Source organism: Ictalurus punctatus, unplaced genomic scaffold (genome assembly GCF_001660625.3).
Source record: "Ictalurus punctatus breed USDA103 unplaced genomic scaffold, Coco_2.0 Super-Scaffold_100056, whole genome shotgun sequence".
Classification (NCBI taxonomy): domain Eukaryota; kingdom Metazoa; phylum Chordata; class Actinopteri; order Siluriformes; family Ictaluridae; genus Ictalurus; species Ictalurus punctatus.
The window spans coordinates 1,229,086-1,373,264 of NW_026521088.1; the positions used below are offsets into that span (position 1 = coordinate 1,229,086).

At 42.5% G+C, this 144,179-nt stretch overlaps 1 protein-coding gene, 1 long non-coding RNA gene, 4 other non-coding genes and 2 pseudogenes across 16 annotated transcripts; 2 read left to right on the top strand and 6 right to left on the bottom strand.

Annotated features, from left to right (window-relative positions):
* Positions 1-41,523: 41,523 nt before the first annotated feature.
* On the bottom strand, positions 41,524-43,641 carry LOC128630368 (fumarylacetoacetate hydrolase domain-containing protein 2-like; annotated as a pseudogene).
* A 100-nt stretch (positions 43,642-43,741) lies between these two features.
* On the bottom strand, positions 43,742-43,813 carry trnag-ucc (transfer RNA glycine (anticodon UCC)). Its single transcript has one exon. It is a non-coding gene; the product is annotated as a tRNA-Gly (tRNA).
* A 1,521-nt stretch (positions 43,814-45,334) lies between these two features.
* On the bottom strand, positions 45,335-45,453 carry LOC128630483 (uncharacterized; annotated as a pseudogene).
* A 13,198-nt stretch (positions 45,454-58,651) lies between these two features.
* LOC128630433 (uncharacterized) lies at positions 58,652-60,564 on the top strand. The gene is made up of 4 exons (XR_008394751.1): positions 58,652-58,723; positions 58,818-58,935; positions 60,098-60,151; positions 60,239-60,564. It is a non-coding gene; the product is annotated as an uncharacterized LOC128630433 (long non-coding RNA).
* Positions 60,565-62,783: 2,219 nt separating this feature from the next.
* LOC108262330 (protein IWS1 homolog) lies at positions 62,784-83,794 on the top strand. Of its 11 annotated transcripts, none has more exons than XR_008394621.1 (11): positions 62,785-63,081; positions 63,176-63,314; positions 63,455-63,557; positions 64,487-64,567; positions 64,708-64,880; positions 65,292-65,495; positions 65,588-65,681; positions 66,514-66,558; positions 72,810-72,909; positions 73,017-73,160; positions 82,070-83,794. XR_008394621.1 is itself a non-coding variant. In XM_053678899.1 (9 exons), the coding sequence occupies exons 8-9, from the start codon at positions 66,528-66,530 to the stop codon at positions 68,720-68,722; spliced, it is 912 nt and encodes a 303-aa protein (XP_053534874.1). In that variant the 5' UTR covers positions 62,804-63,081; positions 63,176-63,314; positions 63,455-63,557; positions 64,487-64,567; positions 64,708-64,880; positions 65,292-65,495; positions 65,588-65,681; positions 66,514-66,527; the 3' UTR covers positions 68,723-69,044. The 11 variants fall into 11 exon arrangements, 1 of the variants encoding a protein (XP_053534874.1); XR_008394618.1 differs by having other exon boundaries at positions 72,810-72,904; positions 73,014-73,160; XR_008394620.1 differs by having other exon boundaries at positions 62,786-63,081; positions 72,810-72,904.
* Positions 83,795-88,821: 5,027 nt separating this feature from the next.
* On the bottom strand, positions 88,822-88,903 carry trnas-gcu (transfer RNA serine (anticodon GCU)). The gene has a single exon. It is a non-coding gene; the product is annotated as a tRNA-Ser (tRNA).
* A 2,745-nt stretch (positions 88,904-91,648) lies between these two features.
* trnas-gcu (transfer RNA serine (anticodon GCU)) lies at positions 91,649-91,730 on the bottom strand. Its single transcript has one exon. It is a non-coding gene; the product is annotated as a tRNA-Ser (tRNA).
* A 508-nt stretch (positions 91,731-92,238) lies between these two features.
* On the bottom strand, positions 92,239-92,320 carry trnal-uag (transfer RNA leucine (anticodon UAG)). The gene has a single exon. It is a non-coding gene; the product is annotated as a tRNA-Leu (tRNA).
* Positions 92,321-144,179: the final 51,859 nt, after the last annotated feature.

The window sequence follows — 144,179 nt, forward strand, 5'->3', positions numbered from 1 at the left end:
ACCATTTCGTGTAAAAAGCAAACTCCTCTTTCCTCTATGTAGAACGTGTGCCGAACATCAGTTAAAACAATGCGATCAAACAATTCAGGAGAGAGCTCTTACCGGAACATGGGCATCTATCGAAATTGAGAAAGCCGTCGAAAAAGGTTACAAAATTCTAAAAGTGTTTGAAGTGTGGCACTTTCCTAAAAGGTCTGATAAGCTTTTTACGAGATATATTAAAATGTTCCTCAAGACCAAACAGGAAAGTTCAGGTTATCCGTCCTGGGTCGTTGATGAATCATCTAAACGTGAGTATATTCGCAAATATAAGGAGAACGAAGGGATTACATTGGATCCGAAATTTATCACTGTTAATCCTGCCAAAAGATCCGTGGCTAAACTCGCACTAAATTCGTTGTGGGGTAAGATGTGTCAAAGACCAGACAGATCGAACACGACCTTAATTCGCGATCCTGCCGAGTTTTTACAGTTCATGTTCTCCGATATTTATAATGTGAGTCAGTTCTCTTTTTTGAATGAGGAGGTGGCGATGGTACAGTGGCGTTACGCAGACGAGAGATTGAATTAAACCGCTAAACGCTAATGTATTCATCGGCATTTTCACTACAGCGTACGCTAGGCTTGAGCTGTACAATTTGATGGATCGATTGGATCAGCGTTGTTTGTACACAGACACAGACTAGCGTCATTTTTAAAAGTAAGGAAGGTGACTGGATGCCGCCCTTAAGCGATTACTTGGGTGGTCTTACCAGCGAACTAGATGATGGCGATCAAATCGTGGAATTTGTAAGCGCAGGTCCTAAAACCTACGGTTACAAAACCATGAAAGGAAAAACAACCATGAAAGCTAAAGGCATTACTTTAAATTGTATCAATTCTGAAATTGTCAATTTGAAATCACTAACAGAACTGGTGGACGAGCGAGTGAAAAATCCGGATCATACAGGTCATCTCGTAACCACGCATAACCAAATCGTGAGAGATAAAAAGGGGTTTCATTTGAGAAACAAATCACAGTTGAAAAGGTTCAGGGTTGTGTACGATAAGCGTGTTTTATTATCTGATTTTACAACTCTCCCTTACGGCTATTAAGACTATTCTTGTATATATGTGTATATAGTTTCTGTTGATGTGTTTTGTAAAGGAAAATATGAACGTGACTGCTTTTGACGCTAGGATGCAACTTCCCTTTTCATGTATCGTATGTGTACCGAGTAATAGTGGAAAATCTTTTTTTATCAAAATGTTGTTGGAAAACTGTAAAGAGGCAATGTCGGTTGTTCCGGAAAACAGTGTCTGGTGTTATACGTGTTGGCAGCCTCTGTACGATGAATTATTGACCAGAATAAAAATAATTTTTCTTCAAGGAATCCCTGATTCTTTGTGTGATGACGAACTATTTCCTCCAAATAAAAAAAACTTGTTGGTAATCGATGACTTGATGGAATCCGCCAGTAAAAATGACGAAGTAGAAAAGGCTTTTACAAAATACACACACCACAGAAATCTGAGCATCATCTAACCTCGTTCAAAACTTGTTTTTTCAAGGAAAGACCAGTAGAACAATCAACCTGAACACCAACTACATGGTTCTTTTTAAAAACCCTAGAGATAAATTACAGATCAGCATACTGGCTCGTCAAATGTATCCGGGTAACAGCAAGTATTTTTTAGAATGCTTTCTCGATGCTGTCTCTAGACCTTACGGGTATTTATTTGTTGACCTGAAAGCACAAACGCCAGAAGAACTTAGTTCAGGGTTGTTTCCGGGGGAGAAACCGGTTGTGTATGTTCCGAAGAAGAAGAAAAAACTTTAAAGTATCGACACCAAATGTCTGAGCGATTGAAAAAAACCCTCCCGTTGCTGAATTCATTACACAGGTCTCCATCCCGAAGGAGAAAGGATATATTACGCGATGCACCCACAGATCTCATCCTGAGCATATGTGAACTAGCTTTAAACGTGCTCAGGGGAAACATACCACTGACGACAAAACAGTATCGGGTTTTAAAAAAACAAAAAAAATGGATCAAACTATTTGCTGATAAAAGAGCATCCGTTGAAAGAAAAAGGAAAGTTATTAATCAATCCGGAGGATTTCTTCTGCCTTTGCTCAGTGTAGCCATTCCTTTTATAAGCAGCTTAATCGCGTCCCGCAACAATTAACATGGAGACTGCTGAGAAAATGTATTTAGTCCCTCAACATCAGATCGATAAACTTAGAAACATCACCGCCGGAGAAGGAAACCATAAGAAAGACTGTTGAAAACAACTTGGACGATGCAATACGTGTTATTTTATCAAGGACTGATCTGAACGAATACGATAAGGCGAAACTCTACGCGTCTGTGCTGCAAAATTTTTTAAACTTGGTTAAAGTATGAGAGCAGGAAACCGCCCAATTGACCCTGTCTCTACCTAAAATATCGGAAAGCAAAACGGAAGCAGCTGTGACCGAACCCCCCAAAGACGAGATCGTGCAAGAGGTCCTCGCTAACATTTCTGCTAGAAACAAAAGAAACGCTTTGTACGTTATGGAAAAACTTTTAAAAGCCGGGGCTACTGTGGAACGATAGCGGTGAATTTATTTTTAAAGGAGACACTATCAAAGGATCTCACATGGTGGATTTGCTAAAAAATCTCACGGCCCCTCATCGAGTATCCGACGAACGGAGGCCTTTAGGTTGGAAAGAGTTCTTACAGACAGTAGCCAACCTAAATATACCCTTTTCAGCAATACCTAATGGCGGTGTTCGACACAAAATATCTGACATTAAAAGATCTAAAGATATCTCTCATCTTGTTTCCCCACCTAAAAGCAAAGACTACGATTCTGAGCCAGTTTTCAAATCCCCCGTTTTTAACCGTACTGACTGGTTTGGTTTTTGAAAATGACGAGGGACAAAGAATGTTATGATATGTTAACCCTTTATTTCAATAAAATAACTTTTGTTTAACATTTTTCTTGTGAAGCATCGTCATTTAACATTTGCAAATATGCAAATGAAACATATCTAGAGAGTTAACACATTGTACACATGTAATTGGATGCTTTTTATTTACTCTAGGGTGCATTTTTTTAACGAATGACACAACAGTGTTATCATTTCTAATTAAATCTTTGCTATACATAGACATAATACGGTTAAATGAATAACCTTTAGCTTTGTGACACAGAAAAAACACACAGTGTTGCCCGCAGCAAACCGACGTAAAGTTCTGAACTTGTACAGGGTTATATTTTATTTTGCAACAGTTCTTTGTCAAAAAATAATGAATCGATCGAGGAAAGAGTTCGTAGTCTGGAGGGTTTCCGTACGAGTCAAAAAATTCTCCTGTGTTTTCGTCATTAAGGCATAACGCTAGCCAGTGCTCACCCGGCATGTGTCTCGGATGTGTGTTTACGATGAATAAAGCTGGAAACTTTCTCAGAGTACTTGTAGGTAGCTCGTCACAGGCCATCACGCCATGAAATATTTTATCTATTTCAGGACAACTTCTCATAACCTCCGTTAGTTCTCTGGTATCCATGAGTTACTGGTAATCGATGAGCACGTTTCTTCGATTGTTTATTTCTAGAATGCTGTCAAAACTGGCATACACTATTAGATTCACCGTGATCGGAAGTGGTTGACGAAATCTGAGTTCCAATCGCATATTGCCTGATTTTATTAATGACAAATGTTGCCCACAATCGTCATCGGGATTCAGGTTGAAAGCGAATAAAGTATATCCGTTCAGGTACTCTTCTCTGTTTATCGACAGTGCCTGATCTTTCAGCTGTTTTCCTGATACTAAAATTAGAGAATGGAATTCACGGACCACGTTACCGGACTGAAAAACAGGCTGAAACGGCTTTGCAGGATATTGCGTACCATCTACGTACAGCGCGATAAACTCTGCATCGTAATGTTTAAAATTAAAAGGGTTTTTATTGTACTGACCCGCTGAAGGCGTCGTTGTCAACCATCCCAAAGATAATGGTTTTAGGTAAGGGACCGAGGAAGAGGTTCTCTTGTGAACAAATGCGGCTCCCTGCAGCTAAACTGAAGGTCTTCAAACAGACTCTTTCGATCGGATACTTGGCTGTGGCGGTGAGAAGTGCTTGTCCGTGACCGATTTTTACGGACGGTGAGACGGTTACTTTCTTCACAAAAAGAGAAGCTTTGAGTATTTTCAGATTGAAATTTGCATTTCCTTCCTTCATCAAACAGAATTCAGCTTTGCTGCGAACCATTTTAATCCTCAAATTGATCCCGTTCAGTAAAAGTTTATCCTGAAAAAATATATCCGAGTGAATGTGCCCAATCAGGTCGAAGGCGTTGCTTTCAGCACTGAAACTGGCCCTTTTTTTGAGGCCTTCGTTTCATCCGTCCGGGTCTGTGGCGTCCATATGCCCCGCTGTGTCTTTGTAGAATAGCCCGGTGCAAAATTGTGTTTCCAGTGTATCTTTTCCATAGTTGATAAGACTTTCAAAGGTGGCACGGTATGGGTATGTACTGCTAGATTGAGAAATAAGACGATCCCCGAGCATGACATCCACTTGTGAAAAAAGTGAGGCTACGGGGTAGTTAACGACCCCAACCTTTGCATCGTTAGCTATATTGGAACCGTCGGGGTTCACGATTTTACAGGTCAGATGTAAAAAAGTGTTGTTCAAGTCGAGGTAATCCTCCCCGTTTCCAGCCACGTAGAACTCCAGGGGCCCATTGTCCGTAAGAGCGGAAAGTGGAGGTATTTCGACATAAGTGTACTTTTCGATACTCGTTTGGGTAAAAGGTAATGTGAAAATATCCAATTCTGTCTTGGTACACTCTGAGGATAGACTGTGTAAGAACGCCATGATGTTAGAAAATGTTCAGCCGATTTCTCTTGTGAGAGATGTAAGGGTGGCCTGTTGCCTCTCTGCTCGGTCTTTTTCACACTGTTCTTGATTTTAGTAACCTTACGTCTTTTATTAGGAACCACATGTCGACGCCCTGGGAGCCTTTTAGATTTTTTACGCGCAGTCAACGCAAGCCCCGATCGGTCTTGATTCTGAGCTTGTGTCTTGCTCATAATGTTGTTGAATACGTCACTTACGAACCCTTTAGCAGCTGTTTTTAAATGAGGCTTTGCAATAGCAAAACCCCTTTTGAGGAACGGAACCGCCATTCTAAGACCCTTGAACAGTCCTCCTAGCCCCGACCCATACATGGTGGGGGCGCCTTGAAACCCAGGAAGACCATTTCCAGCCTGGTGGACATAATAATCCACGTAGGTCTGCGGATGAACGTAGCCCCTATCCATCATTTTACATACGGAACGAATGTTTAGCAGGGTCTAAAGTGTAGTTTAGCAATAAATTTCCCGTAACTAAAAGGTATAGGCTTGTTCTGATCCGTTTTGACTTTGATTACTATATCGGTAATGTGGTTCTTGGTGAGAGGTACGTAATGCAACTTATCATAAGTAATTGTGACGACTTTGTTGTTTTCACCCGTTATATGTACGCATCTCAGTAACGGAGAAAAACTGTCACCAACTCGTTGATACTCGATAACGTCTGTATATACATACATCGTATAAAAGCCTGCGTGAATATCAGAGGGGTTAGGCGCTTCTGGTTCTTGGGTCGTTATCGGAACACCGGGGTTCATACCGAGCATATATGCTAATTTTCCATTAGCTTTGAACGCAAAATGTTTTTGGGATACGATGCGTATTTTATTTTTCATAGGGTTATAGAATAGCTCTATTCCGAGCTCCATTTTCTTTATGTTGTTGTTGATTTCACTAACCACTTCATCGATATTTTTATAATATCCTGGAGTGATAATTAAAGTTACTGTTTAGTGTTCTCTTTCCATCCCTCTGAATAATATGACACATACTGTCTTCCTCCGTTAACGAGTACCAACTCTGGATATATTGAACCTCTGCGAGCGATACTTCCCATATTCCGTTCAAATCGATTGGTTTGGCGAATTTAGTAGTGTAATGCGAGATCTTATTATTAGGGTAAATATCCAAAGACGCGTTGCTTGGAAGGGTCACAAAGAAACCACACTCTTCCATGGTTTAATGAGTATAGTTTTCAGTTTTGTTCACGGTGATCCTTTTGTTATGTTAACTACGTCTTCGACCGGAACCCACGAATTAAATTTATCGGGCCAACCCACCCATTTCACCAGGCAGATTTTTTTCTGGTTTCGGGTCTTTTCAGACAAGATTTTCTCAATTTTAAACGTCTTGTCCTTACCGATAATGATCTTTTGTAGCTCGGGTTCATAAAATGTTCCGTCAATTTTTTCACCATCATAGTCTCGTAATTTATACACTGGGGGATCTCTCGGTATCCGTTCGGAGATTGTAAAATATTCATCCGTAAAGTTTTGCTCGTATCCTTTCTCAAACTGTCTTTTTAAACGAGAAATTCTAACGATATCACCGACTTTAAACTTGAAATATTAGTTTCTTTAATTTAGGTGTGAACAATCCGTAGAGGGTTTTAAATACTCTGAAGGAATTGGATTCGTTGACCTCGGCAGGTTTCATTTTGATGCTGGAATGGTAATTGTGATTGTACGCTTGAATCAAATCCTGAACTATGTCGATGTATTTTCTCGTGTTAAAAGCGGTAAAATATCTCCACATCCTGGTCTTTAGCGTTCTGTTGAACCTTTCACACACCGATGCTTTTTGCCCCGTACCCGTAGCAAAGTGAATAATGTCATGTTTTTTCATTAATGTTTGAAAATTTTTGTTAAAAAACTCCTTCCCTTGATCAGTTTGTAGTTTTCTGGGGACCCTACCTTCATTTAGAATGGAATCAAAAGCATTAGTTACTTCGATTCCGGTCTTGTTTCGTAACACACGTACCCAGGCATATTTGGATAAAATATCTATACACGTGATCATAAATTTCGCATTGTCGTTACTCTCTGACAAGTTGCTCATATCGACTAAATCAGCTTGCCATTGTTCATCGATGTTCTTCACAAAAACCTTGTTTCTTTTATACTTTGTAGATACTGGTTTATGTAGACTGTATGCATCCTGCTCTGCTAACCAGTTTTTTATTTCAGTATCATTAGCTCTTTTACCTATTTTCTCAACAATAGCTCTTTGCAAACTCTCAACACCACCGTACGAACCAGGATTCTGACGGTGTAGAATATATATTCTTCATCAATTCGTTCAGTCATTTCGAGTGTCAAGGCAAGAATGATCAAATACCAGTGTAGAATAAGCATTTATCTCAGAATACGTGAGTAAGGTATTACATATTCAATCAAAGTAACATTTTCCATTCTAAACACACGCAGGTTTCAGATACATGTTTAGTTTACATTCAATTGATTCAGCAATACATATTAAAAAAAAAACTTGTTACACACCTATGTGATAAGGACACACGCTATTTACGAATGTCTTCAGCATTTTTGTTTTAATCGGCTTCAGCCTTTTCTCGCAGTTAGAATAGACGTGGCTTGTTTTGAGGTTTCCCATGTATGCAATGGTTCAGCAGGTTCCAGAGATGAGTGAAAGTTCCAGTAATCTACGACGTCTTCGCACACTTGCTCGTTGAAAACGTCTTTGGTTTTCTCCTTGACCTCGTTCAGCACGGTTTTGATGTGAGGCTCGTCTCGCCATTCACACACGGTGGCTTCAGCGATGCCTTGAATTCTTTCCAGGGAAGGAGTGTGTTTGATTCCACACAGTTTCAGTCCTCTTGCCAATGTGTATTTGAACCATGGTTTAAACAGTTTTTTCAGCAATCGGTAGGTGTTTAGGTGTAGATAGTACTCTTCAGGATCGAACAAACACGCGTGTTGGAGTTGACTCGGGTGATCGATCGCGCAGCCGTGACAGTTGTCCTTCAGATCTTGTTGGATAACTCTGTCCAGCAGTTCCCCCGTAACAGCACGTATGATGGTTAGAACAGTGTTGGTTATACACCCGTCGGCTTCATCGTTCGTTGTCAGATAGGTCAGATTTCTTTTTCCTAGGCTTTCACCGTCTTCAAAACCCGAACTGGTCACATCATCATCATCATCAGCAGCAGCAGCAGCAGCATACAGGGTTGCATCAGAGGTGTAGAAAACGGGGTTGATTTCACAAGACATATTGCTGGTTGACGTTCAGAATACTTTGGCTCGATATGTAATCAGACTCATTTATATAGCGTGTGGGAGGAGTCTTGGGGAGGTGGAGTTTCTGATCAAGAATAGTATATTGACGATCTCAGAATAAGACTTCTTCTAGCCTTTTTTTTATTTGCATCATTTCTTTGTCTCTTCCAGTTTTTTGGAATAATTCATCGATTTGCCGGAAGTAGCGTTGCAGATCGTGCCAGCTAGTTCGGTCATACCTCACTTCACAATTCTCTTTGTTATCAGGGGCGTTGTCACCGGTTAATACAGCAGCACAGTGCAGTGAAACTTGGTTCTTGGAGAAATTTGTTGCTCTGATACAGTATTTGCATTGAAGAGACGTACTGTTCCTATTTACGTCTGTACGCATCCTGGGGAAAAGAAATCCATTCTAACAATGTAGTCAAAATCCTTGCACCATTTTCTGAACTTGTTCCAGTCACCTTTGTTAAAAGTTACGTTCTCTGTAGCACAGCTCCAGTGGATGTGTCCCGGGACCGAGAACTTGAAAAGCAAAACGGTTCCTTTTTCTGCATCGAAAAAAAAACCCGGCTGTACATCCAGTTTGACATTACCCAATATTGAATCTTTTCATGTTCTAACATTTTTTCTATTCTTCCCAAAAAAGGGTGAGCTTTTTTCGGCGCGTTAGGACAAACATCAGCCATGTTGTAAGATCGCACACGTTGTTCTAAGTACAGAGTATTATAAAGCCTAGAGGGATGCTCGACTTTTATAAGCAGGTTCGTATGCATGCGTTTGTCTGTACATGCACGTGTGTGTTTGTGTGTGTGTGTGTGTGTGTGTGTGTGTGTGTGTGTGTGTGTGTGTGTGTGTGTGTGTGTGTGGTGTGTGTGTGATATTTTTGTTTGGATGTGGGATACACATGGCCGTACCAGGTATGGTCACGATTTGGATGTGAACCAGATTTAACAAAACTATATATATTCTTATGACCTACCACAGAGAGCTTCATATTCTATGTGAAGAGGAAAAACATGAGTATGCAACTTGTGTCTGTGTGGTGTGGGGGGGGGGGGGACGACGACACATGGTCGATGACCTACCACAGAGTGTTAGAAAAACATGAGTATGCAACTTGTATCTCTGTGTGGGGTGGGGTGTGTGTGGGGTGGGGTGTGTGTGTGTGGGGGGGGGGGGGGGGGGGGGACAAATGGTCGTACCAGGTATGGTCACGATTTGGATGTGAACCAGATTTAACAAAACTATATATATTCTTATGTCCTACCACAGAGAGTTTCATATTCTATGTGAAAAGATGTACCAGGTGTGCGCAACGTGTGGGGCGGAAAAACACACATGGCAGCACCATATATGGTCACGAATGGATGTGATCCAGATTTAACATAACTATTCATATTTTTATGATCATGACCTTTGATCTAGATATAGAGAGTTAGAATGTGTATCTTTTTGACCTTTGACCTATACCTGTCAAAACTACGGTTACAATCTATACCAACTATTTCTCTCTCACACACTCTCTCTCTCACACACACACCCCCTCTCGCACACACATACTCTCTCACTCTCTCTCTCACACACACCCCCTCTCACACACACATACTCTCTCACTCTCTCTCACACACACACTCTCTCTCTCTCACTCACACACACACACACACACTCACACACACTCTCTCTCACACACACACACACACATACACACACTCTCTCTCTCACACACACACAGACACACTCTCTGTCTCACAGACACACTCTGTCTCTCACACAGACAGACTCTCTCTCGCACAGACACTCTCTCTCACACAGACAGACACACTCTCACACAGACACACTATCTCTCTAACACACAGACATTCTCTCACACAGACACTCTCTCTGTATCTCACACACAGACAGACTCTCTCTCTCTTGCACGGACACTCTGTCTCACAGACACATTCTCTCTCTCTCACTCGCACAGACACTCTCTCACACACACAGACACACACTCTCTCACACAGACACAGACACACTGTCTCTCACACAGACACACTCCCTCTCACACACAGACACACTCTCTCTCTCACACAAAGACACATTCTCTCGCTCTATCACTCACAGATACACTCACTCTCTCTCTCACACACACACAGACACACTCACTCTCTCACACACACAGACACACTCTCTCTTTCTCACACAGACACACTCTCTCTCACACACACAGACAGTCACACACTCTCTCTCTCACAGACACACTCTGTCTCTCACACAGACAGACTCTCTCTCGCACAGACACACTCTCTCCCTCTCGCACAGACACTCTCTCCCTCACACACAGACGGACACACTCTCACACAGACACTCTCTCTCTCTCACACACAGACACTCTCTCTCTCTCACACACAGACACACTCTCACACAGACACTCTCTCTAACAAACAGACATTCTCTCACACAGACACTCTCTCTGTCTCTCACACTCAGACACTCTCTCTCTCTCTCTCTCTCTCTCTCGTGTGCGCATGGACTGAGTGAGTGGGCGGAGTGGGAAGTGGTAGTGAGTGAGTGGGCAGAACGTGGCCGAGGCCGCTGCAAAGTTCACTTGTTAATTTTTCTATCTGTCTTTTCTTCAGAAATACGATTTCCTTTTAGGTCTTTGGTTTCTGAGGGAGTCTTAATTTACTCTTGTTTGTTGTGTGTGTGTGTGTGTGTGCGTGCGCAGGTGTGTGTGTGTGTGTGTGTGTGATTTTTCCCGCTGGCCTGGGCGGCTGTTTCCGTGGTCGGGAGCATGGCTGCCCCAGGTTCCCGGGAAATATGAGTCTCTCACGCGGCGGCATGCTATTACAGTAGCCACTAGCGCCAGCGTTGAGGAGGTGTGTCTGGCAGTGGGGGAGAGTGTTGGACACGACAACATTCTGTCTGCGACCCAGGATGAATAGTGCCGTCATGTTGTTTCTGAAAACGGTGGAGTTGGCAAACGACATGGTGGACAGTGGAGTTGTGATTGATGATGTGTTCCACTTAGTGCTTCCTTTATCAACCGCGTCTAAAAAAGTCATCCTGTCTAATAGTTCCTCCTTTTATTAAGGACGAGCTTCTGTCACAAATTCTATCCCGCTATGGTAAACTGGTCTCCCAGATCAAGAAGATCGCGACTACAAGTAAATCCCCTCGTGTAAAGCATGTTGTGTCTTTCAGACGGTTTGTGTACATGGTTCTGAAGGACAATAATGATCTGGATCTGACACTGAAGGTGGAAGATTTTAATTATGTTATTTACGCTACTACTACTACTACAATGAAGTGTTGTGGGTGCGGTTTATCTGGTCATCTGCTGCGGGCCTGTCCGGAAAAACAGGTAAATCCCGAAAATAATGATAATGCTAACGCGGCCGCTGGTAACGAGGTTACTGCTGGATAGGGTGTTGGGGTGGATGGGGCCCACACACCGGGAGAGGGAACAGCAGTACCTTCTCAGGTGGAGACACCTGAAGCTGTTCCCTCTCACCAGGGTGTCGGTGCTAAACCAGGTGAAGAAGAGAAGGCTGAGACTGAGCAGGATTTAGGTGATAAGGATACACAGGACAGTACGGTGTCACTAGATAGTGTGGATTTGTCCCTTGCTGATGAAGTTGCGGATGATAGCTCTCATATGGATACAGAAGAGAATGTGTTCAAGGTGCCCCAGAGAAAGAGACGGAGAAATCGTCCTCATGCACAGGCTAAGAGGAAATATGTTGCAGAGGAGCTGAATTCTGTGGAGGTAGAGAGCGAGAGCGAAGCATCTGACTGTAGTATTACATGTAGTGTAAATCTAAGTGGCTTTTCGAGCCATGAATATAGTGTGGACGACATCAAGGTTTTTCTGAGAAAGACTAAACATGCTAGGAATGTGAGGATAGATGAGTTTTTCCCGGATGTGGAACAGTTCATTAGAAAAACACGTGGGTTTATGTCAGAAGGAGGTTTCACTGATCAGGAGGGATACCGTCTAAAGAACATTCTTACAAAAGTCAATGTACTGTTAGACAATAACGATAGTGACAGTCAATCCTAGACATCATGTACGTAAATCTAATTATTTTTCCTCTTATTTATGAGTGAGTTTTCGAATCGCTTCGTTGAATTTAAATGGAGCAAGGGAAATAAATAAAAGATTTTTGTTGTTTGAAACGGTGAAGCAAAAGAAAATTGATGTAATCTTTGCTCAGGAAATCCACAAAGACGCCAGTAATGCTGCTGACTGGGCCAGGGAGTTTAAAGGGTTATCCTTTTTAAGTCATAAGACATCTACCAGTGGGGGAGTAGCTATTTTATTTTCCTATAATTTTATCCCCTGTTCTTATCAAGTTGATGAAATCATAAAGGGTCGACTGTTAAAGGTTAGAGCTCAATATGAGAATAGGTGGGTTGTTTTTGTTTGTGTTTATGCCCCTGACCGCAGCCATTGAAAGAATGTTATTTTTATGAACCTTAGATGATGTCCTGAAGAATTGTGACTCTGATGATTTTTTTATTCTAGGGGGGATTTTAACTGTACAGAGCTGGGTATAGACAGGAATCATGTAGAGCCCCATATGCCATCACGTAGAAGGTTAGTCGAGTTAATGAATTCCTGTGACCTTGTGGACATTTGGAGAAATTTCCACCACATGCAAAAGCAGTATACCTGGGTGCACTCCTATAATAATATGCTCTCTATGGCCAGATTGGATCAATTTTATGGCTTTAAACACCAGTTAAGTGCTTTTAGAAGTTGTGTAATTATACCAGTAGGATTTACGGACCACTGTATGGTTCTCTCTACTGTGTATTTAAGTAAACTCAAGCATAAGAGTGCGTATTGGCATTTTAACACCAGTTTATTGCAAGACGGTCATTTTAGGGATGTGTTTAAATATTTTTGGAGTGATTTTAGAACCACAAAGGTTTCTTTTAAATCCATGCAGCAGTGGTGGGACTTTGCCAAAACGCAAATTAAACAGCCGTGTCAACAGTATACCTCCAATGTCACGAGAGACACAACTCTACGCATGAAATCCTTGGAGGACGAAATAATGGAGCTTCAAGAGTTAATGAAAAACACAGGACGGCAGGTATGCATAGAAAATTTAAGAATAAAAAAGAGTTTATTGACTAAATTGCTAGATGTTACCGCACAAGGAGCTCTGGTCAGGTCACGGTTTCAGACTGTAGAGTGTATGGATGCACCGTAGAAATTCTTTTTTAATGTGGAAAAAAAGAATGGTCAGAATAAGATGATACATGGCCTGTTTTCTGATGATGGGACACTTTTAGTGGACCATAGAGAAATTCGAAAGAGAGCAGTCGGTTTCTACAAAGAACTGTACATGTGTGAAATCTCCGATGAACAGGCCCATGATAACGTCTTCTTGAAGGATCTCCCTCAGGTGTCAGGAAACGCATGCAGACCTCGGAGGGGCGTTGTCCCGAGAGGAACTGCTACAAGCCCTCCAGGGTATGGAGAGTGGCAAGGCACGAGGGATCGATGGTCTCCCGGCTGACTTTTATAAGTCCTTTTGGCCTGAAATGGGTGCAGACCTACTGGAGGTACTGGGTGACAGTTTAGTCACGGGGCGGCTGCCGCTCAGTTGTCGCAGAGCAGTATTGACTCTGTTGCCCAAGAAAGGAGATCCACACGACATAAAATCATGGAGACCTGTCTCAGTTCTCTGTGTGGAATACCGACTGCTCTCTCAGGTATTGGCAAACTGACTTAGTATAGTCGTGGAAGAGGTGATCCATCCGGACCAGACCTACTGTGTGCCGGGTAGATTTATTCATGATAACATTTCGTTCATTAGGGATGTTGTAGAGGTCGGAAGGATCTTTAATTTGGAATGTGGTTTGGTTTTAATTGATCAGGAAAAGGCTTTCGACAGAGTTGAGCATACTTACCTGTGGAACGTCTTGACTGCTTTTGGTTTTAGTTGAAGGATCGTGTATCGTTTGAAAATATATGGTGTCTGGAAGGGGCATTATGTGTGGTTGCAGAAGAAAAGGTGAAATTTAATCAACTTCTACTGTTGTGGTTTTTTTGCTTTTTATTTTTTTTTATACTCCCTGTGGTTTTTCAGATGCATTTGGAAGTGGTGTTTATTTTTATCACCTATGTACCTATCTGCCTCCCTGCCCTGCCCTGCCCTGCCCTGCCCTGCCCTGCCCTGCCTATTTAGTTAGTGTTATTTGAAATGACTCTGTGGGACCGAAATAGGTCATTGTAGTTTTAAAATCATGTAAATAAAAAGGCTTTTGAAATTCAAATTCAATTCAAATCCCTCTCTCTCTCTCTCTCTCTCCCCACTCTCCCCCACTCTCTCTCCCTCTCTCCCCCACTCTCTCTCTCCCTCTCCCCCCTCTTTCTCTCTCTATTTGTTAATGATGCAAACGCATTGCAGTGTTATAAACTACCTCTTAATGGACCACCATGCATCTCCATTCAGCCCGTGTCCTGTCAGCTAAATGTAGCCTCATGTCGCTAATAATTATTCACATGTTCATGCTTTTAATAAATCTTTTTATCCTGACACCGTATCAGTGAATTTAAACTAATGCTTGCTTTCAGAGTATAAGGGGTGTGTGTGTGTGTGCACATTTAGGATAACTAAAATCTCTCTCTCTCTCTCTCTCTCTCTCTCTCTCTCTCTCTCTCTCTCTCTCTCTCTCTCTCTCTCTTTGCCAGTATCAGTGTCCTCCAGGAGTGTTTTTAATTAAATTCTTTTATTTTATTTTTATACCACACTGTGGTATCGACTTATATATATTTTCTGTTTATATTACACTAATTATATATATATATATATATATATATATATATATATATATATATATATATATATATATATATATATACACACACACACACACAGTATAACGCTGTATTTCCAAACAGCATGAATAATTTATTTTTCTCGAAACTCTACAACAGCACAATTTTCTATTTATTTTTTAACTTCATAAAGAAAAGTCCGGTTTCATAGAAATCCACGGACACTTAATTAGTGTCAGCAGGCAGAACAGTTCCATATCTGAACTGATACTCGACATACCTGCTTCTAGTGGCGATCGCTTTCAGCCTACAAAGTTACTTGAAAGTGCCAGCATGAAGCACAGAGCTGAAACCTGAAAATGACTGGATGATTTTAATAACGGACAAGAAAGCACTTCCAAGCATTATTCCTGTTTTACCTCAGAAATGACATGACTTTGCATATGATCAAATAAGGTTCTTAAGTTTCATTGATATGTTCGCTTGTGCTCAGTGGCAGTTAGAACATTTAATTTTATTATTATTTTTTTTTAAACTTAAGAACACTTTTTTTTGCTTCAGCACAGTACAGGCTGAAGTATAGATCATGTACTTTTTCGATTATGAATATTATAATCCGTAGCATTTCAAGCCAGGAACAGCATGTGTGGTGCGTGCCGCACACGTATACCAATCTACCGAGGCTATAAAAAGTCTACACACTCCTGTTAAAATAGTGGCTTTTTGCGATGCAAGTGCAATCAAGATAACTTGTCAGATCTTTTTGTAGCCTTTTTCTTATACCCCTACTCCTTTACGAGAAGTGTCCTGGGATATTTAATGACCACAGCGAGTCAGGACCTCGGTTTAACATCTCATCCAAAAGACTGTGCTGTTTTTACAGTATAGTATCCCTCCTCACTATACCGGGGCATTAGGCCCCACACAGACCACAGGGTGAGCGCCCCCTGCTGGCCTCACTAATACCACTTCCAGCAGCAACCTTAGTTTTGCCCAGTAGGTCTCCCATCCAGGTACTGGCCAGGCTCAACCTTGCTTAACTTCAGTGGGAAACAAGGCCAGAACTACAGGGAGAACTGCAAGGCAGCCAATATATTACAACTGAGGGAATTAAAAGCCACTAGGTGGTGGAGGTAGTATGTTTTGGAGGATTTATATAGAATCGTGACTGTACACAGAAGATGAACTGATATTAGATTTTAGAGTTGATCCAAACAAGATCAAATGTCAGAAATAGTTTTTCTTCAATAGCTGTCTTGCTTTTTGAGGCATGTATTTTAAGGGTATTTGAGTTTGAGACATACAGATTAGTAATGAGACTAAAGGAATGGACTAGACTTGGTGGTGGTGGAGGCAACCCTGAGTTCTTCTTATTCATTCTTAAAATAGTTCATTTGATCATTTCTTTTTTTTGATAATAAAGAAAAACAACTAACAAAATGTTTCCCCGCCATATCATTTATATTTCTTTGTTTTCGCTATTTTGTCCTATGCGTATGCAAACATTAGCACTCCGTATGTATGAATTCCTGTGTTTGAGAAGGTCTCTGCTCAACGTGAGCCCTAAATGGCATGGCTTGTAGGATTTTAATTTGCTCTGTGCCTGTCTAGCACATATTCTTATAGAAGAAGAATAAATTTTTTTGGAATGTTTGATAAGTAGACAGAGCCTAAAATCTCTGATCTTGTCTGGCACTTTCTCTCTCTGCACCTGAGCTGTTTTATGTACACCCGCTGGATTTCATGGCTTAAAGAAGCTCATCTCTGCCTAACCACACTCGTGGCTATTAAGCACTAACCACAGTGGCAAGTGGCATCACATCCACTGCTGTGCACTGAGAGTGCACCAGAATTAATTTCGTATATCTATATATATTTTTGCCTACGAATGTAAACGTAGTGTCGATAAAGATGAATAGAAAGTTTGTCATTCTTAACCTCTTCTGAGTAGCAGCTGTGTTTTCTTGTTTAGGCCGAGGGATTATGATCATTTGTGGTGACACGGACCGATGAGGGTGGAAAACCCATGGAAGCTAGGTCACTGAGGGGAGGAGGGAGGGAGAGACGGAGACCGAGCTGGAGCACAGACACTCATGCACAAAGCCTCTAAATAAGTCCGGGTTTATACAAGTCGAGTATAATCGGAGCCTTAATCATTTAATCATGACATTTTTTACTTGCTGGGTATCGTAGGTGAACTCTTCAGTTGAGGTTACTTTATTTTGGCTTAACCTTCAGCTTTGGGAAAATATTTTGGGAATGGTGAGGTGAGACGTGATAGTGGAATGTGTCTGTGTGTGTATATGTAGGTTCTGATAACCTGGCACGCTATGGCACTCTGGAGAGTCTCGTGAACGATGTGGCTGATGACACGTGGGACAACAGAGCCACGAATAGAATGAGCACCATCCGATTCCTCGATGACGACGATGAACAGGTGAGAGAATTGTGAAATGCTGGACTCTATCACCTGATTGAGCTTCCGTGTGTGTGTGCGCGTGTGTGTGCGCGCACGTGTGTGTTAAACTGAAATAACAGCTCGGACTATTATTACCATTACTATTATCTTACTACTGCTACCATCCAATTTATAAGATTGGTTTTGATGCACGTGTTTACTGTATCATTAATTAAAATGCAAATGTGCAAACGCTTATGTCAGAGTGTCAGAATCCCGAGTTTGAGTGAGGAAACTTTCACGCCTGTGGATTTTGGACATTACTCTGTAGGTTGCCAAGTCAGGATTGTCAGAATTTTTGGAAACCCGACTAAATGAATGAAGTGCATTCAGTAAATAGCAAAATAACGAAGTATATAAACACAAAATCCAATGGCAAGAAATTCCTGACAGTTCACCTTTGTTAATACAGGGAGTGACCCTGGTGGTATGAACCACACTTGGAAACTAATAAAATTAGAACATAAAGCATGCGGTAGCCTTTGAGTACGATAGTTGTCACACGGGTCATGTTTGCTGCGGTCCAAATCAGAGTGCGATTGTTCCCCCCGTTGGTCTGGGTTCAGACTCACTCGAACGCAGGTGCAACAGATATTATGCGCAGCAGTGGACCTCTTCTGTGTCTCACAAATTCCCCTGCCGCTCATGGTACACGTGCGTTGTGGAGACTACGTCTTAATGATGCTGTCCTCAGCTAAAATGCATGCGCAGGTTACATTACTTCTGTTGTGGATAAAAAATGTCATAAAATAAACATAAGGGAGAAGAAGGAAAAACGGGCACCTGGACACGTAGAAGCGGGATTAGGCGGACATTGACAGATTGGAATTACGAGCAATTTAAGAGCAGTAATAGTCAAAAAAGTCAAAAAGAAGTGTACGAGCTGAGGAGTGCTAAAAACACACACACACACACACACACACACACACACGCTCGTACAGTCAAGGGAGGGCAGGTAGACACAACATACATACACACACACTCTCTCTTCCTCATACACACACATGAATAACTTTAATAATATCTTATAGTAATAGAGAAACTCTATAAAAAAACAGAATAGTAGGATATGCAGGACAGTAGAACTGTAATGATATTAAGAAGTTGGAAGTACAGTAAACCGCTTTTCAAGTAGTATAAATATATATAAAATAAGAAATATAGTGCAAATATGAAAATAAATTATAAATGAGAAGTACAGGAAAAAAAGGAAAATATAACTTACTCATGATTCAGATGGTGAAGATTCTCGTCTCGCAAGGAAAGCCTTAATTTTTAGAGAACCATGAAGAAAGCCAGTTATAAGGGTGGCTGCCCCCCCTCGAGATAACGATAAGACCAAGGTCCCTCCCGGTTGTTTAGTCGTCTTGCTTACATCATTTTTTTGAACCTAGGGAAATGGGAATCTTGGTTTTTGAAAACCTAGGTAAAAGAGAACCCTGGTTTTTGAAAACCTAGGTAAAAGAGAACCCTGGTTTTTGAAAACCTAGGTAAATAGAAACACTGGGTTTTTGTTTCCTGGGTTGTTGGAAATGCCTGGGTTCTGATTTTATGTGTAAAGTAAAACCCCTGGTTTCAATTCTATGGGTAAGTGAAATAGGCCTTTTCTGGAAACCTATGGGTTATCTAGTGTGTAAATACAGTATAAATACTGGAGCTTAAGCTCAGGGTATGGGGGATCACTTCTGAGAATTCTCATCGGTGTGGATCTCAGTGTGGTGGAATGAAACAATAAAGCTGGACCCTTGCTTCTTCTCACTCACGGCTGGTGTATTTTTTCTATCTCCAACTGGTCTCAGAGGTAGATGTGAGTATTGGCTTCTAAGTTGAATTTTAAATGTTTTTGGGTAATAGGCTAAATTCGAGCCAACATTTGGCACCCCAGATGGGACTGGGCTAAGATCTATATGTCTGGAATCTCTCCCGTGGGACTTCAGCTCTCTAAGCAACAGACAGGCCGTATAGGAAAAGGCATTGCAGACGCCTGTTATTTCAAAGCTCTGTTTTAGTGGTCTGTTGTTACGATTGAGAAGCCCCGGGGTGGGAAGAAAGACTAAGTGGGTCTCCAAAAGAACCTGGAGTGAGTGAGAAGAGGTAAGAGAGAAGTGTAGATTGTAGAATGTACTTTTTATAATTGTAATAAAGAAATGGTATATGTGTTGTGTGAGTGAAAGTCCTGCAATACCGCTGGAGGAAGGGAAAAAAGGTAGAAAAAAGAGAAATAGAGAAATACTCCAGGGCGGGGATAGAAAGCAGGTGGAAAATGAGGCCTCAGACCCCAGATACCGGCTACTAGACTAGACTAGCAGTCTAGTGGCGGCTGCATTGGTGGGGACCCCTAATACCGCTGGAAAAGGATTAGATAAAAGATAGATAGATTAGATTCCAGGGCTGGATAGAGAGGGGAATAAATCCTGGGCCCAGGTCCGGGTCGTGCAATACAGCATGCCCGGTGTACGAATGGAATATGTACTAACAAATGTGTGTGCTTAAAATATATGTGCTTATAATATGTATAATATGAGTGTGGTGTGAGAGCGTGTAAGTTTTGGAGACAGGGGAAATGTATTTATTAGTGCTCTGAACAAGAGAGCTCCATACATTTGACGCTTGATAAAATTTAGGGAAAAAGAAAAAAGGGGAAAAAAAAAAGGGAGAATAATAATAATAATTTTTTTTTTGAAAAAGTTGTATTTAATTTATGTGACTGTAAGCTTCATACATGCGAGCTGGTGTGAAGGCGTTTTATATTCTGAGACCACAATGGTGTGTATGTAATAACTAAATATGTGTAAGAGAGTGTGTGACACAATGTGTATATGAGTGTGCCGACGTTGTTGATAGAAAGGGGTGTATGTGTGTGTTCCTATCTGTTCTTATCTGCACAAGCAGGCCTGTCTTCTGTGTGGAAAGGAAAAAAGGAAAAGAAGAAAATGTGTGTGTGTGCGCACTTCAGATTGAGCTGACTAATATAGAACAGTGTGAGATTTTTGTTTTAAATTTGTTTTAATGTTTTGAATCTGATATGGACTTTCTGTGAGTCGAGTGTGACTGTGTGTATTATAACTTTATTGGTATCAATAACTGCTGTTTTAAAACAAACAAACAAAAAAAACATTTATTTTTTTTGTTTTTAATATTTTAGGCATCTGTCAGACTGCCCATTGGGTGAATAAGAACTTCCAGACCAGTAATATATAACAAAATTGTTGAGAAATCAGGGAGTCAGTCCATTGGGACCTTTTCATTTATATTCCATAAATTATGAAGGTGTTGTTCAGTTAAATGACAAATAATAATACAATTTAATTTTTGTTTAATTACCCAAAATTGGGTAATGTTGAATAGGTAAATATTATGTCTAAGAATATTGTAAACATGTAAGAATTGTCTGTTGTGTGAGGCTGTGTGAATTACCTAAAGTTAAACTTAAAACTTATAAGAGTAATTGAATCATTTAACTTAATTAATTAATCATCATAAGTAAATTGAGTGTATGTGAGTCCCTAGGGAGGCTGGCTGGGCCAAGTACCGACGGAAGGGAAAAGCGGGCATAAATCGGTACGAGATAGGCTAAGCAGGCGGGAACAACGGACAAGGTAGGAGGAAAACATTTGGCTGTGAGGCATAACTTAGTGGATTTAGGGGGTGTGTGCGACCAACTTTAAGAGCTGAGAGGTGTGAGACACGACCAGAGTTATGGCTGAATGTAAGAAAAAGATGAGCCCGATAGAGAGGGTGATAAGCAAACACTGTACAGATGAGAAGGACATTAGACATTATTGTAAAAAATGGAGTGAGAAGACTAGTGGTGAGTGGAAATGGCCCGAGGAAGGTACTTTTGATGAACAGCTATGCCAGATAATGAAAGAGAGATAAGCTGTATGGAATGAACAGAAAAAAGGCTTGAGAGTGAGAGACGAAAAGAGGCGGTGATACGGAAGAAAGAAGAAAGGGAAGCAAGCCTAGGAAAAAAGATAAAAGAAGCCATTCAGGAGGAATTGGCCGAGGCCCCGCCCTCATATAATCCTCAGTACCGCCCTCCAGTGAGACCTGTCGGAAGTGCCCCACCCGCCGGGCTCTACATGATGCAAGACCTGGAAGACAGAGAAGATGAATGGAAGGAAACTAAGGTGGACATAGAGGGAACATTCACCGGATACCAAAGAATGAGGCATCGCATGCGGGAGGATGAAGAACGTATCAAAATGGAAGGAGCTGCCGGATACGAGGATAGAACCCCGGTCGAGAACGAAAGCCCACGGCTGGACCTCCCACAGGTAGGCAACAAGGAGAGGGACAGGGAACTACAGGAGTATATGAAAAACTGGACCCGCACTCCGGGGTGGCCGGAGCACAGGGAGATTCCCCCCAGCACTAGCACCCCGAGGCCAGGGTCACGGCCGATGGTGCACAAGCAAAAAGACAAGGAACTGGAGGAAATACAGGAGCAGGAGGGGCATGGGACCAGGGGCAATCAAGAAAGTTGTCGGAGCGAGAGAGGGCACGAGGGTGGAAACGGAGCACGAGGGGCTCCACATACCAAAGGAGGAGGAAAAAGTGAGCCGAGAGACAATGTGGGGCGGATGGTCCGTATAGAGGGGGATGTGGTGCTCTCCCCATATGCTGTCGAGGAGGATAAGGAATTGGAGGGCAGGATTCGACGGCTAGAGGACGGGATATCATACGGCGTGGGTAAAATGGATGAATTGAAAAATCTCGCAGGTCAAGCGTTCCAAATGGCGACTGCTGTGAAAAATAAGTATGCGCACAAGCCGCGTTTGGGAGAGTCAAAATCACAAAGGTCGGGAAGAGCACTGAACCAGTCAGCAGGAAAACATGTGAAAAGCCTGAGTAAGGCCTCAAAAGTCCTAATATATCACCAGCAGAAGAAGAAGCAAGTAAGTTCAGACATGGAACTGGACGACCAAGTGGGGACTGAGAGCGAGGGGGCTGAAACAGACAACGAAGGAAAAGTTGAACAAGACGTCAATGAGGAGGAGGACTTGGACGATTTGAAGCTTAGAGGAGCTAGAACACTACGGAACAGGGAAAGCCTGAGGCCCCCAGTGAGATTCGAACCTGGTGTCACAGCGTGCTTGGCGCATGCCCGCTCCCAGTCGGAGCCCAGCCTTACTCAGATGCCCCTCATGGTTAAAGGAAAAGCCCTACATTATGCACCCTGGAGTTTCATGGACCTAACGGGCCTGATCCAACGATTACCCAACATGTGTGAAGGGGGGCAGAAATGGATTACACAGTTTGAGGAAAAAACATCAGGACAGCACCTGGCGATAGGCGATATCAAAGCCATTCTCTGCCAAACAGTGGGCAAGGGACGGGCTGAAGAAATTTTCGATGGGGCAGAACACAGGGATTTGATAGACGACCCCAAGGCTGATGCCATCCCGTTTGGCCTATACCGACAAGAAATATGGGATGCTGTGAGGAGTATGTATCCGGCTAAGATGGACCCTGGGAAGCTTGAAAATATAAAACTGAAAGACGAAGAAAACGTGATAACCTTCATACAAAAGTTTCAAGATAAATGGAGGGATGAAACGGGTGCCAAATGGGACGATTCAGTGGCAAGTGTGGGACTGTTCAAACTGCTATTGAAGAAGGCTCTCCCTGGGGAGGTACAGAAGAAGTTAGAGGAAGTGGTGGGGCTCAACGCAATGGAATGGGCTTCATTTCTGGCACATGTGACCCATCACGTGGAGCAACACAGGAAGCTGAAAAAAGAAGCTAAAGATGCCACTGAAACCCTAATGAGCCAACTCTATAAAGCACAGCTCGGCGAACTGACCAGGACTAAACAGGAAGAGAAGGAACGGAGGAGGGAGCACATTAAACAAGCGGCAGTGATGGTGCCCCATACACAAGCGTCAGCCCCAGCACAGGCTGACCCTATGCTGTTGGCCAATGGATACCAGGCCCACCCACAACAGCAAGTCCCACACATAACTACTATGCTGCACCCCGACCAGATGGATTACATATATCATATGAGGGCCCCCATGCACCCGGGAATGCCACCTGCCTGGGGGAGGGGACGAGGATACGGACGGGGTCGAGTTTTGCCAAGGCCAAATATGGCAACTGAAGGGTGTTGGGGATGCGGTGATCCTAGCCACTTCAGGAGAAATTGTCCACGTGTCCCACGACCAACTTGGGGAGACCGCGTGGATAGGGCTGAAAGAAGAGGTCAGGTGCTTGGACCGAGAGCACCGGAGAGCTATGGAATGCCACCTCGGTGCCAACCGCTACCCCCAGTACCCCAAGGTGGCCCCATGTATGGCCCCTATGGGGAGCCGGGACCCAGCCAGAGTTGAGGAGGCCGAGAGAAGCCCGGGGGGGAGCTCATGCAGTCTGTCACCACACTGCATCCAGAACAAGAGCCAACTGTTACAGTGACGATCGGAAACACCTTGCAAGCACCTTTTATGATCGACACTGGAGCTACATATTCAAGTATAGGGAAAGAAGGTTCACAGCTCCCCCTCACCTGTAAGGCTATTCAAACTATGGGCTTCTCAGGAAAAATACAGACCTTACGATTCACCGAGCCTCAAGAACTATCTCTGGATGGTGTGACAATACAAGCACCACTGTTATATTCGCCAGGAGCGCCTGTTAACTTACTGGGACGTGATGCCCTGTGTAAGTTGGGAGCTCAGATACAGTGCGAAGCGACTGGGATTTGGGTGACGTTCCCCAAATCAATATCCACACAATTCTTACTGTTGCACGAGCCACCTAGCACCGGCCGTAATGTGAGGATGGTATACTGGCTAGAGATGTCCGATCCAGCTAACTCGGAACTCTGGCACAGATACGCAGAATGGAAACCATGGTTACAGTACATGCGGCCCGATTGCACCGAAGTGGAGGCCCCTTTATATTGCACTATTAAAAATGATGACGGTGGACGAGACCAGGAATATGCTCAGCTTTGGGAGGACATGGAACAGGGACAAGTAATGGACATTAAAACCATGGAAATAATAAGCGGCCCACAGGGAGTGGCGGCTATTATAAAGCTCCCAGATAGAATCGCTAACTGGTATCAGCTGGAAGGGACAGCGCCCCATGTCACACTCATGGTCACCAAAGGCCTGGAACGGGAAGAGGTAGAGCCAATGATAGGGCAGGCAAAAGAAGTACAAGAGTGGAAGCCAACTACCAATCCATCCTTGCACAAGTCGCCTGATGGAAAGTTTGTGCGAATCTCAGTAACAGCATTTGATACCGCCGTGGCCACTAGTGTCTGCATATGCACGAACACGGACCGGAGTGGTTTACAAATGGCAGTTAAGGCAGCAAAAGATCAGGACAATGAGGAAATACTGAAAACTATTCCAGAACAGCTATGGACAAAACATCCGACCGACGTAGGGTTGGTTAAATCCGCCGACCTAGCTCAGATTAAGGTAAAAGAGAATGCAAGGTTGCCCTACCAGAAACAGTATCCGTTGTCAGTGCAAGCTAGAGAAGGCATACGGCCCACAATACACGGATTGGTAGAGGCCGGAGTTCTAATCTCCACGCGAAGTCAGTGCAATACCCCCATTTTTCCAGTTAGAAAACCTGACTCAGAGAAGTGGAGGCTAGTACATGATTTGCGTGCTATTAACCAAATTGTGATACCGGAAACACCAGTAGTGCCAGACCCACACACCCTATTGTCGAACATTCCAGAAGGGACCAAATGGTATACTGTCATAGATTTATGCTCAGCATTTTTTAGCGTGCCACTGCACCCAGACTCACAGCATTTGTTTGCTTTCACATACGAAGGGCAGCAGTACACATACACTAGACTTCCGCAGGGATACTGTGAAAGCCCATCCATATTTAATCAGGTACTGGCTCAAGACCTCTCAGCCCTGGAGTGCCGTAGCACCATCTTGCAATATGTCGACGACCTTTTGATTTGTAGTGCGTCCAAAGAGCAATGCCAGCACGACTCTCTAAAGGTTCTAAGAATGTTGGCCGAAAATGGCCACAAAGTAAGTAAAGAAAAGTTGCAATTTTGTAGACAAAAGGTGGAATACCTAGGTCGTGTGTTAGAGGGAGAAAGCCGTACTATAGCACCAAAGCATGTAGAGGCCATACGCAAGGCCCCACAGCCAACCACCGTGCGACAGATGTTGGCATTTCTAGGAATGGCGGGGTTCAGTCGTCCATGGATATGTGAGTTCGCGCTAAGGGTCCAACCATTACGGGATATGATTAAGGCAGCAGACCAATCACAGCCAAATGCCCCCCTCGTCTGGACTCCTGAAGCTCTAGCTGCACTCGCAGATATTAAAATGGCCTTAATGACCGCTCCTGCATTGGCTAACCCAGATTATAGCAAACCTTTTCACCTCTATGTATCCGAAAGAAAGGGGTACGCATCGGCCGTCCTAACTCAGCAGCAACAAGGGATGGGAAAACAGGCCATCTCCTATTACAGCACGGCTCTTGATAACGTGGGAAAAGGGATGCCCCCCTGTTATCGGTCTTTGGCAGCGGCCGCATTTGCATATCAGAAAGCGTCCTCAATCACCATGGGGCACCCAGTTACATTATATACGACCCATGCACTGCATGCGCTCCTAACGAGTCAGACCTTTGTGATAACGAACTCCCGTCGAACAGGATATGACTCCATTCTGTCAGCCCCGGAGCTCACCATAGAACGGTGCACCACGGTGAATCCGGCCGATAAACTGGTAACCCCGATAGATGGTGTACCCCATGAGTGCGTAGCAGTATCAGAGATATTTTTGAAAGCGCGTTCAGATTTGGAGAACTGCCCTATTGATAATGCTAAGCATACGTATTTTGTGGACGGTTCCTGTTATCGTACTAATACGGGCAATAAGGCTGGGTTGGCAGTAGTAGAAGCACGACGAAACCCGGCGACGTTTGAGGTAGTGATGAGTGTTCCGCTCCCCCAACCCTGCTCGGCCCAGCTAGCTGAACTACGGGCGTTGACAGCTGCATGTAATTTGGGCCGTAATGAGAGTTGCAATATATATACGGACTCAGCCTATGCTCATGGAGTCTGCCATGTGTTTGGACCAATCTGGGCTCAAAGGGGATTCCAGCGGGCAGATGGGACCGCCGTGACCCACGGGGAGGCAATTTCAGATTTACTATATGCTATGACATTGCCCGCAAAATTAGCTGTAGTGAAATGCAGGGCACATAGGACCGATGACTCCTTTATCACTAAAGGGAACTCACTGGCGGATGAGGCAGCTAAGAAAGCTGCCGTAGGGCCGGGGCAGATGATGGCCCTAACTCAGCCTGGGGAAAGTCCGATGCGGCATCCGCAGGTAGACAATGTGGCCCACTTGGTGGAGCTGCAGAACACCGCAGGTGTGGCTGAAGTATCGGCGTGGATAAAACGGGGGGCGAGAAAAGAGGCGGGTACTGGATTGTGGTGCAGCATAGAAGGATTGTGTATAGCCCCAGCCAGTTACCTCCCGCTCTTGATCAAAGAAGCCCATGGCTTGGATCATGCCCATAGAACCGAAACTATCCGAAAAATCCGTCAGGAATGGTGGTCCCCATTTCTGGCCAGTATGGTGGACTATGCGTTGAATAGATGTGAAGTGTGTATCAAGAACAATGTGCGAAAGAACTTCACTGCTCCTTTAGGACATATTCCCCCGCCGACAGGGCCATTCCGGCATATAATGATGGATTATGTAGACATGGGAGCAGACCACCGGAAAGAAGGGAAGCGCTACATTCTAGTAGTAGTAGACCGCTTCAGCAGGTGGGTGGAAGCAACTGCAACTTCCAAGGAAGATGCAAGGACCGCGGCTAAATTTTTATGTCGCGAAGTCATTCCCCGGTTCGGTATTCCAGATTTTCTGAGTTCGGACAACGGTACCCACTTTGTGAATAACGTCATTGACAATGTGGCATCTGCCTTGGGGATAGATCATAAGCTAGGATGTGTGTATCATCCTCAATCCCAGGGCATGGTAGAACGAGTGAATGGTACCCTAGTTAATAAACTGGCAAAAATATGCGAGAGCTCTCGCCTGAACTGGGTACAGGCCTTACCACTGGCCTTGATGAAGATGCGTTCTCAGACCAATCGTATGACGCACTTGACTCCTCATGAAATGCTTACTGGGCGCCCAATGCCTATGGCATTCACCCGAGGTCCATACACAGGGCCGTCTTTGGCACAATTGGAGGACGAAATGCAGGATTATGTGCGAACCCTCACCAAAATCCATAGACATTTGTATTCACAGGTTCGTGAGGCAGTCCATGGAGAGAGCGAGGTACGGGAGGACGTGCGCCTAGTGGCACCGGGGGACCAGGTATACATTCGTGTTTTCAAGAGAAAGAGCCCCCTTGCGGGACGTCGGGAAGGACCATTCACCGTGGTCGCTGCAACCCCCACGGCTGTGAAAGTAGAGGGGAGGAATTACTGGTATCACTTGAACCACTGCAGCAGCGCCGAACCAGGTAAGGGACCGCTACTGCAAGACACTACCGACGAACAACCATCGACCTCAAGACTAGACAGTACAAGGAAGCCCACTGGGGCAGTGGTGTTCACTGATAGTGACATTGATTCGGGTGCATCCCTGAGCCCTGCCTACGGCACTCGAGCCCAGAATAAGCGGCGAGCTGTGGAAAAACTCGATAGACTGTCTCAGTCTGATGCCAGTAGCCTCACCGTTCTCACGCCCCAAATAGAAGTGACGGGTGTAGTTATCTGCCCACAGGAAGTTGTAACCCCAACAACGGAGGATTTTCTGTCTACATTCGCCACTCTCTGTCAGGACCTTGACGACACCGCTTTGCCTCTGAGCCTAATCAACTCAGATACGCTACAGTCTCTAGCAGCACAGTTGAACTTACCCGAGCTTACTCCTGAACGTCAGTCTCCGCATGAATCCTTGCGTACTCCCCTACCCCCGGTTCCGGAGGGGACCGGTGGAACAAGCTCCACAGAATAGTAGCACGTATGTGGGTAAACTGATTTTTACAGCAGGGCTAATAGTACTCTTTTTCTTTTTCTACGACCCAATGTTTAAAAGAAATGCCCTGGATTCCTATCATACATTACGCCCACTAGCGACTGCTACTTCCCGCACAGCCCTCTATCCTCGTATTAGGCGTGTTCGATCCTGGACGGCCCCTGGCTCCACTATAGGTTCCCGTAGCTCGATGTGCGCGTTAGCTCTCCTTAGACTCGCCCATGAAGAGTCCCTGATTGGGAGAAGTCCCTATTTGGCCTCATTCACTTTCTCCCCAGCTCGGTCTGTGGAGATTCGCGTAGGACATCTTAGAATTACTGGTAGGGCACGGACGAGTAGGTGCTCCTTCGAGCTGCCCACGATTGGCCCCCTGTGGCTACCGTTCCTTTGCTCGGCTACGGCATGTTCTTACCATGATAGTACAGGGTCACCCTTCGCATCCCGGGCTCTCCACCCCCTCCTCATTGCCCCGATGTCAACTCCGCTCGCACATAAATTAATGAAATTACAATATTATTCAATCTCTACCGCTAACACTTCGCTCACGGAGGAGCAGAGTAACATGTACATGGCATGGATGGTCCACACTGCTCGATCTGTGACGGATCGCTCGTGTCTCGTATGTCATGATCGTAGCCTCACCCCCCATTTTATGCTGCCTATGGGGAACCTCACAGAATGTCTCACCAATCCCCTATTCTGTTGATTTTTTGTGTCCTACTGTGTGCCTCCTTGGGGCCCTTTCGGCTGATTTTGGCCCATCGTGGATGCACAATGCAAGCTCCTCATGCCTGTTTCACCCTGTAACCACTCAAGTGTCGAGTCAACTTTTGTCCGCGTCCAACCATCTCTGCCCTCGTTCTTTCCCATCTGCCTCTGCTCCTCTGTTGGCGTATATCCCGTGGGAAATATGTCTGGCCGATGTAATGTCTCCCTGTTCGCTAATGATTTGCAAATTGAAACCCCCTCTGTTTGTGATTCACCCCCATGCACCCCCAACGTGGTAATTCCCCTACCTGATCTTAGTGGTGGTACTGTTCCCCTTGCGGATGTGTTCTGGTTTTGCGGGGGCCAACGTGTACGCCAGACCTTGCCTGCGGAGTGGCAGGGATGCTGCGCCCCGGTTAGGTTGGATGGTAAGACCCGTGTTTTGTTGGTGGCTGACCGACCGTCATCCGGCCGGTCCCGTTCACGCCGCGACGTGGCCCAATGGACTCAGTATGTCCGTGACGCTGATACAGCGAACTATTCTGACTGGGCTGCTGATGAGACCGTCCATCTTGACTTTGGGGGTACCCCCGTTGGCGTTCCTGCTCGCTACAGAGCCATGGAGGCCGTTGGCAGTGGTGTAGCGTCTATTTTGCTCCCGGCCGTGCAGATCAACCGCAACGTGGCATGGATTAATTACATGTGGTACAACGAGCAACGCTTCATTAACTACTCGCTGAGTGCTCTCGGACTGGTCCGTGATCAGCTCCATGCCACTTCCCTCATGGCTGCTCAGAACCGTTTTGTCCTGGACCAGATGCGGGCCCCGGAGGAAGGTGTCTGTACAATGATTGGTCCCGAGTGCTGTGCTGCAATCCCTTTGCACACTGGTTCTGAGGGAGCCCTCTCCAAGGTCCTGGGCCAACTACAAGCCCTCCAGACAGAGCAAGCGGCTAACGCCGGCTTTGGGTCTAGTCTCCGCCGCCCGCCGTGGCTCTCCTGGTTTCTTTCTGGAGATTGGACTGCTACCCTGACCCGCTTGGGAGCGTCCCTGTTCGTCCTCCTTCTCCTTATGGCTCTGGTGGCCTGCTGTGTGATCCCCTGCGCACGGCAGATGGTGATGTCCTCAGCCTCCTTTTCTGGCCAGTATGTTGTTAAGGGTGAGGCGTTACCGCCTCAACAGGGGGTGGTGATTGAGACCATGCGACGGGGGTCAATGAGCAGCGACAGCAGCGACAGACGGGGGTCAATGAGCAGTGACAGCAGCAACACCAGCGTCTACGAGAACATGAGACGGGACATGAGCCAGGACTGATGGGAAAGGGGGCGCAAGGACCCGTTTGTACAAGGTAGTGGCAAGGTAATGGGCCTATCCGAGACAAACGGGACCTATTGGTGTTTTCTATATGTTCATTTGTGTTGCAGATCTACTGAACCCTGAGGGGTGAGAAGAAGATGTGATGATCCATACCCTGGGTGTAAGTGCTAGCCTAACCTCTCCCCAAAGGGTGGTTCTCTACAGTACGTAAAGTGCTTGAGCCGAAGACAACTGGAATACAGAGGGATACTGCCGATAGAGACTGTTATGCCGAGTGTTATAAAATGCTGTGATATGTGACATGACATGTAATGTGATGGGCAAAAAAGTGTGACGCAATCAGGCACAGAAAAGTATAATGGTGCTGCTGAGCACATGGTGCTGGCAGGGTGGGAATTTTTCCTCGTAAGAGGTTTTTTCGCCCACCCCTGACTGCGAAAGACTGGGGTTTGGTTTTTGAGGGGAAGCAAGAATCTGCAGGTCCCGACAAATACAAAACTGTGGGCTGACAGGCCTAGTTGAGAAAGATAGGGACGTGTAGATCAAGTAGTTAGTTACTGTAGTGTACTCATACGTATGGCAGTAGTAGTAGTAATAAATGATTAGGGGAACTCAGTTAATCTTATAATCGATGTAGGCAAACAAACGTATAATCAAGGTAGTTAAATTCGAAATGAGATATATATATACATAGTTAAAAGGAGAAGTAAGTTAAGGGTTAAGAGTTATGGCTAGGTACATCTACACATGTCCGGCACAAAGTGGATGTAGGGGGGTCCTAAGGCCCATTCTCCAGCTGCCAATCTACTATGAGACCCCAGGGCGCACAACACTAGCACGTCTCCCACCAGGTCTACAAAACCTCCTCAGCTCCTGTTCGGATCAGTGTTGCGTAGAAGTGGTTAATGTAAGGGACCCATTGGATTAAGGGGACGACGGGCGCAGGGATTATGGCCTTGTTAGAGTAATCCTCCGACAGCTAGCGGGGGACGGCCATGGGGTGCGGCAGAACCAGTTCCTCCACAGATACCCGCTTAATTAAGGTAGTGTATGAGGCTTCACAGCCTCAGAGGGGGAAATGTTGTGGATAAAAAATGTCATAAAATAATCATAAGGGAGAAGAAGGAAAAACGGGCACCTGGACACGTAGAAGCGGGATTAGGCGGACATTGACAGATTGGAATTACGAGCAATTTAAGAGCAGTAATAGTCAAAAAAGTCAAAAAGAAGTGTACGAGCTGAGGAGTGCTAAAAACACACACACACACACACACACACACGCTCGTACAGTCAAGGGCGGGCAGGTAGACACAACATACATACACACACACTCTCTCTTCCTCATACACACACATGAATAACTTTAATAATATCTTATAGTAATAGAGAAACTCTATAAAAAAACAGAATAGTAGGATATGCAGGACAGTAGAACTGTAATGATATTAAGAAGTTGGAAGTACAGTAAACCGCTTTTCAAGTAGTATAAATATATATAAAATAAGAAATATAGTGCAAATATGAAAATAAATTATAAATGAGAAGTACAGGGAAAAAAGGAAAATATAACTTACTCATGATTCAGATGGGGAAGATTCTCGTCTTGCAAGGAAAGCCTTAATTTTTAGAGAACCATGAAGAAAGCCAGTTATAAGGGTGGCTGCCCCCCCCCCCCCCTCGAGATAACGATAAGACCAAGGTCCCTCCCGGTTGTTTAGTCGTCTTGCTTACGTCATTTTTTTAACCTAGGGAAATGGGAATCTTGGTTTTTGAAAACCTAGGTAAAAGAGAACCCTGGTTTTTGAAAACCTAGGTAAAAGAGAACCCTGGTTTTTGAAAACCTAGGTAAATAGAAACACTGGGTTTTTGTTTCCTGGGTTGTTGGAAATGCCTGGGTTCTGATTTTATGTGTAAAGTAAAACCCCTGGTTTCAATTCTATGGGTAAGTGAAATAGGCCTTTTCTGGAAACCTATGGGTTATCTAGTGTGTAAATACAGTATAAATACTGGAGCTTAAGCTCAGGGTATGGGGGATCACTTCTGAGAATTCTCATCGGTGTGGATCTCGTGTGGTGGAATGAAACAATAAAGCTGGACCCTTGCTTCTTCTCACTCACGGCTGGTGTATTTTTTCTATCTCCAACTGGTCTCAGAGGTAGATGTGAGTATTGGCTTCTAAGTTGAATTTTAAATGTTTTTGGGTAATAGGCTAAATTCGAGCCAACACTTCCTGAACAAGCGCGGAACGGAGTACGATTTGTGTTCATATTCACTGGAATCGTGGCTCGGTTCCAGAGCAACCGAACTAGGACCACCTCCTTCAGGTAGTCTCAGGTCCGGTACCGCGCTGTGCTTCCCGGTCCATGTGACAGCTTTCACATTACACACAAACCGCGCTCAGACTGAGCTGCCAGTGCGAAAGCCCTCTAAGAGTCTGATTTTGGATCCGTAGTTAAAGCTATGACCTTGCTTTAGGGGCTTACTTCGCCTTCAGTCACTGTCGTTGATTATTTATCTGGAACAGCACACCTATGGTGTTTTATCCTGTACTTGGCGTGGTACACTGAGAGTTGGGAGTAAAGTCATTCAAATGGCCTTGTTCTGTAAACATAGCCCTGTCCTGTTCCGTGATGAATGAATCACTGTTGTAAGAAAAGAGTAGAGCAGAAACCTGTATTGCTATGTGACCGGGACCTGTGAGAATTGTTTAAATGGTTTTCTAATAGTACAGTACTGATTTATACACTCATTGGTATATCCCTGCTCATTCATGCAGTTATCCAATACATGAAATCATGTAGATAAAATGTGGACGTCTTCTCAGGTTCAGCATGTTTTTTTTTTGTTTGTTTTTTTTCCATTTTATGGTAGCCTTCTTCTCAGCTCGACCCAGTCTAGCTATCGAGCTCTCTTTTGATCTCGCTCATCAACAAGCTGTTTCCACTCTTAGTTTCGCCACTCGATGGTTTTTTGCACCATCTTGAATAAACTCAGGAGGCTGTGAAATTCCAAGCAGATCAGTAGCTTCTGAAATACGCAAATACCCGTCTGGCACCAACAACCATGCCACCAAGTCACCGAGAGCACATTTTCCCCCTATTCAGATGTTTGATGTGAACATTTCCTGAAGCCGTTGATGTATATCTGCATGATTTTATGCACTGTGCTGCTGCCACATGGTTGTCTGATTGGATAATTGCACAGCTGTGCAGCTGTACAGGTGTTTGTCTTAAAGTGGCCAGTGAGTGTATGTATAGTGATACTATAGGTTATAAATGCAGAATATGCACTAAGTTAGCCTTTCTGTTATTAAATACACGGACCTTGTGCCTACACTCATCATTTAGCTTTATTATTATCATTATTATTATTATTATTATTATTATTGTTAGCGGAATGTAGTCCAGCTGTTGCCGTGCTAATCACATGACCCTGTCAGAATAATAACTTGACAACTCGGTGACTCCACAAAAAAAATTAAAGATAACACAGTACAAAACAGACCATAGACCAGCAAATATGTACGCTCAACTATTGCCAGGAATGAATGATTCATCAATAACCGAGTAACAGGAACAGCGTGGGAAAGGAGCCGTTTTATAACGGTGATGGATCGAATGTGATGAATAGCAATAACTAAGTGTCTATAACTATAGCTCGTGTATCTCCAATGATGGTCTTGTTTTCTTTATTTCTTTTCCTCTGTCATAGGGAACGCTGTTGCGACGGGCCACGCCGCACCCCGGAGAGCTGAGGAGCATGAAGAAGGTGGTGGAGAATCTCCACCACGGTCTGAACGCTGCCAAAGGCCTGGACTCCAACAAAAACGAGGTCAATAACACTGTGGACCGAGTGACTACATCAGTGTGACCGCTTTGTTTTCCTCCAAGATGACACAGTCCCCATCGTGTCTTCCCACAATGCACCTCATCCAGCCTTATCCCTGTGCTTTTTCTCCCTTGAATGTGACTCTCCTTTCTCTGTGCTGGGTCTGTTCTGTTCTCTCCTTCATCTCCTCAGATCCTGAATCAGGGAAAGACCACCATGATAGGTGTCTTCTTTTTTCTTTTTCTTGTTTATCTTCAGAGCAATAATCCATGGACTGCACAATTTCTTTTTTCTTTTTAAATTTTACAATCCAGCCCTTTTTTTTTTTTTTTTTAAAGCTTTTTGATTTTTTCCAAACACATACCAAGTTAAAGTAAGTAGGTGCACTACATTAAGTCTTATACTAATGCTGACAGAAGCTCCAGTTATATATTTACATTCTATTTTTAATTTTTTGTTTTTTTAAACACTAGGTGGATGTTTCTTTTTTCTTTCTTTCTCATGAACATGAACTATAGCGCGGGACTGGGGGCGGAGAAACCAGCGTGAACTAAACTAATGAACCTAAACATGAAACATGACATGAACTATGACTATGAATTGAACCATGAAACTATAAACTGTGACTTTGGTTCTCTATCGTAGGGACACTCAACTAATCTACTACAACTCAATATTCCGCGCTGTGTGCTGGGAGGCGCGCGGTATATATACGAACATAATCAGCCTCGTAATGGCTGATGGCTGAGGGCGATTCAGACACACGTGAAACAACAACCAATGACAGAACGGGGAGGAGACATAACAGAAACATAACAAATGCACGTGTCGAAATGTCACGATTGTCAACAAGGGAAAAGCAGGTGCACCTGCTCGTGCACGCGCGCTCACATGCTCCACAGCGTGCTGCTTAAAGGGGAATTCATGGCAGAACTTTGTCGGCCGTGTCGGTAGACTCGGGCTTGAGCAGAACTTGGTCGGCCATATCAGTAGACTTGGGTGTGAGCAGAACTTGGTCGGCCGTGTCAGTAGACTTGGGCTTGAGCAGGGCTTGGTTGTCCTGGTTAACAGACACTTGGGACAGTAACTGGGCTTTGCAGTGGAAGAGCAGTAGAATGCTTCCTGGAGACCCAGTTTTTTGCAGGTAGGGCATTGTAGCTTGGTCTCCCTCCTGCAGCCCTCAGACATGCATGTCAGTGCCACCTCCTCCACATTGGCTGGAACCTGAAGCAGTTCGGTGGAGGCTGACCTGTCAATCCCCTCATAATAGAGCTTAAAGGGCAGGTCAGGCTGGGGCTGTCCATTGACTCTCCACCCCAGTAAATCCAGACCATGAAGCTGCCCTGGCTGCGTGAACTCCTCCATAAAAAGTTCTGCAAATTGAGTGACATCCTGGAGGGCAGAGGACTCTGCTCACCAGCTGCTTCGCCCAGTCACGGGCCGGTCCGCAAAACCTGGACACCAAGAACCCGATCCACTGTCTCTTAGTAGGCTTGGGATACGCCAGGCTGCAGAAATATTCCTGGCAGCAGAAGAGGAACTCCAGCGGGTAGCTGCTCAATCCCGCTGTCTCTGGCGGCAGTTCAACGGCGTACCGTTGAGGGAACTGCACGGACAAGAAATCTGAGGTCAGTAATCAGAACGTTTCCCGATAAGGTATTGTCCTGCTACTCCCATTGTAGCGTGATGTCTCCCTTGTCTTCCTGCTGCATCCATGTTACGGCAGAATATTCTGTCACATTTCGTGATGCAATGAAGATAAGGTAGGATGCAAGTGCAGTATGAACAGTTTTATTGAGAGACACACAGGCAGGTAAATCCAAACAGTGATCCACAAACATAATCCAGTAACATGCAAAGTTCAGAGGCCACGCCTCCTTCACTTTGACTGAGACACAGGACATGCCTCCTTCACTATGACTGAGACACAAAGGCCACACCTCCTTCACTGGGACTGTCTCATAAGCCACACCCCATTTAATAGGAATGAGGGATGAACAGTGGTAAAGGAGACATATTTGATAATGTAAGTAGTAATAATCAGAACTCTGTGTGTGTGTGTGTGTGTGTGTGTGTGTGTGTGTGTGTGTGTGTGTGTGTGCGCAGCCTGTGCTGTCTCTGCCTTGCTGTGTGAGGTGGCAGAATGTGGAGGAGGAGAGATGGAGTTTGATGTTGCACTTGGTCAAGAGAAGCTGACTAAAACAAGCCTACAGCTTACACACCTACTGCCAGCTGGGTATATACCGGTGAGTCAGACCGGTAGCTCCAAAAGTATTGGCACCCATCGTGCAAATGCGCACCACTTATTAAATCATGTCATGATCTTAAACATACGGGGATTCTGTATAAAACAATATTTTTCTTAAGGAGTGCTTTATTTCCTGCAAACGTATTGGCTCTACTACAGATAACATTAATCACCGCCTCCCCCACCACCAACAAATCAGGCCCAAAGCATCACTTTACAGATTTCACAATGGCTATCAGGTGCTTTTCCTTATATACAGTCCCCTTTCTTGATGATTTTCAAGGCTGAAAAGTTTAAACGGCCCACGTTGTACTCAATGCTGTTTTAAACTGCTAATATAGAGTTCCTTCTGAAACTATTAGAACAGATGATTCATTTGTTTGTGCTATACACCAAAAACATTTGCGTTTGAGATCAAACAATGAGATATGAGATGAAAGTTCAACTTTTATTTCCTGGAAAAAGGAAATGTATAGGAACAGACAAGTCTTGAAGTAAGTTAAAATAAATAACACTTAATATTTGATGCATATCCCTTGCTTGCAGTAACTGCATCAAGTGGTATGGCCTGTGTTTCTGCTCTCAAAGTGTCTGAGACCTTCACCCCTACCCTGTGGAGGTTGTTGTTGATGTCACTAACTGTTGTTTTGTCGGGTTCCTTCATAGCTCTCACAATGTTTCTGTCATCAGCTGCTGTTGTCGTCCTTGGCCGATCCATTCGGTGTCTGCTGCTCAGTACACCAGTGCTTTCTTTCTTTTTCAGGATATTCCATATTGATGTAGTGGCTATGCTCCAATGTTTGAACAATGCCTCTGATTCTTTTTCCCTCTTTTCCCAGCTTCAAAATGACTTGCTTTTCTCCCATAGACAGCTCTCTGATCTTCATGTTGGCTTATCCTTTTTAACAACAGATGCAGTCTTCACAGGTGAAACTGAAGGCTAAAACCAAAACTAAGAGTAGATGTTCAGCGCTATTTATTGTTTAAACAGTCAATCTAACAGGACACACCTGGGTAACAAGAAACACCTTTCAGTCACATGTTCCAATATTTTTACTCGCCTACAAATTGGCTGGTGTGATACAAAACGTGCTATGTTCTATGTCGGTTATCACCTCTACATGTAAATACCAGGAAATAAAAGCTGAAACTCTCGTCTCATATTCATCTTTTGATCTCAAACTCAAATGTCTTCAGTCTACAGCAAAAGAAAAAGAATTGGTCTTGTCGTTCCAGTAGTTTCAGAGGGGACTGTATCTTTCTGTCCATATAAAAGTTGTTCGTTAATAAGAATCTTTCTCGTTCGAGCAATGGTAACAGTTCCTGTAGTTGTTGTGGCTGAAGTTTTCCCCGCTTCAGAAGTGGTGCTGTGATGGATGGATGATGTTTGTGTGTGTGTGGAAGATTTATATAAATATCTACTTATATAACTATCACAGACTTCCAACCCACAAGCAGACAAAACATTAGATCAGTTCAAAATAAGTCTGAGGCAAAGCAAACTAACAGACAGGCATCACTGCAGTGCGTGACGCTGTTTTGTCTCAGAGGTTTGTCAGAACCGCTGTGTTCCCCACAACGCAGTGCAGAGTGCCCTAGAAAAAATGTTGACTAAATTCTTAGTGTATACTGACGACTGAGTGTTCTTCAGACTGTTTTCCTCATTATTTAAGTGCATTTCCTAAGTATTCACCCCCCTTTCAACTTCTGACACCTATTGTGGATAAAAATGACATGAAATAAACATAAGGGAGACCTAGTATCCAGTAAAGGGGAGAAGAAGAAAAGACGGGCACCAAGACACACAGAAGCGGTGTGAGGTGGATATTGACTGATATTGAATATTGAATTGGATTCACACTTTACTTAGATCTTTAAGAGTAATACACTATGGTTTATTAGTCAAAAAGTCAAAAAGAAGTATACAAGCTGAGGAGTGATAACACACACACACACACACACACACACACACACACACACACACACACACACACACACACACACACACACACACACTCGTACAGTCAAGGGCGGGCAAGTAGACAACACACACACACACACACCCACACTCTCTCTCACACATACTACAATAACTTTATAAGAATAATAAAAAGGAATATTAAGATATTATAAGGGTAATAACTTATTATATATATATATATATATATATATATATATATATATATATATATATATATATATATATATATATATATAAATATAAATATAAATATAAATATATATATATATATACTCTATAAAAAACAGAATAATAGGATATGTAGGACAGTAGAAGGGTAATATAATGATATTATGAAGTAGGAAGTACAGTAAACCGTTTTTCAAGCAGTATAACTACATATAAAATGGAGATATAGAGCAAATATGAAAATAAATTATAAACTAGAAATGCAGGCTCGCAAGGAAGGCCTTAATGTTAAGAGAGAACCATGAAGAGCCATTTATAAGGGTGGCTGAGTCAAGCTGCCCCCCCGTGAGATAATAGTAAGACCAAGGTCACTCTAGATTGTTTTGTCTCTCCACTTTTGATTTTACGGGTTATTCAAATCCCTTGGTTTCGATTCTCTGGGTTACTGAAATCCCTTAGTTTTGAGTCTCTGGGTTATTGAAATCCCGTGGATTTGACTTTCTGGGTTATTAGAAATCCATGGGTTTTGATTCTATGTGTAATTTGAAAACCTCTGGTTTTGATTCTATGTGTAAGTGAAATAGCCCTTTTCTGGAACATAAGAGTAAGGTAGATGAGCTCTTTTTTAACCCTATTGGTAGTGAGATCATAGTCTTCTTGAAACATATGGGTTATTTAGTGTGTAAATACAGTATAAATACTGGAGCTTAAGCTCAGGGTATCAGATCACTTCTGAGAATTCTCATCGGTGTGGATCTCGTGTGGTGGAATGGAACAATAAAGCTGAACCCTTGCTTCTTCTCACTCACGGCTGGTGTATTTTTTCTATCTCCAACTGGGTTCAGAGGTAGATGTGAGTATTGGCTTCTAAGTTGAATTTTAAGTGTTTTTGGGTAATAGGCTAAATTTGAGCCAACACACCCCATCCCCTAACCCCACCCCACCCCACACACACATACACATTTTGTAGTGTTACCACCACCATGCTTCACAATGGGGATGTTGTCCTCAGGGTATTGGGTTTCTGCCAAATGGCAGACTCAGTCTCAGATAAGCTTTCCTCACACGTTTTCAGAGTCTCCGACATGTCTTCAAGTAAACTTCACACAGGATATCGTACAAGTGTGCCATAAATATGTTTATCCTGTGAACAGCTTCTTCCACGGTTCCATTTGCGATCGCAGAAATGAAAGCAGAATCGAGCAAACGCCGCAATATTCGGAACAGCTTGCAACGTTTTAAACTTACCGCGGATTTTCTGCAGATCTGGGCCAAGATTTCCTCTTCGATTCATGTCCGTCAACATGAGTAACAGCTAAAAGGTCTCGTTTACCAACAAACATCACCACGGATGAACGCGCAAAACAATTTTGTGTGAAAAACAACGTAAATTTGAAAAAAGCCACAGAAAAATCGAGCATTTTGGGCCGCAATAATCACAATCTAAATAAATAAATGTATATAATGTATATAAATAATTATAAAAACCCTCCGAAATCCTGTACAGACTGGATTACAGTGTGTTTCTCTTGTACCAGGTGCTGATGGAGGACCGGCAGAGCGAGGCGGTGTACCTAGAGATCAGTCCTCTTTTCCTCCAGGCCGAGAACAAACACAAACTCTTCCAGTTCGTCTCGCAGTTCCTCTAAGGCTGACGCAGGAGAAACACACGTCTACTCCGCTCTAGGTTTAGTTACAAAATATCAGTGTTTCTGGTAATTCGCTTGGAGCAAGATGTGTTCTTGAACGTGGACCTTTAAAAACTGCATTTGGTTTCTCTCTTTCTTATGAATGTAGTTAGGAAATGTTTGTTGTGGTTTTCAGTTTTGCACTGAAGCTATGAGCCTAATGTGCTGTAGCTAACAAGTGAAGCTTATATCTAGCGGTTTAGCATCATGAAACCTAAAGCATTATGCCTTTACTACTAGCAGCTAAAAATTCTTTATTTGTACAGATAGATTTCTAAACCAGTGTGTGATGATTTAAGCGTTCACTTTCCACACTGTTGACAGTTTAGAGCCTTGTAGCTCTAGTGAAAACTGAAGACTGAGCTCTGAGCTACATGTTGTGTGTTAAGTGTGTTAATGTCATTCGATATAATGCTGATGGTAGGCTTTGAGTGAGAATATTGGTAGGATTTTGAGTTAATCAGAGCTGTTAACCAATAAGAGAGCAGGATATTGGTCATTGTATTCAGTTTAATTAGTGAGTGTTTGACAATGTTGTATTGTTAGGAAGTTAACGAGTTCTTCTCTGGTTTCTGTTTGATGAAAATTGTTGCTTTATAACGTTGCTTTGTTTGATTTGGAGAGACGAATACAGATTTTGTTCTGCACCGTTGCTCAATCCGGATCTTTCTTTTTCCACGTACTCATACATGATGTTGTTAACGATGAGTGACGGAGCTTATGAACCACTGACCCTCCAATCAGCCCCTGATTATCCACTGGTAATGCCGCCAGCCCTCTTGGGACACCGTAGCAATCCCATAACCCCCTCTTTCACCCTACACAAGTACATATATAGACAGACTCCTTCCACATGCAGCACGGCGAGAGAGATGCTGACGGACAGGGCTGATTACTATAGTGCACCAGGTGCTGAGTAAGATCTCGAGACACACACACAGGTGAACTGCACAAGGACCACCTGCACACTCACGGAGAAGGCGATCGATAATGTCGAGAGAGATTCGCAGGTTGGACAACCCACTAATACAGTAATAATAATCAACAGAGCTCTATCTCCTGGAAGATCACAGCACCTGCACTCTGGACCAATCATTTCTAGTGCACACAAATCTGATTGGGATTTCAGAAACGTCTAGACATTAAAGCATTTCAACGGTGAAAGGGATTTATTTTTATTTTTTCCATCTCCGTAGTTCAGATAAAAGTCAGCCAACCGTGCAGGAGTCACACCACTGTGTTTCAGATGAACCCGATCTCCTCGATCTGACACTCCACGACGTGTCCTTTCTGTATTCCTTCTGAATTATAAAGAATCCCCCCCCCTCCCCCCCCCGTAAGTAGCTGTCTGATGGGTCATGTTTTAGAAGCAGTACAAAGAACTAATCAAATTTAGTACTCAGGTGTAGTCATGAGGTTTGTTTTGATGGAACATTTCGTTCAAAAGCTAATTAATTAGAATTTTATGCAAAACATTCCTTTTTTTGTTGGCGGGGGGGGGGGGGGGGGGTTGCGAGTTTAAAAGAAATTAGCACTAAGGTGTGTTCAGTTGTTGGTTATAAAAGAAACACTTCAGCCGGCAAGATGCGTTTGCGATCTAAACTTGGACCCAAATTAATTCGAAACATAAGCACATGATTATGATTAACACATCAGTGTATACACCAACACACTGTAAACACTCGTGCAACACTGCAAGGCCACAGACCTTAAAATAAAAATATTTCTGATGTGGTGCGTTAACGATAACGCCTAATCAGAAAGCTTTCTGACTTCATATTAATTTTGAAGAACGCTGTACTTTGTGTTTCCTCTCTCCAAAAGTAATCTCAAAGGATACGTCTGTACAGATGTTCCTGCCTCAGTAGGAGATAACTCCAGAGCTGTTTTCAGACTCATTTCTCTAATCGCTTAGTTCTGCACGGTCATCAAACACCAGACGTGATGAATGACTTTCTAAACCAGTCATCACCAAGGGCACCTCTTAACGTTTCTGAGGATTTCGGCTCACCAAAACTTATTGCGCCCCTGTCTTTTATGTATATTTACTCAAGGGGATTAAATGAGCCACGGTGTTTCTCCATCACCATGACCAGGTCATATTAGTCTTATAGAGATTCACAAAATTGAAAATGGAGAACAAGCCTACGCAGTGTAAGAAACTGGAAACTGAGCTCACCTTTAGAAAGATGGGTGGCTTTCTGAACACGCCCACTCCTGGAGGCGTGCCTGTTAGAAACACGTCGCCTGGGTACAGAGTCACAAACCTGCCTTCAAGGCAAATGAACAAAGCTGTACAGAAGACACTAGGGATGCAGTAACAATACACCAATGTCTCAGTGCTCACAGATCTGAACTGCTCCCACGTGCAACAGTTTCTCTGCACGGTCACATTACTGCTTAATGTGCTGCACGATTCACTCAGCACAGTATCAGACCTATACCAGTACTGGTATCAATGCATCCCTAGAAGAGTCTGAACATTGAATCTGAACACTGCTGTAAGATCAGGTCAGTGAAATATGTTCACCACCATGCGCTGGATACTTACTGCGAGACCCACACCACCAGCTTCTCCGTCTTAAAGATCAGCTGACTGGTGTTGCTGTCCTGAACTACATCACCGTTTACCAGGCACCGGATCCCCAGATTGTGGACGTCTGATTTAAAAACAGCACATTACAGCTCTGACTCACAGCCTCATGGTTTTTTTACGTTCACAACAATTTTTAGTTCAGGTTTCCATCTCACCGGCCCCCCACCTACCCTTCAGTGCTTCTGTGGTAACAAGAGCAGGCTCTAGTGGACAGAATTTGTCGAATGTTTTTCCCAGCAGCCACTGCTTGCCGTTCTTCATCTGCCAGTCATGAGCGCTGACCTCACTGGCTACGGTGAAGCCGGCAACGTGACCGCGAGCGTCCTCCTCCTGAGAATAACAGGCATGAGCGTAAGACGCCTCTTTTTTATAGGAATGAATTTCTAATTTGGCATGATTTTTGTCCTCACACCAAACGTAGCCAAGATAAGTTTCATGTCTGCGGTTTGCTTCATTAGTTTTTGCACTGGAGCTGTGACAATAATGTAGCTAACAGATGGAACAAATAGGAAGTCTTTCTCATGCACATTTTAACAGCTAATATCGATCTTTAGACAACAGGACAATGTTTTATCATGTTTGAGTCATTTAGTTGTTAGTTATAGACTAAATTTAGTCAGCTGAACCTGATCTAAACCTTAAGGACTGAAAGCTGTTTTGGATATCAGCCAAAAGATTACATATAAGTGAGTCCATGAAGTCTGCCCCACCTCTGAGCCCTTCTCTCCCAGCTCCAAGAACTCTCTCATGGTGGTACAGTCTGATCCAACACCCTCAGGTCGACGACACCTTTCGTGCTCTCCACACCGACCTTCACACTTCCCTCAGCTCCCTTTCCGGTTCAATCCAGGCATTGGCCAGGAATCAAACCTGGGTCAACTGCTTGGAAGGCAGCTATGCTCACCACTATACCACCAATGCCATGCTGGGCAATTCAACTCTGGAAAACAAAAGTTTAAGTATGTGCGTTTCTCATCAGCAGACCATAGGCAACAGCCAAAGATCTGCACTCATGGTTTCTGTAGTGTAGTGGCTATCACATTTGCTTCACATGCGAAAGGTCCCTGGTTTGAGACTGGGCAGAAATGAGCTGGAAGTTTTGAACTTTGCTTTAATAATTGACCGGTCGTCATCACGGTAGGATCAGGTCCTCTAGGAACAGCCAGAAAGCGAGACCTTGAACAGAGCAGATTTCCTTCTTCTGGGCTTTTGTAGCAAAGCAGATAACATTTGCTGACAAAATGAAAGGGAGTCTCTGGTTTTCCACAGAAAGTGGAGGCCTGGCTCTTTCGTTGCTCAATAAGACTCTGAACGTGACTGGAAAATTTTCCATAAAGTACTGGTCGCCAAGTTCACCTATCAACAAGAGGTCTAGGCCTGAAAAAGGCTGGGAGCGGTTTCCCTTCCATTGAGCTTTTGGAGCAAGGCAGATAACAGCTGCTTGCAAAATCACAGGCAGTCTCTTCTTTTCCAATGAATGTGGAGGCCTGGCTCTTTCCTTCATCAAGAAGACAAGAGTAATGATGCACGTGACTCGAGGTTGCAGCTTGTAATTTCCCACCTCCAAGCAGGAAAACGCAAAGAAAACGCACCCTCAACTTGAAATCGCCATTCGTCAACAGTGGGAAGTCTTCTCATCTACCAGTTCCTTCCCTGTTCATCGAGTGACGTCGAGTCAGCATGACAGATTCTGAACTAACAAAGTGGCACTTACCTTAGTGGTTATTTGCTTTGGATCAGGGTTGTCCAGTCTTATCCAGAATGGGCCAGTGTGGTTGCAGGTTTTCATTCTAACCATGCAGAAGCCACACTTTAGTCTATTGAAAGTCAAGATCAGCAGATCAAACAATTGGAATCAGGTGTGGCTCCTGCTAGATTGGAACGAAAACCTGAAGATTGGACAACGCTGCTTAAGACCAATCAGCATATAGACATCTTTGCTTATTAAATATAAAACACTAACTATATAGATGGCTGATTGCGGAAAATGTACACCTCTCATCACAGTTTGCATGCTAGCTTGTCGCTAACAGAAGACAGACACGGAGAGACGGCATTTTCTTACATTTTCGCCCCTGTTCACGGGTCAAACGTGCCCTGGTGGATAATGATGTGTTTACAAACAGCAAAGAACCACTAACAACACAAGTGGGAAGCAGAAACAGTTCTAGGAGGCCTGCAGAGAATCTTATGGCACATTCTGTTGACTAATTTATTTTCAGGTAGGTGATCCCTTCCTTCTGTGCCAACTACCATAAAGTACCTCAAGTAGCTACCGGTTTCAATCCGTGCATTGGCCGGGAATCAAACCCAGATCTACTGCTTGGAAGGCAGCTTTTTTTTTTTTTTTTGATTGATTGGGTCCCCTTCAAACCTGTATCCAATCTTTATCCCAAAAGAGGATGTTGTGCAGAGATCATGAAAACACTTATCCAAATAAAAAGCTTACAGCACCTAGTATCCCCATTCAGTCTCCCAAGCAAGTACTAACCAGGCCCAACTTTGCTTTGCTTCCGAGGTCAGATGAGATCGGGCTTTGTCAGAGTGGTATGGCCGTAAGCAATAGCTGCCACGAAATGGGGCCTATTTAAATAGTGTAAGCAAACATCTGACTGACTGACTGACTGACTGACTGATTGATTGATTGATTGGGTCCCCTTCAAACCTTACTGTGATTTCAGCTGTGTGGCAACAGTTCAGGGAAGATGCACATGTGGGTGTTATGGTCAGGCGTCCATATACTTTTGGTTACATAGTGTATTATGTTTATGCTGTAATGAAGATTCAGTGAACTGCAGGCTGGTGACTGATTTCAGCACCAAGGACAGCACCAACTGAGGCCTGAGTCACTATGAGAGCCTGAGAGAAACAAGTCTCTCTCTCTCTCTTTCTTTATCTCTTTCTGTCTGTCTGTCTGACTGTCTTTCCATCTCTCTTGATCAGTCTCTGTCTCACTCTCTCAGTGTATGTGTGTCTCACTGTCATCTCTATCTCTGTCTCTCACTTTCTGTCTGTCTGTCTGTCTGTCATTCTCTCTCACTTTCTGTCTGTCTGTTTTTCTCCCTCTCTCTTTCTGTCTGACTGCCTTTCTGTCTCTATTGATCTGTTTCTGTCTTTCTTTCTTTCTCTCTCTTGCTCACTTTCTCTGTGCAAGTATGTCTGACTGTATTTGTCTCTGTCTCTTTCTCTCACTTTCTTTCTGTCTGTCATGAATGAATGAATGCCTTTTATTGTCACTATACACATGTATAATGAAATTAAGAGCCTCTCCTTTTTTGTTCCGTGCCAACATGTACATAAAATAAACAAGAATAAACAAGATAAATAAGATAAATAAACAAGATAAATAAACAGATAAATAAACAAGATAAATAAACAAGATATTGGGGTGGATGGGGGAGGTACTATGAAATGCACAGTTTTGAGACATCCTGTAACGTCTCCCTGAGGGCAACAGATTGAACAGATCAAAGCCAGGGTGAGAACTGTCCTTAATGATAGTTTTTCCTCTGCTGAGGCAACGGGAAGTGTAAATATCCATCAGGGAGGGGAGAGGGCAGCCAATGATCTTCTGTGCTGCTCTTACTACTCTCTGAAGCCTCTCCATGTCTGCCGCTGTGCAGCTACCGTACCACACCGTGATACAGTATGTCAGCAGGGTCTCGACGGACGAGCGGTAGAAGATCAGCAGCAGATTGGAGTCCAGATTGTACTTCCTGAGAACCCTCAGGAAGTGTAGCCGTGTTTGAGCCTTCTTGATAACCGCTGTGATGTTGTCAGTCCAGGAGATGTCTGCAGAGATAAGGACACCAAGAAACCGGATGGTGTGGACCCTCTCCACACACTCACCATTAATGAAGAGGGGGGCCAGCTCCGTGTTGTGTTTTCTGAAGTCTACAATGAGCTCCTTGGTTTCCTTGGTGTTTAGAGCCAGATTGTTCTTTGAACACCAGGCTGCCACGTTTAGGACTTCCTCTCTGTAGGCTGCCTCCTCTCCTTTTGAGATGAGTCTGACCACTGTGGTGTCGTCAGCAAACTTGATGATAAGATTATTGTTGTGGACTGGTCTACAGTCGTATGTGTAGAGACAGTACAGGAGGGGGCTCAACACACAGCCCTGTGGAGAACCTGTGCTCAACGTGCGAGTGGAGGAGAGGTGGGGCCCGAGTCTCACTGTCTGAGACCGGTTGGTGAGAAAGTCCTTTATCCAGGCACATGTGAGGCGGGGGAGGCCAAGAGTGACCAATTTGGTGACGAGAATGTCCAGAATTATTGTATTAAAAGCCGAACTGTAATCCACAAAAAGCAGCCGGACGTAGCTCTGTTGCTGCTCTAGATGGCTCTACACGTAGTGGACAGCAACGGCGATAGCATCCTCGTCCCCAATATCCATAAGGTTCTGACTTGTATAGCGAATGTTCGTAGAACCGATAATGCACAAACAAGTAATAAAGAAATAATACAAAAACAACAAAAAAGAGCACTGAAAAGGAGAGCCGTGAGACGCTGCAACTGTGTGCGCCGCCATCTTGCCTTCGCCATCTGTCTTTCTCTCTCTCTCTCTCTCTCTCTCTCTCTCTCTCTCTCTCTCTCTCTCTCTCTCTCTCTCTCTCTCTCTCTCTCTCTCTCTCTCTCTCTCTCTCTCTCTCTCTCTCTCTGCGCATGCGCGGTAGTGGAGCGAGTGTGGCGTGTTGAGCGTGTGAGAGCGGTTGGCGTTTCGCCGGCATTTGATGCAGTTTTTTTTTTTCCGTGTAAACATCTCGGATAAATTATTTGTGTGTGTGTGTGTGTGTGTGTGTGTGTGTGAGCGAGTGTGAAAGCGAGTAAGTGCGTGTGTGTGTGTGTGTGTGTGTGTGTGTGTGTGTGTGTCGCGGTAGAGGAGCATGGCGGCTCCAAACACGCAGCTGTGTGAGAGTTTGACTCGCCGGCACGGTGTGAGGGTGGCGTGCAGGGCGAGTGTGGAGGAGTGTGTGTTAGCGGTAGGAGAAGTGGTGGGGCATGAGAACATTGTCTCTGCCTCCCGCATGAACAGTGCAATTGTAGTCTTTGTGAATGACGTTGATAGAGCAAACAAGCTAGTCCAGAAAGGAATTGTGCTCAATAATGAGCTAACGATGGTCTCTTCCCTAAGTTCCCCATCCAAAAAGGTTATACTGTCTAATGTCCCTCCCTTCATCTCCGATGAGATAATATCCAAAGAACTGTCTAGATATGGGCGGTTGGTCTCCCCCATAAAGAAAATCCCCCTTGGCTGTAAGTCCCCACTAGTTAAGCACTTGGTGTCTTTTAGAAGAATGGTTTTTATGATTCTGAAAGATGGTGTTGAGGAACTGAACCTAGTGTTTAAATTCAGTGTAGAAGGCTATGGCTACAGCATTTTTGTATCTACAGACACAGACATAAAATGTTTTAAATGTGGCAAAATAGGACATCTTGTCCAGGCCTGTCCTGAGAGACAGAGTGACCCTGGTGTTTCTGAGCGACCGGGGCAGGAAGTAGCTGGGCCTTCTGGAGCCGTTCCCCCTGCGGCTGCAGCTCAGCCCGCTGCTGAAAGCCCCGGAGTTGCTACTGCACCAGAGCCTAGTGAGAGCGAACCCCAATCTCAGCCTGTAGCCCAGGAACCCACAAAGGATATACCAACCCCAGAGAAGCCCTGCTTGACTGAAGTGGCTCCAGAGAAGTCCTGCTTGCCTGAACTAGAGAATCCTTGTCTGACTGACAAAGACGCAGTGGATTCTGGTGCAGAGCTGGAGATACCTGCGCTGGCAGAGGCAGGTACAGGGGTGCAGAGCAGTCGCTCAGAAGCACCAGTCACTACGCCGGGGGATGGGGGAGACGTGGAGATGGAGGACGAACCCATGTTTAAAGTACCGAACAAGCGGAAGAAACGAGGTAAGGGACAAGGGAGCAAACAGGCCAAAAGAGACACTAAAATAGACGAAAAAGAAACAGACAGTGATGATTACATGTCAGATTCTGTTTTTAACTTTGGCTCTCAGGAAGAAAAGCGAGAAGTTGTATACCGTGCTGAGAGCATTAAGGAGTTCTTACGGAATACCAAATGGCAAAAGAACATTGTAGTAGAAGAACATTTCCCAGATTTGAAGCAGTTTATCCATGATGTCAAACATTTTAGAAGGCAAGGAGCTTTTATTGAAACTGAGATCTATCGTCTGAAGAAATTCATTACTAAAGTCAGCAGAGAAACTTCTGATGATGACCAGTAGAGTGTTTGGTGTGTGTTATATTAAAATGGGTTTTATCATCTGCTTGTTTTATCTACACCTTGTTCTTATGAGTGGGATTCGTATTGCAAGTTTAAACATTAACGGGGCAAGAGAACATGAAAAACGTGTAAAACTGTATGAGTTACTAACGCAGAAGCGTATTGATGTAGTGATGTTGCAAGAAACACATAGTAATGTCAATAATGCTACTAGCTGGATGAAGGAGTGGGGTGGGCTGGCAATTTTAAGTCACAATACATCAGTTAGTGGTGGGGTTGCCCTACTGTTTGCTCGCAATTTTACTCCCAGTTCTTATACAGTAGTTGAGGTTTTAAATGGGAGGCTTTTAAAAGTAAGAGCTATCTATGAGAATGAGAGCTTTGTTTTTATTTGTGTGTACGCTCCCACCAGTGCAGTGGAGAGAATGGTTTTCTTAGATAAACTAGACAATGTCATTGCTGACTGCAACACTGCCGATACCTTAATTCTGGGTGGGGATTTTAACTGCACAACAGACGACTTGGACAGGAACCACACAGAACCTCATGTAGCCTCCCGTAAGCGCCTGTGGGAGATGATGGAGGCTCACGAACTGATTGATATTTGGAGAAATTTAAATAGAAACCAGAAGCAGTACACGTGGGCCCACTCCATAGACAACACACTCTCCCTGGCAAGACTAGATCGCTTTTATGGTTTTAAACATCAGCTGACACTTTTTACTAAATGTTTTATTGTTCCAGTAGGCCTCTCTGATCACAGTATGGTGCAGTGTATTGTCAGTAAAGAAAATGTAAAACCAAAAAGTGCATACTGGCATTTTAACACTGCACTTTTAGAGGATACTAATTTTAGAGAATCTTTTATTTATTTCTGGAATGTTTTTAAATATGAAAAGATGGCTTTTAGTTCTATACAACAGTGGTGGGATGTGGCCAAAGCTCAAATTAAGGCATTTTGTCAACAGTACACTCTTAATGTCACGAGAGACATTGTCAGATCTCTGAAAGCTTTGGAGACTGGAATAGTGGAACTCCAGTGTTTGGAGACCACAGGAGATCGAGGGCAGGTTGAAGCCCTCAAAAGTAAAAAAGCTATAATGAATGACCTGTTGGGCATCACAGCACAGGGGGCGCTGGTCCGCTCACGCTTTAAAAGCATGAATGAGATGGATGCTCCTTCTAAGTTCTTTTTTGGTCTAGAGCAGAAGAATGGACAGAAAAGATTCATACATGCTGTGCGAACAGAATCAGGAGATCTTCTGTCAGATCCCGCTGAAATTCGCAAGCAGACAGTTAGCTTCTACTCGAAGCTGTACAGCAGTGAGCAGTCAGGGGCACAGACAGTAGAAGAGGGCTTCCTTAAAGACCTGCCAAAACTCTCAGAGCATGTGGCCAGCGATCTAGACATGGAGCTAACTCTAGCAGAGCTCCATGAAGCTCTCCAAGGGATGGAGAATGGAAGGGCGCCAGGCATAGACGGTCTCCCTGTAGAATTCTACAAAGCCTTCTGGACAGTTATAGGGCAGGATGTGCTAGAAGTGTTGCTAGGCAGTGTGAAGGGAGGTGAGCTCCCATTGAGCTGCAGGAGAGCCGTCCTGACCCTCCTGCCCAAAAAGGGAGACCTGACGCATTTGAAGAACTGGCGCCCGGTCTCACTGTTGTGCACTGACTACAAACTGCTCTCAAAAGCGCTAGCTTCAAGACTGACTAAGGTAATGGAGCAAATCACTCATCTTGACCAGACGTACTGTGTACCCGGCAGGTCTATACTTGATAATATACATTCGTGACATTTTGGACGTCTCCAGGCTATTGGGATTAAAGACTGGCCTTATTTTTCTAGACCAGGAAAAGGCTTTTGACCGGGTTGAACATGAATACTTGTGGAAGGTGCTGGAAACCTTTGGTTTCAACCCAGGTTTCATAGCCATGATCAAGACCTTGTACAGTGAAATTGAGAGTGTACTGAAGGTTAATGGTGGTTTGTGTGCCCCTTTTAGAGTCTACAGAGGTATTAGACAAGGCTGTTCTCTGTCAGGCATGCTGTATACCCTAGCGTTTGAACCTCTTTTATGTAAACTGAGAAATCAACTTTCTGGTTTTAAGATATCTCAATCCAGCGCTTCTCTGTGTCTCTCAGCATATGCAGATGACTTAGTCGTAATGCTGGGAACACAAACTGATGTGACTATTTTAATTGATGTTTTAAAAGATTTTGAGATTTTATCTTCTGCCAAGGTCAACTGGGCCAAAAGTGAAGCCATTTTAGTTGGAGAGTGGGGTGGTGGGCAGCCCATATTACCAGCTGGTTTGGCGTGGAAAGAGGGTGGTTTTAAGTACTTGGGTGTTTATCTAGGCAGCACTGAGTTTCTAAATAAAAATTGGGAAGATGTCGTTGAAAAGATAAAGGGCAGGTTGAACAGGTGGAAGTGGTTGGTCCCAAAAATGTCTTACAGGGGACGCACGCTGGTCATCAACAACCTGGCAGCATCAACCCTGTGGCACAAGCTGGCATGTGTGGATCCGCCACCAAACCTGCTCTCGAACATCCAGGCCCTGCTAGTGGACTTCTTCTGGGACAAACTACACTGGATCCCTCAAAGTGTCCTTCACCTGCCCAAGGAGGAGGGGGGGCAGGGGCTGATCCATATAGCCAGCAGAACTGCGACTTTCCGACTCCAGTTCATCCAGAGACTCCTCACTGGACCTGAGAGGTTGGTATGGAGAGCAGCAGCTTATAGGCTGTTACACACAGTAGGAGGACTGGGATTAGACAGAACGTTGTTTTTAATGGACACAAAAACGCTAGACCTTGCTGGATTACCAGTTTTTTATAGTGGGCTTTTTAAAATATGGACTTTTTTTAAAAAACAAATCAAGGGGTGCAGAACACCATACTGGCTGTTGGAGGAACCCCTGGTGAATGGTGGGAGATTAGATATCTCTGGTGTGACCACCCCATCATTATCCAGAGTTCTGGTCTCATCGGGGATTGTGACACTCCGGCAGCTGGTGAACATCGCAGGAACGGACCTGTCACGGGCTGAGGACTTGGCAGCGAGCCTGGGACTACGGTCGCTGCGTATTGTGAACAAGCTCCTACATTGCTGGAGGTCCACCCTAACGTCAGAGGAGCGTGCTCAGCTGATGAACAATGAAACAAGCAAGACTGGACCTATAGAAGAGGAACCTTTTCCCCAGCTGGGCATCGCTCCAGATCTAGATGGGTGTGGTGGCCCCCTCCTGGAGTTCAACAGTGACATGAACATTGAGACAGTGACCGGCAAGCTCCTGTACAAAGCCTGCGTGAAAGTTTTAAATAAGAAGAAGCTGAATGGGAGAGTGGACACCCCATGGCGAGCTGTACTGGGTTTTAATGATGATGTTAAACCGGAGTGGAGGGCACTTTACAAACCACCCTTAACTAAAAAATTTGCTGACCTCCAATGGAGGATTTTATATGGAATTGTTTCTGTGAATTCTTTTATCTCCATTTTAAACCCTGAGGTCACACAGGAATGTCCATTCTGTTCACAGAGAGAGACTGTTTTTCATGCGTTTATACATTGCTCCAGGTTGCAGCCATTGTTTGTGTTTTTAAAAAACAACCTGAGGTCATTTTATGTGGATTTTACTTTTCAGATTTTTATCTTTGGTTTTAAATACGTCAGAAAGAACAGGTTTAAGTGTCAGCTGATCAATTTTATCTTTGGTCAAGCAAAAATGTCGATATACCTAAGCAGGAAAAACAAAGTGGCACAGAACACAGACTGCGATGCCAGAAAAATTCTCTCTAGATTGATCAAATCACGGATTCTGATCGATTTTAACTTTTACAATAGTATGGGAGACGTGGAGATGTTCAAGGCAGTGTGGTGCTGCGAGGAGGCTCTGTGTTCTGTAGTGGAGGGAGAACTTTGTTTTACACCTGCATTAGGCTGATAACGTTCTTAACGACTAGCCTTTTGTTGTGCTGATTTATTTTATTAACCTAATTTATAACCTGTATATTTATGTTTTTTTAATGCTCTCTAAATATTTATTTATTTTTTATATTGAGTCACATTTGACTTTAATGTGTATAATGTGACCTTTTGTTAAAAATAAAAGGTTGTAAAAGTCAAGTCTCTCTCTCTCTCTCTCTCTCTCTCTCTCTCTCTCTCTCTCTGTGTATGTGTCTCACTGTCTTTGTCTCTGTCTTTGTCTCTCACTTTCTGTGTCTGTCTGTCTGCCTCTCTCTCTTTCTCTCTGTCACGCTCACCTTTACTCTGTCAGTCTGTCTCTATCTCTGTCTCTCGCACTCTGTATCTCTATTTATCTCTATCCATATCTCTGCCCATCTCTGTCTCTGTCTGTCTCTCCTCTTTTTCTGCATCACCCTCTCTTTCATTTTCTGTCTCTCTCTGTGTGTGTGTGTGTGTGTGTGCTCACTCTGTGTGCCAGATTTCCACTGTAACTCGATCAGCAGCTCCACTGCCGTCTCTCAGATCCAGTTACTGCACCCCATGGCCAGGTCCAGAAACTTGCAGAATCTTGTGTGTTTTTGAGAGAGAGAGAGAGAGAGAGAGAGAGAGAGAGAGAGAGATACTCAGTCATCTCGGTTATATTGAAACAGAGTGTGTGTGTGTGTGTGTGTGTGCGTGTGTGTGCGTGTGTGTGTGTGTGTGTGTGTGTATGCGTTTGTAAGAGGAAGGCGAAGCTTATTGCTGATTGTCGGGAGGTGAGAGAGGACCATGAGAGAGCTGACTCTCAGTACTGCTCCATATGTCTGTGGGAGAAGGTAAGAAAGACATAGATAGGTTTATGGAGAGAGAGAGAGAGAGAGAGAGAGCGAGAGTGAGAGAGAGAGAGAATTGTATATGCATTCTGCATCAAACAGTATTGAGTGTGTTTTTGTCGTATTAGTGTTAAGAGAGAGAGAATATAAACGCTGCTGAAGGAACAACTGGTTTTTCCATAAGTGATGTTTCACAGCATTAATGTAATTATAAATGGATATAAAGTACATTCATTAAAAAATAACTCGCCTGGTGTCACTGATATTTATCCAGATAACAAAATAGTGTTATTTTGTTCTAAACTGTTCAGCATGTACATGAACACATATTTGAGTTAAAAATATGATGGATAAATATGTGAAAAAGCGATTTGTGAGAGTGTGTGTGTGTGTGTGTGTGAGTGTGTGTGTGTGTGTGTGTGTGTGTGTGTGTGTGTGTGTGTGAGTGTGTGTGTGTGTGTGTGTGTGTGTGTGTGTGTGTGTGTGTGTGTGTGTGTGTGTGTGTGAGTGTGTGTGTGTGTGAGTGTGTGTGTGTGTGTGGACACTATTCATAAGTAGTTAATGAAAACGGCATCTTGTAAAACCATTTTGTTTAAACATGTCTGTCTCTCTGGGAAAAATGAGGAGCTTTTATTGTTTTTATTCACTTCCTGCTTCTTATATAGTGCAACTGTTTATTTTTCCAGGGCTGGGCCTCACTTCATACCTGATACCTGATTCCCATCCGGTGCTGTTTTTTCAGAAGCTGCGGCTGTGAGGACGCGCACGGTTTCCTCTTTTAGCTAGCACTAAGCTAATGTTCAGTTCATTAACGTTAGTCATTAACATTCATGTCAGATCTGTCAGGGTCTTCTCTCGTTGGTTTCGGTTACTTTGGGCTTGCTCTGTCTCTTCACCATTTTCCTACTCGTTTTGTAGGAATGATAGAAAGTGACATTTTCATTCCTGGGCTCTTGTTTCTGAACCGTATCCATGTAGAGAACGTGCAGCAGGATTGCTGCATCATTGTCAGTGAAGTTCATAGATAGTTCGTAGACCTTTGGACACACCCCGTGTCGTGTGTAACGAGCAGTACGAAGAGCCCGTTGCTTGGTGTTTTAATGGGAGGTGGTTTAGCATATACGGTGATTTGGAAGGCGTTTTTTATGCAAATGAGTGTCTCTGTGTACAAGCGCATCAGTTTAATGCGTGGGATTTATCAGTGGGCGTGGTGTTCAGCTCATCCTACACATGTGTGATAAAATCCATTTGCTTGGAGGGTCTTTTGCATAAATTTACAACTTTGATTGCACGCTTTGATAAACCCGGATTTGTTCTTGGATACAAGAATGAATCCAAACCTCTCGTCTATTATGACAAATGAGTTTTTATGGTTATTTTTGTCATTTGTACTGTTAAAAATGTCATGGACCTATACATACAGAGAGGTTTCAGTGAAGTAGGTGTAGCCTCTCTGTCTGTATCAGTGAAGTGGGTGTGGCATCTCTGTCTGTCTCAGTGAAGTGGGTGTGGCCTCTCTGTCTGTCTCAGTGAAGTTGGTATGGCATCTCTGTCTGTCTCAGTGATGTAGGTGTGGCATCTCTGTCTGTCTCAGTGAAGTGGGTGTGGCATCTCTGTCTGTCTCAGTGAAGTTGGTGTGGCATCTCTGTCTGTCTCAGTGAAGTTGGTGTGGTCAGTTGCAGGAAAATAAAACTGTACTGCCACACTCTCTCTCTCTCTCTCTCTCACTCTCTCTCTCTCTCTCCTTCTCTCTGTCTCTGATTGATGGCATTGATTGTATAGTTACATCAGGCGATGCTCTCTTTAAATAAACTGGATAAAATAGTGGAAGTCGTGTGGTCAAATGTATAATGAATGAAAAATTGCAGCCACACCAGTGTCTCTTACTATATATACACTGTATGAGAGATGTAGCATGTTCATGTGAATCTGGCATCATACTACTGCAGTGCTTTGTGTGTGTGTGTGTGCGTGTGTGTGTGCGTGTGTGTGTGTGTGTGTTTGTGTGTGTGTGTGTGTGTGTGTGTGTGTATGTGTGTGTGGGTGGGTGTTTTTGAGCTATTGAAAATATCGAAAGCCAGTGTGTTAAATTTAGGATGTTGTCGGTAGTGAAGGAGGCGTGGCCTCTGTCTCTGTCCATCTCAGTGAAGGAGGTGTGGCCTCTGTCTCTGTCCATCTCAGTGAAGGAGGTGTGGCCTCTGTGTCTGTCCATCTCAGTGAAGGAGGTGTGGCCTCTGTGTCTGTCCATCTCAGTGAAGGAGGTGTGGCCTCTGTGTCTGTCCATCTCAGTGAAGGAGGTGTGGCCTCTCTCGCTCTCTGTTTCAATTTCATTAAATTGAATGTAATTCGGAGTGATTTATTGGTGTGACACAGCACAGTGTGCATTTGGTAAAACTTGAATTGAGTAAGTAAGTGATAACAGTAAAAATAAAAAGACAGACAGACAGACCTATTGGTTTGTGCTCTTTTATTAATAAATTAGCATAACCCAATTTTTTATTGTTATTCCACTGAATTTCACTTCACACACGCACTTGTGTGAGTGTATGTGTGTGTGTGTGTGTGTGTGTGTGTATGAGTGTGTGTCTGTGTGTGTGAGTGTGTGTGTGTGTGTGTCTGTGTGTGTCTGTGTGTGTGAATCTCTGAGTGTGAGTGTGTGTCTGTGTGTGAGTGTGTGTGTATGTGAGAGTGTGTGTCTGTGTGTATGTGTGAGTTTGTGTCTGTCTGTGTGTGTGTGTCTGTGTGTGTGCTTGTGTGAGAGTGTGCTTGTGTGAGAGTGTGCTTGTGTGAGAGTGTGCTTGTGTGTGTGTGTCTGTGTGTGTGACTGTGTGTGTGTGTGTGTATGTGTGAGAGTGTGTGTATGTGTATGATTTAATTCTTGACCGTCTCTTGCAGTGTTGTCATTTAATGATGTTCCCTTTTAAATAGCAATTATCAGTCCGTACACGATTTTGCAGAGTTCTTTATTAATTTATTTTTATTTTATTTATTTATTTATTCATTCATTTATTTATTTATTTATTTATTTATTTATTTTGGCTGCGGCTTCTTACAGAATTTGAGGTTTTTTTTTTGGTGCTTTTCTTTGCAGAAATCTACTTGCATTGGTGAAATTGCAGTTGCACGAAATTGTTTTGTACGGTCTTTTGTAGTCATGTTTGTTTGTAAATGAGTCCCCTACAATTCCACTGTGTGTGTGTGTGTGTGTGTGTGTGTGTGTGTGTGTGTGTGTGTGTGTGTTTCAGGAGAACGAGAAACTCGGACACAAGAGTACTTCCTGACCATTGGTACTATGTACACATCGACATACACGCACGTCAGGAGCTTTCACACACAGTGCTAGGAATATCCCTGGACAGAGAAACACACCTCCTACGTGAGCGAGTTTACTGTCAACCGGTGAAATTTGCTGTAGCGTGAACACTTCGCCTCTGTGAGCTTCACTCTCCGTCAGGTTCACTGTAATTAGACATAAAATGTACATAATGTTTATTTTTCATACATTTAGGATTTAATGTTTTTTTTTTACTCTTCGAGGAACAGAAATGATCTTTCGAGGCAGCTTCTTCATCACTACCTGCTCCGTTTGACTCAAAAACGTAACGACCGGTTTCAAAAAGTCACGATGTCTTCAGTTCATGTGATTTTACTGTTGAATTTAAACAGGAAATGTGAAATTGTTTTTTTCCTTTGTTTCCTCTACTGTCTTTTTGCTGTGATCTTGAACACAGTTGTAATTTTTTTTAAATAATAAATAAATGATCATTCTAGTTCTCCCACTTTCCTTGTCCTAATTGTCCTGTATCTGTTAAATCTGTTTCATCTCTGGTCTTTCTGTCTGTATGAACACTTGTAGAAATGACTTGTAGTCCATATTTTGAAATGATTTTGAATTTAAATAAAGATATTCTTTAATTCTGTATTTTGTCATTTAATCATCAATAGAAATCAGAAGATCAGATTAAAGCCACGGCTTCTTTACCTGCCGAAGCTGTAAACCTTTCAATAAACCAGTCAATAGATCAGCTGGATAAATGTAGATTTTTATTTACTGATTAGATGTATTGATGGTGTTGATAGATTATTTGAAGATTTTTATTGATCTTGGACAGAATCATTCAGTTAAATATGTTTTTAAAAAAACTTGATAAATAGTTGATTAAATAAATGTAGTGTAATGTACTGAGTCAAATATGAAAACTACAAATAAATAAAATGTATTTATATCTGTGTATAATTAAAAACCTCACTTAATGCAAGAAATTCATATCCTAAATGTTGCAAGTGATTAATCTGATCATTTTATTCAGCTGTTTAATTATTACTTTCTAAATAATAAACAAATGAATGTTCTGGATTCATGAGGAATGTTTACATTTTGTGTCCCAAACTCAAAAGTTTAAACAAAGTGTATATTTATGATAATAAAGCACAAAGAATGTGAAACCTCAACACGTCTACAATCATCGATGAATTAAATATTAATTTAAACAAATAAATTGAACAAGAGTAAGACGAAGTATATTTTTAATTAAAATGTAATTAGAAAGGAGCACTTTTAAAGTGGATTTGATTTAAAATAATGATAAAGCTGTTTTTTTTATGTATTTGTATATCTTATCCTCTATCGTGTTTAAGAAGAAGAGAATAATGAAGCTTTTTATGAAATAATATTTGGGTTTATTTTATTATATTTTCTCCTCAAAGATTCAAATTTACGTCAACGTCCGTTACGTTGGTGACGTCACCACGAGCGCGAGAAGTCGAAGTAAGGAGCAGAAAGCGTTGTTAGTGTTAGTTCTGGCCCGTTTGGACCCAAACTAAAGTGAGTTTATTCGGTTCTGTGTAACCGAACCCGTTCTGTTTTTGCTGTATTGTGTGTATGTGTGTAGTTAACGGTGTTAACACCTGTGTTTCAGGTGTATCAGTATGAAGCAGGCGGAGACGGCGCACTGATTCACTCTCAGAGCTCGGTTCACTAATGACCGAATCACCGAGGAACCGACCAAAGATAACTCACACCCGCACAGAGAAGAAGTGAGAAATAACATTTTATAACTTTTTTTATTCACTCCTCTGGTTCAATATTAATGTTAATATTATACAAATATACTAGCGGTGCTAGCTTTTGAGGAGGCAGTCCAGTCCACGCATGCGCAGTGTAATTAATGAGCAAGCTAATCGAAATGAGATTAGCAAATAGGTCGATGTTATTTTTGATTCTATTTAAAACGATGAATTCACTGTCAATAACTGCCCAGTCTGAGAATATTACACGATTTACTTTTATAAGTGGACGTGGCTGAACGACATTTAGCTTCACTGGCTAATTAGAGCCCTTTTACTAGTTTAATGGCTGAGTCATCCGGCTTCGCGCATGCGCAGTGTGGGTTAAGGCGCTATAGTTTTCTTTTGTTTTAAGGCTAAAGATGCATTACCGCCACCTACTGGACTGTAGTGTGGCAGTCGTTTGGCAGAAAAAATCAAATAAAATTGGGGGGGGGATTACCAAAACAATACTACGTAAATAAAGGAAAATAAAGAGATACATAACTATATACTTATTCTTGTATACTTACTGACAACCACTACATATAGACACGTGTATAACCTAATAGACCTATGTAAGATATAACCCAGCACACCTATACTATAGCACTTGCATTGGAAACATACACTACCGGTCAAACACATACATTTTTTTTAGGTTTAGGCGTTATAGTCTTCTTCTTTTGAATTATTATTATTATTGAGACCATTTGGGGTGAATTTGGAGCATGTGGGGGGTTTGAGTGAACCCAGAATGACCTATAAATATTCTTTTAATATCTCCAGAACTGACGCAGCACAAACGAAAATATTTACGGCACAAACCAACACAAACTATTCTGCCGATGTTTTGTGTTGGTGGGGGGTCCAACTTCACGCAGGTTGCGTGTGTGTGTTTCTATGCTCTTCAAATATCCAGGTGTTAGATGGCCAAGTGTGTAGTGTACAGATAGAGTGCACAATTTAAGAAATAGGAACCAGTCAGAGAGAGGACATCGTAATAAGAACAGGAAGCACTGACCAAATAAGGAAATAGATTAAACTGGTACACGGCATATGGGAGGCAGGAGATCGTGACAGTTATGTTGAATTATAACGTGTTGGATTATAGAAATAAATAAAGTGGTACTGATGTGTGTGTGTATTTTAGGATGAGCTGGAGTGGGGCAAAGAGAACTGCATTCAGATCAAACGGATACAAGAGGTTATGACACTCACTCACTCGCACACATCTATACACACACTTCTCGACACAGATCCCTAACTATCATTTCTGGTGTGTGTGTGTTAGAGGTGGCCGAGTTGTTTGAGGATCTGAAGAATCGAGTGTCACAATTCAACATGCACATCAGCGAAACTTCCTCTGACTACACCAGCGCGCGCACACACACAAATTCATAGTGCAGGTAATACACACACACACACGAGTAGAGCAGATGTAGTTTAACAGCATATGTGTATAAAGAGGCTTTTTTCTTCAGGTCAAAATATATACAGCAGGGGTGCCCAATATGTCGATCGCGATCGACCGGTCGATCGCAAAGGAAGTGCGGGTAGATCGCCATTAAAAAAAAAAAAAAGAGGTTAGTTGACGTACAGGGAAGCCAGTCTGAGATCTCGTCTTTTCTCTCACCACGCGTGTGCGATCAAGCGCGCCAGTGCTAAAGGCTAGCGAGCGAAATTGCGGGGAGAGGACATTTTTCAGTCTTTTAAAGAATTCATTGACAAAACCCAGCTCCAGTGTGCAAATTGATATCAGTCAATGGTTGAGCAGCGCAAATGGATTCATTGCCAAGTGCAGGGAAGACGATGCTTTCCCTGACTTCCTTAACTACCACTGCATAATACACCAACAAGCCTTATGCGCAAGAATGCTAAACATGAAAGAGATCATGGATGTGGAAACAAAGATCGCCTGTTCTATACGTGCTAGATCACTTCAAAGACGGCTGCGCATCTGGAGAAGGCACACTGCGACCAATCAGCTCCTGCTACACACTGATGTGAGACGGCTTAGTAGGGGTAAATTCCTGCATTTCGAGAGCTCTGTCCGGAGATAAGCGAGTTTCTTTTTGCTGTTAAACATGCAGAATACACCCAAGTCAATGATGATCAGTGGCTGCTGGACTTTTTTTAACCGAGCATTTTTAACCGATCTGACCAACTTAATTTGGAGCTGCAAGGAAAAGACAAAAATTATAGGCATTTAATGCTTTTAAACGGAAAATGCAACTTCTGTCTTCAAAGCTGCAGCGCCATGTTTTTGGGAACTTCCAAAACCTCGCATCAGAGCTGGAGATGCAGCGGAACGCTTGTGCGCAGTTTAACATTGCACGCTACACGGAGCAGATTGACAGCTGTTGGTCAGAGTTTGACAGACGCTTCAAGACTTTGCTTTACTGGAGCCATTCGCCACATTCATGTGCTACCCGTTTAGGAACAATGTTGAGGTTGATTCACTCGCATCGAAAATTGCAGCGCTGTTTCACCTGAACTCGTCTGAAGTGGAGGATGAGATTTTGAAACTACAGACTGACATTCAGCTGAAGTCCAGGGCTCATGGACAGTTCTGGAACTTACTCACAGGGGAAAAGTACCCAAACATGAGGAAATGTGCCACCTCCTTGACTGCATTATTTGGCTCTACTTATTTATGTGAGTCAGCCTTTTCCCTCATGAAGATCATTAAGTCCAAATACCGTTCCCCAATGACTGATCATCATTTGGAGGCCTGCTTGAGGCTGGCTCCCAGCAGCTACTGTCCGGACTATGCAAAACTAAACTCAACAGGAAGTCAGCATTTTGATTTTTCTCTTAATTTTTTCCTCCGTTTTTTGCCATTTCCAGGCCTTGTACTTTAACGTACTCCTCCTGGAGCTTTCATCAGTTCGGCATCACATTCGGTCAGACTCATCTACAGGCATTGACGATGCTAAAATGCGAAGCTTTTGAATTTTTGCTGCTCGCCGTGGGCGTGGCGCTCTCACAAATTTAGAAGTTTCACCATGAAAAAGGAAGTTGTTATAACTCAAACATAGAATGTCCAATCTAGGGATGTCACGATACCAAAAATCTAGTAGTCGGTACTGATACCAGCAAAAATACACGATACCATGGTGTGTATAAATAAATAATACTTTTAACTCCTTTGTTTAAACACTTGAGTATTATAAAAAGCAATAGTGGCAACAGTCACATAATATAAAAAAAGCAATTACAAAATAGATATATAATAAATATGTAGGCATAAAATGTTTTTTCTTGAGATGTTCTGAAATGAGGTCTGGTTTCGGTGTATAGTTTGGGGATCTCTGTATACATGAAGTAATTTCTGCCTGGTATCTGGGGTTGAACCGCTGAAGCAGAGAGAGAGAGGGGGTGAAGGTGGAGCAATTTCATTTTAGCCCGGAACCTTTAGCTTGCCTTTGCCAGGAGGTTCAGACTTGGCTTTCAACAAGATAAAGAGCCAAGCATAATTCCAAATGAACACCAGAATGCTTTAAGAAACTCAAAATCAGTGTTTTACAATGAGCTTCAAATGTCCTCCATGGTGGCATGGACCAGGACCCCTCGGTCTGCAGCATTACAGGAAGATTTCAGGTTAGACATTATGGGAAGAGTCTCGGTGCTGTTATTGTCTCTGGGGCAGACATCCGTTAACATTGTGACCCCTTCCCTGGAGAGAACAGCATTACAATGCTGAAAACAGTTTTTTAAAATAATAATTCACTACTTAAAGCATGTACCCGAGCTCCTGCTACGCAGTAACTAAAACTGTCTGCAACTCACATGTTACTTCATTCTTTAGTTCCTTCTCTTAAGTGTAGAGCCTCTGTCAGATTGTGTGATTGATAAAGAAAAGCACATAAATGACAAAATACCAGTTTGAGTGCCTAGTGGTCTAATCAGGAAATGCTCTTTGGAAGCTCAATATATGCACTTATCCGTTTGCATTTTGATTTGGCTGTTAGTGCTGGGGATGTCCTTAAGGTGGTGTGCTGCTTTTGGCAGATTTAGTCATTCTCTTTAGTCACATGAGCACTAATGGTTTTTCTAAATTTTTATGTTGTTTATTTTGGATACAGGCAGAGGAAGCTCAGCGAAAGCTTAAGAGACAGAATGGAGAGGACCCAGGTAAGCTATTTCTTCAGTGATTTTAGTCATATCTGAAAATGATTGGTCAGTTGAATGCAGATTGCTGAAGTGTGAGTGTCTGTGTGTGTCGTAGCCCTGCCTCCATTCTGCCCACTGTTTGCCAGCTTGGGAAACATTCTGCAGTGTGACGTGCTGCTTGGCATGCTGGGAGCTGTGCTGCAGTGGGCTATGGAGCCCAGGGAGGACACTGGTCTGAGTCCATGCTGCAGAGGGTAAATGTTTTGATGTTTTGTTAAAATGACATGATAGTGTAGTAAATTCAACAAAATTCCACTTGCTATGCTGTGTTCATGAGCATCACTTTTTAATGACTGAGTAGTGTTCACAATTCTGTATGTGTGTGTTGCTACAGGTGCTGCACTTGATAGGCATGGCTCTGCTGGAGGAGCAGCAACAGCTAGAGAACATTGGGGATGACGATGAAGTTACTTTCAACTTCACCCTCAAAATCTCCCGTAAGTTTTGTACATCATCTCACACAATAGAAAGTCTCAAACCTGTATCACAGGTCCCGGTGAACCCCCCGGCAACACTACAAGCATCCTGGCTCTTTTAGAGACCTTGCAGTGCACGCCTCACTTGGAAGTGCACAAAGACATGATTCGCTGGATCCTTAAAGTGAAATTACATCTTGATTATGTTTTCAATTTGCCTTACTCTCTCTATGCGTGCACCTAATATGTCCACCAGGTGGCAGCCTAGCATGTTTTGCAATTCGCTCACTGAAGGTAGGTGCAACATACAAAAGATGAGCGTTTTTATCATGAAGTTTAAAGCAGTGCTGCATCAAGACCTGTTTGAAATCCAAGCAGTGCAACACCACTCAAGGTGGCGTGGCCGGTAGGCAAAGCAGCACCTCTCACCACGGTGAAGCACAAATGCTTCACTGTCCCAAAGCGGTTTTGCTGCTGATCATCTGTAGGTGGCCCTAGGGGTGTTTTGATGTGGATTATTGTGCGTGTTACTTAAAAGCTGTATGTCAACATGAATATTTAAATGACATGTAAGGATTGCTTACTACACAAACTGAATTTCAATGCACTGTGATGTGTGCATTTTTTTTTCCATATAGTGAAAACTGTCAGGACACCTGCACCAGGCAGAACATGTACATATGAAGGCCATGGTGTAGGCCAATACTGATGATGTATTGTAGTATGTACTTTGAAGAGAAACAGGCAAATTAAATGTTAGTAAAATTGTAATGCATCTTCAGTATTTAATGGTATGGTGTGTGTGTATACTTTTTAGAGCACAAATGTGTTCTATTGAACACTGCTTAGTTTTGCAGACTTTGATTGTGTGTGCATGTAGTTCTAACTGCACTGCTGTATCGTTTTCTTGTAGAAGTATTTTCCTAAATTATGTGTCTTTTTCTACACAGATGGTGGTTAGCATTAAAACGATGCGTGAGTGCACAGCTGCTGCACCTCCCTGTGAAGGAACAGGGCACTGTCATAAGGAGGTCAGACTTTGAGCAACTTTCTATTCCACAGACATATTAACCATTACCCTTTAAAGTGTTGAAGAGCTTAAATCTACGTGTGTGTGTGTGTGTGTGTGTGTGTGTGTGTGTGTGTGTGTGTGTGTGTGTGTGTGTTGCAGAATGTGTGGGACAAAGACAAAGCATAGAGAAAAAGGAAAGCTGAACTGTGCTGGAAAAAGACCATGGCTCAAACATTAGAGAGCCAGAGTCATTTTATCAATAAGTACATAGATCTGCTCACGCAGGATTCAGAGGATCTGGACGCCTCAGCCTCTACATCAGCAGAGCATAGGTACCTAAGCATGCTCGTAGTGACGCAGCGTTCTTAATAAGTCAACTTGTATTGTATTCTCAATATCCAGTCAGTACATTTATGTCAGTAAATGCATGCATCAACACTTCCTTGACTTTGCTGAGCAGTTGTCTGTTCTTTGTCCTAAAAGTTCTTGCATATAATGGTGGTCTTCACATAACATAAGTAAATTCCCATCCTTAAACTCTTTATCTTGCATATTCATTTCGAGCATTTTCTGTTGGGGTAAATGAGTAGAGAGGATCCTAGGCCATTTTTAGCAATTTCCTGGTGAGTAAAAAAAGATGAATCCATTTATTCAACATTGATTATTTTAACAAATTCAGAGGTACCTTAACATAAAATTAAGGTTATAGTGTACTTGTAACCATCCGTCTCTGCTTGGTACAGCCCCAGTTCATGTGACGGTGCTCTGGTGTGTGGGACCTCGTCGTTGGCGTGCCAGAGGAGGAGAGAGGAGGCAGATGGAGATGCGTATCATGTGTCACGAAGCGCAGGAGATCCTACCTGATGGCACCGCCATGGTGCTCGCTGCCTTTGTCCAACGCTCTACGGTCATGTCCAAGAACCGCAAAAGACCCCCTCACAATCCAGGTAAGGTTATGGTTTACAGTGTGCAAGTCAAGTAATTGGATAGGTTTGAGTAGCCAGTGTGCTTATTTCTGGAGGATACATGTGTGTTACAGAGAGCTGTGATCCCCTCTTCATGCACCCTGACCTGTCCTTTGGTACCCATACCGGCAGCTGTGGCCACATCATGCACTCTCACTGCTGGCAGAGGTGAGGAGTTGGGCAAAATGTTACTTCTAGACAGCCTTCTACTTAATCCCAAATAAAAAGTTTTGCTGCTTTCAAATGTTTGTGGATATAGGCAATAGATCAGCAGCTAACAGTAAATAGTTTGTCTAGAAAATATGACCTTTATATGAGCAATTAAAAATAAACTAGCTAGTATTAATCAATCAGTCGGGATGTTTTGTGACCGAAAAGTCAAAAATCTCATTTGTGATGTACAGGAAAGTCTTCATGGATGTGTGGTGATCAATAAGATGTAGATCCAAATTGGATGTGTTTGGCTTAAATATGCGATCTGCAGAACGTTAACCTGATCTGACCTTAGGAGTAAGTGCAGTTCAATTCAATTTTATTTGTATAGCGCTTTTTACAATAGACATTGTCTCAAAGCAGCTTTACAGACATATCAACATGGTATACAGATATTAAAGGTGTGAATTTATCCCAACTGAGCAAGCCACTGAATGGCGACGGTGGCGAGGAAAAACTCCCTAAGATGTTTTAAGAGGAAGAAACCTTGAGAGGAACCCGACTCAGAAGGGAACCCATCCTCATCTGGGTAACAACAGTTAGTGTGAAAAAGTTCATTATGGATTTATATGAAGTCTGTATGGCCTTAGGAGCAGCCATAGAGTATCAAAAGCTAAAGAAATCAGGTGATTGAACTTGTTATACATATACATCAGAATATATCCACTGGACATTATTAAAGTATAATGAGGTGGGGGTCAGAGTGCAGGCTGCTGTGTTAATGCACCCCTGAGCTGAGAGGTGTGTATCATTGAGATTATGTGTGTTTGTGTCTGGTTATTTGCAGGTCTTTGAATATCAATGATGCAAACAGGGAGGAGAAATATAACAGGTATTTACATACCAGTCAGTATGTGTGTGTGTGTGTGTGTGTATATGTTTGTGTGTGTGTGTGTGTGTGTGTGTGTGTGTGTGTGTGTGTGTGTGTGTGTCTCTGCACCACTTAACTCCTGTCTCCCATTTTTACTGCATTTGTAAAACTGGAGACACTGCAGGGGGAAACCACTCAAACCCTCTAGTGTGTGAATCTCCCAGAGCTTACACATTCAAACTGAAACTACACAAGCACTACAAACGTGTGTGTGTGTGTGTGTGTGTGATTGTATTTGTGTAACAAATACAGTAACAGTAAACCGTTTTTGTGTTGATCTTGATGTATGTTTTGGATCACTGTCCTGCTGGAAGATCCAACCACGGCCCATTTGAAGCTTTCTTTCAGAGGCAGTCAGGTTTTTATTTAATATCTGTTGATATTTGATAGTCCATTACGCCATGTATCCTTTCTCTGTCACTTTGGGGTGGTAGTTACATCCATCGACTTGGATAAGCAAGTTACAAGCCATCGATAAGGGAAACCAGAGATCAAGATACATGTCAGGTTTTATTTATCTATTTTCATGTATTTATTTATTTATTTATTTATTTTAAGAACTCACTTTTTACATTCCTTCTAATAAGTCGCCTAAATGCATTCTTAAGTTCATTCTGCTTAAGGCACTCCACAAAAGCTTAGTGGAGTAGTACTCCAGCTACCCAGGAGTAGTTGATTAAAAATAGGCGAGAGTATTTGTTTATAAAACTAGTTGTTGAAGCCCTAAAAAGAGCAGTGTTCCTGTGGACCTCAGGGGAAGCAGTAAGGAGCTCTGTTCATTTGAGAACTTTAAGAAAAGTAACCTGGGTGAAGCTCTTGATGAATCTGGGAGATGTTGAGTATGTGCAAAAAATTTAAATATAACATTTAAAAAGTTTAAGATTTCACAGCATATTTGTGTGTGTGTTATTTCAGTATTAATGTTAAAAAAAAAAAAAAAACCCACATGTGCCAGGTGTCACGTATCAGGAAGCTCTGGACTCCACTTCCCATCAGCCACTGCACTGCACTACATGTCACATGACCACCTGCACCTGATTCACGTTTTGGTTAATGAGCACTCTTGTGTATATATAGCCATTGTCTGCACTGATTCACAGTCTTTCGTTGTCTTAGACTTTCGTGTTCCCGTGTTTTGTTTCATGCCACAGTATTTTGCCTGGTTGTCTTAGTTTTGTTCTTTGATTGTTTAAATAAATGTTATATACTGCAATTGCTTCTGGCTCAACCTTGAATCGTGACAGAACGAAAGACCAACAATCAGAAGCAGCAGATCACCAAGATGGATATCTGGGGCGTCAGGATGCCACCAATGTTAGTGGAGTACTTTGCCACGTTGCGCCAACAGTCGGAAGATTACCAAGCTGCGCTACGAAAGCAGCAGGACGCCAGGAATTACCTGGGCTTCAACTTACCGCCTATGTTCATGCAGGACTACGCCATGCTACGCCAACAGGAGGAGGAGTCCAGGTACAAGGGGGAGTTTGTGTTCAGTACAGAGACCCAGCCCTGGACCGCCAGGGTGACCTCAGAGCTCGAACCTGAGCTCCACGAGGTGGGCTCACCTGCCGAGCTCCAGCAAAGGGTCAGCGGGGAGGCACTAGCACCAGGCTTTGATGTCCGAGTCCCAGTCAAGTCTCAAGTCCCTAAGGTCCCAGCCAAGCCTCGCGTCCCTGAGGTCCAAATCAAGCCTCGCGTCCCTGAGTTCACGTTCAGGCCTACTGACCCAAATGACCAAATGCCGCTCACGCACCGCCAAGCTCCGCTCACGCCACAGTCCGCCGACACGCACCGCCAAGCTCCGCTCACGCCACAGTCCGTCGACACGCACCGCCAAGCTCCGCTCACGCCACAGTCCGCCGACACGCACCGCCAAGCTCCGCTCACGCCACAGTCCGCCGACACGCACCGCCAAGCTCCGCTCACGCCACAGTCCGCCGACACGCACCGCCAAGCTCCGCTCACGCCACAGTCCGCCGACAGGCACAGCCAAGCTCCGCCCATGCCCCAGTCCGCCGACACGGCCAGCCAAGCTCTGCCCATGCCCAAGGCCGTTCAGCTGAGGTCGCCGCTCAGACTCCCCCGTTCAGCTGAGGTCGCCGCTCAGACTCCCCCGTGCAGCTGAGGTCGCCGCTCAGACTCCCCCGTGCAGCTGAGGTCGCCGCTCAGACTCCCCCGTGCAGCTGAGGTCGCCGCTCAGACTCCCCCGTGCAGCTGAGGTCGCCGCTCAGACTCCCCCGTGCAGCTGAGGTCGCCGCTCAGACTCCCCCGTGCAGCTGAGGTCGCCGCTCAGACTCCCCCGTGCAGCTGAGGTCGCCGCTCAGACTCCCCCGTGCAGCTGAGGTCGCCGCTCAGACTCCCCCGTGCAGCTGAGGTCGCCGCTCAGACTCCCCCGTGCAGCTGAGGTCGCCGCTCAGACTCCCCCGTGCAGCTGAGGTCGCCGCTCAGACTCCCCCGTGCAGCTGAGGTCGCCGCTCAGACTCCCCCGTGCAGCTGAGGTCGCCGCTCAGACTCCCCCGTGCAGCTGAGGTCGCCGCTCAGACTCCCCCGTGCAGCTGAGGTCGCCGCTCAACCCGCCTGCTCCATGGCAACTAGTGTTCCCCCCTTCTGCTTCGAGGAGACCCACGCTCCTCTCCCTGGCCGCACGGGGGACTTCTCTCGGCCTTCCAGTTCAGCTGGGGACGTCGCGCTGCTTTCATGCTCTGCCGAGGAAATATCTCAGCCTCCCTGTGCCATTGAAGAAGCCGCCCGGCCTCCTGATTTTGCGGGGGACATTTTCTCCAGGGGGCCAGGACCACCAGATGGAGGACGTATAATTTTGGGCGCCCTTCGGGGAGGGTTCTGTCACGTATCAGGAAGCTCTGGACTCCACTTCCCATCAGCCACTGCACTGCACTACATGTCACATGACCACCTGCACCTGATTCACGTTTTGGTTAATGAGCACTCGTGTGTGTATATATAGCCATTGTCTGCACTGATTCACTGTCTTTTGTTGTATTAGACTGCCATGTTACATGTTTTGTTTCATGCCACAGTATTTTGCCTAGTTGTCGTAGTGTCTATGTTTTGTTGTTTGTTCATATAATAAATGTTATATATCTGCGATTGCTTCCGAACCCATCCTTGATTCGTGACACCAGGGTGTACAAACGTGTTTTTTTTTTTTTGTTTTTTTTTGTTTTGTTTTTTTTCCTGGTCGCGTATTTAAAATTCTTACTTGAACCGGTACATCTATACGATATAATTTCGTCATGTGTGTGCTTGTGTGTGTATTTGCACATGTGTGTGCACGTGTGTGTTTTCCTACTATAGGTGTTTAAGAACTCTTTGATCCACCAGAGGACGGGTGATAAGAACTAATGTCGGTACTTCTCTAAGCAGGAGCTGAAGGAGCTTTTCACACTGGAGGACACGTACTCGTCCTCCATTCGGCCACATCTCCTCTCTGAAGGGCATGAATGTGTTTGGCGTGTCCCGTCATGACTTGCTGTTCTCTAATGAGGATACTCTGCAGGACAAGGACAAATATGGTCACAATTTGGCCCATATCTGTTCAGCAGTGCTATATCTAGGCCATATGTGACGGATAATACCCACATGTGGCCCAAACGTACTTGCTATTTGGGATGTCTGGTTGGGGTGTGAAAATTTTAGATGCTGGATTGACAGTTATATTATTAAATAACAATATGAACAGCAAGATTATTAATTGGAGTAGCATAAGTAATGAAAATAGCAAATGTTAATATTCATAAATACAGGTAATGGGATTTAGTGTTAATAGTGCAAGAGTAAGTGTAAATATGAATCTGAAACAGATGTGGCTGTTCATCTCAGTGCTTTAATTGAAGAAAAAGTCAAAAAAATTTAGCCATGTTGTATAACATACATAAAGGGCAAGCAGGCGGAGCTTGTGTCCCCAAACATGATCAGTGCTTGCTTTGATGTACAAAACTCCTCATATGGCATAGAGCACGCACCATACAGCATTCCTCAAATCTAGGCCTAATTCTAAACCACTTTAGCTGGAAGACCCACCCACACACTGTGTGTGTCAGTGCCTGTGTCTGTATGGTTGGATGATGAGCAGGTGTGTGTGTGTGTCAGTGACTCGGGTGTCTGTACAGTAAGCTGATGAGCAGTTGTATCTCACTGTCTCCAGTGTTAATGTCAATGGCCTTCAGAAAAAAGTCCAGTGCTTCCTGTTTCCTCCCTTCAGACAAACACTGTTTCCCAGAATGCACCAGTGAATCAAACGATTCCTCTTTATCTTTGACATCATTTGGACTCTGCACTTCAGTGGCTGCACACTGATGCACAACTTCACTAGAGGCCAGTTGAACGTCAGTGAAGCTCTTTACCATCACCTTCCTCTTCCTCCTCGCACTCAACCATGTGTTCACTAGGCTCTGGCTCGTCCTCTGGCTCCTCCCACTCCTCTAATTTTTCCTCTTTCGTCTCTGGTTCCTCCTCTTCCTCCTCCATATCCTGCAGCTGTGACTGTACTCATGAGCGTCGTGATTCGATTGATGTGTTCATGCTGCATCTGCGGTTGGTGCCATTATTCAGCATGGATTTGGGTGTGGAAGATCTGAGGCCCATGAAGCTGCGAGCTAATGGACTGCTAGCCAAAACAGGTTTCTCCACCTCTTCTTCTTCTTCATGCCCCTCTTCCTCACCATCATAGATGACTCGCAGTTTTTTCTTCTTGGTGGGGCAGAGCAAGGACTCGTCTGCTGCAGTGAAATATACTGATTTCTGCCTACCACTATCATTGTTGGGTGTGGGGTCAGATTCATCTATAGCTCCAGTGGCAGAGGTTTAGATGCATCAGCATCAAACTCGATGCAGGCTTTTGAATCAAAGTCCACCTCTGATAATGCTTTTGGTATGTTTGACTCAATTCCCAACAGAACTACAGATGAATCTGATTGCATGAAAGGAGAAATGTGCAAGGTCTGATTTGAGTGAGTGTGTATGATCGGATTTCTCCTCTATGATTAAACGCTCCTCATCATTTATGCTCTTAAATACTTGTCCAAAATAACTGTCCTGTCACCTGTGTAGATAAATCCATCACATGCTCATCCTTCACCTCCATCCCTCCCATGCTCATCATCTCCAGCTCGTCCGATCCTGATTGGGTGAGATCCACCACGGCAGGTGGGCTGAGGTTACGGCAGGGTGGCGTGGTTTTGACATCATCCATCGTCGTGTGTTGGTCTGGGCCCTGTTGCCATGACAGCGGGAGCCAACTGGGTCCTGAGTTCTGATTAACGCTGTCCATCATGAGGCTGTGCAGCTGTGACTCGGCCTGGACCAGGTCCTGCGCTTTCTGCACACGCTGGTCACTGTAAATACAACACATACAAATACAACAGCACCGCACACTCTTGACTTCAAAAAAGAAATTGCGAGCATTCTAGCAAAAACTTTAAAAAACAATTCCTCTATTGAGAACTGCCCTCCTGCTTTCTGGACTTTTCTTACTCAGCAAGAAAAAGAAAAGAGAAACTTCAGCTCCGGTACAACCGACCTTTTACTACGCATAGAACATCTCTATTTGAGGAAGAGTAAGAAAACATATAGTTAAAAGTAAAAATACTAAAGTGTACCGTACCCCTAAAGCTGATTGTTTGGTGGGGAGGTGTGTCTGATTGCTTATTCGGAAACAATCTGAGACGCTGTGACATTTATTTCTTCTGGTTTAGTCAAATTCAGATTAATGTTGTTTACAACACAGACAGCAGAAAATCCAGGTGGACGAGTTTCAATTTCTGACACTGTGGTCTCAATATCTTTAGAACAAGGAACTGAACTCTCCATACCTCCTGAACCACACCCTGATCACAAGCACTTGGTGCTAATGGGCTAGGGGTTAGGCTTTTGGAGTTAAGGGGTTAGGGGTAGAGAATATGAGTTAGGCAGTAGGAAATTACCTCTGTTACACTGTTGGTAGACTTGAAATGTGGAGTTTGTGGAATATCAGTAAGACTGTAATTCCCAGAATGCACTGCATGAGATGAGAGTGAGGAGGGTACAGGATTCTCTGCAGTGCCAGTGTACACCTCAGAGCTCTGGACTCGAAACTTTACATTCTGAAACCCTGCAAGACAGAATTGTATCCATAGCACATTATCAGTCTTACCCTGTGTGTGTGTGTGTGTGTGTGTGTGTGTGTGTCTCTGTCTGTCTGTCTGTCTGTGTAGTCACTTCTTCCATAAGGCATGTGTTGAGCCATGGCTTATGGATCACAGGACCTGCCCGATGCATGTGTGACATCCTCAAATCCCTCAGAGTAGAGGTGAGGTGTGTGCGTAAATGGATTCATGAGAGTTTCTCATCTCTCTAGAGACGGATGTTGAGGAGCAGCACATGTAGACGGTCACTTCTGCTTTGCATTCGTTTCCCAGCAGCACTGAGTACTTTCACACACACTGTGACTCAGTCTCCAGCATACACCCCAACTCCGAGTCTCTCACACAGTGATGCTGCCTTTTCTGGATATGAATCTCTGCATGCAACAGAGCAGCTGGGTCCTGCTGACCACACACATGAAGGTGAGAAGTGCACACACACACACACACACACACACACACTGTATTTCAGCCTGCCTTGCTGAATTCCAGAAGCTGCTGCTAATAAGCTAGTTTGTTCACTGTGTGTGTGGGGGGGGGGGGGGGTATTATTTTGGAAGCACACACCTGTATTTGGACTAAACATACTAGCATGACCACAAAAAGATTCAAAATTGTGGCTCAACTGACGAGAGGCCATAAGGTCTGTGAGAACGCTGATATTCTTGTCCTGGGTTCGATGGAAACATGGTGTCAGGACATGCGCTGGTCTGTCAATACAGTTCCCTCTGAAGCCCAGGATTTGTTTTTACTATACACTGAAGACATTTGGGTTTGAGATATGTCGGTCATTTTTAGGACATTCCAAACATGTTCCAATATTTTCGATCATTTGAAAAATGGGTAGGTTTAAACACAAGGTGCCATATTTTAAGTTGTTTGACCAGAATTTAATTTCCTAATATTTACATCAAAATGTGTTAATCAACTCCTATTCATCATTTGATCTCAAGCCCAAATGTTTCCCGTATATAGCAAACCAAAAATAATTGCCCTTGCTGTTCTAATACTTTTCTCCATCTAATGGGAATAGCTCAGCAGCGGTGTTCTTCACAGTGGCTGACAGTTTTTGGTCTTGGTCTTGTCACTGAGTTGACCTGTGGAGATCCAGGGCAGGTTTCATGGTGATTTTCTCTGGCAGGTGGGGCATCTTCAAGTTACTTGGTTACAGTTATATTTCTATAGCACTTTTTTAGACACTCAAAGTGCTTTACACTGGGAGGAGACCATTAGTGTGTATCCTCCACCTGGATGATGGGACAGCAGTCATAGTGCTCCAGAACTCCCACCACAAACAAGCTATTACTGGAGAGGAGAGAGTGATGTAGCCAATTCAGAGATGGGGATTATTAGGGGGTGATCGAGAAGGCCAATGAGGGAATTTGGACAGGACACTGGGGTTATACCCCTACTCTTTTTTTAATTTTATTTTTATTTATGTTGTTATATATTTTTAATGACCACAGAGAGTCAGGACCTCAGTTTAATGTCTCATCCAAAAGACAGTGCTGTTTATACAGTAGTGTCCCCGTCACTATATTGGGGCTTTAGACCCCACACAGACCACAGGGTGAGCCCCCCCTGCTGGTCTCACTATTACCACTTCCATCAGCAAGCTTAGTTTTCCACAGGAGGTCTCCCAGTACTGGCCAGGCTCAACCCTGCTTATCTTCAGTGGGACGCCAGGCAAGAGCTGTAGGGAGAGATGGCTCTGGTTATGTATTTCTGCATTCAGTGATGGACTGGGAACCTGTTTTCTCGTAGCTGCCCTAACTGTTTAGGAGGGCATGCTCCTCAGTGCAGAGGTACGCTTCCATATGGAGGCTCTATTCAATGGCTGTACCCTGTGCTGTGATTGGCTTGCAGGTTTGGAGGCAGTGTGTTTGAAGTGCCACTGCACTACGATAAGCCCACCTTTGAGAGTGAAACTCGCAGCTAGGAGACCAGCAAAACACACTGTGACTGTAAACACACACACACACACATGCGTACATGTTCACATACACTATACATACATTTACAGTCACAGGTTTGGATTTAAAAATGCATTTTATTTCATTTCTGTGTGTGAGTTAATGAATGACCTCATGCTGTGGTTAATGGGAGGAAAATATCTCTTCTCTTTTATCTCTGGGGTGTGTGTACTGGAGAAACACAGTTCACCAGCTCCCTCTGCTGGACATGTGTTGCATTACCTCTCTCTTTCTCGCGCACACAGTCCGTATATACTGAATTTGCCATGTGACAGGTGTTCCTGGTTCAGTATGGGTGGAGCTTATGTGAATTTTTTTTCAACTTAATCATGTGACATCCGTTAGCTTTTCTTTCCACTTGTTCAGCTTGATCATCTATTTAATGCTGTATAGCGACTGCTGGGTAGGTAATGTTAATGTTCGCTATGTTAACTAGTGCTGTGGGTAGGTGACGGGCTAGCACAGCTGATATTACTAAACTATTATACTGTTTAATTATAGGCAGGCTTTTATGCCCACAAATACTAAAGAAATAAAAACAGAAGCTAGTGGTAATGTTATACAGTTCAGATTATACTTAAGCTCCGCCCTCACTGACTCAGACACGCCTGTCAATTGGCACAAAAAGCTTGCTATTTAAAAATAAATAAATAAATAAAAATTCTTAAAATTATTCTAATTTTACTAACTATTTTACAAAATATCAAAATGTGTCCTTTTATGTGTGTGTGCTTCACAATGTGGCCTTATTGGTATCTTCTGTACTCTATGAACTACTGATCTGAACTGTTAAATAAGAGGTGTAATTTTAATCAAATTATAGTGATATGAAAATGTAAACTGTAAATAAAGTCTCTTTTTATCATGAATGTGTGTGTCCACTTGGTCCCTTGGCATGAGCGGGGATATTTATCTAGAGTATCAATTACTATACGAAGTCTTTAGTAACAGCATTTCTCTGAATATGATTTAATGGAGCTTGTGTTTAGAGTGTAACTTGTACTTTAGTTTTCTTCATTTTCCCAAAATTTAACACCAGATACTTCACAGTACACGAATACCACATGGAGATACAAACTTTATAGTTGACGTGAGGGTAACACTGTTTACACAAGGGTAACAGGCTTGACACTGAGGTAACACTGGTTACACAAGGGTAACAGGCTTGACACTGAGGTAACAGGGTTTACGACCTTTAAGTGTAGAGATCTGATTAATTTTATGTACATATGCGTGTTCATGGATAAAAAAACGTACTGTCGTGTCTGCTCAACTTTTTTTTTGATGAGGGATATGCAAATTGAATTTAAATTCACTAGTCTTACTTAAATTTCCTATATTAACTTGTAGATTTTAATTATAAATATATTTTCTAATTATTATAGTCTCTATTGTATCACTGGAACAATGGCCCATATACACTCAGCTAATCATGTGACAGCAGCACTGTACATGAAATCATGCAGCTACAGGTCAATAGCTTTATTAATGTTCACATCAAACATGTATTATTGTGTATGGGGAGGACCGGGTGGGTGTGAGACCCAGTTTCTGTCCCAGTCTGGCCCGGCTCCTTCAGGAAATACTTTATCTGATGTGTATATCAGCTGCTTATTTCTTCTTGGCCTTTACACACAGTAAAGGTTTACTGTGCTGCAGTTCTACATGTCTTTATACTTTTGACCATTAGGGGGTCTCCAATGTAAACCCTTGAGAAATTAAACATTTTCAACACATCTGTAATTAAGCTGCAACTTTTGGGGTTTTGAGGGGTTTTTTTTTTTTTGGAGAGTTTTTTCAGGTTTGGAGGGTTTGAGGGGTTTTTGGACTGTTTTGGCGGGTTTTGGGGGTTTTGAGTTTTTTTGCATTTCGGAGGGTTTCAGAGGTTTTCTGAGTTTTTTTTTTAGGGTTTTGTAGGGCATTGGAGTGATGATCATGGTGACAATGTTGACGATGATGTTGACGATGATGATCATGATGACGATGATGGTGACGATGATGATGATGACAATAGATGATGACTATGACCATGATGATGACAATGTTGATGACGTGATTATTATGATGATGACAATGACGATGATATGACGGCGATGATCGTGACGATGATGATGTTGATTACGAATGTTAATGACGACGATGATGGTGATTATGATTACGATGATCAGAACGATTATGATTATGATGATGGTGACGACGATGATGACTGTGACTATGATGACGGCAATGAGGGTGACAATGATGGCAATGATGACAATGACGATGATTATGAGGACGATGATGGTGATGGTGATAATGGTGGTGATGATGGTGATGATCTGAAGTCTTTATTTTCTCCTACAGCGTGTATGAAGCAGTGCTGCACGGAGCAGATGACGGAATGTCTGGACTGGATTATGGCTGAATGTAAGAATTTGTATTCAAAATTTCTGCAGAGTATGGCGATCTCCTTCATACAGAAGTCAGATGGTTGAGTAGGAGTAAGGTACTTCACCGTTTTATTTCCTTGGTGAGTGAAATTAAGGCTTTAATGGAACTGGGGGGGGGCGACGACACTAACCTGTTGTCTGATGGCTGCTTGATCTTGCATTCTTGGCTGATGTGACAGAGAAACTGAATCAGCTCAATCTTCAGTTACAAGGTAAAGACAAAACCATATGTGATATGATCAGTGCTGTGAAGGTATTTAAAGCAAAACTGTCATTTTACCTTCAGCAATTGAAAAACAAAAGATTGCAACACTTCCCCTCATTGGTAAAGATAGAAAGAAAGCCATGCAAATGCAACCAAAGTTTTGGATGTACTCGAGTATTGTGACCTCCTGTCCAGGTTTGGGCAGGAATCTGAGGAAAGGTTCAGTGATTTTGAAAATCTTGAGATATGTGTGGCATTTGTTGCCAAGTCTTTCATGGAGATAGACATGGATCACATTTCAAAGCAGATGGCTGAACAAAAGTTTAACTATGTGCTCTTCTCATCAGCAGACCATAGGCAACAGCTAAAGGGTGTTTCTGTCGTGGTTTCTGTAATGTAGTGGTTATCACGTTTGCTTCACACGCAAAAGGTCCCTGGTTCGAGACTGGGCAGAAACAAGCTAGCAATTTTGAACTTTGCTTTAATAACTGACCGGTCGTCATCACCGTAGGATCAGGTCCTCTAGGAACAGCCGGAAAGCGAGACCTTGGACAGAGCAGATTTCCTTCTTTTGTGCCTTTGTAGCAAAGCAGTTGACATTTGCTTACAAAATGAAAGGGAGTCTCTGGTTTTCTACAGAAAGTGGAAGCCTGGCTCTTTTGTTGCTCAGTAAGACTCTGTGCGTGACTGGAAAATTTTCCATAAAGTACTGGTCGCCAAGTTCACCTATCAGCGAGAGGTCTACGCCCGAAAAAGGCTGGGAGCGGTTTCCCTTCCATTGAGCTTTTGGTACAAGGCAGATAACAGCTGCTTGCAAAATCACAGGCAGTCTCTGCTTTTCCACTGAATGTGGGAGCCTGGCTCTTTCCTTCAACAAGAAGACAAGAGTAATGATTCGCTTGATTCGAGGGGTAGGAGTAGACATGGCCAGGGAAGAAGAGAAACAATACAGAGCAGCAAGTAGTTACACAGACTCCTGAATGTTCTCAATAACCATACATTTCATGTAAACACCAACCAGAAAAACTGAAAATATATGTACACACTGTATTTCACAATAATTAACAATGGTCAAGTCCATCAATAACGCAAATGTCCAAGTCTGTTAAGTTCAGTACCCCAACTAAACTTTCTAAATCTTACGGTTCGGTCCCCATTTGGGCGCCACTCTGTAGCGTGGTACCTTATGGGGTTTGGACGCCAGACAGTTCAAATTAACAGTCACTTATAACTTATAACTTATAACTTTGGACATCACTCAGAATAAGGCTACTCAATTCTTACAAAATAAGTTTATTATTATTTATGCAATAAACATAAGAAAATACAGATCGTTTCAGTCATAGAAACTGAAATAATGAAAACCAAAAAGTTCCCTACGTGGGATTAATAAACGCACCCATAAGGAAACAAGGCTCTATTCATAAAAGAAAATTTTCACACACAAAAGGCAGAAAATAAAACATTTAACCCCAAAATAATTCTTAACCAAAACAAAAAAGTTGTTCACTTTAAAAGTTGCACTTCAATGGCGGTGATTTAGGCGTACGGGAGTTCGTGAACCAGAAAGCATGGGAAAGAGCAGTCAGATTCCGCTTAACACTCGGAGTTCTTTACAGACAGTAACATCCAACGATTTAAACATACTGTTTCTCCACAAAAGTATTAAAGAAAGGATCTCAAACCCGTGATGTGTCTCCGAACCCTCAAAACTCCGCTCACTCGTTTATTCACCTTGGCAGAATATTCCCGAAGTGTTCGTCAGCCTCCTGAATCAATATCCACAAGGTTATAATCCACAGTAAGAGCATTAGCATGGTCCTTGGCAAACGCACACCATCATTTCCGCCATTCCCACCTGGCGCTCATTTCCGCGTCCCGCTTTCTCTCACCTAGTCACCTGTTCTTTTTATTGCTTCCTAAGACCACACCCTTCTCTTCATCTCTTTTTTTACTTCCGTTAATGAAAACACCATGGAATGGAATGGACTCCGCTTCTGTGTCAATAAATGGTAAAATGGTAAATGGCGCACTTATATAGCACTTTACAGTGTGTCTCATTCACCCATTCACACACCAATGGTAGCAGAGCTGCCATGCAAGGCGCTAACTTGCCATCGGGAACTCGGGGTTCAGTGTCTTGCCCAAGGACACTTTGGCATGTGGAGTCATGCTGGCCGGGAATCAAACAGCCAACCCTACAATTAGTGGACAACCCGCTCTACCACCTGATCCACAGCCGCCCCTGTCACTGTGCAGCTATCTGTTGCAAATGAATGGGAAAATATCCTTGGCATCCATGCAATTCAAGGATGTTGTAATTGGTAAGTTGTGATGTCAAAAGTATCTGTACCAAGTTGATACTAAAATTTTAAAAAGAACGATACAATATTTTTTTTTTTTCAGTATCGGCTGTACCAAGTATTCTTCTGCTTTCTGATTGACTTTCTTTTGTAAGTATTAATTAACCGTGATTTCCACTCAGCCATCTTACTGGAATTTGTGTAGGTTAGGAATAAGACTGAGGATGGAGTTGTACAGTTTTGTAGTGTGTATCATTTGTAAATATTGTTAACTTCTTTACCATAGCCATGCTGAGGGAGGTGTTGACTAAATTAGAGATGGTGCTGGACCAACAAACCAATGAGATTGCTTCAACTACAGGTGTTCCAGGTGCAGTCTTTGGATATTGATGAAGATTTACTGCCCTGCAAGATCTTCCTCAACTGCATAGTCTGGAACAAAGGATGCAACAGAGCCCAGATTGCAAGCAAAAACTGGTGAGAATTTTTTTCCTTTTTTTGTTAACAATTGCTTGCACAATTACACAGCTACTGAGAGTGTTTGTTTTCTCAAGGTGACACACTTTGATATGAGGGAACAGTTATGACCTAATCTTTGGTAGAGGAGCAAAACCTGGAAAGCACACAGGGCAGGGTAACTGCAGGAGTAGTGAGAAGCACTGACACAGTTGACAAGGCAATACATGCTTATTAATTATTTATATTTTATATTATATTATTGTTTTAAAAATCATCGGTTTCGGGTAAACTGGTTGGCGCTTATTGACAGGGCGGATGTGCTCGACTGCACCTGGCGCATACAGAAGAGGGTGACTGCTAACTCCCTGGCAAAGAACCTCAATTGGACAGGAGTCGATGGAAAGACTTCACTGGCCACTCTCAAACTTGGAGAGGTCATGATTGGTAAGTATATCTGTTTACATACAGAATTAGCTGTCTCTCTCAGATGATATGTAAGGGGTAATCCACGGCTAGATGTGCATTAAACGATTTTAGTGCATGATGTGGAGGAAATGAACCACTCGTTCAAATCGTCACCTAGCCATGGATTACCCCGCCTATACCATGGTCTTTCCACAATTAATAACATTAAAGCTGTCACTGATTTTAGAAGCACAAACTTTGATTAGAAGTTTAAAATGACAGTTAATTTCTATTAGTTAGGTCGTTAGATCTGGAATTTTGCCCGATATAAATCAGACACAGAGATAAAGTAGTGTGATGAGATTACATTTATTTGAATGAATTGACAGATATCTATCAGAGACAGAGAGATTAATCATGTATGAATTTCCTGCATCATGTGCCTCTCAGCAGTCAGTCAGTGAGTTTACATGGACCACAATAATCCACTGTTAACCCGATTAAGACGATACTTTGATTAAGAAACTACCATGTAAACAGCAATTTTTAATTACCTTAATCTGATTAAAGTCATTACTCGAAGTAAGCACTAATCGAATTAAGACATGTAGTACTCCTGTTTCAGTCGCATTATCAACGTGTATTACAGACATGTAAACACCTGAATCACATTATTAACGTCGTGTGAGTTTTCACCGCATTTTGCGACAGGACACGTACACACACGGCAGTGCTCAACATTTTATGGCGAACAAGAGAGCACGGCTGCGTCCCAATCCGCATACTTGCCTACTATAGGCCTGTAGTGGGGAAAATACATCTATCTCGGCTACTATATAGACGCTAAGTGCACGGTTTGGGATGCAGTTCACGGCTTTAAGCAGTTGTCTGTTTGCACGTACAGCATGACAAAAAAAAACTGCGCTTAAAGCGTTCATAAAAAAATTAAATAAAAATACCCAAAACTGTATACTATACCATAACGAAGACGAACTGTATGTTGACATGTGAAATTCTGGAGGGACGTCGGACGGCGTGGCGCGACACATGTAAACACCTTATTCACGTTATTATCTTACTCAGAGTAAGGTCAATAATTAGATTACTGCTGTCCATGTAAACATAGTCAGTGTTGCGCAGCAGTAGTGTAGTAAAACTGAGAGTTGAATTACTTCACAAACAGTGATGGTAACACCTCATTGCTGAGAAATATAATGTAACTTTTTACCAGCAAAGTTATTTTTTTTGTTGCAGACAAAGTTGCAGACAGCGCCGGCAAGAAGTGTCTGTGTGTACGAATGTGTGTTCACGAATGTCTCTGTATGCTCGAGTGTCTGTGCGTGTGTGTGTGTTTGTGTGTGCATGTAGGCTGCGCGTTGATTTAGAAATGCTCACAGTGATCAAACTGACTGGAACTACCTGTGCAATAAACGGTTATAATGCACACCTTCCAGCCAATCAGAATCCAATATTCACACTGACCATGGTATAAACGTAATTAATGCTTAGGATTCATAATAAGCTTACGATATGCATTGCTTTCTTCCAATGTTCATAGAAACCTCTTCACGGCTAAAGCTGCAGAGATGGAGGTTGAGGGGACCATGAAGAGGTGGCTCCAGCTGGCATCAGATCGAGAGTGCGGGCGCAAGAGAAGACTTTTGAAAACTTTTGCAAAAAGAAGGTATTTAGAGTGTTTTAACTGTGGACTCTTTGTTAATTTGTTAAAATGTACATATTGTAGTCTATTTTTGATTGTTTATAAAAGTCCTTGCTGTTTTTAAATGGTTGAATTTGTGTGTGTGTGTGTGTGTGTGTGTGTGTGTTGGTAGCTGGGTGGGTATACAGTTGCGGTCGGAAGTTTACATACCACTTGCAGTATCTACAAAATCTTAATACTCTTTACAAAATAAGATTGATCATAAAAATCCTAAGTTTCTAATTTAGTAACGCCATGAATAAGCTATTTCACATAACAGATGTTTACATATAGTCCACAAGATAATAGCTGAATTAATCAAAATTACCCCCATTCAAAAGTTTACACACGTTTGATTCTTAATATTGTGTGTCGTTACCTGAATGATCCAGGACTCTTTTTATGTGTTATGATAGTTGTTCATGAGTCTCTTGTTTGTCCTGAGCAGTTAAACTGCCCACTGTTCTTCAGAAAAATCCTCCAGGTCCTTCTCATACTTTGCTTTTCCTGCATATTTTAGCCCTTTCCAGTAGAGGTTATATGATGTTCCGATCCATCTTTTCACACTGAGGACAACCGAGGGACTCGTACACGACTATTCCAAAAGGTGCAAACATTCACTGATGCTCAAGAAGGTAACAGCATCCATTAAGAGCCTGGCTGTAAACGTTGTAAACAGGATGATCATGTAAATTTTTTTGTCTTCTGGGATACTTCTTCTATGCTGTATTAACCATCTTTCTGTAATAAACCTTTTTCACCTCAGAGGACGAGTCTGCAAGTGTTGTCTAATTTCACAACTAATCACAACTCAGTTTTTACATTTTTTTATTTTATTTTTAAGAAAATAATTAAAATTCAATAACCTTTTGACTGTATGAGGTACCCGTAAATGAGAAAAAACATAGTACTACTTTCATAAAATGTCATGTGCAGCTTGATGCTAATTATAGTAATGTATAGTAATTCTGAGTCTTGAACAGTAAACTCTCAAGTGTCATTGTCATGTCACAGCAAACCAGCGACTCCGTTTCCCAGAATGCACCTCAGACTACAAACATGGCAAACACAAACTACAACTCCAAACCAACACACCGACATTGTTAACAGAATACTAATCAGACAAACCTGTTACCAATGAACCTACTACATTAGAGAAGGAAATACTGGATGTGAAGTGCAGTAGTGCTAGTGTGTGTGAATAGACTGTCAGTTTAGATACTGACCCAGAACACTACTAACATGCAGTGCTTTCTTGGGGTAGTGATGAAGTTGGAGTTGAACCGGTAAGAAAGATATTAGAGAGAGGCTTCTTTACACTCCTGAGGATGTTCAATTAGAACCTGCACCAAACTCACCTGATTCAAGTCATCAGCTAATTAAGCGGCCTGCACGAGCTGAGGTGGGTGCTTTAGAGCAGATAAAACACTAAATGTGTTAGATAAGAGTTCAGAGCCTGTGTTCTAGACACATGATTTAGAGTGGAGACTTAGGCTTAGACCTTAGGCTTTGGAGTTATTCTGATTATAGGTTTCAGTGAGGAAGTGACTGAAGTTAAGGAGAGGAACTGTAAATAAAGTTATAGTCTTTCTGAGTAAACAGAATAAGGCTATATTATTGTTACCGGGGGGAAAAAAAAAGAAACTCATAGTAGCGCTGATGAAATACATATACATGACAAAAACTGCTAGGAAAAAGAACTCAGAACATTTGCTTAACCTAATACGTTTTTTTTTCCATCTGCACATAATTATTTTAGCAGTTGCTTTTGCAATAAAAAGACTTAAAGTCGAGGGTCCCTGTAAGTATCTATGGAGAGAGAGAGAGAGAAAGAGGAGTAGTGAACCATTGACATCATGTACAGCGTTAGCATGAAGGTGTGATTGACAGTTTTTAGAAATCACTTCCTAATCCTATGCTAAGATGAATACTACTAGGCTACTACTCTAGTAATAATAATAACAATAAGGAGAAGAAGAAGAAAGATAGATTAAAGGGTGAGGAGTAAAATCAGTATAAAGTGGGGCTGTTTTGTCTTCAGCAATAATATCTAGTGCTAATAAGTAATTTGTCAACAACATTGTATATATCTAGTGCCTGGTAATCAACCTCCTCACCTGGTGAGAGGACAGTCCACTCATCCTGACATTTCACACAGTATGAATAATAATGATAACAAAAGGAAGTAAAGCTAAATGAATGTTTTAACTGAGAGTAATACTTTGTACCCATATTTCCAATTGTATAGTAGATTGCACACAGTTTTTGCTTGTTACGTTTAGACCCGAAGGGATTGCAAACTTCAAAAGCACCATCGTCATTGCACCATCGCAAATGCTGAGGATCATCAGCCATAGTCCGTTGTAATACAGTGTCTTTATGCTTTTGGTAAATATGACATCTAAAGGACTCATACTTTGAAAAGGTCCTCTGACAGTCATTAAGACCAAGTTGATTACTCTGGTAACTGGAGTAGGTAGAGGCTTGTCACCATCCACAGTAAGTTTCAAAACATATTGCTGAAGAAAAATCAGAGAGTGTTCTTCAAATGAGATGGATATGTTGAATTGAAGACAAAATAAGCACAAAATGAAGCAAGAGCCCTTTCATCCACACCGCTAGCCCAGCAGATCTCTATGCCATCGACTTTGATGACTGCAGTGACTCTTCTTGTAAACACAGTTTTGCAGTCAGTGACTTCTGGTACTTGCAGTGGTAACAGCAGACTTTCTATGCCAGCGACCCGCCTTCGAGCCTCAGCTTCATTAACTGTTTTTTAAAGGATTGGGTTTTTTTCACTGTAGAAGTTCACTACAACTGTAGAAGTTGTAGAATAAATTCCCCATGAACAACACTGACTGGAGCACATGCCAATTAAGTTGATGGACTATTAGCAAGTTATTGTCATGCATTCATATAAATCCAACAATTATGTTTTTCACTATTTAGCTGTCTTTTTACTTTAAGGATCTAATAAACTGCATATATGACATGATTTTATTTACAAGTATCATGTTTGTGATTTTAGGTTATTCGTCAAATAGTACAGCTTTTGACCATTAAATCAAAACAGACTTGTGATTTGATGACATAATGCTTATTTATTTAGAAACAGAAGTACCTAAATACAAATATGCTAAATACTTTATATTTTTATATATAAATAACCAGGTGAAAAAGAAGACAACCTTCCAATTGTGAAACTGGTTATTAAAGCCCTTAATTAAGTGTATTGTCCATGCAGTGTGCACAGATGTCCTTCTCATCTAGGGATAAAATGTTCCGCTGGCCCTTTAAAAAGCAGGAATGTGAGTTCCCGTTCTGCCCAGGAGTATCGCGAGAGTTCACCTGCGAGCAGCGCGATTTACAACGCGATGCAGGTGTTTCTTATGAAGTGTGAGAACCGGGAAGTTCTTGTGCATGAAGCAAGACTTTAAGTTTAAAGTCACAGTGGAGCCACTGAGCAGTGAGACTAAGCGTACTCGTCAGGCTTACAGCTGAAGACCAAACATCTGTGGTGAAGTTCATCGCGGAGTGGTTATGAAGAAGCTCGTGAATATGATCTGCCATACGGTTGTATAACTCCGGTAAGCAGACGAATGTGAAATAACGCCGACTCGGTAAAGTGTAGCGAGGCTCAAGGTGTTTTACCAGTCGCTGAAATTCCATGTCCTTCACTACAGAGTATGGTTGATCATCAAGCGCCATAAACGCCAATACTTTCTGAGTAATTTCTAGAGTTTTTGTGCTGTCGGATTATCAGATATTTTTAAATTATGGATAGATGAAAAATAGCCTTTCGGTATCGGCCGATACATCGGTGCATCTCTAGTTAAAACCAAGAATATAATGGGTAATTGCATAATTCATTTTAATTGACCCCCCCCCCCCCTTTTTTTTTAACTGAAGCAGCCTTATATGGTCTTGCATGTGTATAAATATTATATTTGTATGTGTATGTTGCATTTCCTACTGTCGATAAGGAAAGGGAAAAGGAGACAGACTCATATTCTTGGTTGTACAAAACCACGCTGTAACTTCAATTCAGCTCCATTTTATTTGTATAGCGTTTTTTAACAATAGACGTTGCCTCAAAGCAGCTTTACAGAAACATATAAACACGGGATACAGATTTTAAATGTGCGACAGTCAACACTGGAACTAGCACCAGACAGGTCATTACAAAATTATGGATGGATGGAATGTTAGAAAAAGAGTAGTAAAAAAGGTCAATGTAATGCTCACTTCATTTGGAAGTCATTTAGGAGAAAATGATCTTGGTGCTGCAGTGCAAGATGACGAGATAACTTCATCTAATATCCAAAGTGTGGCTGGTGGCACATATCATTATTTTGGTATTCTTAAAGCTTTGTCCAAAACCATGGAAAGAATCTGGTCTATTGTTCTAGAGAAGTATGAATTCGAACTTCAACTGAACATGGATGTCTTACCACTGTTTAAAAGTTCGTCTTTGTAGTTTTGGCCAATTATAGGGTTACTGCAGGGTTATACTAAGAAACCAGTTGTCATTGCTCTGTTCTGTGGTAAATCAAAGCCAACATCACAAACTGATGAATTTGAAAGATCTAGTCAGTGAACTGCAAGGGTTAAGCAAGGGATTTGCCATAAATGGGAAGCAATTTTTCCTAAATGTCACATCTATCCTGTGTGATGCTCCAGCTAGAGCTTTTATAAAGGGAATTAAATCACATACTGGTTATTCAGGTTGTGACAAGTGCATCCAGTCTGGTGTGTACATCAACCATAGAATGACCTTTCCTGAGATCAACAGCCCACGTAGGACTGATGAGTCTTTTATCAACATGTCTGATGAAGACCATCATACTGAAACATCTCTTTTAAAAGCTGCAGGAATTGGCATGGTATCATGCTTTCCACATGATTACATGCACCTTATTTGTCTTGGTGTTATGTGAAAACTGCTGGACTTATGGCTTGCTTCAGGGCCTTTATGTTGTCATTTGTCTGCTCGCCAAAGTGTTATAATCTCAGACACACTTGTTAGCTTGAGACGTTATATTCCTGAGGACTTTGCTAGGAAACCCAGGCAATTCTCAGAAAGACTGAGGTGGAAAGCAACAAAATTGCGACAGTTTCTGTTATACACAAGTCCAGTGGTTCTTCTTGATGTGTTGTCATAACCAATGTACAGCAATTTTAATTATCTGTTGCTATCTTTATACTCTCCAATCCACTCTTTGTATAATTCTTAATGACTTTGCTCACAGTTTGCTAGTGTCATTTGTAAAGCATTTTAGTGAGTTGTATGGTCCTGAATTTGTTATCTACAATGTACATGGGCTAACCCATCTTTCTGAGGATGTCAAAAAACATGGAAGCCTTGACTTCTTGTCTGGGTTTCTGTTTGAAAACTTCCTGGGATAAATAAAAATTTTTTTTTGAGAACTCTACACCATCTCCTATAACAGGTTATACGGAGACTTTCAGAAATGGACTGTTTCATGGTAATTGCTGAACATTTGGATATGAAAATTGTCTTGAAAAACAACATGAAAATGGCCAAATTCCACCGGATTTTAATAAAGTTGATCAGTTCCAGGAGGTTGTTCTAGGTAGCACTAGAGTTCATCTGTCATGTATGGGAGAAAACTGTAGGAATTGGAGGCTGCTTTGGTGTAGTAATGAATATTCTTCAATGTCAGGAGAAAGTAAAGTGCTTAAAACACTTATCTAAATGAAAAGCTTACAGCACCTAGTAGTCCCATTCAGTCTCCCAACCAAGAACTAACCAGGCCCAACTTTGCTTTGCTTCTGAGATCAGGCTTTGTCAGAGTGGTATGGCTGTAAGCAACAGATGCCACCAAATGGGGCCTATTTAAATAGTATAAGCAAACATCTCCATGTCCAGGCGCTTTAGAGATTTTTTTTTTTTTTTGGAACTTTTCCAGCCTGATGAGCATCAACAACTATTTTTCTGAGATCCTCACAAACTTCCTTTTTTCATACCATGATACACTTCCACAAACATGTGTTGTGAAGATCAGACTTTGATAGATCGCCGTTCTTCAAATAAGACAGGGTGCTCACTCACACCTGATTGTCATCCCGTTGATTGAAAACACCTGACCCTAATTTCCCCTTCAGACTAACTGCTCATGCAGACGCCAACAGTGTGTGCACCATGCACGCTTCCTTTACAGAATGCGCTTAAGCAAGGTCTTTACAAGAAAAATAGGGTCCAAACCCACATGGGCTGTGCACAGCGGATTGGCAGCTCATCACCTTAACCTCTTGCTGACATAGCTCACGCGTATGAAATTACATCCCGGTGTGCGGAGCAAAAAAGAGATTTCGGTGCAGGTTCTTTGCCCCTGTCGTCTGGACTGCGGAATGCGTTCTGCGTTGACGGACCTCCAGAGACGCAAGAGCCTTACAGCAGCTGTGGCCAAAAAGCATTGAAACACAGCGCACGGTCGCGAAACACGTAGCCACAGTGCTAGCTCTTCACATTTCTCCACCCTCTCTAGTGCCAGCTCAGGGACCTGTACAAAGCTTCCCGGTTGTAGGCGTTAGACAGACTGCAACAAAGCCAGACATTGCTGGAAAGAGGAGGCAAAGTGAGAAGCTTGCGACGAGGATGGGATTCGAACCCACGCGTGCAGAGCACAACGGATTAGCAGTCCATCGCCTTAACCTCTCGGCCACCTCGTCCGAGGCCCGCCCCGTTTAACGAAAACTATGCAAATGAGGGTTTCGTGTTCGCCGACTAGATGACTGCTTCTCAAATAGATTTGATTCAAGTCTTGGGGTATGAGCTGTGCCGTCATATAAACTGAAGGGTGACGATGCGGCGAGACGGCCCAAAGGTCTCACAGAACGGGACAACTCCATAGTCGAGCCGTCGCAATGCAATCCAATCCTTGGGCGGCTAGGTACCGACTACCTATGGACTGCCCGTCCCAGCGAGTTAAATTTCTTTGGAAAATGTAACTTTTACCCGTGACCCTGAGTAGGATTACGCGGTATAGAAGATGGATGGATGGAAATGTAACTTTTATCCTTACCTGGATATACACAACGACTGTGGAAAAGGGGGGCATGAATTGCGACATTCGTGAGGCAGCATGCTACGTGGTGTATAGCATGAAAGCGTAGGAGAAAAACCTGCGCAAAGCCTTTGGAGACGAGACATCACCCACCGTAAGCTAACAACCGTGGCGAGATTTGAACCCACGCCCCCAAAGAGACTGGAACCTAAATCCAGCGCCTTGGACCACTCGGCCACGCTACCCACAGGCCGGCGTGGTGGTAAACCCGTTCGTGGTAAGAAGGTGACCGGGTCATTCCGCCGGACAACAAGAAATCTGGCATGGGCGCGACAAATGGGCTGTTGTGAGACTCAAGTGCCTTTCGCTTAACCGGCTCTGGCGGAGACATCTAACCATTTCCAGCTGAAGACAGAGCTAAGGCCTGGTCTTTTGGACGCGATTCGTCTAGGCTTAAGACCCCATGCTCCACGGTCACATCGGTAGTGTTTGCGGAAGAGCTCTTCTGCCATGACCTTACATCCCACTTACGGTGGTGCTTGAAAGTTTGTGAACCCTTTAGAGCTTTCTATACATCTTCATTACCGGGACCTAAAACATCGTAAGATTTTCACACAAGTATCAAAAGTAGATAAAGAGAACCTAATTACAGAAACCAGACAAAAACATTACAGATGGTCGGTCATTTATTGATGAAAATGATCCAGTATTGCATACCTGTGAGTGGCAAAAGTATGTGAACCTTTGCTTTCAGTACCTGGTGTGACCTCGGTGTGCAGCAACCACTGCGAACAAACGTTTCCGGTAACTGTTGAACAGTCCTGCACGTCAGCTTGGAGGAATTTTAGCCCATCCCTCATTACAGTACAGTTTCATCTCTAGGATGTGGGTGGGTTTCCTCACATGAGCTGCTTGCTTCAGGTCCTTCCGCAGCATTTCTACTGGATCAAGGTCAGGACCTTGACTTGGCCATTCCAAAACATTGACTTTATTCTTCTTTAACCATCCTTTGGTAGAACGACTTGTGTGCTTAGGGTTGTTGTCTTGCTGCGCGGCCCACTTTCCTCTTGAGATCCAGTTCACGGACAGATGTGCTGACATTTTCTTTTAGAATTTGCTGGTATTATTCAGAATGCATTGTTCCATCAATGATGGCAAGCCGTCCTGGCCCAGATGCAGCGAAACAGGCCCAGACTGCAACGCTACCACCACCATTTTTCAGAAATGGGATACGGGTCTTATGCTGGAATGCGGTGTTTTCCTTCCCCCAAACATAACCCTTCTCATTTAAACCAAAAAGTTCCAGTTTGGTCTCACCTGTCCACAAAACGTTTTTTCGAGTAGCCTTGTGTCTTGTCCATGTGATCTTTAGCAAACTGCATGCAGGAAGCAATGTTCTTTATGGAAAGCAGTGGCTTTCTCCTTGCCATCCTGCCATGCACACCACTGTTGTTCAGTGTACTCATTATGGTGGACTCAGGAACATTGACATTTGCCTACGCGAGAGAGGCCTTTAGTGGCTTAGAAGTTACCCTGGGATCCGTTGTGACCTCGTGGACAATTACATGTCTTGCTCTTGGAGTGATCTTTGTTGGCTGACCACGCCTGGGGAGGGTAACCATGCTCGTGAATTTCCTTCATTTGTACACAATCTGTCTGACTGTGGATTGGTGGAGTCCAGGCGCTTTAGAGATTTTTTATTTTTTTGGAACTTTTCCAGCCTGATGAGCATCAACAACTCTTTTTCTGAGATCCTCACAAACTTCCTTTTTTCATACCATGATACACTTCCACAAACATGTGTTGTGAAGATCAGACTTTGATAGATCCCCGTTCTTCAAATAAGACAGGGTGCTCACTCACACCTGATTGTCATCCCGTTGATTGAAAACACCTGACCCTAATTTCCCCTTCAGACTAACTGCTCATGCAGACGCCAACAGTGTGTGCACCATGCACGCTTCCTTTACAGAATGCGCTTAAGCAAGGTCTTTACAAGAAAAATAGGGTCCAAACCCACATGGGCTGTGCACAGCGGATTGGCAGCTCATCACCTTAACCTCTTGCTGACATAGCTCACGCGTATGAAATTACATCCCGGTGTGCGGAGCAAAAAAGAGATTTCGGTGCAGGTTCTTTGCCCCTGTCGTCTGGACTGCGGAATGCGTTCTGCGTTGACGGACCTCCAGAGACGCAAGAGCCTTACAGCAGCTGTGGCCAAAAAGCATTGAAACACAGCGCACGGTCGCGAAACACGTAGCCACAGTGCTAGCTCTTCACATTTCTCCACCCTCTCTAGTGCCAGCTCAGGGACCTGTACAAAGCTTCCCGGTTGTAGGCCTTGTAGGTGTGAGACAGACTGCAACAAAGCCAGACATTGCTGGAAAGAGGAGGCAAAGTGAGAAGCTTGCGACGAGGATGGGATTCGAACCCACGCGTGCAGAGCACAACGGATTAGCAGTCCATCGCCTTAACCTCTCGGCCACCTCGTCCGAGGCCCGCCCCGTTTAACGAAAACTATGCAAATGAGGGTTTCGTGTTCGCCGACTAGATGACTGCTTCTCAAATAGATTTGATTCAAGTCTTGGGGTATGAGCTGTGCTGTCATATAAACTGAAGGGTGACGATGCGGCGAGACGGCCCAAAGGTCTCACAGAACGGGACAACTCCATAGTCGAGCCGTCGCAATGCAATCCAATCCTTGGGCGGCTAGGTACCGACTACCTATGGACTGCCCGTCCCAGCGAGTTAAATTTCTTTGGAAAATGTAACTTTTACCCGTGACCCTGAGTAGGATTACGCGGTATAGAAGATGGATGGATGGATGGAAATGTAACTTTTATCCTTACCTGGATATACACAACGACTGTGGAAAAGGGGGGAATGAATTGCGACGTTCGTGAGGCAGCATGCTACGTGGTGTATAGCATGAAAGCGTGGGAGAAAAACCTGCGCAAAGCCTTTGGAGACGAGACATCACCCACCGTACGCTAACGCCCGTGGCAGCGGTGGGATTTGAACCCACGCCCCCGAAGAGACTGGAGCCTAAATCCAGCACCTTGGACCACTCGGCCACGCTACCCGCAGGCCGGCGTGGTGGTAAACCCGTTCGTGGTAAGAAGGTGACCGGGTCATTCCGCCGGACAACAAGAAATCTGGCATGGGCGCGACAAATGGGCTGTTGTGAGACTCAAGTGCCTTTCGCTTAACCGGCTCTGGCGGAGACATCTAACCATTTCCAGCTGAAGACAGAGCTAAGGCCTGGTCTTTTGGACGCGATTCGTCTAGGCTTAAGACCCCATGCTCCACGGTCACATCGGTAGTGTTTGCGGAAGAGCTCTTCTGCCATGACCTTACATCCCACTTACGGTGGTGCTTGAAAGTTTGTGAACCCTTTAGAGCTTTCTATACATCTTCATTACCGGGGCCTAAAACATCGTAAGATTTTCACACAAGTATCAAAAGTAGATAAAGAGAACCTAATTACAGAAACCAGACAAAAACATTACAGATGGTCAGTCATTTATTGATGAAAATGATCCAGTATTGCATACCCGTGAGTGGCAAAAGTATGTGAACCTTTGCTTTCAGTACCTGGTGTGACCTCGGTGTGCAGCAACCACTGCGAACAAACGTTTCCGGTAACTGTTGAACAGTCCTGCACGTCAGCTTGGAGGAATTTTAGCCCATCCCTCATTACAGTACAGTTTCATCTCTAGGATGTGGGTGGGTTTCCTCACATGAGCTGCTTGCTTCAGGTCCTTCCGCAGCATTTCTACTGGATCAAGGTCAGGACCTTGACTTGGCCATTCCAAAACATTGACTTTATTCTTCTTTAACCATCCTTTGGTAGAACGACTTGTGTGCTTAGGGTTGTTGTCTTGCTGCGCGGCCCACTTTCCTCTTGAGATCCAGTTTACGGACAGATGTGCTGACATTTTCTTTTAGAATTTGCTGGTATTATTCAGAATGCATTGTTCCATCAATGATGGCAAGCCGTCCTGGCCCAGATGCAGCGAAACAGGCCCAGACTGCAATGCTACCACCACCATTTTTCAGAAATGGGATACGGGTCTTATGCTGGAATGCGGTGTTTTCCTTCCCCCAAACATAACCCTTCTCATTTAAACCAAAAAGTTCTAGTTTGGTCTCACCTGTCCACAAAACGTTTTTTCGAGTAGCCTTGTGTCTTGTCCATGTGATCTTTAGCAAACTGCATGCAGGAAGCAATGTTCTTTATGGAAAGCAGTGGCTTTCTCCTTGCCATCCTGCCATGCACACCACTGTTGTTCAGTGTACTCATTATGGTGGACTCAGGAACATTGACATTTGCCTACGCGAGAGAGGCCTTTAGTGGCTTAGAAGTTACCCTGGGATCCGTTGTGACCTCGTGGACAATTACATGTCTTGCTCTTGGAGTGATCTTTGTTGGCTGACCACGCTTGGGGAGGGTAACCATGCTCGTGAATTTCCTTCATTTGTACACAATCTGTCTGACTGTGGATTGGTGGAGTCCAGGCGCTTTAGAGATACTTTTTCATCAACTTTTGCATTTTAATGTAAACAATCATATTTCGTAATATTTTGGGTCAGAAACATTTCATAGTACTATATTATGTGTAAATATGCGAAAAGAATCAAATTGGAGTAGGTCGGGCAACTGATTATATGAGTTTGTTAGAAAAACCACTTTCCTTTGCTCCTAGCGCCTTCTCGTTCGCTGTATAGCGTTTTGACCGGATAAAGATCACAAGTGTGTAAGGGGACACAGGATGAATGCAAACTAGTTTTGTTATTGTACTTTTGATGAAAACTGACTTTCTAGACATAAAATGTCACTTTTTTCACCTTATCATACTTTTTCATCAACTTTTGCATTTTAATGTAAACAGTCATATTTCGTAATATTTTGGGTCAGAAACATTTCATAGTACTATATTATGTCTAACTAACTTGAGACGTGAACTGATCAAATGTGACGTGACAAAAGAAGAATGACTCGGATCGGGAGGTGAACTAACAGACTGCTAATGCTAAGCAATTAATCAATCATTTCTGTTTCTCATAATTCGGCCTCGGTTGCATTAGCCTATAGTTTATTTTTTATTCCAAATGTGATCAGTGTTTGCGTAAGTACTAGAGGTGTTGGGGAGTTTAACATGTAACATTTTAACTTTATTCTGCTGAAATGAACGAAATGATGCAAAAAAGAGTCGTTCATTTTGCTGAACGAGATTCAAAGATCCGAGTCAGTAAAATGATCCGAACTGTCTTGTGTTAAGTATGCAAGTCTTTGAACGTAATTTTTATATATATATATATATATATATATATATATATATATATATATATATATATATATATATATATATAATAACCTCTAATTTTCTGATGCTCCTGCTTCCACTGTAATGCTCCCTGATTAGCTTTGCTTACAATATCAATATGTATATGAACCGTTGGCCATGAAATTTCTCAAGAGATTTGGTGAGAATCTATTACTCTGGTCCTGATCTTGCTTGTGTACACTGTTTATTACATTTTTGAATGACTTTTCTTTTCCTCATAGAATTACTTTAGGCACTGATAGAACTGTTCTGTAATGACGGAAGATCAGCGCAGAATTCACCAGACTTGTGTCGATGGACCTGAGCAAGTCCTTTTATGAGGGTCTTGACAAACACGCCTCAAAGCTGCTGTATTTGTACCGCTCGAGGCGCCATGCAGACATCGCAGAAAGGAGTGCCATACTGGAGCGCCTGGATAAAAATGTGAGTAGGTTTATTTCAAGTGTACTTGTTTTGTAAATACTGTGGTCATTTCCTTTCTTGCTATTTCTCTTGTCCTGCATAATTTGAATATAAAACATTTGTACTTTTCATCAAATCACAGGAAGAGGGTTGCAGTACTGCTGGGGCTGCCACTGTCCATGCGGGAGAATCCATCTCAGTTCTTACAGATTTGTGAGGTAAGTGTCTGTGAGGAAAGTAAGATGTTGGAAGATATTCGGATAATGGAAGTCCACGTATTGATATGGAGTATTGATATCCACGTATTGATGGAGTTTACCTTGTTTTATTTTCATGAGAGATGATGAATTTCAGGACGTTGTACTGTATTTTTTTCCACCTTCTGATATTAATTCATCTTGTGTGATGACTAGTAAAGTTAAGATCGGTTCACTCATGCTGTTCTTAAGTCGCTGCGCTTGTGAGGATGTATGTGTGAAAGCACATTTTAAAGTTTGTCTTTGTTTTTAATACAGCACACAGATTCTGAAGAAGAGTTAATCAAGGGCGTGACTGTTGGAATCAGTACAGTTGTGGATGACGCGATGGACCCTATTCCGTGTGACTGTGGTGATGTAGCCCTTGTAATGGAAGAAGTTGTCGTTCTACGCAATCTTGGTGATGTACCAAATGCATTTGTCAACTTGATGGGATTGCTTTATGCACGTAACATAAACTACCCCACAAACTTCAAATACACCTTTGAGGTGATTCAGAGGCTGTTCATGAACATCGGAGCTGATGCCTGCAGTGCATGAGTACATTCACTTAAAAATAATCTGCTCAAGTAGAGATGGTGTTATGCATTTCTTGTAAGAGAGATTTCATGTGGTGTTGTGTTGTGTATGTCACAGTTTCTATACCTAAGCAGCATGACTTCAGTTTTGTTGTATATTTTCACCTTTAAACACTGGGCAATTGAAATGTAATGTTGTTAGGCAAAAACAGATTTCTGCTTGCTTTTTCTGTTTATTTTGAGAAATTCATGTAATTTCAAGTTCTGCTGACACCCGAGTCTGCTGACACGCACAGCCAAGCTCCACCCATGCCCAAGGTTCACCTGGTAACCTCAGAGCCTCAGCTTCCCTGTTCAGCTGCGGTCGTCGCTCAGCCTCCCTGTTCAGCTGCTGTCGTCGCTCAGCCTCCCTACGCCGCCAAGAACACCGGGCAGTTTCCTGGCTCTGTTTGGGACATTCAGCCCAGGGGGCCGGGGCCGCCAATGAAGTGGGATGACTCATGGCACTCGGGAGGGGGGTTCTGTCACGATTCCCCCTTGAAGCAGCGTGCTCTAAGCGTGAATGTGCGAGCACCTGCTTTTCCGTTGTTGACTGTAATGACATCTGGACACGTGTGTTTTGTTTATGTTTCTGTCTCCTCCCTGTTCTGTCATTGGCTGGGATTTCACGTGGGTCTGAATTGCTCTCAGCTGCTAGCGGTTTAGACGCTGATCATGTCCGCATATATACTGCGCGCCTCCCAGCACACAACGCGGAAGATTAAATGTTTAGAGTTAGTTTAGCTCGTATCATAGTCATAGTCACGGTCCATGTTTAGAGTTAGTTCGCGCTGGATTATCCGCTTCCAGTCCCTCGTCATAGTTCGTTTCTTGTTTTGTTTATCGACCCTGTTTTCCGTGACCACGACCTAGATTCCTGCCTTGCCCCGTGTACGCTTGTTTGCCAATCGCCTGATCTCTTGCATGTTTATGGATTACGTTTTGGATCACGTTTTGAATTTGTCTGCCTGTCCCTCTTTCAAATAAACAACTGTTCATCCTGCACTTGCATCCGTTCTATCTCTGCTCCGTCACGATACGTGACGGTGACCTGCTCCAATATGACATTTTGTACATAATATACTTTGCAGGTTTCTGATGTAAAATGATACGAAATAGGATTGTTTACATTAAAATCCATTATATGATGATAATGTATGATAAAGGGGAAAATGTGAGATTTGCAGTCTAGAAAGTCACTTTTCCTCAAAAGTGCTCTGACAAAGCGTGTTTTCATTCCTCCTGTGTGTGCAGACACACGGGGGCGCTACACTGGCTTAAATCACTATACAGTGAGTTTCACGCCGCTGGGAGCAAGGGAAAATAGTTTTTCTAACAAATTCAGTATCATATGTTTCACATGTTCATGATTTAATATGATTCTTTGACATGTTTCTGACTCAATATTAGATGTTTAACTTGTTTACATAAAGCCCACCCCATTTCTCCAAAAGATGTTTTTTTATTATTATTTTATTTAATTAAGTTATTTTTATTTTTGCTCATGCAGTATAAAAGAACAAAGTAATGGTACTTCAAAAAAAAAGTAAATTGTTATTATATCAACAACAAAAAATCAAATGTAACAGATGTGCATTGTAAAGGTTTCAGCTCTACTCAGTGAAAATGGAGGGGACATAACAGGTCTTAATACAGATTATAACCCAGATCTAAGTCTAATCAACACTTACATCTAACCACAAAGTTACGTTGACACTGACGTGAGGAACAGATGCAGGAGTAACAGAAGTGGGTGGGCTCGTCGCAGTGCATGGTCTTCTTAAAGGAGATAGCCTCCTCACGGGGGTTGGTCTTATAGGAGATAGCCTCCTCACGGGGGTTGGTCTTCTTATAGGAGACAGCCTCCTCACGGGGGTTGGTCTTCTTATAGGAGACAGCCTCCTCACGGGGGTTGGTCTTATAGGAGATAGCCTCCTCACGGGGGTTGGTCTTATAGGAGATAGTCTCCTCACGGGGGTTGGTCTTATAGGAGATAGCCTCCTCACGGGGGTTGGTCTTCTTATAGGAGATAGCCTCCTCACGGGGGTTGGTCTTATAGGAGATAGCCTCCTCATGGGGGTTGGTCTTATAGGAGATAGCCTCCTCACGGGGGTCGGTCTTCTTATAGGAGATAGCCTCCTTACGGGGGTTGGTCTTATAGGAGATAGCCTCCTCATGGGGGTTGGTCTTATAGGAGATAGTCTCCTCACGGGGGTTGGTCTTATAGGAGATAGCCTCCTCACGGGGGTTGGTCTTATAGGAGATAGCCTCCTCACGGGGGTTGGTCTTATAGGAGATAGCCTCCTCACGGGGGTTGGTCTTATAGGAGATAGCCTCCTCACGGGGGTTGGTCTTATAGGAGATAGCCTCCTCACGGGGGTTGGTCTTATAGGAGATAGCCTCCTCACGGGGGTTGGTCTTATAGGAGATAGCCTCCTCACGGGGGTTGGTCTTATAGGAGATAGCCTCCTCACGGGGGTTGGTCTTACAGGAGATAGCCTCCTCATGGGGGTTGGTCTTATAGGAGATAGCCTCCTCACGGGGGTTGGTCTTATAGGAGATAGCCTCCTTACGGGGGTTGGTCTTATAGGAGATAGCCTCCTCACGGGGGTTGGTCTTATAGGAGATAGCCTCCTCACGGGGGTTGGTCTTATAGGAGATAGCCTCCTCACGGGGGTTGGTCTTCTTATAGGAGATAGCCTCCTCACGGGGGTTGGTCTTCTTATAGGAGATAGCCTCCTCACGGGGGTTGGTCTTCTTGTAGGAGATGTTCTTCTTAAAAGGGATGAGAATCTCAAAAAGGGGATGGGCTTCTAAAAGGGGGTGTGATTCTCAAAGGGGATGGGCTTATTACAGGATAGGGTGTGATTCTTAGAGCAGATAGGCCTGGTAAAGGGGACGGGCTTCTCGAAGGACTTCTAAAAGGCACCTCATGCTCATCACCACCATTTTGCTCCTCCTCATGCTGGTCAGGCATGTGGACGTCATCCTCGTAGTCACTCTCCACGGTGTTGTAGTACAGCTCGTCGGCAGCAAACGGCGGCTCAGAAGATGTATCCTCCCTCCGTGTTCCTGTATCAAAAGAGATGAAGAGACAGTGAGACACATCTGCACGTCTCGTAAAAGGAACCAGAAAATCCTCCCTCTAAACTGTCCTTTTCACAAAACGTATTTACACAAGTTAATGGTAAATTACTGTCATCTTCCTATAACGGTGCATACATCCTCAGTATCTCCATTATAGCTGCATGTAGAGGTGTTCGATACAGGTGTTACAGTGTCACGACTTCACCGTTACACTGTCGAGCCACACATGAATTTATGGAGATACTAGAGATCCTGATCCTTTCTGCCTCTGGATGGAGCTCTCATCTACTCCAAATCCAGATTGCTGGGACTACGGCTGCTCCTAACGCCATACAGACTTCATATAAATCCATAATGAACTTTTTCACACTAACTGTTGTTGCCCAGATGAGGACGGGTTCCCTTCTGAGTCGGGTTCCTCTCAAGGTTTCTTCCTCTTAAAACATCTCAGGGAGTTTTTCCTCGCCACCGTCGCCAGTTGGGATAAATTCGCACCTTTAATATCTGTATACCGTGTTGATATTTCTATAAAGCTGCTTTGAGACAATGTCTATTGTAAAAAGCGCTATACAAATAAAACTGAATTGAATTGAAATGAATTGTATTATATTTAATAGTATTTTATATCTATCTATTTATCTCTCTCTCTCTCTCTCTCTCTCTCTATATATATATATATATATATATATATATATATATATATATATATATATATATATATATATATATATAATATGCTGAATTTTTCAGTAAAAACATTTTTTAATGTAAGAAAACATAAAAACCAAGCAGTCAGGCATTAGCATTGATGCATTCTGCCCCATCTGAGTCCTACTGTACTTTTACTGCTCCATGTGTCAGTTTTAGTCATGAAGCATTGTGATTTATCTAACATGAAGTATCTTGTAAATAAGGTTTAGAAAAATGCTATATAAATAAAGATTTAATTACCACAGAGATTACATTTACAAATATTTAAGCGACGGTAAAAACATTTTGAAGATAGTCATAACAACCACTGTACTCACCTGTTTTTTTCCCAATCTTTTTACCCGTTCCAATCCACTGTAACGACACTTTACTATGAAATTTATTCTTTAAATCATTATAATAATCATTATTAGTATGGTGGCTTAGTGGTTAGCACATTTGCCTAGCACTTCTGGGGATGGGGGTTTGACTCCTGCTTCCACCCTGTGTGTGTGGAGTTTGCATGTTCTCCCCGTGCTTCAGTGGTTTCCTCCGAGTACTCCAATTTCCTCCCCAAGTTCAAATAGATTAGATTAGATTCCACTTTATTGTCATTAAGCAGTTTGTGTGAGATTGTTCACATTCACCCCATTAATTATTTGCAATATACCACAAGTCACATGTTCAACAGGATGTTGTATCATCTGACTTTCCTGAAGATCATGTGAAGAAGAAAACCATGTTCTGTAATTTAAAATTTTTTTATAACAAAACTTAACCCTGTTGCGTTCAACCCTGTTTCTCATTTAAGAGCAAAATGCAGCCATTTTCTGCAAAGAAACATGATAAAAATTAGATTGATGCCCGAGATGGATGAACCTTTTTTTGAATGATTAAATGCATGTTTTCTTATATTTGCTCTTCATTCATTTATTCATTCATCTTCAGTAACGCTGCATCATGATTGGGGTCGAGGTGGGTCCGGAGCCTATCGTGGGAACACTGTGCGTGAAGTGGGAGAAGTCATCCTTGACGGAATAACAGACCAGCACAGGGCACCACGCACACACGTACAGTGCATATGCATTAATATCAATTTAGCTATAACCAACCCACCTATTTGTATGTTTTCAGTCAGTGGGAGGAAACCAAAGAACCCAGAGGAAACCCACACAAACACAAAAACAAGAGAATATGCAAAACTCAAGACCCAGACAATAACCCAAGCTCAGGATTGAACTCAGGCCCTGGGGAGGTGAGGAGGTTGTCTAGGTTGTTTCTAGACAACCTATCCTACAGGGTCACGGGGAACCTGGACCTGGATGGTGGATGACAGGGTGCCAGTCCATCGCAGGACACAATCACATACACACACACACACACACACAGACACACACACACACATTCATACACTACAGACACTTTAGACATGCCAATCAGCCTACCATGCATGACTTTGGACTGGGGGAGGAAACCGGAGTACCCGGAGGAAACCCCCACAGCACGGGGAGAACAGGCAAGCTCTGCACACACAGGGCAGCGGCAGGAAACGAACCCCTGACCCTGGAGGTGTGAGGCGAACCCTCTGCCTAGCGTTACAAGGGTTAAATGCACCACAATCATGAAATCAGCCCGACCCTAGATAGTATACAGTGTGTACTTGAGTATGTAGTACCTTAGTGTTCAATTTGAAACGTTACCTAACTTTTTATCTTGAACAGAAATGACAAATAAGTAGCACAATATTTCATGTCACTGAACTGCACCAAAACAGCACCCACAGGAAGCACCATATACAGTAAAACCACAACTGAAAGGAAAAACAAGTGTCCAGTAGCCCACCCTTCATTTTTTTGGTAAATTTAATACATCATCCGAGTCTCAGAAGTACAACGCATCTCACTAAACTTCCCAGTGTGAGCACACCACTCGCACTAAAAGTATCCAAAGTGACACAGCATTAGTAATATGTTTTGGATGGAATGGAGTACATACTTGAGGTAACTTCTGCCAAAATGACTGATTATAACTTCTAAATATTAATTACTACATATGTTTCCATTGACTGGTTTTCAGAAATGGCAAGAGAACATGCATTTCCATCAACTAATGGTTATGTAGAATATCCTGAAAAGAAAGTGACACAATAATGTGAGCAGTACAAGGCAGCTGGTCATAGAGACACAGGAGCACACACACTTGCTGGCACTATTTACTCAGAAATGTGCCTTTTAATGCTTGATTCGCCTCAGTTGTTTCACACCACCCCATCGTAGATCATTTTCCTATAAAAGCACACCAGAACGTTTTATACCTTAATTATGACAATTTTCTCCTCCTCAGCCAAGAGTCAAAATAAATAAATAAATTACATACTTTTTAAAAATATAATAAATAATAAACTTAATATTAACATGTTTTCCAAATATCCGTTCATAGATTTAAAAAATTGTGACGATAAAACCACCAGGATTGAAGAAATATGGCCGTGGATGCAACTCAAGTGTGATAGTATGTAACAGCTGATAGTGATGCTCTGTGGTATGGAGTGTTTATAAGAAGGCGGACAGGACATTAAAAAAGTTCACAACCAATAAAATTTATCCAGGTATATAATTACAATTATGTACATTATCCTGTAACAAGGAAATATTAAAATAGACATATTTTTAGAACCATCGTTCAAAAGGCGTGTTGTAAAAAATAGGTTTTGTTGTGATCTCACATTAAAACTGTAAAAGTATGCTTTCTTTTTCTAACGAGAAGACGCATCAATGCGATTTTCTCTCAATGTGTGCGAGACACAACGGGCAACATGGAGGAAGTGAGTGTTACTAAGAAGACGACAACGTTGACCGTACACTCGTATATGTCCTATCTGAATCCTCTCTGGGGGTTGGGGTTTATTAAGTCATAATGTAAGTGCCTGTCTTAATGATCTGTTCTTCTTTTTTGATCATGATCCTCTTGACATTCATCATGCCTTGTTGAGTGAATTCTGATGCTGTTTCAGTCTCATCCATGTCATATCACTCTCTAGTGCATATAACTCCTTTGCTGCTGTTCAATGATGGGTGATAAAATGCCTTTATCGGTACATTTGCCAGCATATTTGCACGCATGATGTTTTCAACATGGCTTTTTCTGGGAGCATTCTACCTAGGATTTGTCCGGATCCTAGCTTTTTTAACATCTTTAACTGCTTCTGCTATGCCTGTAATGATTTTCTGTATTGCAAATGGAGACCAATTTTGTAAGAGGCATGTCTGTTGTTTGTGACCCTAGCAGTATAAATCTCTGCCAGTTTTCACTCTTTTGAAAGTAAATACATCCAGTACCTGAATCATCATCCATGTGAACGGGACCTGGACAGGGCGCCAGTCCATCGCAGGGCACAATCACATACACACGCACACACACACACACACACTACGGACACTTTGGACATGCCAATCAGCCTACCATGCATGACTTTGGACTGGGGGAGGAACCGGAGTACCCGGAGGAAAACCCCCACAGCACGGGGAGAACAGGCAAGCTCTGCACACACAGGGCAGCGGCAGGAAACGAACCCCCGACCCTGGAGGTGTGGGGCAAACCCTCTGCCTAGCGTTACAAGGGTTAAATTCACCACAATCATGAAATCAGCCCGACCCTAGATAGTATACCGTGTGTACTTCAGTATGTAGTACCTTAGTGTTCAATTTGAAACGTTACCTAACTTTTTTTTATCTTAAACAGAAATGACAAATAAGTAGCACAATATTTCATGTCATGGAAATCCTTAATTTATCACCGAGTGCTTTTCCACACGTGTGCGCAGGAGCTTCCGACCAATCAGAGTGATGCATGCACTGCTGTAGTGATTTGTAATTATTTATAAACACTAAATGTATATGATGTTGCTATTCGACGCAATGATGAAAATCACATCACTGAGGGGTTTACATCCATCCATCCATCTTCTATACCACTTATCCTTCAAGGGAACCTGGAGCCTATCCCAGGGAGCATCAACCATAAGGCGGGATACACCCTGGATGTGGGGCACATACACATATACATTCACACACCCATTCATACACTTTGGACATGCCAATGAGTCTACCATGCTTGTCTTTGGACTGGGTGAGGACACCAGAGTACCCAGAGGAACAAATCTTTAATATGTTTCGGGAACAACGAGAGTTGTCTCAAAGTGTGATTCATTCATATTCAACGAATCTTTAATATGATTCGGGAACAACGAGTTACCTCGGAGTGATTCGTCCATTTTCAACGAATCTTTAATATGATTCGGGAACAACGAGAGTTGTCTCAAAGTGTGATTCATTCATATTCAACGAATCTTTAATATGATTCGGGAACAACGAGTTACCTCGGAGTGATTCGTTCATTTTCAACGAATCTTTAATATGATTCGGGAACAACGAGAGTTGTCTCAAGGTGTGATTCATTCATTTTCAACAAATCTTTAATATGACTCGGGAACAAAAAGCTGTCTCAGTGAGTGATTCGTTCATTTTCAATGAATCTTTAATTTGACTCGGGAATAACGAGTGTCTCAAAGTGTGATTCGTTCATTTTCAACGAATCTTTAATATGATTCGGGAACAACGAGTTGTCTCAGAGTGATTCGTTCATTTTCAAGGAATCTTTAACATGATTCCGGAACAACGAGTTGTCTCAGAGAGTGATTCGTTCATTTTCAATGAATCTTTAATATGACTTGGGAATAACGAGTGTTGTCTCAACGTGTGATTCTTCTCGTCATCCCAGCGTGTCCCTCAATCAACCACAACATCACTGTACAGCTCGGCTCACTCACACTCATGCCAACCAGGACGGCCAGGAACCTTGGGGTGATTCTTGATAATGGCTTGACCTTTGCAGACCATATCTCAGCAACTGCAAGGTCCTGTAGGTTCATCCTTTACAACATCAAGAAAATCCGACCCTACATCACCAAACAGGCTACACAGATTCTAGTCCAGGCTCTTGTTATCTCTAAACTGGACTACTGCAACTCACTGCTTTCAGGCCTCCCAGCCAGCTCCATCAACCCCTTCAGATGATTCAGAATGCTGCAGCGTGCCTCGTATTCAACCAGTCCAAGAGAACCCATGTCACACCCCTCTTCATCTCCCTCCACTGGCTTGCTGTAGCTGCCCGCATCAAGTTCAAGGCCTTGATGCTCACCTACAAGACCTTGTCAGGAACAGCACCCTCCTACCTCAACTCTCTCCTGAAGGCCTACGTTCCCTCTCGCAATCTGCGATCGATTAGCGACCGACGTTTAGCAGTTCCAACTCAGCGTGGCGCTAGGTCCCTTTCCAAAGCCTTCACTCTAACTGTTCCTCAGTGGTGGAATGCACTCCCAATATCAATCCGGACTGCAGAATCTCTCACCATCTTCAAAAAACAACTAAAGACTAAAGGTGTTCTAAACTAAAGGTGTTCTTCAATGAACACCTAACAAACTCATAAAATAAATAAATAAATAAATAAATAAATAATGCACTTACACCTCTTCTCTGCACTTTGCTTCTTCTGGAATCCAATTAATAGATCTCGTATGGTAGCACTTATTGTATTGTTCTCTGCTTGATATCGCTCTGCTTGTATCATTCTCATTTGTAAGTCGCTTTGGATAAAACCGTCTGCTAAGTGAATAAATGTAATGTAAGGTAAATGTAAATGATTCATTCATTTTCAACAAATCTTTAATGTGACTCGGGAACAGCAAGTTGTCTCAGATAGTGATTCGTTCATTTTCAACAAATCTTTAATATGACTCGGGAACAACGAGTTGTCTCAGAGAGTGATTCGTTCCTTTTCAATTAATCTTTTATGTGATTCATTCATATTCAACGAATCTTTAATATGATTCGGGAACAACGAGTTACCTCGGAGTGATTCGTTCATTTTCAACGAATCTTTTATATGATTCGGGAACAACGAGTTGTCTCAGAGAGTGATTCGTTCATTTTCAAGGAATCTTTAATATGATTCGGGAACAACGAGCTGTCTCAAAGTGTGATTCGTTCATTTTCAAGGAATCTTTAATATGATTCGGGAACAACGAGCTGTCTCAAAGTGTGATTAGTTCATTTTCAAGGAATCTTTAATATGATTCGGGAACAACGAGGTGTCTCAAAGTGTGATTCGTTCATTTTCAACGAATCTTTTATATGATTCGGGAACAACGAGTTGTCTTTGAGTGATTCGTCCATTTTCAACAAATCTTTTATATGATTCGGGAACAACGAGTTGTCTCAGAGAGTGATTCGTTCATTTTCAACGAATCTTTAATATGACTCGGGAACAACGAGTTGTCTTTGAGTGATTCGTTCATTTTCAACGAATCTTTAATATGACTCGGGAACAACGAGTTGTCTCAGAGAGTGATTCGTTCCTTTTCAATTAATCTTTTATATGATTCGGGAACAACGAGTTGTCTCAAAGTGTGATTCGTTCATTTTCAACGAATCTTTAATATGACCCGGGAACAACGAGTTGTCTCAGAGAGTGATTTGTTCATTTTCAACAAATCTTTTATATGATTCGGGAAGAACGAGTTGTCTCAGAGAGTGATTCGTTCATTTTCAAGGAATCTTTAATATGATTCGGGAACAACGAGCTGTCTCAAAGTGTGATTCGTTCATTTTCAAGGAATCTTTAATATGATTCGGGAACAACGAGCTGTCTCAAAGTGTGATTCGTCCATTTTCAACGAATCTTTTATATGATTACGGAACAACGAGTTGTCTCAGAGAGTGATTCGTTCATTTTCAAGGAATCTTTAATATGATTCGGGAACAACGAGCTGTCTCAAAGTGTGATTCGTTCATTTTCAACGAATCTTATATATGATTCGGGAACAACGAGTTGTCTCGGAGAGTGATTCGTTCATTTTCAACAAATCTTTAATATGACTCGGGAACAACGAGTTGTCTTTGAGTGATTCGTTCATTTTCAACGAATCTTTAATATGACTCGGGAACAACGAGTTGTCTCAGTGTGATTTGTTCGTTTTCAACTAATCTTTAATATGACTCGGGAACAAGAAGTTGTCTCTGAGTGATTCGTTCATTTTGAATGAAACTTTAATATGACTCGGGAACCACGAGTGATTCGTTCATTTTTGACCGTGCATGCGCAGCATCTCCATAGGTTCCATGGCTAATATGTAGGCACAATGTAGTGTGGCAGCTGAAATGTTCCATGACAAGCTGCATTTTGTTGTTGTTGTTGTTGTATGAACTTCAAGAGAAAATAAAAATGAGAGGCTGGTGGGGGATCGACTGTTTATAGGTCTTACAACACAAGTGATAAGAAACTACTTTGTTTCTCAGACTTTCTACAACACAGCTATAAACAGATAAACAGGTATGATGTGTTGTTCCTTAATAAATAAAAACTGCTGTAGTATAAGAGGAATAAAGCACTTCAGGACATGCTGTTAAAAGAAATAATTCACTTTATTGGTAACAGTTACTTCTCTACATGTCAGGCAGCATAAAAAAGACTAAAACAGTATGCCTGAAATGAATAAATAAAAAAGATAAGATATTTAAAAATAAACAAGAAATCTTCCTAACATTTATAACATTCAGGTCTAAAAAAATGTGAAACACAAAATCATCTTATTATTACAACAAATAATCTAGAGAGCTATAGAGCTACAACACTAAAACATCACTAAAACAGCTCCAACTGTTTGCCCTTCAACAAGGTTATACTTCATTAAATAAGAGCTTCAGGAGAACAGGCCGCTCTTAGCACAGGCAAATATTTGCAGTTTTCCTGTGGTGTGTGTACGTGCCAGTGTGCTGGTCTACACAGAGTCGTAGATATTGTTCCAGCGGCTAACACCGGCCACATGGGTGTTTATGTTTCTTACTCATATAGCAACACAGAGGTGTCGTATTCGTGCCAGAGTATAATAATGAACCCTTTCATGCATCAATCCCATATCTTTATTTTTTGACTTAAAACTGCATGATATATGAAATTTGATTTTGTTTAAATATCTAAATATCACATTTCTAAATAAACGGCTTGTACATGAGGAAAAAAGACTAAAACAGTATGCCTGAAACGAATAAATAAAAAAGATAAGATATTAAAAAATAAATAAATAAATCTTCCTAACATTTATAACATTCAGGTCTAAAAAATGTGAAACACAATTCTCCTTCTTATTATTATTACAACAAATAATCTAGAGAGCTGTAGGATTACATTAATTTACAGTAATGTTCTCAAGTGACTTGGACATAATTTACATCTTATATTTTCCTAAAATACACATAAAAACTGTAAACTGTCATTCAATCAAATGTCTATTTTACAAATGATTTTTTTTTGTATCGACTGCATTCAGTCTCTGTCTCTTTGATTCATTTTGTTTGGCAGATTATTTTTCGTAGCACCACTACGGGTTCGTAACACCCACTCAAGCTGTCTTAACAGGTGAGTGATAGCTGCAGCAATGTCCGGACATCAACTTCATCCTGAATAAATCAAATATATAGAAAACAACATTAACGCTTCACATTACACAAACATACGGTAGGGTGCGTCTCGATCAGCTCCCTCGATCCCTAGGTGGTGGATCAGTATATGGTGTACATGAGCTCGGGCACTGGTAAAGACCCTGACTCACTACACATTAGGACACTGATGACTGAGTTTCCGGTAACATGAGTACGTACTCGCGCTGTAAAACATCACCACTGGCACGTAACCTCAACATGCAGGACGGACATCTTTCTAACATTATATGTCATATTCATCTGTCTGTCATGGTACTTCAAGTAGGATCGTAGACTAGTTAGTAGAGTTTTAAAAAATCATTAAAGTCGTTAGACTCAAATAAACAATATATAGAACGTCAAATAAAGTTAAAAATCGCTAACGTAAGTAACCATTTGAGATCTACAACAACAGCGTTCGTCCGCCACATTGTTCGATCTGAGAGGCTTCTGAAATCATGGCCTCATTTTCAGTAAGGGAAAATAGTGAACATCTAAGCTCCTTGGTTTTCGTGGTGCATTGTGGGATTTTTTAGGGAGCGAACGTGCCAGTGCACACTGGTAGGATTTCGCAATTGAGACAGTCCTTCAAATGGTCCACTCCCTGATCAGTGTCCTGACTACGGGCCTGTGGAGCTGATTGAGACGCACCCATAAACTCAAATCCATTACCTCACAAACAAGTCTATAAGCTTCTGACTGCAAATTCGTGACAAAAGAAAAAGTTTTGTTCAGTCATGTGCTGATTATTTTACAACAGGAGCAAGAACAGAAATAAGGAATGAATATAATGAATAATACGGATTAACAATGGTGGCTACACACTGATTTACACCGCACACATTTTATGGTTACACTATGGTGTCAGTGTTTTTCCGTACCTATGGAATTTACACCACATACAGTGCCCTCCACTAATATTGGCACCCATGGTAAATATAAGCAAGGAAGGCTGAACAAAAGGTCAAAAGGCTCAACAATAAAGACACATTTTCGCAGCATCCTTTACTCATATTTACCAAGGGTGCCAATATTAGTGGAGGGCACTGTATGTTCTTGAACCGTGTGAACAGTTCTTGGTTCTGGATTCCGATTATTGGACCTTATGGTACTACGGCAGCTGACTACACTGTAAGCACAGATACACACTCGGGGCTGTTCTTGATGGGAAATCATCTAATCTGACCTGCATGTCCAACGCCAGCTCTAATATAGCGTCCAGTTCCTCTTTCTCTATGCCCAGGTCACTCGTCCGGGACTCTGGAACATCACCTGCTCTCCAGTATGGATCCTGATCGATCGGATCAGCGTATCCGACTGAGTAGTCCTGAGCAATGAGTGGGAGAATTCATATTAATATTATTTACACACCGAGGTTTTACTTTTAACTGTTTGACTGTTCTCCCAGCATTCCCTTCATACTGCAACATGTACCATCAAACCTTAACATGCCTACACTGGCTAAAATAACGACACTAGCCATTTTTAGTGATCAGAACAGTACATAAACTTAAGAAGGTTTCTCGGTTCTTACAGGGTGATAGCCACTAGGAGAGCAGGAAGCAGCTGGTTGTTGAGAGCATGGCACTGTTGAATCCAAGACGTCTGGGCTACAGCGCTGATACACTGGGGGTGGGAAACATTGAAGGTTAATAAAGCATTAATTTCTTGGTAAGACATAAACAACACATCACTAAGATAGATTATTCAGGAACCATATCACAGCTCCTGCAGCCCCTCTGCACACAGTTTTTTGTTCATTCTTTGCAAGGCATTGTGGGACTTCCTGCTTATAGGTACAGACTAATGACATGAAGGACAATCATGTTGTGACACTGGACTGTAATGGTGTTGATACCCCGCTCCTGTACACTCCCACAGCCCTTTTAATTTTATGCTGAGAAGTTTGAGCTGGTGAAAGGGGACACATCCAAGTAAAATATTAGCTGCTAGATAGATATTATTAGCTGTTGATAGATAGTGAAATCCGGCATGCGCACGTTGTGGGCTTTTATTTATTTTTGTTTACAGCATTTATTTTCTTTTCTAACTTTAGAACTACGTTGTTCAGGTATTAAACATATAACAGTTGTTAGAATGACTCACTAGAAGACTCTGAATCTCTGAATTATGCGCTGAAGGTTTAATATCAAAACATAGAATCACATCGATATCGTTATCTTCATTTTTATCTGTTAAAAGTGGACAAAATATAGATAGACAGACAGATAGATAGATAGATAGATAGATAGATAGACAGACAGACAGACAGATAGACAGACAGACAGATAGATAGATAGATAGACAGACAGACAGACAGATAGATAGATAGATAGATAGATAGATAGAAACACCAACACTGAAATTGTGAAACAATGGACTGGGCTCCATCCTAAATTGCATACAATTAAACTACACGTCAGAATAATGCACTATACTACTGTATTTACTAAAGTAGCATGCAGATCGAATGCTTATACTAATTCAGGCTGAGCTCACAGCTATTATAAAGGGGACAAAATGTATTAAATCATCACCTGGTGTGTAAAACCCGTACTGTGAGTGATGAGGTGTGTTGCTCCTCTGCTCCTGCTGAGGGACATTACAGGGATGGTGGTAAGGGGTTCCCTGATGTTCAAGCAAGACTGAACCTGAACAGACAGAGACAAGTCAAGTGTTGATAAACTAAAACTACAGATGATGACCGAGGCCGCAAAGTTATCTAGCTGGCACTGTACTAGCAAAACGACGTACGCTTTCTCATCATATTTGTCTATTTTCTCTTTTTTTCTACACTTTCCTATATATGCATAATCTTTTTTTTTAATTTTGAGGCTAATGGATTCCTCTATCCAGTCTTTCGAAGGACATGGGCTAAAATGTTTCCAGATTTAAAGAATGCGCACAGTGGCGGAGAAACCTGTGGACTAGGGTTGAGGTGGGTTTCTTCCAGGTTCCAGGTTATAAGTGGAGTGTTCATGGTAAATTGGCACTATGTGTGAACGAGTGTGTGAATGTGTGTGTGCGCACGGTGCTTTGCGATGAACTGGCGTCCCATTCAGGGTGCCCAGTTTTCTCGGGATAGGCCCTGGATCCGTCATGACCCTGACCAGGCTAAAGTTGTTACTGAAGTGAATGAATGAATATATTCTGTCTATTCTTTTCATCTGCTTGTTGAAACACTACCAACCTGTTCTCATTAAGCCAGAGGTTTCCTGTGCTGAATTCTGCATCACGTGATAGAAACGTCTGGGCGTCCTGCCCGTCGCCTTTAAGTCGGCGAGCTTGGCCTTATTGAGAGGCGTGCGTCGCTTTATATCGAGCAGGAGCTCGGGCTTATCCCGTTTGAAGTACGGGTTTTGAAAATGGTGCAGTTGGGCTTTAATCGAAGAGTTGTACGACTGCTTGTCCGAGATGTTCGTGCGTTGTTTTTTGAAGCCGTACAGGTTCAGCTGGCGAACGAAACTTATGAAGTCAGTTGTCCTGAAGTACTCAGACAAATGTGTGGGTTGGGACAATAGCACTTCGGCTTAGAATGTTTCCTGATGAACAAGTATCCCTTCCCCGCTGTCGTCCCACCAGACTGAGCAAATCTGGGGATCGTTCACCAAACGCCACAACTTTCCAGGGAAGTAGTTGGGGTTGATGAAGGTGCCAAAAGTTGCATCAGTGTTTTCCATATCAGCTAAAAAGATCTGTAGCCAGAAGGGAGAAAAAAAGGAGACTGAATGTAGCAATTACTCTCTAGCACTAACTAGATAGTAGGTGGCTAGCTAACACATAACACATTCATCTTCAGTAACAGCTGAAAATCATTAACAATAACGAGCTATAGCATTAATGTTGTCAAAATTGACCGTTAGAGCTGTCAAGCAACCTGGACGTAGCCTAAATACTCAAACAAAAACAGACCCAAAGTAATTTCTAAGAGCCACATGATCACGTGTGAAATATTTCCTATATGTGAGATCATACACCTGCTATGTGGTTCCTTTTGATAGTTCTCTGATCCCTTATCGCTTCTCAGAGCCGTTAAAACTGGTCAGGGACCGTTACGCGTACGCACCGGCCTCGAGCGTTTAAATTCAGGAGACTGGGCAGGTGGAGGCGCCGGACAAATTCATGAATATCCAATGAGCTCGCGTGGATTTATCCAATCAGAGTAACCCGTGCCTGTGACGTCGTTCGATCCCAAAGTAAAGTCTTGGTGTATTAACGTGTATCAGAAAATAGTGACGACGCTATTCTGCATATTTTGTAGGAGAAACGGTGAACGTTTAGGTCAGCAGCGGCAAACGTACCGCCTGTTATTCTCTGTTCTCTGTTAGTCGGGTCTCTGTTATTCCTCTAGCAGGAAAAAAAACTTTAGGCCAAAAATTATGACAAAATGTGCTAATATATAACTCTTCATTAGCAATCCAAAAATGTGAAGCTGTGGCCTTGTGTCTCTCCAACGAACTTAGGGCTTTCACAGCAACGGGGATGAATACTTATGAAATAACAACTGTAATGTTTTTGTTGTTTAAGTAATGTTTTGTTTTGTAAATATTTTTAACAAATTGTGTTTTTATTGTATTACGTATTATTTTAGTGTGTACTGATCCCCCACTTTAATATAAAAGTCAGTTCCAGGTTCCAGGTTGTAACACTACAATATGGTAAACCCATAATCCGGAAAATTTTGATGGAATTTCAGTCTGTTTTTCTTTTTCTTTTTATGTATGTGGGCTCATCACTCAGGTGTGATGATATCAACCTATGACAAAACAATGCTGTGCCGTACGCTTTTAACTTTTCAGTGGATATTACCGAAATTCCCAAGTTCCTAACAGACTGTAATGATTGATTGAGAAATATAAAATGTATATCCATCCATTTTCTATACCGCTTTACTACTGGGTGTCGGGAAACCTGGAGCATCGGGCACCAGGCGTGGTACACCTGTGAGGGAAATGATTCATTTTTACTTTGTAATAGTGTTGTTCTTGTTCTGTTTCATTCTCATCAGAGGATAAGGCCTAAGAAGGCCATGTCATGCCACTTAGATCGGTACACAAAAGTGTGTCGTGCTCTGCGTTTCATATCTACAGTAGTGGTTCAGCACAAGCGCTTCAGAGCGCTCTCATTAATCTATCCTGCTTCATTCTATCCTGTTTTAACCATCTTTCTGTAATAAACCTTTTTTTTTACCTTCAGAGGACGTCAGAGGTCTGTGAGTGTTTCTTTGATGATTTCCACAACAATTTGGTCTCCTGGTTGGGCTGTGTGCGTCTTCACAGGTTTTGTGGACAACAATGATCACTGACCGGTTTGAATCAAAACAAATTTGTAATTTAGAATTTGATGTCATAGGTCGTGATGTCATCGTGTGTTGATGTCATGGTGTATTGCTGTCTGTATGGAAGGGAGTCAATCAGTGCGTTTACATGGACAACAATACTCCACTATTAACCCGATTAAGACAATACTCTGATTAATAAACTACCATGTAAACATGTATATGTAGTGCATGTATATACCTATGAAATGCCATATATTCAGATATATTGAGATATTGCTAAATATCACAATATGTAAATATGTGTGTGTACCACATTCAGTGTTTATTTATCTATTTTATTTTTTAATGCGAATGCGAGAATACAGAGCGGGAAGTGCGTGGTGTTACAAGAGCAAAAACTGTGAGAGAGAACTTAATTAAGTGCTGGCGCACTGCGTAGTGATGTGTCGTTCGTGAAGGAATCGTTCATTTTGAACGAATCTTTAATATGATTCGGGAACAGCGAGTTGTCTCAGAGAGTGATCCGTAAATTTTTGAACGCGCATGCGCAGCCACATCCCCATAGGTTCTGTACCGGAAACAGAAATGATTAGTTCACCTCTGGAGTCTTTGGTTCGAGTCGTTCGTTCATCACTTCACAGCCCCACTGCATTCAGAATATGGGGCAGTCACGTGATGAACGAATGCCTCGAGCCTGAAGACTTGAGACGTGAACTGATCAAATGTGACGTGACAAAAGAAGAACGACTCGGATCGGGAAGTGAACTAATAGACTGCTAATGCTAAGCAATTAATCAATCATTTCTGTTTCTCATAAGTTGCATTAGCCTATAGTTTATTTTTTATTCCAAATGTGATCAACGTTTGCGTAAGTACTAGAGGTGTTGGGGAGTTTAACATGTAACATTTTAACTTTATTCTGCTGAAATGAACGAAATGATGCAAAAAAGAGTCGTTCATTTTGCTGAACGAGATTCAAAGATCCGAGTCAGTAAAATGATCCGAACTTTCTTGTGTTAATATTTGTGATTATGCTCGCACTTTGATCTTAAGCAGTTTGTTTAAGTATGCAGGTCTTTGAACGTATTTTTTTAAATATATATAATAACCTTTCATTTTCTGATGCTCCTGCTTCCACTGTAATGCTCCCTCATTAGCTTTGCTTACAATATTAATATGTATATGAACCGCTGGCCATGAAATTTCTCAAGAGATTTGGTGAGAATCTATTACTCTGGTCCTGATCTTGCTTGTGTACATTGTTTATTACATTTTTGAATGACTTTTCTTTTCTTCATAGAATTACTTTAGGCACTGATAGAACTGTCTTTTTTGTCATATCCAATATGAAAAAATGATTAAACTTGCATTTTTTTTGTTCTTTTACCTAAAGTAACCTGTAACTTCATGGACTTGGCTACATTGTACAGCAGTGCTGTAGTACTTAGGAATGGAACCTTATGACCTTTGACCTGCACTGTGAAAATTCAAATGAGTGTTTTTTTTTTGGTTGCAGTGTTTAACATGTTTCTGTGTCATGTTTGTTTGATGTTCTGTAATGACTGAAGATCAGCGCAGAATTCACCAGACTTGTGTCGATGGACCTGAGCAAGTCCTTTTATGAGGGTCTTGACAAACACGCCTCAAAGCTGCTGTATTTGTACCGCTCGAGGCGCCATGCAGACATCGCAGAAAGGAGTGCCATACTGGAGAGCCTGGATAAAAATGTGAGTAGGTTTATTTCAAGTGTACTTGTTTTGTAAATACTGTGGTCATTTCCTTTCTTGCTATTTCGCTTGTCCTGCATAATTTGAATATAAAACATTTGTACTTTTGAGGCATCAAATCACAGGAAGAGGGTTGCAGTACTGCTGGGGCTGCCACTGTCCATGCGGGAGAATCCATCTCAGTTCTTACAGATCTGTGAGGTAAGTGTCTGTGAGGAAAGTAAGATGTTGGAAGATATTCGGATAATGGAAGTCCACGTATTGATATGGAGTATAGATATCCACGTATTGATGGAGTTTACCTTGTTTTATTTTCATGAGAGATGATGAATTTCAGGACGTTGTACTGTATTTTTTTTCCACCTTCTGATATTAATTCATCTTGTGTGATGACTAGCAAAGTTAAGATCGGTTCACTCATGCTGTTCTTAAGTCGCTGCGCTTGTGAGGATGTATGTTTGAAAGCACATTTTAAAGTTTGTCTTTGTTTTTAATACAGCACACAGATTCTGAAGAAGAGTTAATCAAGGGCGTGACTGTTGGAATCATTACAGTTGTGGATGACGCGATGGACCCTATTCCGTGTGACTGCGGTGATGTAGCCCTTGTAATGGAAGAAGTTGTCGTTCTACGCAATCTTGGTGATGTACCAAATGCATTTGTCAACTTGATGGGATTGCTTTATGCACGTAACATAAACTACCCCACAAACTTCAAATACACCTTTGAGGTGATTCAGAGGCTGTTCATGAACATCGGAGCTGATGCCTGCAGTGCATGAGTACATTCACTTAAAAATAATCTGCTCAAGTAGAGATGGTGTTATGCATTTCTTGTAAGAGAGATTTCATGTGGTGTTGTGTTGTGTATGTTACAGTTTCTATACCTAAACAGCATGACTTCAGTTTTGTTGTATATTTTCACCTTTAAACACCGGGCAATTGAAATGTAATGTTGTTAGGCAAAAACAGATTTCTGCTTGCTTTTTCTGTTTATTTTGAGAAATTCATGTAATTTCAAGTTCTGCTCACGCCCGAGTCTGCTGACACGCACAGCCAAGCTCCGCCCATGCCCAAGGTTCACCTGGTAACCTCAGAGCCTCAGCCCCCCTGTTCAGCTGCGGTCGTCGCTCAGCCTCCCTACGCCGCCAAGAACACCGGGCAGTTTCCTGGCTCTGTTTGGGACATTCAGCCCAGGGGGCCGGGGCCGCCAATGAAGTGGGATGACTCATGGCACTCGGGAGGGGGGTTCTGTCACGATTCCCCCTTGAAGCAGCGTGCTCTAAGCGCGAATGCGCGAGCACCTGCTTTTACGTTGTTGACTGTAATGACATCTGGACACGTGTGTTTTGTTTATGTTTCTGTCTCCTCCCTGTTCTGTCATTGGCTGGGATTTCACGTGGGTCTGAATTGCTCTCAGCTGCTAGCGGTTTAGACGCTGATCATGTCCGCATATATACCACACGCCTCCCAACACACAACACGGAAGATTAAATGTTTAGAGTTAGTTTAGCTCGTGTCATTGTCATTGTCATTGTCATTGTCATTGTCACGGTCCATGTTTAGAGTTAGTTCGCGCTGGATTATCCGCTTCCAGTCCCTCGTCATAGTTCGTTTCTTGTTTTGTTTATCGACCCTGTTTTCCGTGACCACGACCTAGATTCCTGCCTTTCCCCGTGTATGCCTGTTTGCCAATGGATTACGTTTTGGATCACGTTTTGGATTTGTCTGCCTGTCCCTCTTTCAAATAAACAACTGTTCATCCTGCACTTGCATCCGTCCTATCTCTGCTCCGTCACGATACGTGACGGTGACCTGCTCCAATATGACATTTTGTACATAATATACTTTGCAGGTTTCTGATGTAAAATGATACGAAATAGGATTGTTTACATTAAAATCCATTATATGATGATAATGTATGATAAAGGGGAAAATGTGAGATTTGCAGTCTAGAAAGTCACTTTTCCTCAAAAGTGCCCTGACAAAGCGTGTTTTCATTCCTCCTGTGTGTGCAGACACACGGGGGCGCTACACTGGCTTAAATCACTATACAGTGAGTTTCACGCCGCTGGGAGCAAGGGAAAATAGTTTTTCTAACAAATTCATTATCATATGTTTCACATGTTCATGATTTAATATGATTCTTTGACATGTTTCTGACTCAATATTAGATGTTTAACTTGTTTACATAAAACCCACCCCATTTCTCCAAAAGATGTTTTTTTATTATTATTATTTAATTAAGTTATTTTTATTTTTGCTCATGCAGTATAAAAGAACAAAGTAATGGTACTTAAAAAAAAAAGTAAATGGTTATTATATCAACAACAAAAAATCAAATGTAACAGATGTGCATTGTAAAGGTTTCAGCTCTACTCAGTGAAAATGGAGGGGACATAACAGGTCTTAATACAGATTATAACCCAGATCTAAGTCTAATCAACACTTACATCTAACCACAAAGTAACGTTGACGCTGACGTGAGGAACGGATGCAGGAGTAACAGAAGTGGGTGGGCTCGTCGCAGTGCATGGTCTTCTTAAAGGAGATAGCCTCCTCACGGGGGTCGGTCTTCTTATAGGAGATAGCCTCCTCACGGGGGTCGGTCTTCTTATAGGAGATAGCCTCCTCACGGGGGTCGGTCTTCTTATAGGAGATGTTCTTCTTAAAAGGGATGAGAATCTCAAAAAGGGGATGGGCTTCTAAAAGGGGGTGTGATTCTCAAAGGGGGTGGGCTTATTACAGGAAAGGGTGTGATTCTTAGAGCAGATAGGCCTGGTAAAGGGAGCGGGCTTCTCGAAGGACTTCTAAAAGGCACCTCATGCTCATCACCACCATTTTGCTCCTCCCCATGCTGGTCAGGCATGTGGACGTCATCCTCGTAGTCCCTCTCCACGGTGTTGTAGTACAACTCGTCGGCAGCAAACGGCGGATCAAGAGATGTATCCTCCCTCCGTGTTCCTGTATCAAAAGAGATGAAGAGACAGTGAGACACATCTGCACGTCTCTCTCTCTCTCTCTCTCTCTCTCTCTCTCTCTCTCTCAGCTTATAACACCTTTAACAATACTTTTTGTTCTCAAAAATATCTTAGAAACAAAAACAATTAGGAGATTTTATTTGCTTTAGATAAATACACGTAAATATGTGCAAAGACATTTTTCTTTTCTATTAGTTGTGCAGCAGTTGCTGAACCACACAGATGAAGAACTAGATAATAAGCTAGGACACATTTCATATATATATATATATATATATATATATATATATATATATATAGCTGAACCAGGTCTCCGAGTTCGATAGCTATCCCCTCCCCCGAGTAGATGACCTCGTGGAGCGACTGGGGAGGGCCTGGTTCATATCTACCTTGAACCTAACGAAAGGCTACTGGCAAGTCACGCTGGCACCAGACGCAAGGCTGAAGACGGCCTTCAGCACGGGCACCGGTCACTGGCAGTACCGGGTTCTCCCCTTCGGGCTACACGGGGCGCCCGCAACGTTCCAATGGCTGATGGACATTGTCCTGCGACCCCACCGTATGTTCGCAGCCGCCTACCTAGACGACGTAGTTATCCACTCCCCCACTTGGTCGGACCACCTGTTCCACCTGGGGGAGGTTCTGAAGGAACTCCGGAAGGCCGGGCTGACAGCCAACCCCAAGAAATGCCACCTAGGCCTGACCGAGGCACAGTACCTGGGCTACCGTATTGGCCGGGGTATGCTGAAGCCACAGGCGAAGAAAATCGAGGCCAGCTGGAAAGGGTGAAATGGTCTGCGGAGGCAGAGCAGGCGTTCCAAGCCCTAAAGGAGGCCCTCATCAGTGCCCCAGTGCTACGCAACCCAGACTTAGGCCTCCCATTCACCGTACACACAGATGCCTCCGAGACCGGGCTGGGTGCTGTTCTCTCGCAGACCTTCGACGGAGAGGAACACCCGGTCCTTTATATCAGTCGAAAGTTGTCCCCAGCTGAGAGGAAGTATGCGGCCGTGGAAAGAGAAGCCCTGGCGATAAAGTGGGCCATCGAAGAGCTGCGATACTACCTGGCTGGTCGGCACTTCGTCCTGGTGACAGACCACGCCCCACTGCAGTGGATGGCCAAGGCCAATGACACGAATGCCAGGGTAACCCGATGGTTCCTCTCATTGCAGGATTTCTCTTTTCAGGTCCAGCACCGTGCAGGGACCCACCATGGGAATGCAGATGGCCTCTCGCGACGGAATGCACTGTGGGCCCGACACACGACGGCAGTGGGCTCGGAGCTGGGGGGGTACTGTGGCAACAGGCCGGCGGCTGGCACACAGGAAACAAAGATCGCTCCTCCCGCGGTGACGCGGAAGAGACAGTTCCACTTCAGCGCCACCGAATGTTTTGGACGGCCAGAGAGCATGTGGTGGCAGGGCGGGGCCGCCGACACACACACGGCTCATGAATGGTGCACCGCGTGGAAGAATTCCACCATCCAGCAAGCGAGGGGAGAGTATAAAAGGACGATATTCCACTCGAAAAGGGAGAGAAGTGTCTCCGAGCATGAGCGCGGATCTCTAGCGTGTTTTATGCAATTTTGCCGACGCGCGCATGTCTGCTAATCACTGTTGTGTGTTTTTTCCTGGTTTTAGGTGACTCCGACTCGAGTGATGGCTCCGCCCCCCCTTGACTGTAACCGACGACGGCTGAGACCCTCACCACCCGATCGCACTTCAACCCACACACACACAAACGCACACATACCCGCAGTCCCCTCACCGATAGCCTTAAATAAAGATCACATAACACTGAAACGCCCTCCTGTGTGTCTGTGCTCCGCCCACCGCTGGCTAAATTCCCTACATAATTTTATTTATTTTTTAATATCTTTTATTGTCCAGTCATTGATGTGTTGATGGCCAAATATAGACTATATGACTAAATATAGAATATATCTTTACTACCATAATCATCACTATTGGTTTAGGAATATAAAATTCAATTAAGTAATGTTAGTTACACTATCAGTGCACACCTGGGGACCCGGGGAAGAATAGGTCGCTAGCATCCTCTTGCTGATCGTAAAAGGCAGCAAATGAGGCGACTTATTTGCCGTAAGTTGCAACCCGTGTTTGGAGAGGACGAGAACCTGATATTTGAGGAACGTGCATGCTGTGGCTGACTCAGATCCAACACAATTCTTTGGCTTCGAATTCACATAGACGGGAGGTTGGAAGTACCCGCTCCAACCAAATCGTCTAGTCAAGATGTACCAGAAAGGGCTCAGGCTCAGGGTCTTAATTGAGTAGAATGAATATTTTGTTCCCTTTGCTCAAGTAGATCAACCCTGTATCCTTGGTGCATATCCGGAGGATGACCACAGCTCTGTGCATCACCTTGCTGGGCTCGGAGGTGGGTGGGGAGCAGGAGTGGTGAGATTTAAAAATACAAACATGGCTAACAAAAAAACAAAACAAAACGACGGATGATAGAACAGACATTGGATGATGATTCAGGTACTGGATGTATTTACTTTCAAAAGAGTGAAAACTGGCAGAGATTTATACTGCTAGGGTCACAAACAACAGACATGCCTCTTACAAAATTGTCTCCATTTACAATACAGAAAATCATTACAGGCATAGCAGGAGCAGTTAAAAATGTTAAAAAAGCTAGGATCCGGACAAATCCTAGTAGAATGCTCCAAGAAAAGCCATGTTGAAAACATCATGCGTGCAATTATGCTGGCAAATGTACCGATAAAGGCATTTTATCACCCATCATTGAACAGCAGCAAAGGAGTTATATGCACTAGAGAGTGATATGACATGGATGAGACTGAAACAGCATCAGAATTCACTCAACAAGGCATGATGAATGTCAAGAGGATCATGATCAAAAAAGAAGAACAGATCATTAAGACAGGCACTTACATTATGACTTAATAAACCCCAACCCCCAGAGAGGATTCAGATAGGATATATACGAGTGTACGGTCAACGTTGTCGTCTTCTTAGTAACACTCACTTCCTCCATGTTGCCCGTTGTGTCTCGCACACATTGAGAGAAAATCGCATTGATGCGTCTTCTCGTTAGAAAAAGAAAGCATACTTTTACAGTTTTAATGTGAGATCACAACAAAACCTATTTTTTACAACACGCCTTTTGAACGATGGTTCTAAAAATATGTCTATTTTAATATTTCCTTGTTACAGGATAATGTACATAATTGTAATTATATACCTGGATAAATTTTATTGGTTGTGAACTTTTTTAATGTCCTGTCCGTCTTCTTATAAACACTCCATACCACAGAGCATCACTATCAGCTGTTACATACTATCACACTTGAGTTGCATCCACGGCCATATTTCTTCAATCCTGGTGGTTTTATCGTCACAATTTTTTAAATCTATGAACGGATATTTGGAAAACATGTTAATATTAAGTTTATTATTTATTATATTTTTAAAAAGTATGTAATTTATTTATTTATTTTGACTCTTGGCTGAGGAGGAGAAAATTGTCATAATTAAGGTATAAAACGTTCTGGTGTGCTTTTATAGGAAAATGATCTACGATGGGGTGGTGTGAAACAACTGAGGCGAATCAAGCATTAAAAGGCACATTTCTGAGTAAATAGTGCCAGCAAGTGTGTGTGCTCCTGTGTCTCTATGACCAGCTGCCTTGTACTGCTCACATTATTGTGTCACTTTCTTTTCAGGATATTCTACATAACCATTAGTTGATGGAAATGCATGTTCTCTTGCCATTTCTGAAAACCAGTCAATGGAAACATATGTAGTAATTAATATTTAGAAGTTATAATCAGTCATTTTGGCAGAAGTTACCTCAAGTATGTACTCCATTCCATCCAAAACATATTACTAATGCTGTGTCACTTTGGATACTTTTAGTGCGAGTGGTGTGCTCACACTGGGAAGTTTAGTGAGATGCGTTGTACTTCTGAGACTCGGATGATGTATTAAATTTACCAAAAAAATGAAGGGTGGGCTACTGGACACTTGTTTTTCCTTTCAGTTGTGGTTTTACTGTATATGGTGCTTCCTGTGGGTGCTGTTTTGGTGCAGTTCAGTGACATGAAATATTGTGCTACTTATTTGTCATTTCTGTTCAAGATAAAAAAGTTAGGTAACGTTTCAAATTGAACACTAAGGTACTACATACTCAAGTACACACTGTATACTATCTAGGGTCGGGCTGATTTCATGATTGTGGTGCATTTAACCCTTGTAACGCTAGGCAGAGGGTTCGCCTCACACCTCCAGGGTCAGGGGTTCGTTTCCTGCCGCTGCCCTGTGTGTGCAGAGCTTGCCTGTTCTCCCCGTGCTGTGGGGGTTTCCTCCGGGTACTCCGGTTTCCTCCCCCAGTCCAAAGTCATGCATGGTAGGCTGATTGGCATGTCTAAAGTGTCTGTAGTGTATGAATGTGTGTGTGTGTGTGTGTGTATGTGTGTGTGTGATCGTGTCCTGCGATGGACTGGCACCCTGTCATCCACCATCCAGGTCCAGGTTCCCCGTGACCCTGTAGGATAGGTTGTCTAGAAACAACCTAGACAACCTCCTCACCTCCCCAGGGCCTGAGTTCAATCCTGAGCTTGGGTTATTGTCTGGGTCTTGAGTTTTGCATATTCTCTTGTTTTTGTGTTTGTGTGGGTTTCCTCTGGGTTCTTTGGTTTCCTCCCACTGACTGAAAACATACAAATAGGTGGGTTGGTTATAGCTAAATTGATATTAATGCATATGCACTGTACGTGTGTGCGTGGTGCCCTGTGCTGGTCTGTTATTCCGTCAAGGATGACTTCTCCCACTTCACGCACAGTGTTCCCACGATAGGCTCCGGACCCACCTCGACCCCGATCATGATGCAGCATTTACTGAAGATGAATGAATAAATGAATGAAGAGCAAATATAAGAAAACATGCATTTAATCATTCAAAAAAAGGTTCATCCATCTCGGGCATCAATCTCATTTTTATCATGTTTCTTTGCAGAAAATGGCTGCATTTTGCTCTTAAATGAGAAACAGGGTTGAACGCAACAGGGTTAAGTTTTGTTATAAAAATTTTTTAAATTACAGAACATGGTTTTCTTCTTCACATGATCTTCAGGAAAGTCAGATGATACAACATCCTGTTGAACATGTGACTTGTGATATATTGCAAATAATTAATGGGGTGAATGTGAACAATCTCACACAAACTGCTTAATGACAATAAAGTGGAATCTAATCTAATCTATTTGAACTTGGGGAGGAAATTGGAGTACTCGGAGGAAACCACTGAAGCACGGGGAGAACATGCAAACTCCACACACACAGGGTGGAAGCAGGAGTCAAACCCCCATCCCCAGAAGTGCTAGGCAAATGTGCTAACCACTAAGCCACCATACTAATAATGATTATTATAATGATTTAAAGAATAAATTTCATAGTAAAGTGTCGTTACAGTGGATTGGAACGGGTAAAAAGATTGGGAAAAAACAGGTGAGTACAGTGGTTGTTATGACTATCTTCAAAATGTTTTTACCGTCGCTTAAATATTTGTAAATGTAATCTCTGTGGTAATTAAATCTTTATTTATATAGCATTTTTCTAAACCTTATTTACAAGATACTTCATGTTAGATAAATCACAATGCTTCATGACTAAAACTGACACATGGAGCAGTAAAAGTACAGTAGGACTCAGATGGGGCAGAATGCATCAATGCTAATGCCTGACTGCTTGGTTTTTATGTTTTCTTACATTAAAAAATGTTTTTACTGAAAAATTCAGCATATTATATATATATATATATATATATATATATATATAGAGAGAGAGAGAGAGAGAGAGAGAGAGAGAGAGAGAGATAAATAGATAGATATAAAATACTATTAAATATAATACAATTCATTTCAATTCAATTCAGTTTTATTTGTATAGCGCTTTTTACAATAGACATTGTCTCAAAGCAGCTTTATAGAAATATCAACACGGTATACAGATATTAAAGGTGCGAATTTATCCCAACTGGCGACGGTGGCGAGGAAAAACTCCCTGAGATGTTTTAAGAGGAAGAAACCTTGAGAGGAACCCGACTCAGAAGGGAACCCGTCCTCATCTGGGCAACAACAGTTAGTGTGAAAAAGTTCATTATGGATTTATATGAAGTCTGTATGGCGTTAGGAGCAGCCGTAGTCCCAGCAATCTGGATTTGGAGTAGATGAGAGCTCCATCCAGAGGCAGAAAGGATCAGGATCTCTAGTATCTCCATAAATTCATGTGTGGCTCGACAGAAGGAGAGAGGGAGAGAAAAGATTATTAGGACTGTGAATTAGCATAATAGAGTCAGGCTTGAGTAAACAAATAGGTTTTAAGCCTAGACTTAAACACTGAGACTGTGTCTGAGTCCCGAACACTAATAGGAAGACTGTTCCATAACTGTGGGGTTCTATAAGAGAAAGCTCTTCCCCCTGCTGTAGCCTTCACTATTCGAGGTACCGTCAAGTAGCCTGCATCTTTTGACCTAAGTAGGCGTGGCGGATCATATAAAACCAAAAGGTCGCTTAGATACTGTGGCGCGAGACCACTTAGTGCTTTATAGGTTAATAATAGTATTTTATAATCAATTTTATAAACAATACTTTTAAAAAAGTTATCCAACAGCTACAGCTATCAGCAACGTGAAAAATGAACTGCCCCCTGAAACTTAAAATCTGGTTGTGCCACCTTTAGCAGCAATAACTGCAACCAAACATTTCTAATAACTGGAGATCAGACTTTCACTTACTTCTAGTACTTGGACTTACTCCTATGCTTTGGATCATTGTCTTGCAGCGCTTGACTTTCATATTATGGACTGAAGACCGAGAATCCTAATTCTCTTTTAGGATTTTCTGGTAGAGAGCAGAATTCATGTTTCCTTCAAGACCGTAGGTATAATGTACAGACATATATATATATAGATATATATATACACATACCATACTGTGCATATATACACACACACACCGTACTGTACATATATACACACACACACCGTACTGTACATATATACACACACACACACCGTACTGTACATATATACACACACACACCGTACTGTACATATATACACACACACACCGTACTGTACATATATACACACACACACACCGTACTGTACATATATACACACACACACACCGTACTGTACAGATATACACACACACACCGTACTGTACAGATATACACACACACACCGTACTGTACATATATACACACACACACCGTACTGTACAGATATACACACAGTACTGTACATATATACACACACACACCGTACTGTACATATATACACACACACCGTACTGTACATATATACACACACACAGTACTGTACATATACACACACACACAGTACTGTACATATACACACACCGTACTGTACATATACACACACAGAGTACTGTACTATTATTAACCTATAAAGCACTAAGTGGTCTCGTGCCACAGTATCTAAGCGACCTTTTGGTTTTATATGATCCGCCACGCCTACTTAGATCAAAAGATGCAGGCTACTTGACGGTACCTCGAATAGTGAAGGCTACATATACACACACAGTACTGTACATATACACACACAGTACTGTACATATATACACACACAGTACTGTACATATATACACACACCATACTGTGCATATATACACACACATACCGTACTGTACATATATACACACACACACCGTACTGTACATATATACACACACACACCGTACTGTACATATATACACACACACACCGTACTGTACATATATACACACACAGTACTGTACATATACACACACACAGTACTGTACATATACACACACCGTACTGTACATATACACACACAGAGTACTGTACTATTATTAACCTATAAAGCACTAAGTGGTCTCGTGCCACAGTATCTAAGCGACCTTTTGGTTTTATATGATCCGCCACGCCTACTTAGGTCAAAAGATGCAGGCTACTTGACGGTACCTCGAATAGTGAAGGCTACATATACACACACACAGTACTGTACATATACACACACAGTACTGTACATATATACACACACAGTACTGTACATATATACACACACCGTACTGTACATATATACACACACCGTACTGTACATATATACACACACAGTACTGTACATATATACACACATAGTACTGTACATATATACACACATAGTACTGTACATATATACACACAGTACTGTACATATATACACACACAGTACTGTACATATATACACACACAGTACTGTACATGTATACACACAGTACTGTACATATATACACACACCGTACTGTACAAAAGTCATTCAAAGAAATGCTGTAGAGCAAACATGCCTTCAACAATAATCCAATGAAATGTTTCTATATTTTTTAAACATAATATAAAAATCAGTAAACAGTAAACAGTAAATATTTGTTGTGATGACCCTTTGCTTAAAAAATAGTAGTCTCCCATACTATTAGTGCAGTTTTATAAGGAAATGAGATGTAGGTTTTTTTGAGCATCTTGCAGAACCAGTCACGGTTCTTCTGGAGACTTTGACTGTCGCACTTCTTATTTTTGCAGCAAAACCCAGCAGTCTTCATTATGTTGTTTTTTTTTTGTCTGAAAAGTGTCTCTTACATAATATGCTGCTTTCTTTACTGACATACAAACATTTTTCTGTAACATTTAATTTTGTGCTGGGAAACTAATGTTTAGGAATCTGAAATGTTTTTTGTACTGACTGGATAATGTAGAAGACATATGAAATAAAAATGTATAACTATAGGTTTGTACTGAAAAACATGTCATCGTCTGGGGCTGCATGAGTGCTGCCGGCACTGGGGAGCTACAGTTCATTGAGGGAACCATGAATGCCAACATGTACTGTGACATACTGAAGCAGAGCATGCTCCCAGCATGTATTCCAGCATGATAACGACCCCAAACACACCTCCAAGACGACCACTGCCTTGCTAAAGAAGCTGAGGGTGAAGGTGATGGACTGGCCAAGCATGTCTCCAGACCTAACCCCTATTGAGCATCTGTGGGGCATCCTCAAACGGAAGGTGGAGGAGCACAAGGTCTCTAACGTCCACCAGCTCCGTGATGTTGTCATGGAGGAGTGGAAGAGGACTCCAGTGGCAACCTGTGAAGCTCTGGTGAACTCCATGCCCAAGAGGGTTAAGGCAGTGCTGGAAAATAATGGTGGCCACACAAAATATTGACACTTTGGACCCAATTTGGACATTTTCACTTAGGGGTGTAATCACTTTTGTTGCCAGCGGTTTAGACATTAATGGCTGTGTGTTGAGTTATTTTGAGGGGACAGCAAATTTACACTGTTACACAAGCTGTACACTCACTACTTTACATTGTAGCGAAGTGTCATTTCTTCAGTGTTGTCACATCAAAAGATATCATCAAATAATTACAAAAATGTGAGGGGTGTACTCACTTTTGTGAGATACTGTGTGTGTGTGTGTGTATATATATATATATATATATATATATATATATATATATATAAAATTTTTAATCAGATATATGAAACAGTTTGGTTTTGTGTTTACTATCTTGGTAGAAAAGTCAGCTATTTCTATATTAAAGTTTACTAAAAGTTTAACTAAAGTTTGCTACAGTGAATAGTATGATCGTATAGAATTTAACTAAAGCAAATAAAATTTCCTAATTGTTCTTGTTTCTAAGATATTTTTGAGAACGAAAAGTATTGTTAAAGTTGTTATAAGCTAAGAGAGAGAGAGAGAGAGAGAGAGAGAGAGAGAGAGATGCTGTGAGGAAATGCAGCTGACTGAGCAATAAATAAATAATCATAAATCTGACCAGTGTGCAGTGCTGTTTAGGCAAAATATAGAGTAGTTTGGTTTAATTCTGGTCAGCGATGATTTGTTCTTCATAGCCGTCGATGTGTGATGAAGTTAGGAGTTGTGTGATTTAGGAGAAAGAGGGTGGGAAGAGTTTTTGGGGAGCCACAGATGGACATAAAAGGGATAAGAACCGTTAGAGATCAGAAAAAAACAGTAATAGACAGAAATGTGTTTTATTCTGTTTGTTGGCAAGGGGGAAAGTGAGCAGTGAGGTAAGTGTGTGATTATATGCCGTGACTAACAGTGAAGTCGTGACACTGTGACACCCGTATCGAACACCTCTACATGCAGCTAGAACGGAGATACTGAGGATGTATGCACCGTTATAGGAAGATGACAGTAATTTACCATTAACTTGTGTAAATACGTTTTGTGAAAAGGACAGTTTAGAGGGAGGATTTTCTGGTTTCTTTTACGAGACGTGCAGATGTGTCTCACTGTCTCTTCATCTCTTTTGATACAGGAACACGGAGGGAGGATACATCTTCTGATCCGCCGTTTGCTGCCGACGAGCTGTACTACAACACCGTGGAGAGTGACTACGAGGATGACGTCCACATGCCTGACCAGCATGAGGAGGAGCAAAATGGTAGTGATGAGCATGAGGTGCCTTTTAGAAGTCCTTCGAGAAGCCCGTCCCCTTTACCAGGCCTATCTGCTCTAAGAATCACACCCTTTCCTGTAATAAGCCCATCCCCTTTGAGAATCACACCCCCTTTTAGAAGCCCATCCCCTTTTTGAGATTCTCATCCCTTTTAAGAAGAACATCTCATAAGAAGACCAACCCCCGTGAGGAGGCTGTCTCCTATAAGAAGACCAACCCCCGTGAGGAGGCTGTCTCCTATAAGAAGACCAACCCCCGTGAGGAGGCTGTCTCCTATAAGAAGACCAACCCCCGTGAGGAGGCTGTCTCCTATAAGAAGACCAACCCCCGTGAGGAGGCTGTCTCCTATAAGAAGACCAACCCCCGTGAGGAGGCTGTCTCCTATAAGAAGACCAACCCCCGTGAGGAGGCTGTCTCCTATAAGAAGACCAACCCCCGTGAGGAGGCTGTCTCCTATAAGAAGACCAACCCCCGTGAGGAGGCTAGAGAGAGAGAGAGAGAGAGAGCGATAGATAGATAGATAGATAGATAGATAGATAGATAGATAGATAGATAGATAGATAGATATAAAATACTATTAAATATATCTGGGTAGCAACAGATAGTGTGAAAAAGTTCATTATGGATTTATATGAAGTCTGTTTGGCCTTAGGAGCAGCCGTAATCTCAGCAGTCTGGAATTGCAGTAGATGAGAGCGCCATCCAGAGGCAGAAAGGATCAGGATCTCTAGTATCTCCATAAATTCGTGTGTGGCTCGGCAGAAGGAGAGAGGGAGAGAAAAGATTATTAGGACTGTGAATTAGCATAATAGAGTCAGGGTAGGCTTGAGTAAACAAATAGGTTTTAAGCCTAGACTTAAACACTGAGACTGTGTCTGAGTCCCGAACACTAATAGGAAGACTGTTCCATAACTGTGGGGCTCTATAAAAGAAGGCTCTTCCCCCTGCTGTAGCCTTCACTATTCGAGGTACCATCAGATAGCCTGCATCTTTTGACCTAAGTAGGCGTGGCGGATCACAGAAAACCAAAAGGTCGCTTAGATACTGTGGCACGAGACCACTTAGTGCTTTATAGGTTAATAATAGTATTTTATAATCAGTGTGAGATTTCACTGGGAGCCAATGCAGTACTGATAATATCGATGTGATGTGGTTGTATCTTCTGGTTCTAGTTAGGACTCTAGCAGCTGCATTCTGGACTAACTGGAGCTTATTTATATTCCTACTGGAACATCCAGACAGTAAGGCATTACAGTAATCTAATCTAGAGGTGACGAATGCATGAACTAGTATTTCCGCATCATGTAGTGACAATATGTTAATTATTTTAGAAATATTTCTGAGATGAAAGAAGACTATCCTAGTAATATTATCTACATGAGCATCAAATGATAGGCTGGAGTCAATAATCACTCCAAGGTCTTTAACTGCTGCACATGATGAAACAGAAAGACCATCCAGAGTAACCATGTGATCAGAAAGAATACTTCTAGCTACACGTGGGCCTAATAAAAGTATTTCTGTTTTTATCAGAATTAAGTAGAAGGTAGTTAATTAACATCCAATGTCTAATGTCCTTTACACAATCCTCAACTTTACTAAGCTTCTGTCTGTCCTCTGGCTTCGCTGAAACATATAACTGTGTATCATCAGCATAACAGTGGAAGCTAATTCCATGTTTACGAATAATTTGACCTAGAGGTAGCATATATAAAGTAAAGAGCAGTGGGCCTAAAACGGAACCCTGTGGAACTCCAAAAGTAACCTCAGTACGCATGGAGAAATCACCATTTACATCTACGAACTGATAACGATCGGTCAGATAAGACCTGAGCCAGGAGAGGACTGTTCCCTTAATACCAACAACGTTTTCTAATCTATCAAGGAGAATAGTGTGATCTATAGTATCAAAAGCTGCGCTAAGGTCGAGTAACACAAGCAGCAAGACACAACCCTGATCGTAGGTCAGTAGAAGGTCATTTACTACTTTAACTAACGCTGTCTCTGTGCTATGATGAGGTCTAAATCCTGACTGATACATTTCATGAATGTTATTCCTATCTAAGTACGAGCATAACTGCTTTGCTACAACCTTTTCTAAAATCTTAGAGATGAAGGGGAGATTTGATATTGGTCTATAGCTGGACAATTGAGACGGGTCAAGATCAGGTTTTTTAATCAAGGGTTTAATAACTGCTAATTTAAGTGATTTAGGTACATAGCCAGTGCTTAGGGAAGAATTGATTATATTTAAAAGTGGTTCAATTACTCCTGGACCAATCTGTTTAAACAAACATGTAGGTACGGGATCTAGTATGCAAGTTGATGAATTGGCAGAAGAGATTAATGTAGCTAGTTTGGTCTCTCTAAGCGGAGCAAAACACTCTAAACATTGATCTGATATTGCTACATTGTCATGTAATGGGTTTGTTACAGTACTGTCCAGTTTTAATTTAATGGCCTGTATTTCACGTCTAATATTTTCAACCTTATCAATGAAAAATTTCATGAAATCTTCACTGCTATGTAATGATTGAGTGTTTCTCTCTGTAGTGGTTTTATTCCTAGTTAATTTTGCTACTGTGTTGAAAAGGAATCTAGAATTGTTTTTGTTGTCTTTTATTAAGGTGGAGAAATAGATTTTTCTAGCATCGCCAATAGATTTCCTATATTTCAGTAGGCTCTCCTTCCATGCTGTTTGAAATATCACCAGTTTGGTTTGACACCATTTACGTTCTAATTGTCGAGTTGTCTGTTTTAAGGTTCGCGTTTGATCATTATACCAGGGTGCTAATTTTTTTTCTCTAATTATTTTCCTTTTGAGTGGAGCCACTCTATCTAGCGTGTAGCGGAGTGTTGACTCCGAGCTTTCAGTCGCCTGATCGAGTTCTATGTGATCTGATGGTGATCCAAATCTAATTGATGTTTCTGCGAGGTTATTTATGAAGCTCGGTGCAGTAGCTGATGTGTAGGTACGTTTTATGCGGTAGCGAGGCGAGGTGGAAATATTATGATCAATACGTATTATGAACAAGATAAGATAATGGTCTGAGACAACTTCAGACTGCGGAAAAATGATAATATTTTCTATACTTAGTCCGTATGTTAGTATGAGGTCAAGAGTGTGACCACCATTATGAGTAGGCCCGATTACGTTCTGATTAATCCCTACTGAATCTAAGATGGACACAACCGCTGTCCTCAGAGGGTCTTCTGGATATCAAAGTGAATATTAAAATCACAGACGATTAATGCTTTATCTACAGACACAACCAGGTTTGAGACAAAGTCTGCAAATTCACTAAGAAATTCAGTATATGGCCCTGGGGGTCTGTAAATAATAATTAGAGGAATTGACTTATTTTTTGTGGCTACATAAGTTATACTGGTATAAAGAATTTCAAAAGAATTAAATTTATGCTTAGGTTTTTGTGTGACGACTAGATTTTTACTATGGATGAAACCAACACCTCCTCCTCTATCAGTTGAACGAGGCTGATGTACATAACTGTATCCAGGAGGACTGGCTTCATTTAATGCTATGTACTCGTTTGGTTTAATCCAAGTTTCTGTTAAACACATTAAATTACATTCCTGATCAGTAATGATGTCGTTAACAATAAGAGCCTTAGACACAAGAGATCTAATGTTTAATAGTCCTAGCCTCAGATCAAAAGTGCTGGCTGTGCATTCAATATGATTTAGTTTTATGTTAATTAGGTTACGAAGATAGACTTTCCGAGATTTTCTATATATTTGTATAGCTCGGGGAACAGACACAGTCTCTATAGTATGTATTACCTTTGCCGGATTTTTAGTTGAACATTGATTATACTGAATGCTGTTATTATTGGAAGATGTGCTTACGGTAAGCAGTCACTTGGAGTGTAGCGCCTTGGAAATGTTGTCTGAAAGCAGTTCCGCTCCAAGGCTGCTGGGGTGCAGGCCATCAGGACGAAACAACCTAGGACGCTCCCAGAACAGATTCCAGTTATTGACAAACACCAGATTCTGCTCATTACACCAAGAGACTAACCAATCATTTAATGCTAGAAGTCTACTGAACTTTTCTGCTCCACGTCTGTATGTGGGAAGAGGTCCAGAGACGATGATCTTCGCGGTGGGTGATCTGCCTCGTACCGTCTCGATCAGGCTGGAGAAGTCCCTCTTCAGAACCTCCGTCTGCCGCAGCCTGGTGTCATTCGTCCCCGCGTGCAGCACAACCGCTCCAGTGCGCTCGTCCTTCTTCAGGATCCCGGATACCTGCGCAGCGACATGAAGGACACAAGCACCAGAAAAACAGTGTGTGCGCACCTTACCTTTAGATGAGGCTACACGGACGTTCCGCACAATGGAGTCTCCGATGATCACAGCGTTGGGTCTGGTCTGGCGGAGAGGGGCGAAGCGGTTCCTGGTTGGAATCTCGAACACCGGAGGTGGAGAGGGTCCAGCCCGCGCCTTCCGCCGCTGGTTCACCCAAGGCCCGAGGTGTGTTGGCGCCGGCGTGACGGAGACCACGGCTGGGAAAGTCCTAGGTGCACGGTCCCTGCACAGAGAAACACACGGCGTAGAGGGGCTGGGAGTGGAAATACCACGCTGTGTGCTTACCTTGGATATGTGGGCAGAGGCACAAGATGTTTCCAGCGCAGTTTGTTGCTCCAGCAGCTGGGCCTGCTTGTCGAGTAGGCCGCGGATCTGCTTCTCCACATTTTCCAGTTACAGCCGCACCATGTGAAGCTCGAGCGAGTCCTCATCTGCACCCAAAACCAGAGAGACAGCAGACATATATATATATTTTTTTAAACAGAACAGCGGTAAGTGAGAAATGTGAAACGTAAACAAGGCTAGCGGTAGGTGATGCTAGCGGGCTACGGGCTACAAGCTAGTCGCGGATGTTTTGTAAAAAAAAAAAAAAAAAAAAGAAAAACATAATACAGTTCAAATTTTCGACAGCGCAACGTTACAATTGTTTTATCTAAAGTAGTGTCAGTTATATTTGTATAACGTAAGGTAAATAATTTTAAAGTATAGAGATTAGAAGAAATTATTGTAATTGCGTTAGCTCGAAGGGTGCTGCTTCCTCAGTGACACTTCAAGTTCAAAATAACAGTAGGAGCAATGCCGCAGCGGGCAAGTGATGTAATCGCTGTGTGGCCGAACACCATGTAACACCGGGAAGACCGACTAACGCATCAAGCCATTTTTGGGGACTGATGCACCTGCAATTACAACACCCACTATTTAGCCGAACTGGAGCTCTGTCAGTTGCCTGTTAATTCTGAAAACTCATTAAGGGATACTTTTCAGACCATTTTTATAGTGGCTGCATGCTGTTAGCTGGCACAACGATTCACCCATACACAATAGCTGTGTTTGTCAAGATGCTTTTTCATGTACTGTTAGTTATTTTGTCCACTTCCTGCACGTCGAATACTTCCTTCTTATTTGAAGGCTTCCATATATAGATTTAAATTTACAACCACATATAGAACTTTGACCTTCAAGAAATCCCTACTCGGAGCCAATCATTTCCATACACCTCAAAGACATGACAAAGACAAAAGTCCTGTGATCTTCAGACAGATCTTGTTGGTTTTAGTTTGTGCAGGAATAATATGTGCATTTGCTGCTATGGTCGCACTACCAGAACTCCTGTAGAGTGTGCACATATTGTAATATACTAGTACTGGTGAGTGTGTTAGTACTCACATCACTGGCACACCACTCTTGCATCACTGAGATAATGTGTGTGAGCTTCATCTGCAATGTGAAGGCTGTCACCCACAATGGTTCCATCTCTATGTCTTGGTCCACGTCGCGTACTACTGGGTCCATACCCTGCAGAAATCACAAATCCCCAAACACACATTATACTACTGATATTAAACAACATGGCTATATTGCACCCCACATGATCATTACATCTATAACTGCAAGTTAACATGGCTTATACAAACACATGTAAACACACTGCATGGCCTTGAGCGGCTCCAAGAAAGCATCAAGTCCTTCCAGAAACTTCTCCCTGAGCTTGTCGGTCCACTCTGTTGAACGGCTAATCAGGACATATCTGAGTTAAAAAAAAAAAAGTTTAATGAGAATGATTAGCTATTAATTATCATTAATAATGATATTCTCTGACAGACAGTGTAACACATTCTGCTTTTTTCCAGCCGTACTTGAGGTCTTCTATAAGACTCTGGACCCTGCGGAATTTAAAGACCTTTTGTGCACTGTAGAGTTCAAACTGAAATTGTCCCTGCTGGTCTCGATGTCTCAGGTGATCATCGAATGTGCGGACGATCGTGGTCATCAGGCTCTCCTTTGTGATCAGCATCCGTGCCTGTAATGAGGATAAGACCACAAATCGGTACTTCTAATAGTGATAAAGTTAACATTTTGTTACAATTCCAATAAATAGTCAAATGAAGTGCACTTCGTTCAACCCTACTTTAATAATAAATGTTTTCCCCAAATAGGGAAAACGACCTTGCTGCTAGAACTTTAATCATTCTATTAAGCTGTATATTCACTATACAACTAGGGGGGGGGGGGAGAACAGTTAAAGTGTGAACATTCAGAATTGAGTGAATCTAAGAAGACTGTTTCTCCCAACACGTACATGATACCAAAGCTACTGCACACCAGATACAGTGGAGCTTGCAATGTCAAAGTTTTCTATATTTCTACATAAATATGACCTAACACATCAGATTTTCACACAAGTCCTAAAAGTAGACAAGAACCCAATTAAACAAACCAGACTGAAATATTATACTTGGTCAATTATTCATTGAGGAAAATGACGCAATATTACAAATCTGTGAGTGGCACAAATATTGTACTTCTAACCATAGAGTAAGAACATCGAAGATTAGCAGTTAATTTGCCTGAATCTCAAGAGAAAGTGGGTCATGCAGCAAGAAAACAACCTTAAACACACTTTTCTTCTTTAACCATTTTTGGTAGAATGAATTAAGTGAATGTTTTGGAATGTTCAAGTCAAAGTCCTGACCTTAATCCACTAGAAATGTTGTGGAAGGACCTGAAGGAAGCAGTTCATGTGAGGAAACCCACCAGCATCCCAGAGTTGAAGCTAAAATTCCTCCAAGCCGATGTGCAGGACTGATCAACAGTTACCGGAAATGTTTAGTTGCAGTTATTGCTGCACAAGGGGGTCACACCATATCCTGAAAGCAAGGGTTCACATACTTTTGCCACTCACAGATATGTAATATTGGTTCACTTCCCTCAATATATAAATGATGAAGTATTATATTTTTGTCTCATTAGTTTAATTGGGTTCTCTTTATCTACAACCCCAATTCCAAAAAGGCTGGGACAATATGGAAAATGCAAAAAAAAAAAAAAACATCAAACCCCAAAACCAAAAAGACATTTGAAAATTCAATTCACCCTGTACTATATTGAAAACACATTATTTGATGTTGTACTTTGATGTTGAATATTAAAAAAATAAATTTCATTCACACTCATTTCAAATCTGATGACTGCAACAAACTCCTAAAAAGTTGTTTAACACTGTGTAACATCACCATTTCTTTTATTAACAAGCGGGATTTTCTACCATTCATCTGTTATAGATTTATTCAGCTGCGCAACTATACAGTGCCTTGGTTGCACTCTTTTGCGCTTCATAATGCACCACACTTTCTCAATCAGAAACAGGTCAGGACACGAAGGCACGGTGAAAATTTGCGCTGACAGGTAATGGAGAACTCCCTGTCATGGTCATCCTTCATGTAGGGCTGGATGATATGGCCAAAATGTATATCACAATATATTGCTTAATTTCGGTCGATACGATATAACTCCGATATCGATATGAACAATATAAATCCTCAGAAAAACTGCCAAGGACGCCCACAATAGATGTCTGTACCTTCAAACTTCTGTAAAATGAATGCCAAGTCTATGAAACCTCCTCCTATAAAACTATATAATAATTTAGAAATTTAAAAAATTATTTTGAATTTAACCTTCATACAAACAAGAAATGTGAAATCACTGTCAAATAAACAAAACTCTCACCTTTGTCAATATTAATATCTTTAACTTATTACTATTTTATTCTTATAGATTGAAATAAAAGTGCTTCAGCCAGGATAAAAAAATTATGAAAAATGCTCAGAGTTGCTGAAGAAAACAGAAAAAGTGTGAGCAATAACAAGAACACATGTTGCTGGGGCAGGGACATTGTTGGGGGTTGATGACACCCAATGATAGGCTCTAGAGGTTTCTAGCAAGAAATACAAGCTGGTCTACATTATCTGGCTTCAAAGAAGCCCTTTTACATGTGACAATGTTGCCACCTGTACTAAAAACCCTCTCAGAGGGGGAGCTTGTGGCTTGAATACACAAGTAATGTTTTGCCAGTTGTCCTACTCTGGGGAAGTTCTTATGAGAGACACTAACAAACAAACTGACAGAGGCTCTACACTTAAGAGAAGGAACTAAAGAATGAAGTAACATGTGAGTTGCAGACAGTTTTAGTTACTGCATAGCAGGAGCTCGGGTACATTCTTTAAGTAGTGAATTATTATTTACAAAAACTGTTTTCAGAATTGTAATGCTGTTCTCTCCAGGGAAGGGGTCACAATGTTAACTGATGTCTGCCCCAGAGACAATAACAGCACCGAGACTCTTCCCATAATGTCTAACCTGAAATCTTCCTGTAATGCTGCAGACCGAGGGGTCCTGGTCCATGCCACCATGGAGGACATTTTAAGCTCATTGTAAAACACTGATTTTGAGTTTCTTGAAGCATTTGTGTGTTCATTTGGAAGTATGCTTGGCTCTTTATCTTGTTGAAAGCCAAGTCTTAACCTCCTAGCAAAGGCAAGCTAAAGGTTCCGGGCTAAAATGAAATTGCTCCACCTTCCCCCTCTCTCTCTCTGCTTCAGCGGTTCAACCCCAGATACCAGGCAAAAATTACTTCATGTATACAGAGATCCCCAAACTATACACCGAAACCAGACCTCATTTCAGAACATCTCGAAGAAAAAACATTTTATGCCTACATATTTATTATATATCTATTTTGTAATTGCTTTTTTTTATATTATGTGACTGTTGCCACTATTGTTTTTTTATAATGCTCGTGTTTAAATAAAGGAGTTAAAAGTATTATTTATTTATACACAAAGTAGTATTGAGTATCGTGTATTTTTGCTGGTATCGACTACTAGATTTTTGGTATCGTGACATCCCTAGATTGGACATTCTATGTTTGAGTTATAACAACTTCCTTTTTCATGGTGAAACTTCTAAATTTGTGAGAGCGCCACGCCCACGGCGAGCAGCAAAAATTCAAAAGCTTCGGAATTTAGCATCGTCAATGCCTGCAGATGAGACTGACTGAACGTGATGCCGATCTGATGAAAGCTCCAGGAGGAGTATGTTAAAGTACAAGGCCTGGAAATGGCAAAAAAGGAGGAAAAAATTAAGAGAAAAATCAGAATGCTGACTTCCTATTGAGTTTAGGGTATGGGTTCAAGAGACCAGGGAGTCAGCCATTTTAAGTGTTGTCTCAATTGCAAAATCCTTCCAGTGCACTGGAACGTTCGCTCCCTAAAAAATCCCCACAACGCACCACAAAAACCAGGGAGCATTGATACTCACTATGTTCCCTTAGTGGAAATGACCTCATGTCTCTCAGCTAATGTCTCTCTCTAGTGTCACTGGTACAACTGACCACACAACACAACACCTCTACTGGTACTGACCTGGTACTGGCAAACAGTCCCTTATGTATGGAGACTTTTGGAAAACCCTGTAGTTATGTCCTTTATTTGATGAAAAAACATACCTCCAGTAGGCCTAGTTCATGGCGTTGCGTTTCTCTGGTCGGTGCAGCTCTACAGGAGTGATGTGATTGGCTGGGTGGGTGACTGACAGGGTGGTGAAGGGTGGAGTGGGGCCTCCTGAAGTCGACATGGCTCGAACAGCGTTCAGAGTAGGAAACCACAGGCTCCTGTCTGATAAACACCAGTCAACAGGTTAATATGATGACTGTTTACGGAGATGAATAAAGGACACAAGACTATGGCCCCATACACAGTGATGGACAATTTACAGACAGAAAAGTGACTGAAACCTTTGTTTGGTGCTACAATGCATAAATCATCTTAGTCCTAGTGGGTTTATGTTAGGAGACATTAATGGAGCATTTCTGAAAGGAATCTCCAGTGTCAACACTGTAAAAGTCAGGGGTAAAGCTACAAGTTTTCAGATACAGCCAAAACATCAGCACAGAGGACATTTCTGTGGCCCTATCGGTAACATGACAAGCAGCATTTTTGCTTTGTTTTATATATATATAAAAAAAGTTTTGTTTTTTTTAAATAAAATAAATAAATAAAAATAAATAAATAAACACACCACACAATAGGTGAGGGAAGAACAGCTGTTACAACATGCTAACACAAGTGAGAGCGGGAATGTGTTTTCATTCTACAACATTAAATGCAACTATACACCGATCAGCTACAACAGTAAAACCACTGACAGGTGAAGTGAAGAACACTGATTATCTCATTACAACAGCACCAGTGAAGGGGTGGGGTATACCAGGCACCAAGCGAACGGTTAGGGAAAAATGGGCAAGTGTAAGGATCTGAGCAACTTTGAAAAGGGCCAAACTGTGACGTCTAGATAACTGGGTCTGAGCATTGCCAAAACGGCAGGTCTTGTACCTACCAAAAGTGGCCCATGGAAGGACAACTGGTGAACTGGTGACAGGGTCAAGGGCACCCAAGGCTCACTGATGCGAGTGGGGAGCAAAAGCTAGCAGAGGCAGTGTGATGTTCTGGGCAATGTTCTGCTGGGAAACCTCGGGTCCTGGCTTTTGTGTGGATGTTAATATACTTTGACATGTACCACTTACCCAACACTGTTGCAGACCACGTACACCTCTTCATGGCAACAAAATTCCCTAATGGCAGTGGTCTCCTTCAGTGGAATAATGTTCCCAGACACACTACAAAAAATGGTTCAGGAATGGTTTGAGGAACATGACAGAGTTCAAGGTGTTGACTGCCACCAAATTCCCCAGATCATTTGAGCATCTGTTGAGCATCTGTGGGATGTTCTGGACAAACAAGTCTGATCCACGGAGGCCCACCTTGCATCTTACAGGACTTAAAGGAACTATGTTCTTGGTGCCCGAAACCACAGCACACCTTCAGAGGTCTTGCGGCATCCATGCCTCGACGAGTAAGAGCTGTTTTAGCGGCACAAGGAGGACCTGCACATTAGTCAGGTGGTTTTAATGTTATGGCTGATTATTATTTATTTATTTTTTTAACAGATTGTTAGTGCTGCCAAGTTGCTGTGGTGCAAGTGGAATAAAACACTTTGGGATGTGCTGTTAACTCCACGTTGAGCTGAAGAACATGCCACCCCATCAGTAAATATATTTTCCTAGAACAACTCTGTGGTGTTTTATTCATTTGATGATTTTGTGGTCAGTAAACCATTTTTGTGTTGATTTTGATGATGATTTGGATCATTGTCCTGCTGGAAGATCCAACCACAGCCCATTTTAATCTTTCTGGCAGAGGCAGTCAGGTTTTCATTTAATATCTGTTGATATTTGATAGAGTCCATGATGCCAGGAAGTGATGGACTTTTAACAGATTGACCACACGGCATCACTCTTATGCCAGTTGACTTTTTCAGATGAAGCTCTTCCATAACATTCCAGAGCGTATTTTACCACCTTAACATCACCTCTAATTAAAACTGTGAGATCATCGGCATATGCAGATAATTTGGTGGGTTGTTGACAGTTTAGAGTGTCGATTTGTAGACCTGTTAATTCTTTCCTAAGCTCATATAGCAGGGGTTAAATAATTATGCTGTAAAGTTGGCCCAACAGGGGGCATCCCTGCCTGATACCCTTCTGAGCCTTCACAGCAGTACTTAAGCTACTGGCCACTTTTATCATAAATGTAGCTCCAGAGTATAATAACCTCATCATTGAGATAAAATTTTCATCAAAACCAAAAGCCTTTAGGATGTTAAAAAGAAAAACATGTTCGACCCGGTCAAAAGCTTTCTCCTGATCTAATGGTAAAAACCCCATTTCAATCTTGTTGTCATACGCATGGTCATACAAGTGCCTTACTAGATGCAGATTCTCTGTAATAGATCTGTCTTTTATATAGTATGATTGGTCTTTGTGTATGATTGTGTGCAGTACATCATTTGCTCTGTTTACCAAACATTTTGAAAAGATTTTGTCTCAGAACCGCGCTCTGTCCTCCCCACGCACGCACTCCCAGAGAGAGAGAGAGAGAGAGAGAGAGAGGCACAGATCAATAGAGACAGAAAGGCAGTCAGACAGAAAGAAAGTGAGAGAGAATGACAGACAGAAAGTGAGAGACCAAGATAGAGATGACAGTGAGACACACACACAGAGAGTGAGACAGAGACCGATCAAGAGAGAGATGGAAAGACAATCAGTCAGACAGAAAGAGATAAAGAAATAGAGAGAGACTTGTTTCTCTCAGGCTCTCATAGTGACTCAGGCCTCAGCTGGTGCTGTCCTTGGTGCTGAAATCAGCCTGCAGTTCACTGAATCTTCATTACAGCATAAACATGATACACCATGTAACTAAAAGTATATGGACGCCTGACCATAACACCCACATGTGCTTCTTCCCTGAACTGTTGCCACACAGCTGAAATCACACAGCTGTATAGAACATCTCTGTACGCTGTAGCGTTACAATTTCCCTTCACTGCAACTAATAGACCCAAACCGGTTCCAGCATCACAACGCCCCTGTACACAAACCCAGCTCCATGAAGACACAGTGTGTTACGGTTGATGCAGAAGAACTTTACTGGCCAGAAGAGTGGACTCTATTGTAACAGTAAAGGGGAAATACATCTGGAATGGGATGTTCAACAAGCGTATACTGTACGGGTGTGATGGTCAGGTGTCCACAAACTTTTGGCCATAGTGTGTTCTTGAAGAAAAAAAAAAGGAAGCTGGGTTCTAATGTTCAGACTTGATGACAATTTTAATAGAGCTGTGATGGTTTAGCCCGAGACGGGACTGAGAACACTCAATCCACACTCGCACAGAAAGTGATAGGGGGCAAAAAATAATAATAATAATAATTTTTTTAATAAAAATAAAATAAAAAGACACTTTCAGCAGGGTTTACTGACTGTTTGGTAAACAGCTCCCCAGTGCAATACGTTATAATAATGCAGATACAATGTGGGCCTCAGAAATCATAAACTATTATGGAAATGGTCACTTAAAGCGTTCCCGTATTATGTACACACGCATAACAATAACAGGTGGTCATGGTAACGCACACACAACCCCATCCTTGATTATCAGCTACTATAGGAACAATAACATGTAAGAACAAGTGCATTAATATACGAGGGTGAATCAAAAAAATGAAAACCTTATAAAAACACATTTGTTTTTCTTGACAAACTTTTCTCAGCACTATAACTCTATAACTCTGACTTTCCATCAGATCTCTTTCCTTTAGCACATATAAACACTTTGTACTCGATCAGCCTGACTCCCCTGGAGGTGTCCATCATGGAACATCCTGCCAAACCTGAACGTCAACACGTCTCGGAGCCACGGACGGGAGAAAAGGAAAGACACATGACGGTGTGGAGAGAAGACAAAACGCTGAGTGACTCAGAGAGAGCCTCATCGATCCACTGATCACGTCATACCACTTATTATTATTATTATTACTGATGTGCCAAAGCTCGGTTTCCATTTTTAATCCCTTATAAGATTAGAGGTATAATCTTCTTATAATCACGTATACGATCTGATCATAATATACATCATGCATGTTATTGTTTAACACACACACACACACCCCTTCGTTGCCAGAGATCTAATTAAAGACTGAGATTGAACATGTCCCTCCTTCTGATAGTGTAAAATTATACATTACAGATTTGGAATTGCATTCTCGCTGTGATGTCTCTCACTCTTTACTGGTAGGAAGAGAGAGAGAGCGAGAGAGAGAGAGAGAGAGAGAGAGAGAGAGAGAGAGAGAGAGTGTGAAAGAGTGTGTCAGAGAGCGAGCGAGTCAGAGATAGAGAGAGCAAATTTAATATTATTACTATTAATAATTTTAAAAAACGGAGCAGATCCAATAGGGCTTCGCAGCAGCAGTGCTTTACCTCAAAGTGATTTGTAACACACACAGTGGAAATGGTGTAGCAAAAGTCATGCAACCATTGTGGGGGGAAAAAGCGGGGGGGGGGGGGGCTCTGATACTTTGTACCAGATGCATCATCTTTTATAATTGTGATTAATGGTCCATTAGAGAAGAAAAAAATCCATTCCGTTCTTTGATTACTTATTTGGCATACAGTGAATATTCATACTTTAAGGCCATGTGGAACAATTTCCAAAATGCATTTAAATGGGGTAAATTGTGTACATTGAACCGAGAGTACTAGACATGTTTGCTAAAAGCAACACAAAGGCTTTATTCACACTGCAGGAATTTTATATTGTGTGTTTAGATTTTTTCTTTTAGACAGACTGTTCAACTGCAAATTTGTTCTGGTGAATGACAGGCATTCAAAATCTTTCTGCAGAACTCTGTTGAAGATTCTGTACATCAGAGATTCATCTGAACTTCAACAAAACATTTCACATTTATAGAGTTTTGTCTACGTTCATCAAGTAATCACATTTATAAGATTATTAATTAATCACGACAGTTCTACTGTGCACGTCTATTACACAACTATCAGTGCTGTTCTGCTGGATATCGGCTCATTTCTGGAGCAGAACAAACTAAAGTCCATTAGACTTACCTCTTGATCAATACGGGTCATCACATGTTGGATTTCGGGTATTTCACTGCCTCTCGGTGTTGTACAACTGCAGGAGCCGTGGGAGGTGCTGATCAAGCCCTTCAAACAATGCCTTCTTTAAGTCAGGTGACACAAGCCTGCACAACTCGAACACAACCTGTTGAAGAGAACCAAATTTAAAATAGTCAAGAGACAAATCTCCACCATTCTGAAGGCATAAAGTACGTATTCATGTGTAAGCAAACATTTGTTTTATCTATGGAAAATAAATGAGCATTAGAACAGATTTACTTGTCTCTGACTGAACAAAGCAGGCCATATTAAACTGGGTTAAATATACAAATCCACACAGTTCACCAGTCCAACAGAATCTGTACAACACATTAGCAATACTTCTGCTCTGTTTAGACCCAGAAAATATAAAATACTTTAGTATGAAATTTCTGTCGAGTGTCTACCATGGGGTCGGGATTTACGGTCTGTGAACACGTGCTGATTACACGTGCAGGAAAAGCAACCCACACGTGCAACCCTGACCGAGTGAGAACGACTCAAACAATTCAAGAAGAGGATTCTGAATCGGTTCATTTAAAGAATCATTACCAAAGCCGCTTATCCTACTTCGATGGTTTGAATGAATGAACTGAATCAGTTGAACCGACTCTTCATCGCTCAGGAAGCCAACGCCGACGAGAATTTCAGGATTATTTTAAAACATTTTTATATTTTTTGAGAGA

Bases quoted from the DNA above. Each gene is read 5' to 3' on its own strand.
- LOC108262330 (XM_053678899.1), top strand. From the start codon at position 66,528: ATGATGCAAACAGGGAGGAGAAATATAACAG. The intron at 66,559-67,841 runs GTATTTACATAC...GAATCGTGACAG, and splicing joins AGGGAGGAGAAATATAACAG to AACGAAAGACCAACAATCAG.